General features: G+C 36.8%; 3 protein-coding genes across 3 annotated transcripts in view; 2 read left to right on the top strand and 1 right to left on the bottom strand.

Annotated features, from left to right (window-relative positions):
* Positions 1-99, top strand: part of LOC129238268 (uncharacterized) — a 613-nt gene extending 514 nt beyond the window's left edge. The window contains exon 2 of the mRNA XM_054873307.1: positions 1-99. This exon is cut by the window's left edge and continues 383 nt beyond it. Within this exon, the coding sequence (XP_054729282.1) occupies positions 1-99 (99 nt within the window).
* Positions 100-8551: 8452 nt separating this feature from the next.
* On the top strand, positions 8552-10727 carry LOC129237532 (estradiol 17-beta-dehydrogenase 8). Its single transcript, XM_054872338.1, has 3 exons — positions 8552-8934; positions 9621-9740; positions 9822-10727. The coding sequence occupies exons 1-3, from the start codon at positions 8901-8903 to the stop codon at positions 10406-10408; spliced, it is 741 nt and encodes a 246-aa protein (XP_054728313.1). The 5' UTR covers positions 8552-8900; the 3' UTR covers positions 10409-10727.
* Positions 10728-31422: 20695 nt separating this feature from the next.
* On the bottom strand, positions 31423-120925 carry LOC129239506 (irregular chiasm C-roughest protein). Its single transcript, XM_054875026.1, has 9 exons — positions 120855-120925; positions 103455-103508; positions 48850-49719; positions 46438-46638; positions 42929-43105; positions 38008-38110; positions 37525-37652; positions 34017-34437; positions 31423-32340 (listed from the first exon to the last, which is right to left on the bottom strand). Exons 3-9 carry the CDS (start codon positions 49648-49650, stop codon positions 31640-31642), a joined length of 2532 nt encoding a protein of 843 aa, XP_054731001.1. The 5' UTR covers positions 49651-49719; positions 103455-103508; positions 120855-120925; the 3' UTR covers positions 31423-31639.
* Between the last annotated feature and the right edge of the window lie 23254 nt (positions 120926-144179).

The raw sequence follows: 144179 nt of genomic DNA, 5'->3' as shown, positions 1-144179 counted from the left end.
AAAAAGCGCCCTTGGCGCAAAATCAAACGCATACTCCGACGACAACTGGTTAAGAAGCCAAAACGTTATTTTAAGAAAATTGCGCATAGCATCGGTTAGAAGTGCACCTACATACATACATACGTACATACATACAATACATATACATGTATGAGAAGCTTTGCAATGCCATTGAGTGACGATATTAAATTAAAGTACGATGTGTCCAAATTATTATTCTTTTGCTCTTGTTAGTTATTTTCTAGCATAATAATACTGATAAAGTAACACCGCGGCACATACCTTCTGTATGCTTTTGCTGTCTATGAACAAAGAACGTATCTAAAACTTACGAGTACATGCAATGGGTGTGTTCGTGGACATTGAGGGGGCTTTTGATAATGCCACTTTCGGCTCGATATGTTCTTCCGCCGAACGACATGGAGTTAATCAAGCCATTATAAAATTAATATATTCCATGCTCTCTGGGAGGCTGTTAACCGTTGGTGGGAGCAGTGACGAACAAATCACAGTCAGGGTGTTCTTTCTCCGCTGCTGTGGTGCTTCGTCGTAGACTCTCTATTAGTGGAGATGCGGGAACTCGGTTTTCACGTCCAAGCATATACGGATGACTTCTGTGCGCTAACATCGGATAAATCCTTAAGGAGGCTTTGCACGAAAGTGCAGAGGATTCTTGACAAAATCGATGACTGGTGCATGAGACAAGGTCTTTCCGTTAATCCGAACAAAACAACCATAGTCTTGTTTACGAGAAAACGGAAATTGGATGGACTCAGTCTTCCAACACTGAAAGGTATCACTGAAGGTGAATCGTGCATTGAAGATTTTTCAGCAATACCGTAGAGCCTTTGGCAAAACCTGGGGTCTGAAACCTGCTGTGGTCCTATGGATATACACCGCACTTATCAGACCAATCATCACTTACTCTTCTGTGGTCTGGTGGCGACGGAACATGGTTAAGTCCACAATCCGGGAACTATACAGGCTGCAAAGAAGTGTATGTTTATGCATCACGCGTGCCATGAGTACAACCTCTGGTGATGCCCCAAATGCTATGCTTGATTTGCTCCCCTTGGATCTTAAGATACAACAGGAAGCAATAAAAGCAATGTGTAGACTCCATAAATATGGTTTCTGGCACGAAGATGGAACTTCGGGACACAGAGAAATCTTTAAGTTGCTATCTGAACAGTATCCACTGTTTTAGGCACCTAAAGACGACCTGATACCCACAGTTTCATTTGGAAGGAAATTTGATGTCAGATTTCCATTGCGTGAGCAATGGAGCAATACAGAATGCATGCAGGGAGGTTTGACGGAATAGGGTCCAAGAATGAAATAGGGTCTGGAGCCGGATGGTACTTAAGCGATAGTAATAAGTACCACTATGCTATGGGAGGAATGGCAACTGCTTTCCAAACAGAAGTTTTTGCCATCCTAAAAGTAGCCGAATGGATAATCGAGAGGAGATGGAGCGGGAAACAGATTGGAGTCTTCAGTGACAGTCAGGCTGCATTGAGGGCCCTGGAGAACGCGAAGCAAACCTCAAAAATTGTTCAAGAATGTAAGAAGAAGCTTAATTCTGTCGCAAGACAAAACAGGCTTGTACTTATATGGGTTCCGGGACACTCCGGTGTTCAAGGAAATGAAATTGCCGACGAATTGACCAACCGTGGATCAGCGGTGCCCCCACAGGGGCCAGAGCCAATAATCGGAATCAGTCCCGCAAGAATCAAGAATTGGATCAGCGATTATGTAGGCAATCTACATAAAGAGCGATGGTCCGGTCTGGAACGCTACAGAACTGCACAGTGTTTTGTGACAAGTCCGAATAGAAAACTGTCAAACTTTATACTAAAACTTAGAAGGAAAGACGTTCGGTTGATGGTCGGTATCATTACTGGATACAACCGATGGAGTCAGCACATGACCACCAAGAGGAATCATCGAGAACCCGGTATGCCTGTCATGCTTGGAGGAGGCGGATAGCACTGAGCACTTCCTCTGTGAGTGTCCTGCCTTTGCTAGAGCACGGCTACGAATTTTGCGTTCCGATGTCATGAGAATGAGTAATATTGGTTCTCTAAAACTGGAGGATATTTACAGATTTGCCCAAGAATCTGGAAAATTCTCACAGGACTAACTATCTCTATCTCTGTCTCTATTCTTTCCTATCTCTTTCTCTGATACTTTTCTCCTCCTCCTTGACTATCTACCCCCTTTCCAGAGCTTTAAATACAATGGGCTCTTTAGCCTGAGTGTTTTAGGAGCCACCAAATCTCCTGGTGCTCCTTGGCTCGACCTTTTCAAATTCAAATTAATTCACATGCAAGGTGTGGCTACTAACTAACAAGATTAACGCTTCACGTACCCAACGCCACCTTCTCATTCGAATGCAGTAACTCTAAATTTTTTAAACCAATCTGTATGGCCCTAGCCTAAGTTTGTATCAGCATGTTTTTGTTTTTTGTTTCTTCGGATGAAAGAGAACACTACTAGAATGTGCCCGCTCATGCCGAATTGTATATTCCTAAATATATACACACAACCCTCTTTTTACACGGTCTTTTTTACACGATTTTGAAAAACAGGGTTCACCAATAAAATTTTTTGCACGATGTTTTCGTTCTGGCACGAATCTCGGAACAAACAAGTAAAAGAATACTTATTAAGTAAAAATGTTTCGTGAAAGATTCAGTAAAGGTACATACATACCTTTATATGTTCCTTCAAAAACGATGCAATAAGTACATAGTTGAAGTAACCAAGGCCAGCTGTGCATTGAAATTTCATCGAAATCTTCAAATCGCGTGTAACAAGTATTGTACAAGGTGGCGCAAAATTAATCATCCAGTTTTCTTTTTGAATCATTTTTGGACTGGATCAAAAAATAATTATTTTCAGTGATGGAAATCTTTATTTGGCCTTTACCCGCTCCTTTGCTTGTCTTTTGTATTCTGCAGCTGTCTCGTTCACAAATTATAAATCTTCCAATAGGGTGATTAATTTTGCGCCACCTTGTATAAAAACGCTCGAGAAAGCCAAAACCAGTAGCTAATAGTTAACAGACTTTTTTACAACGAAAAACCAACAGAACTCGGTAATATTTTGAAATGGCATCTACTGATGATAGCATTTTTGGTTCAGTCCGAATAGTTGCAAAATTGATTTTTTTTTAATTTCGCTATACACTAATTTTTTCTTTTTGTAATAAAAATGAATTGCTTTGTTTTAAAAATACTGTATTATGGATGTCATTATTACTTCTTTTACACGCCTTTTTGGAAAAATATTTAGAGTTTTTCAATCTTACTATATATGATTTTTAAGTCTGTGAAACATCCCCAAATTTACCATATTTCCATGTATGTTTCACACGAGCCTAGGGAGCTTATCTACCGTGTAAAAAAATAGTTGCACATATACAAGTTGGTTCAAAATTATAGTGCGTATTACATGCGATTTTAATATTTTATTTTCGTTTGAACACACAAGCAATAGTATAGCGATGTCAATTCATTATTTGTTTATGAGCCATTCGAAATTAACGTACCAGTGTTTTTTTTTTAAATAGGTACCACGAATATCATGCAGTGTCAAAATGCTTTTCTCTGGAAAATTTATCAGCAATAAAAATTTATAAAGAAACAGTAAAAGTGTTAATGGAATCTTCGCTTTCATTTGCAACTGTACATCGATGGGTTTAAGAGTTCATATAAACGTTGAAGATGAACCACGGAGTGGATGTCCAAAAAGTGTAACAACACCAGAAATTATTGAACAAGTGTCAATAAGACATCCAAATCGGCATGGAATGTTCCAAACACAACTTGAATTAAATTTTTCTGCTGACCATTTTTCGTATAGTATTACTCTTTCTAAAGCGTAATAATGATGGTAAAGTAATTATGTTAAGACTAGTTCCCAGGTTTGTTTATATTCGAAACGAGTAATGGTGAATGTTAGGGATAGTGGTGTTTATTTTCCTTTCCATCCTAGACTGCTGAACGAAATGGCTTAGGTGACTTGAACAGAGATTTTGGAATTTTTGAATGGTTTCAGAACTTTTAGCTTCTAACGGTTGAAAGCAGGAAATGCATCACCGCTATTCCGGTTTATCATTCAGACGGCTAAGGCCTTGAGTAGCCAGTACTGCGTTTTATAAATACATGAATTATTACGCAAAGGAACAAATTTCATTTCGTTCCTTCTTAAAAGGCAACAGTTTACGTTTTTCAGCGATAGTTCGGCTTAATGAATAGAATAGTATAAAAAATTTTGATTAAAATTTGCGCTATATACATACATACGTATGTATGCATAGACTCGTTAATGTACAATTTAACAAGAATTTTCTATGGTAGGTAGGTAGGTGAAATGGTCGAAGTACCACTCTGAGACTCACCAAGTAGCACTAAGCCTCGTTTTGATACCATTATTAGACCTTCAACAGGCATGTACAGCCAGCCAGAGCTCTTGATGTAATGGAGGAGATAGATGGGATTTAGGTTGTCGCACTGCCCAACAGAATTAGCACTGAATTTGCTATGATAGACTATAAGTATGAAAAATAGCTGAGTTGAAAAGATCTGAGAATGATAAAAGAGCTCTTGAATTAACAATATACTTATAGTTACATAAGCAGATCCAAATCAAAATACATACATATATGTCCTCAACTAAAACACACAGGTATATGAGTATATCTGAAAAGGTTAAATCTGATGAGTGACCCCTAGTGTGAAGAGACCACCTTCTTTATTTTACTAAACTATTTAAATATAATTGACGTGATAGTCTTGGTAGTGCGAGGATGTTAAAATCGACGCCTTTGACTCCTGCCTAACATTTTTAATGAAGTTAGTGACGTTTCACAATGAGATTGATAGAGATGTCGTTTTACAAATTCAATTAATTTGAAATATTGTGCTGCTTTTGAATTTTAACGAATTTTCTATTACACAGGCCGACAAAATTTAACCAAAATTCAGACCCAGAAACCAGACTATATATTTCCGAAGGCTTATGATGCGCTGAATCTAAATTTGGCCTCAGAATTGCTCTATCAGCTCTGGTTTTCGAGATATCCTAACCTAAAAGTGCAAAACACACCGTTTTTGCCCATATTTACATAACCTCAATCAGCACACTTACGGTGTGAGACAAAATTTTAAGAAAAATAAGACTCAATTCAAGAAAATTAGTAATCGACTATATCATGTCTGTTTTCTCAATCGATTTTCAGGTGTAGGGAAATTTAGAAACATGAAAATTTCAAAATGCGATATCTCAGCGAAAAAAAATGATATTTGAGCAAGCTCAACGCCATTTGAAAAAAGAAGGCTTGTATTTAAAGATGCCATCCATTAATTTTGGTGAAAGAAAACATCTGCAAGACTACATAACCTCAAATATGGGCAAAAACGATGTTTTTGCACATTTAGGTTAGGATATCTCGAAAACCAGAGCTCATAGAGCAATTCTGAGGCCAGATTTGGATTCAGCGCATCATACATCTTCGGAAATATATACTCTGGTTTCTGGGTCTGAGATGCTGTCGGCCTGTGTTATTCAATTCACATACGTTATAGTAATAGACGGGCTTTCTGTAACTTTGTTTAAAAATTGTCGCTCTTTGGTTCAACCTCTTAAACTAATTTTTAACAAATCCTTGGCCGAAGGAATATTTATCGATGATTGGAAGCTGACTTCAGTCACTCCTATTTTCAAAAGCGGTAATAAAAGCGATATTGTAAATTACATACCAATTTCCAAATTATCTGCTGTATGTAAACTCTTTGAATGCGTTGTTAAAGACAAGTTATATTTTAGTGTTAAACGTCTAATTAGTCCACGTCAGCATGGTTTTGTAGCTGCAAGATCTAATTATCCGTTTTTTCTGATGATTGCCACGCGGGCTTCCAGAATGGTTTCCAAACTGACGCGATATACACGGATTTCTCTAAAGCCTTTGATAAAATCTCCCATATGATTTTAGTATTGGCTTGTTGCGGTTTTCATTCTCCTTTCCTTGATTGGATTCGGTACTATTTAATAAAGAGATGCTGCACTGTAGTTATCGATGGTGTTTCTTCGAAACACTACACTGCCACCTCTGTACCTGAAATAAGAAATTCTAGTGAATCAGCCGCCCTACAGTCCGAGTTGAATAATTTATTTTCCTGGTGCCTTATAAATCGTCTATTTCTTAATATTGAAAAATGTCATAAAATCACATTTTCTAAGCTTTAAAATCCCCTCAACACCTCTTATCATATCAATTATACATATCTTGCTTCGTCTGATGTGATAAAAGATTTAGGGGTATTCTTTGATTCAAAGCTTAATTTTATCACGCACCTAAATTAGGCCGTTTCCAATTCACTTGCTATGCTCGCTTTTGTTAGACGTCACTCATCGCACTTCACTGATCCATATACTCTTAAGATTTTATTAGATTCTTAGATTAGATTATGCCTCTTTTATTTGGAGACCTTATCATGCAGTTCATATAAATCGAGTGGAGAGGGTTCAAAAAATGTTTGTGCGTTTCGCGCTACATTCACTCAATTTATCAGACCTCAAACCATCATTCGACTCACGCAGTCGTTTGATTAGTCTCTATCCATTTAGTGACAGAGGTACCTTTCAGGCAGTTTCTTTTATTTTCGATGTCGTTAATGGACTAATTGACTGCCCGTTTCTTCTAGAAAGAATACATTTTAATGTTCCTTGCAGGAACTTTCAAAATTTTTCATGTTGGCGTTAGGAGGACATTATATAGTGCCAAAGCGCCTCTTGTTAGAACGCTGTCTGACATTAGCTATCTCGCCTCACTTTTGGATCTAGACTTTTCCAGGGCGAAACATGTATTTAATACCCAATTAAAAAATTTCTTCCTTTGTAAGAATTCTAAATAAATACCTAGTATATTTTGTTAATTTAGTTTCCTAAGCTTTAATTTTGTTAATTACTTCTATATAAATAGTATTAGTTCTATGTAGTCTGTAAGAAACTTTGAATTTCTTGACTTACTAAAATGAATAATCCTCCAATGTAAGTTAAAAGAAATTTTATCTTTTTCTTTTACTCATTACAATTGAAACTAGTTAATTATAAGTTTAATTTTACTTTGATTAATTAATTTAGCATTAATCTGTTTTCATAGTCTGTAAGAAATACTGTATTTTTTAGACTATTAATTGAATTAAATAAATAAATAAAAAAATATATATATCTACTTATGAGAAGAAATGCGAGCTACGACTTTTAATATATTAAGCTCACTACGAGCGCACTAGCAAAGATTTGTCGTACGTTTTTTTAGTATATATTTAAAGTCAGAGAAAAAAGTTGAAACATATACCAATGTATAGTATATGAGGAGCCTGTTTGCACAATGTATTAAATATATACATAAGTGAATAGGTGCAGGTAAAATTAATCGCACTATTTTACGTGTATTATGATATATCATGTTATAATATGTATCATGATATTATATATTTGTATCATGATATAAAAATTGATGAAACAACTGGAAACTTATATATTGCGAACCAATACTATTATAAAATTGATTCAGAAATTATGATGGTCATGGAGTAATTAAAGATTGTTTTTTATTACGCTTTTTCAAGCAAAATTAATTTTTTTTTCCGTAATACATGAAATTAAATGTTTCCAATTCATGAATAAAAAAAAAGTATGATATTTGAAATACACAAATATAGGGTCGCTTAATACAGGTAAAATGGGATATTTTTCACATTTAATTTTACTACATCTATTCACATATATCATGTAGAAAGTTTCAACATAAACTATTCATTTATATATGTTTCAACTTTTTTCTCTGACTATAAATACTAAAAAAAGTTATGACAAAATTTTGCTCTCCGTATTTATATAAATGTCGAATACTGTCGAAATTTCGATGTACGGGCGATCTTAGTATATAGTATATAATTGGCGCGTACACCTTCTTTGGGTGTTTGGCCGAACTCCTTCCTCCTATTTGTGGTGTGCGTCTTAATGTTGTTGCACAAATGGAGGGACCTACAGTTTCAAGCCGACTCCGAACGGCAGATATTTTTATGAGGAGCTTTTTCATAGCAGAAATACAATCGGAGGTTTGCCATTGCCTGCCGAAGGGCGACCGCTATTAGACATTTTTTTTCTTAAATTTGATCTTTCACCGACGTTCTCTTTCTGAATTCCGAATGTTAGTCACGCACCAACCCATTGGGCCACGGCGGCGGCTCTACTTAATATTGGAAAATATCTCTGCAGGGTATGGAACAATTTTATTTACAAATCATTACACTAACAATGCGCGTTGAAATCATTGCATACTTATAGGCATATCGCTTACTGTTGAGGCCACCGCTGCTTCATAAAACCAGAGAACTTATATAAAAATTCTTAGAAGTTCTCTGGTAAGAGTTTGTGTAAAAAGCTTCTTAACTTTTTAATCTCTGGATATTGTGAAAGCGGTCGGTCAGAATATTTTGGTTTGCATTTGGTCCCGCAGTACCAAACATAGCTTCAATTGATATACATAGAAGCGTCGGTGTATTTTCGCTTTTTTTCGCGCAAATGTGTTTGAGCTTTGAACTCACAATCGTACATACAAACACGTATTGGTGTTTCTGCTTTTGTGATTATTGTTATAAGTGCCTGTAAATATTGTTGTTGGGTGTTATTAGAATTTGCTGCTTGATTTTTTGGCAAAGTATTTATAGAAAAGGTATTCAGCCATTCCGTTGAGCGTTTTCACTAACACATTCCATAAACATATATACATACGTACATGAGAGAGAACGCAAGTTGAAATTATCTTGCTGCATTTGTTTACTTTTTGACTCTGCTTTTAATTGTTAAGTAATCGCAAAGCAGTTATGGTATTGCTTGGAAAATTAGCAATTGTCACAGGTAATTTATTTAATTATTATTTATTTATTTTATTTCATTATCAGTAAATGACGTGTAAAAATTTGTAGTACAGTAGGTTCTGTTTTTATGCGGCTTTTTTTTATGCGGTTTTGAAATAGTGCGGTTTTTTTTTAAATTACAAAATGCATGTCGACCTATGGGGAATTGTACATATAAACAAGATTCTAAACCAGCTAAGCAAAAACTCATCACAGATTGCATCAGAAATGCTAACCCTACAAGTATGGAAGATATATAAAGATATAATTTTCAAAGATACAATATTTTGTTTATGCGATTTTATTTAATTATTTCAGATTCATGCGGTCTATGGAACGTATCTATAGTAATAATATGGGACTAGTGCCCTTTTTTATGCGATTATTTCAGATTTATGCGGTTTTAGCATTTGAAACGTATCTATAGTTTTACTATAGAACTAGTAGCTTTTTTTATGCTGTTTTTTCTTTATGCTGTTTCTTGCGGAACGTATCTACCGCATAAAAACAGAACCTACTGTACTAACTTTTCTTTTGTTGTTGGTCTTGACTAACAAAAAGTTTTTAAAATACAAATGTATTTATTTTCTTTGTTGATGTTCTTTTCGGATTTTCCTTCCACACCTTCGCTTAATTCATTTTACGCCGGCACATGTGTTATTCGCCGTATCACACAATTTGACACAGGCGCTGGTTCGGGCATCGGGCGCGCCACCTGCCGTGTACTCGCAAATGGCGGTGCTAAAGTTATCGTAGCTGATTGCAATTTGCACGCAGCTGAGCAAACAGTCAAAGCGATTGGACGTGGTGAGTACCACAGCCTAAATGTAGGCAATACTAACTTATCTACACATATATTTTCATTCATATCTTTTCCAATTGGTACAGATCATGCCATTGCATTGGAAGTGGATGTGGCTTCGCTGGAGAGCGTTAGTAAGGCTGTTACTTCATCGATAGAGCATTTCGCGCAGCCGCCTTCAATTGTAATCAATTCGGCGGGTATCACACGCGATGGCTACCTACTCAAAATGACCGAAAAAGACTTCGATGATGTGTATAAAGTGAACTTAAAGGGAACTTTCTTGATGACTCAACAATTTGCGCGCGCTATGATCGACCATCATGTACGCAATGGAAGCATCATCAATATATCGAGCATTGTGGCACGCATAAGTAATCCGGGGCAGGCCAATTATGCGGCCACAAAAGCTGGTGTGATATCGCTGACTGAAATTGCGGCCAAGGAATTTGGCAAGTTCGGCATACGTGTGAATGCGATCTTACCTGGCTTCATCAATACGCCTATGGTGGATGTAGTGCCGGAGAAGATTAAGGAAGATATGTTGCAAAGATGTCCAGTAGGGCGTTTGGGACGTCCAGAAGAAATTGCCCATGTAATTGAATTTCTTGCGTCTGAAAAGTCATCGTATGTGAATGGTGCGGCCATTGAGGTGACTGGTGGATTGAAGTAGATAGGCAAAATATTCATACCAAGCTGACTTTAAAGTTGTTCACGGATTTAAAAATTATCAACAGTTAAGACAAGAACTATTATTTTAGTTAAATTTCAAGAAGCAAATTTCTTCCTTTTGTGATTTTTAGTGAGATTTTAGTTGCTAAATAGAAAACTTCTCGTCTTTTCCGGCAGCCATTTATCATTTGCTAAAATATTTCGATACGTGTTTTGAGTACTCTCTGGAGCAATAAAACAAACAAAAATTCAATCAAAGAAAAAAAATGTCACTTTGCATTTAGTAGATTTGTATAAAAAAATATATATGCATTGATTTCCGCAGCAAAAATTATATGGCATTAATTTTATTTAACTATTCAGGTACCTATAAACTTTCGGAGGTATGAATGAAGTCGAATTCTAGTTGTTTTTGCGTGACATTTCGAGATTAATATTTACATACATACGAATTTGATGTATAGCAGGCGTGATTTCTTTGTAGGTAGCACATCCTAGTGGATCACTTTTGGATGACATGAATGAGCTTCATTTCATTTCAATAAGAAATAAAGGAAGGGTCTGATTGATAAGGAATAAGAATAAGGTATTGCCAAATCTGCCAATTTTGCTTGTTTTCGAAGAAACTTAATCACAAATGAGGCGCATGATTGAAGATGATTTTTTGCTCGAAGTCAACGCACGGAAGTTTTGGCGACCAGAGCACTGATTTTGGTGACAAATTTTAACAATTTTAGTTCATTTAGATCATGGCTATGTATCGAAACGAAATAAGTATTCCTGTCAAATTTCATAGCTGTCACTTTACCAAGGGGGCCAGCGTACATAGTTTGCTTAACCGCAGTTTTTGGGCCATGTAAAATTTGCTTTTTGAATCGGCTTTAAAAAAAAAAAAAACTAATCAATATTTTTTCAAACTTTTTCTTTTATTTTGAAGATTGAACATTGTCATTTATGAATGAAAAATAATATCGTTCAAATGACTGCCGCGACTGGCTTTACAGTAGGCCATTCGTCAACCCAATTTTAAGCACATTTTTGATTGTTTGGGCTCCAATTTCCAATGGCAACTTGGATTTCATGTGTTAAAGCATCAATCGTCTCTGGATGGTTCGCATAGCATTTGTCCTTAACGGCTCCCCACAAAAAATAGTCCAACGGGCTTAAATCACAGCTCCGAGGCGGCCAATTGATATCAGAGTTTCGACTGATTATTCGGTTTTCAAAAACGGTAGCCAAAAGTTCGAGTGTAACTTTGGCAGTGTGACAAGTTGCACCGTCCTGTTGAAACTAAATGTCGTCCATGTCATCCTCTTCAATTTTTGGAAACAACTCGCTGAGCATGTCACGGTAACGCTCGCCATTTACTGTAACCGCGGAAGAAGCAGAAGACTCACCACTTTGGAAATAGGTTTTCAATATTTCCCAATTTTGTTCAAGCGTATAGCGTCTCATTTCGTAAATGTCAAACCTTTAACAAAAAAATAGGTGGTATTGTTCTCACTTTGTATGTACCGAGGAATTTTAGAATTTTTAGAAAAATGTTTGGTATGAAGTCTCATCATAAATCCAAGCCATTCCTTTAGTCCAAAAACCAATCTACCACAGATTTGTATGCATATGGAGAAAATGCTCAACATCGTCGAGGAATTAATTATAAAAAATTAACGAATTTTTTTAGAAATTTTATACTCGCACTTTATCATACTAAATTAAATAATAAGCTCTAAAACTTTATACCAAAAATTTGTCTAGAAATTCAAATTAAAAATCGTGCAATTGGTATGAGGTGTATGAGGATTTTTGCGCCCAAATCGTGTAAGCGAAGAAGAAAAAGAAGTATGAGGATTTTTTTTAATTAATAAAATTTGAAAATATGATTTATATGGTTTTTGTTAGGCAATGAACTATAATTTTATAAAAAAAAAAATTATAGGGGAAAGTGGGGAGTTGTGAGACACAGGGAGTTGTGAGACATTTTTACCTTTCGGCATTATTCATTTGTTTACTTTCGATTTTAAGTGTCAACAAGTGTTCTCGATGCGATCTCACTTTTCAGCTGGCATTGGTCATATTTACACGCATTCGACGCGTCTCTCCAGTTACTGTGTTTTGGAATGTCTCGGTAAGTTTTTTCATCATTTGTTTTGCGATACATTCGATCAGTTGTTAAAGCAAATTGCAAATGTTAATATATACAAATTATTAATTGTCCTATTAGCTTTGAATTTACACATTCACTTGGGCATGAACGTTCGATGTGTTTATAACTACGCGGCCATTTATAAAAAAAACGAATTGGGGAGTTGTAAGACACCGTTTTTTTCGACGTTTTAACGCATCTTTCATAAGTACCTCGCAATATTCATGCATTGTTTGTATATATATCATGAAATTTTTGGTTAAATTTGAGTTTTTATTGAACAGAAACAACTCCATTCATTGCAATGTATGCGATCGAGCTGTGCATCTAAAGTTTGCCAATTTACGAACTGGTTATTATACATGTTCTCATTGCGAATCATCAGATTGATGGCATTGCATTTTTTATACACTTTTTTATAACAATTGTCTTTTCTTTTTTATTTTTCATCTTAATAAAGAACTAACAACAAAAATAAGTCATTTTCATTGATTTAAACCATGGTGTCTCACAACTCCCCACAATTTTGTATTTTGTATTATATTTTATATTATTATATACAATTTTAATTTTAAGGAAAATTGTAGTTTTGTTAAATAGGCCATACCAATAGCTTCCAGTATTCATTGACTAAAGATTCCATCGTTGACATATGCAGAATATTAAGATTTTGAGTAATACGGGTCCAAAAACAAAACCCGTCTCACAACTCCCCATTCTCCCTTATAAATTCAAAAAAAAAAAAAAAAAAAACAAGACAAATTTTCAAAGCCTAATTATTTGTTTATTTAATAAAAACCTTTTTTTTACTTTCTGCCCGATTTGGGAGGTCTTAGGCTTCATATTTCTATTATGAAATTGTATTTCAATCTAATTCTCAATTTTTATTTATTTTTTTTTACAAAGTTTTTCAACAAAAAAGAATGAATAACTCAAAAAGTACAATTCTGATTGACACAAAAATATATCAGCGCAAGGAGGCAGAATATTTCTTTTAAAGGATATCCACAAAGGTTAACTTCTGCGTTTTTTTGGCAATAGCTGTAGACAATCAACGGCACCAAATTAAAGCAAAAACGCATAATTTTCGTACAAAATATGTATTTCGATGTTGTTCCACAACTGGAGGGGTCTGCAGTTTTATACCAACGCCGAATAGCAGACGGTTTTTATGAAAGGTCTATTTATGGAAGAAAAAAATTCGAATATTTGCATTTTCTGGCCGGGAAGCGACAACAATTAGAAACAACTTTTTCTATAATTTATGTTACTTGTTCAAAATTGGGTTTCGAGCTTGGGGCAATTGAATGGTAGTCGGCGCACGGGACCTCTCGCCTACGGCGGCCGAGACTGCCTTAATCTGTATTTCATTTTATTTTCACGAGTTATCCTGTGCATGGACGCACTAATGAGCGAGCATACCTATCCTATTCGATTCCTTTCGTCATTTTGAACATTTTCAGTTACATACAGTTTATCGAGAAAATGTTTCGACATACTAAAATAATCAAGTTATCTACACTTCTTTAACTAAAACCATTGCTTCTTATTGAATTTGGAGAACATTTAAAAATTATTTCATGAATTAAGTTAGTTACCAATACTTCGTACACAGGGCCGTAGAGAGCATATCCGGGCCCCGGGGGAAAATTGCAATGCGGGCCCTTTCCAATTATGTCTAATTCATATAACTCGAATTACTCTCGAGTCCGGGCCCCTTTGAGAACTCCGGGCCCGGGCTAAAAAGTACCCGATCCCCTCCCTCTCGTCGGGTCTGTTCGTACATAAATTAAAAAAAAAACGCAAAAAAGCCTAGAAAACGTACATCGTTTGAGGTGACTAAGTCTATTATAATTATACAATAAGAAAAAGTCTGCAACAGTTGTCAGAAATGTTTATTTAACCCATCAATCTATTTATAACAAAATAAATGTTTTGTTGGGAAAAGTAGCCGCAAATCCCTAGAATCGACAAGATATCTCACCAGTGAGCTTAGAAACAAGTGTGGAGTCGATTTCTTTCATGAGACAGTCCGCCAAGTTTTGCTAAAGCCCAATTATATTTATTCCATAAGTTGCTCGAAAGAAGCCTTTGCTCTCTGCACTGCACATGGAAAGGCTCTTCTTTTTCGCTGGAACATACCTAGAACAGTCAGATAGCTTCTGGGATAATGTGATATTGTGCATTGAGACTAAAATCATACGGTATGGTGGACCTAATAGAGTGTGGAGACAGCCATTAAAAGCACTAGAAAGCCGGACTATTATGCCCGCAGTGAAATGTGGCAGTCACGGTGTGGCCATGCATACCTAGAAAGGGAATGGGTGATCTGATGTTTATAGAAGATAAGACGGATGCTTATTATTTGAATAATAATTTGAAAAATAGTGAAATAAATTTTGGCTTCATTGTTCAAACTTTGATTTAATTTATACCAGGGCAACGAACCTAAGCATGAAGCTCATACGGCCAGAATGTAGCTTCTTTTTATTGCAATAAAGTCTTAGATACACCAGCCCAAAGCCAATAAAAAATTTGTGGGCATACAGGGTTTGATTGAAAAGTAATGAGCCTTATTTTTTTTAAGCAGTTTTGTTAAACCTTTTGGCTTATACAACTAATATTCTTCAAAATAGGACCCTTGAGCGTCAATCCACCGCTGGTAGCGGTCCTTGCACTGTAGGAAACATTTTTTAAACTCATCCGCCGGAATCGCGTTCAATTCGGCTGTCACAGTTTTTTATCGATCGCCTCGATGGAGTCGAAACGCCTCCCCTCTAGCTTTCTTTTCAGGCGCGGGAACAAGAACAAGTCTGGAGAGGACAGGTCTGGGCTGTAGGGAGGGTGGGAAAGCACCGGAACCCCCATCTTGACCAATGCAGAGGTGCAGAGGAAGGCGGTGTGCGCCGGCGTATTGTCGTGATGAAGGGTCCAATTGTTGACGAGGTTGGGCCGAACCCGGGCGACGCGGTTTTTCAGCCGAAGGAGCACTTCTTTGTAAAATGCCGCGTTTACAGTGCTTCCTGGAGGTACAAACAGTTTAGCTTTACGTAAAATTTGATCGAGTAACGTTGCTCCAACCATCGCTGCATTTTCGCCACTGCAAAATCCTAACACACTTTTAAAACAGCTTTCACGCGCGAAGCGATGTTGACTGCACTGCTGTTGCCAGCGAACTGGGACCGGTTTCTAGTGGAAGGGGAAGGTCCAACGATCATTTTCCCCCACCAGCCGATTCGGTTGATCGCTTGGCAGACGCTCCGCGCGGCAAGGCTCATTACTTTTCAATCAAACCCTGCATCTAAAGAAAAAAGTTGTGAAAAAACACTCAAAAGGACGGGCAGAGTTCAAAAACTGTATATTAGAGGAATGGCACATCAAGTCTTGGAAGTCTTGGGGTCTTTGATGTTCATATTCATTCTATGAGAAGCAGACTTAAAGGAGTTATATCCTCTGCTGGGGGTAATCATACAATTTTTTAAAATACATAACTTAAAGTTATTAACTACAAATGTAGAAAGATTTTCCTCTTAGTTACATGTGAAGTTTATAACGTTGTTGCTTTTTATTTTTATTCTGTTTTTAAGCGGAATAACTGCACTTTCTACTATTGGCTTATGAATTATTTATTAGGCAAATAAAACCAAAGATTGCAAGATATTTTCTTGAGCAAAACGTCTGACTTTCACTAAATTAATAGATGTCCAAACACTTCCTTGGCAAAATGGATGCGGTTAGATTCATACATACAACCGTTATGTGAACAATGTTTTACCTAATACCCTCGTACATTGGTGTGCATGGGTATAAAACGTTCCGCGTCACGTTGATAGTGTAGCTGGCGGATTGTGATTTATTATTCACCTTTTGTTTACCACTCATTCACCTCAAATATGTATGTATGTATGTATTTATACGAATACACTTTTCGCTAACTGAGCTAACTAAAATCAAACAAAACAATCCACCTACAATGGGGTTAAAGAGAACTGCCTGAAACGGGCACATCTCATCGGCTGACAGCAACAGCTCGCATTTAACAACAAACAAAAGCGCGCGCACCACTTTCCTGTAATACAGTTTTTGCTACTGAATGTGGCAGCAAGCGGGTGATTTGGTGTCCTGAGTGCCACTAAGAAGTTGTATGCAACTAAAAAGTTGTAATAGCAGCTAACATGCGAACTTGAAATTTGCCGCCAGCTAATAGCTAGCAGCTGGCAGCCAACTGCACGTACATTTGTATTTGACTGGGTCTGGTGACGCACAACCGGAAGTTTATAGTTTTGTTTACTTGCCCGCTAAATGTTCAAGTGCGTGAGTGTTAGTTAGAGAATGCGAGGGTGACTGCGGGTGACTCAGAAAATTTCTGTTTATTTGTAGGTTTAGCGGGTGGTTTTAGTTCCAAACTTTTTGTTAGTTTGTTACCCAGCTGTTAGCTGTTTATTTATTAACTAAATCGCTTTCCTAAGCGCGGTGGGTGAAGGAGTACCATAATATTTGAGTTACTTTTGCTATCACCGTTAAATATTTGTCAGTGTCACCAGATGACATGGCTAATGTATGTATGAGCTTAATACCGAATGGGAGTAGAAAAAGGCGTAGAATTGGGGTTAAAGTGCATACTTAGTTGAACGCTTATCAGTGAACTTTATGCTGTGTCACAACACGAAAAATGTGATTGACGGGTAAGCTAGTGATGGTGGCGTGTGACAGCTGATGCATGTCGACCGAGCGGTGAGTAGAAGTGATTGCAGGCGGGGTAGCTAATTTAGACGGTTAATGCAAATCAGCTGGTGAATTGTAAATGGGTAAGCTGCTGTGCGAATGTAATTAGTCTTTGTGTGAGTCAACGTCAGATTACATATTTCGAGGTGCTTGACCTCTTTGTACAAACTGGTACTTTTCTAACATTGCGGTGGCTGGGAACATATTTTAAACAAAAAGGTGCCGAAAAGTGCGCGAAAAAAGATTCGGCAGCTTCAATTAAAAATTTTTTCTTGCTCTACCTAATATGAATTCAATCAGATAACTGAGGGGTGTTAATGTGGTAGTGATGCGAATACATAGCATCTTCTATCCAAATGTCAATCTCATCTACATGTCGGTACCCGCTGTCGTAAGGCCGACAATATACTCAGCGAAATAATCATGCCATGAAAACTAAACAAAAGTCTCGGAACGAACGCAAAAATTTTGACGACTTTGCGCATAGAAAACGGAAAAGAGATTGGAAACTTGGATCTTGAAATATTAGAACAATGTTACAACTTCGTAAAATGAAGGAAAATGCTATGGCGCTCCTGCAATGTGAAATGGATGTGGTGGCTCTACAAGAAATACGGTGGAAAGATTTTGGTGAAATAAGAAAGAGAGAATATTTGCTATTCTACAGCGGCAAAGAAAATAGAGCTTGGAAGGAGCGGCATTGGTTTTTGGATGAATATACGAATGAAAGACAAATTTATGGAATTTGAACCAATTAGCAACGTAACGCTTGTATCAGCGTATGCACCGACAGAGGACGTAAACTTCTGCTTTGGAAGACATTATTACTAAATCAAGCGAGTACGACACTATTGTCGTATTGGGGGACTTTAACGCTAAAATAAGTATCGAAAGTTTTACGTCAAGCGTAGCTGGACCTCAGGGGACCAAACTGCGCCAACGACCCCTGCTTGATAAGAGCTAACTTTCGTCAAAAACTCTCAAACGTGGCTAAAGCCAGAGGTTCGAAAAAGAAGAAATGCAATACTGATAATCTAAACAAAATAAAAAACAATAATAAGATATCCGATAATATAGAGGAAGTGTGGAGGGTTTTGAAATACTCAATCACATCTGCTGCATCAATAACAATTGGGAAAACAGTGAAAAAAAACTCAGATTAATTTGATGAAGAATGCGAAAAATTCATAGAAATGAAGAATGAAGCTAGAAAGAGCTGGATGAATAAGAAAATCCGTAGAGCAGAAGAAATAAAGGGTGGTTAAGTTTCAAGGGCCGGTGTTGATTTTGAATAAAATAACATTTTTTTAGGAAATTATTGTCATTTCTCTTTATCATGATAATATTGGTATCGCTTAATTAGGTATAGAACAAAATATTGGCCAAACGGCAGCCGCGGCCTCGGCGGCACACCTCCATCCGATGGTTAAAATTTTCATAATTGAGGTTCTATGCCGTTAATGTGCCGAATTATCGCATCCTTTAGCTCTTGAATTGTTGCTGGCTTATCGACGTATACGAGTACCTTTTCTTTCAAATAACCCCAAAGAAAGAAGTCCAACCGACACCGTTGGTGTCCATACGTTCAGGTATGGTTCACATTCAACATCGGCCCTTGAAATTTAGCCACCCTTTATTTAGTGAAAAAAGAAAAATTGTACAATAACAAAAATCTGTTAGAAGAAGAAAAGAGAAGTCTTAAAAAAAAACTATAGACCATTTGTGAAAATTTTGGAACAAAAGAAACTCGCAAATTCTAATAGCAAAGTAGAAAAGAGAGGTTTTCAACAACGCGTCAAACAAGAAGAATAAAATACTTGCTGATTCACAAGAAGTAATACAAAGATGGGTGGAGCGCTTTAAGGAGCTGCTCAATGCCAGAGCAGTTACACCGGCGAATGGTGTCGTTTCACATGTAGGCAGTCGCTGTCTGGGCATGATAGAAGAAGATTAGAACTCCCCGACATTAACTTAGATAGTAGAAATGGTTAACCAAATGAAAAATTTTAAATCTCCTACAGAAGACGAGATTACATGCGAGTTCTTGAAAAATGGAAGCGTGGTATTTATGGAAAAATTACATCATCTGATGACGCTGATATGGAAAGATGAAATGGTGCCTAGTGAATGGAAGACGCCCCTTATAATACCAATCCTTAAAAAAGGCGACAAAACAAAGTGTAAAAACTATCGCGGAATATCGCTTTTCAATACAACATATAAATGACTAGCATAAATCGACAACGAAAGGATTCTTAGTTATGCCGAAAAAGTTTTACCAGAATACCAATGTGGCTTCAGACCCGGAAGAGACAGATCAAATATTCTGCCTAAAACAGTCTATGGAAAAACGCCGTTTATTGATTTTAAGCAAGCATTTTACAGCATTAACATAATGAATATACCTGTAATATTTGAGTAAGGCGGAGTTCCCAAAAAATTGACGCACATGGTACTGATGGCTCTGCGTAATACCGAATCGAGGGTTTCGGTACAAGACAGATTATCTGAGGCTTTTAAAATACAGACTGAAGTTAGGCAAGGCGACACGCTTTTCTCAACCGTTTTTAATCTTTTACTGTGCTTCGCAATAGGCGAAGTAACTGGTGCACACAGAAATAGGCATATATGACGTAACAGAACTACACAAATATACGCGGAAGCGAATGATATTGCGATAACCAGCAAAAACCTTGATGCATTAGCAAATACTTTCTGTGACATTGAAACCGGTTAAATTGGATTGAGAACTAACGAGAGGAGGAAAAATATATTTTGATGCCCAGAAAAAACGTTCCGGTGCCTGGTACAATCAAAATCGGGGCATATAAGTTTGAAGCGTTGAAAACTTTCACGTATTTGGGGTTTAAACTAAGCCACGGCAAAGCAATGAGCATTACAATCGACGAGAGAATACAAGCAGGAAATACAGGGTGGACCAAATAATACCTACTAATGTTAAGCACAAATAACTTTTTTATTTTTTGATATATTTATTTTTCTCTTTTTGTAGGTTATAATTGAATTGTTGGAAATTTATTATGGAACCCTACAGTGCAACACAACGCGTTAAAATTGTCGAGTTCTTCGTTTTACACAATAAGCCACACAAATTGATTTTTGTAAGTAATGTTTTGATGTCGGATGAAGCGCATTTCCATTTAAATGGTTATGTCAACAAACAAAACTCTAGATTGTGGGGCTCTCAAAATCCAAGGGCAACACACCAACATCAGTTGCACCCATCTAAATGTACTGTTTGGTGCGGTGTTATGGCCACTAGAGTAATTGGTCCATATTTCTTGGAAAATGAGGATCAAACGCCGGAATCGATTTCAGGAGTTTCTTACAGAACATTGATTGAAAACTTTTTGCGGTCAATGGCGAAGCAGTATCCTAATTTGTGGTTTCAACAAGATGGAGCAACTGCGCATACTGCTAGGCAAACTATGGAGCTGCTGCGTGAAATTTTTGTTAAACGTCTGATTTCCAAAAATTCAGATTTCCCTTGGCCACCTCTTTCGCCAGATTTGACTGCGCCCGACTTTTTTTATGGGGATATTTAAAAGACAAAGCGTATCTTAATAAACCAGAGACTATTAGACAGCTGAAGCGAAATATTCGAGATGAAATACTGAGCCTTCAACCAGAAACATTATGTGGTGTACTGAAAAATGCACTTCCTATAAGCGGATAAAAAGTGGGCGGCAATCAGTATTCGCTTATGAGGGTTTTTTGACTGTATAGTACATATTATATTTAAATGTGAAAAGACATCATCTCTATTGATTTCATTATTGATTTATGCCACCCAAGTAATTTACTTACCGTCTTATTTTGTAATAAAATAAAATTCACCAGAGTTGATTTTTAATTTCTCAATTTTATTAAATTTTCTTTTCTTATAATTCTCGCTTAGCAAGCTAGCAGTAAACTCATCCATCATTTCATATATGTTTGTGTGTGTTCTGCATATATGTAGTACGTATGTATGTGTGAGTATGTGGAAGTGAGTATGTATTATTAATAATAAATATAATTCAATACAAATATACATTAATCAGAGTTTGCATGTGGTGCGTGTATGTGTGTATGTAAATGTTGGTATGTATGAATGTGTATGTTTTTGTATTGCTTGCGTGTTTACAAAAGCTTTTTAAAGCGACATTTTCTTCCTGCGCCTTTGTTGGACCAATTGATTAGAGGCTTTATTGAAATTGCTATTGAAACGGATGCTATACAAATACATACATATATACTACATAAATATTATATTATATATGCATCTACAAATGGTATGTATGTATAGGCTAAATATGTAAAGCACTTAAAATAATTTTAATGAATTATTTAGATATTTTTTGTTTCGTTTTGATTTGTTTTGTTTTTCGATAAGCTCATACAAAAACTAAAGCTAAGTAATACTATAATCATCGATCAATGCAAATTAGGAATATACAGGCTTAACTGATAAGTGGTGAGCTTGGATACATATACACATATACATATGCAAATCTAATGAATTTACAAATTACTTGCATGAATGAATGAATGCACAATAATATTGTATTTAATGAATCATTTACAATGTGAATTACTTAATGCTTGAATAGCTTTACAATCTGATATTATTTAGAATAAATTCGAGAAACTAAAGCGCTTTGAACGGAAGTTTATCAAACACGCTGAGGACATACGACGCATTCTTCCATACGAACAAACGCAAATTTACAGGTATGCACTACAAATATATTTAATTGCGGATCACTTACTTAGAAGATACATTTACTTAAGAGACAATACATATATACATATAAATAAACTAAACTATTGTATTTCTTAAACTCTTTAACATTTTTTCCTTTTATGAGCTCTCACACATACACAAGTATGTATGTAGTATGTGCATAAAAAACTAATTTTTCCCAACAGAATTTACAATTCAAATATCGCACTCAAACGCAATCACACTCCTTGTATGTTGAACATACCTACATACATATACTGTGGGCAAAAAGTAAGGTGAATTTGGTTGTAAAATGAAAAATCTTTATTTATTCTCGTAAATCAATTTCATCCCCTTCAAAATAATCCCCTCTCGATAAAATACACTTATACCAACGATTTTTCCAATCCCCGAAACATGCCAAATAGTCCATTTCCGGTATATCTATCAGCACCTTCTTCGATTCAGCTTTTATCTCCTCAATCGACTCGAAACGCGTTCCCCGGAGTTTGAGTATTGAGTTTTGGGAATAGCCAGAAGTCACACGGAGCCAAATCAGGCGGAACGATATGCGTGGAATTTTTGGCGAAATGCACGGTGCATTGTCGTGATGCAAAAACCAAGAGTTGTTGGCCCATAATTCTGGTATTTTTAGACGAATTGCTTCACGTAAACGACGCATAACGCTCAAATAATATTCCTTATTAACAGTTTGGCCAGGTGGAAGGAATTCATAGTGCACCACACCACGAAAATCTAAAAAAACTGTCATCATGACTTTTATTTTTGAACGACTTTGACGTGCTCTTTTCGGTCTGGCCTCGCCTTTAGCACGATATTCGCTTGATTGGTCGGTTGTTTCAGGGTCGTAAGTATAAATCCAAGTCTCATCTCCCGTAATGATGCATTTGAGCTTGTCCTGATAGCAGAAGCATTGTTTCACTCACATCAACGCGACGACTTTTTTCCAAGAAATTGAGAGTTTTCGGTACCAACCGAGATTTGACTTTTCGTAGGCCCAAATGGTCTTTCAAAATGGTTTTCACAGATCCTTCTGATATTCCGATCATATCAGTAAGGTCTTTAACAGTAAACCGACGATTTTTGAGCACTAACTGCCTCACTTTATTGAAGTGTTGGTCATCTGTAGACGTCGATGGTCGTCCGGAGCGCTCCAAGTCATCAAAACGTTCTCGACCCTCTTTGAAGTCTTTGGACTACTTATAAACATTTTTCTGCGACATGGTCGAATCACCAAATGCCTTCTGCATGCTAAACGTTTCCGCAGCCGAAATTTCATTCCGCAAACAAAATTTGATGGCACTTCTCTGCTCAATCAAATCAGACATTGTAAAAATCGAAAAATGCACTCTTGGTCGTTTGGTAAACACAAGCGTAAATATATTACTGATAATGACATTCACATGAAAGTTGGCCCAGATGTTATTAACAGTACTGCCAACTCATGAAAAAAATAACTAGAGCAAAATTTTAATCCCGCGAAGTTTGACAAATAAATTCACCTTACTTTTTGCCCACAGAGTATATGTACGTACATTTTAAGATAAGGTAGTCTAGGTTAGTAATAGGACTATGAATAAGTTCGTGCGGTTTTACAACAGATGGCGTAACTTGATTATTATTCCATCGATCCACATTTCCAAACATTCATTGGAGAGCTACTGTCGTAAGGCACAAACGTCAGTATAAGTTTTTTATTTGAAGCGTAAACAACAATATTTTTACCACACTTGAAAATGTCGAATTTCGTGCCAAATAATGTGTTTTTGCGGGGAATTCTTCTTCATTATTTTAATATGAAGAAAAAAGCAGCCGAAAGTCATCGTATCTTGGTGGAAGTTTATGGTGAGCATGCTCTAGCTGAGCGAACGTGCCAGAAGTGGTTTGCACGCTTTAAAAGTGGTGATTTTGGCTTGGAAGACGAAGAACGCGAGGGTGCGCCGCCAAAGTTCATGGATACCGAATTGGAGGAATTGCTCGATCAAGATCCGGCTCAAACGCAAGAAGAGGTTGCAAAAACTTTGGGAGTTGATCAATCAACCATTTCCAAACGTTTAAAAGCCATGGGAATGATCCGAAAGGTAGGCCATTGGGTGCCGTATGAATTGAAGCCAAGAGACGTTGAACGCCGTTTTATGGCATGCGAACAACTGCTTCAACGGCACAAAAGAAAGGGTTTTTTGCATCGAATTGTGACTGGCGATGAAAAGTGGGTCCATTACGACAATCCAAAACGTCGGGCAACGTATGGATACCCTGGCCATGCTTCAACATCGACGTCGGCGCAGAATATTCATGGCCTGAAGGTTATGCTGTGTATCTGGTGGGACCAGCTGGGTGTTGTGTATTATGAGCTACTGAAACCGAATGAAACGATTACGGGGGATGTCTACCGACGACAATTGATGCGTTTGAGCCGAGCACTGCGAGAAAAACGGCCGCAATACGCCGATAGACACGACAAAGTTATTTTGCAACATGACAATGCTCGGCCACATGTTGCACAAGTGATCAAAACATACTTAGAAACGCTCAAATGGGATGTCCTACCCCACCCGCCTTATAGTCCAGACCTTGCGCCATCCGATTACTATCTCTTCCGATCGATGCAACATGGCCTGGCTGACCAGCACTTCCGTAATTACGATGAAGTCAAAAAATGGATCGATTCGTGGATTGCGGCAAAACCGACCGAATTTTTCACAAAGGGAATCCGTGAATTGCCAGAAAGATGGGAAAAAGTAGTAGTAAGCGATGGACAATACTTTGAATATTAAATTTGTAACCATTTTACGTCAATAAAGTTTCAAATTTCGAAAAAAAACCGCACGAACTTATTCATAGTCCATTACGGGTATGTCGTTGTAATCGAAGATTTATAATGAGCAAGTTAAAAATGCGTACAAAAACTATTTAAAAATTAAATTAAAAATAATTCATAATGATAATAAAGCAACGACTAAAGCATTCACTGTTTTGTTTTTTTTTTGTTTTTCGTTTTTGTTTTCAGTGGCTATAAGAGATAATTAAGCACTCACTGTATAGCCAATTCTTCCTAACAATGTTCATTAAATAGTATTTAATAGGTTTACATAGAAGTGATTTTATTTTTGTATTTTATTTGTTGCATACAATTTATTTGTTTTCTTTTTCTCTTTGCTGTAAGACACTAAGATACGAAGCGACATTCGTTAAGGTAGTATTTGGAGTGAACTGCTCTGGGATTAAATGAAAAGCAGCATTTATGGAAGGATGCCAGCGTTAAATTTAGAAATTCAATTGAAAAATCCTTCATAACTATAAATTTTATCAATCGGAATGAACAGAGTATTTGCTATCTCTAACTTGATGAAAATGAAACACCCTATCGGAAAATTTAAAATTTTTGCTAATGGCGTCGTACGCCGTTCATATTTTACACTTGCAAACTAGACAGCTGCAATCCATAAACAGACGAGAAATGGAGTGCGTAAAGGGCGAACTAAAGAATTCCATCACTCAAAATCACTTTTTTATCTAGCAAAAATGTTATCCGAAAACAAATTGCATAATTAAGTTTGTATATGAAAGATTGAAATGTGTTTCTTAAAGACTAATATGGAGGTCTCAAGCATATTCGTGCTATTATTATTGCGTAGTTACATTTGAATGATTAAATTTTCATGCAAAACTCATAAGCTCCGTCAACTTTGATGGCCTAACAGAAAATGCTATGTTAACAGAGAAAGCCGAATTACTAATGTAAACTTTTCTATAACCCTTTTTTCCATTTACGATAAGCTATCGCATGCTACTTTCATATAAAAAAAATTCAATAAAAAACACTTTTTGCATGTTCGAGCAAAAAACACAATTCACTAAACGGCAAACTGAAAAATATGCCCGCAGATCAATCTATTCGTTGCCTTTAAGCGTTAAAAATGTTAAATAGGCTAATGGAGTTAGGAGAAACTATTTTCAAATTTAAAGAGACAGGAGGTTAGAGACTTATAGGTGCAAAGAAAGGCGCAACTATACAAAACAAGGTTTGTTCTGTACGGTAGAATTTGCTTACAGAGAAGTACGACTCCTTTATTTTAGTATAAATATATTAACAAATTGTAACGTAAAGAAAGAAAAACATTAAATTTCTAGTCGGCTGTGGTTAACAAACTTAAATTGTAAATAAAAATCATTTGGTTGAGTTAATAGCCGGCAAACAAGAATTCATCTTTTCCCGAGTATATAAAGGGTGCAGACGTTAGTTGAGGTCATGCACATATGTATACTATATGTCTTTTTTTTCTAGATAAAACATGGAGGACTGCAACTTAAATCAAGAAATGAAGCGGCATGCAGCCATCGGCGCTATATGTACAAATCCACCTTGAGTGTGCCCGTTCATTCATTCATAAGGCTTCGCGCTGGCGAATTTCCGAGTCCCAGTTTACATTCGGAAAATGGTTGCAAGCTACTTCACTAACAGAGTGCTGCAATACAAAACCGACGAAGGAATGAAAAGGTACAGAGTAACCGGAGGAGTTCCACAGGGGTCAGTGTTGGGCCCACTCCTCTGGAATATAATGTACGATGGAGTCTTGCGTCTTCAACTACCTCCAGGATCCAAAATAATAGGGTTTGCTGATGACATTGCAATCGTAGTCGTTGCTAAATTCCTTAACCAGGCTGAAGCGATTTGCAACCAAGTGGTCGAAATCACAAAATATTGGCTGCGCAATAGTGGTTTAAGCCTTGCAAACCATAAAACCGAGGCAGCTCTCATAAGTAGCAGGAAAATAGTTTAAACAGCAAATCTCAGAGTAGGAGACCATGCACTGGAGTCTAAGCTGTACATCAAATATCTTGTGGTAATGATTGACCACAGGTTGAGTTTTAAACAGCACCTAACATACACCAGCGATAAAGCAGCGAAGGCTGTAACTGCATTGACACGTATTATGATGAATACGAGAGGACCTAAGCAGGCTCTAGGAAGTTGCTTAGCAGTGTGGTATCGTCTATCCTGCTATATGCGGTACCAGCCTGGGTCGAAGCAACAAACTGCAGCACATACATGAAAGGCATTAAATCGGTATACCGGTTATGTGCCCTCAGGGTGTGCTGTGCATTTCGCACAGTATCGGAGGATGCTGTATTGGTCCTCGCGGGTATGCTACCAGTTAAGCTGACTGCACTCGAATTCGAAGAAATAAAAAAACATCGTGCGGATCCAGCACAGCTGACTAACCGACGGATTGAACGGGAGCGAAGCATCCGTACTTGGCAGGAGGAATGGAGGAACTCCATGAAGGGTCGATGGACATATCGATTGATTCCGAATATCAGTACATAGTGGGCATGGATGCATTAAGGCTTACCTGCATAGATTTAAGCACGAAGATGACCCGTACTGCACCTTTTGCGACAGTCTAGTTGAAGATGCAGAACATGTTTTCTTTGTCTGCCCTCGTTTTGAGCTGAAAAGAGTAGATTTGAGTGATAGGGTTGGGAAGCCAATAATGGTTAGTAACCTAGTAGACATCATACTTGACTCAGAAGAACACTGGTCCGCTGTCAGTAACATGGAAAGTATGGTAATTAACAAGCTGCGTCGCACTGAACAACAGCGCAGATTTTTACGTAGGGGCAATAGGCCACACCCCCTCCCAAGAAATAGTACCTAATAACACTTAACGGTATTAGGAATCCCCAAACTACGTCACGCTGAACAGCAGCGCAGATTTTCAGGTAGAGGCAATAGGCCGCTCTCCCTTCTAGAATTAATACTAAATGGTAAGTAATTACCAAGCTACGACGTGCTGAACAACAGCACACAATTTCAAGAAGAGGCAATAGGCCGCTCCCTCTCCCGCGAAGTATTACCTAACGGCGTCCCGTGGGAGGGAAATGGAGCTGCTGGGGTGGGTTTTTAGTGGGGAGTCGAAAGACAAGTCCCACACTTTTCGGCTTTCAATGCTTTTTGCCATCTCCATACAAAAAAAAAAAAATGCTCCTTGAATTGGAAGCATCAGGCGGTGATGCAGAATCTGTTGCAAAGCGCAAAAAACACGAGATGTGCACGATGGCACTGGCAGAATTTATTCAAGAAGCGACAACACTATAAACATAAAAAACATTATTTTTTAAGGTCATTTAAAATATTTTTTATGTATGTGTATACACATCTGTTGTATGATCTAAAAATGGAAAAATGTCTTATGCCCAAAAATGAGAACACGTTTTTCCGGAATTCCATTAGCTGATTGCTCTTACAACTCACGCGAAAGGGAATATTGCCAAAATTTCTGGCAAAGAATATGTGCCGATGCCAAAAGGTGTCGATGTTTAGACACTCTAACTTCTTGCCACGCTCAATGATTCGGTGCAGGACGACCAGATGAAGAAAAACGAAACTCACGACGCACTAAAGGAACAGAAGGAAATTTTTGCCAAATTTATTCAAATTAATTTTTCGTTTGTCTGTACCAAAGAAGCTTTCGATGCCATTGCAGGGATTGTAAAATTATTTCTAGCTCACCCTGTATTAAATGAGCTGACATAGGAAAAAAGCGCAGTTTGCATTTTACTTTCATTGAAATTTCTTTGTTAGCATTTGAATTGTAGTTTGCACTTTCATTTAAACTTCACTGACATCCTAAGAATTGAAGAAATATGCACCCAGAACAGTTATTGAGCTTCTACAAACTTTGTTTCACCAATGCGTAAGTAATAATATCTGAGTTACTTATAATATAACGGTAATATTACTCGATAGTTTCTCTTAAATATTTGTTTCTTTCTAAGCTTAAAACTATCAGGTACTGTGGCATTGAAATGCTGATGCTTAACATAAACTTTAACTGCTAATAATATCTTAAGCAAATACATACATACATCTACATATGCTTAGAATGTTTTTTTTTAATATATATTTTTTTGTTTTATTTTTTTGAACTTTATAAATACGATTATATTAAAAGTATTACATCTGTAGTTGAGTATTAGCAAAATTTGGACTATTTGAAGTAGGACATAATTTTTGGATTCATGTAATTTTTTACTTCCACTAACTTTCAGTTCAAGCATATGTATGTAGTTATTTTTGTTGTTGTTGTAATTTCCTATTAACACTAATAAATGCTAAGTAAGTAGACAAGTTTGCTTTGTAGGTTTGTATACTCAGTGTTTGTATGCGCGTATGTATGTAAATAGTAGCTTTTAAGGATCCGGGCTATATTTTATTCCTCTAGCATCCTGCTGTAATACCATAAATAGTAACATTTTTGCTTTTATTTTTGAGTTTAGTTATTTTGCATATCGAAATTTGCTAAGTCTTTACTGGCGCATGCTTGTTGAATTCTCTTCTAAATACCAAATATCCTCTTTATTTGAAAGAAAAAAAGAACAAAAAATTTTTCAAAAATATTAAAATGCATTTCGAACGTACATAAATATTTTTGGAGTTCAGCAAAAGAGTTTTCATTGTTCAATTTTTTCTCGAAATCTAAGTAATACTGGTAATTGCCCTGCCCTTTTGAATTATAACCGGGCAGCTTGGCTCGGTTGAAGCTTTTAGCATTTTCCATTAATTCCCATCCATTACTGTTTGTGATTTTAAGCCTTTTTCGTTCCGCTTGTTCGGCTTAATTAAAAAAAAAATATTTGCAGTATTTGTAGTCAAAAGCGAATGGAATTTATATTATATTATTTCTACTTCATATCGAATTTAGTTGGGTTTTACCGAAAAGTTAATGGAAAATTGCGAATATTTCCATCCGAATGGTTTTTTGAGAGATATTCAAATGCTCAACTCTCTACGGTGTGGTGGTATGAGTGCGAATGCGTGGCTTTTTCACAAGAAAAATATTTGAGCTCGCAGTGCGTTTTGTTTAAATAAACTAAAAATCGCTTAGACAATAATAAAACCAAATTAAGTTAAATATTTAATAGGTGAAAATGTATGTACATACATATAACTGGCGCGTATACCGTTTTTGGGTGTTTGGCCGAGCTCCTCCTTCTATTTGTGGCGTGCGTCTTGATGTTGTTCGACAAATAGAGGGACCTACAGTTTCAAGCCGACTCCGAACGACAGATATTTTTATGAGGAGCTTTTTCATGGCAGAAATACACTCGGAGGTTTGCCATTGCCTGCCGAGGGGCGACCGCTATTAGGAAAAACTCTTTTTCTTAATTTTGTTGTTTGATGCACGGAAACTCGAACCGACGTACTCCCGAATGGTAGTCACGCACCAACCCATTCGGCTATGACGGCCGCCCATACATATATATGTACCTATGCATGAAGTTCGAGAGTTTATTGCGAAATGTATTACGTATGAGTCTTAAATAATATTCAAATTTATTATTCTCTTTAATGGCTTCCTATATACTGAAAACCTCATTTCTACAACAAATATTTTAACAACGTCTTTGGAAATAACCCCAAGCTTCTGTGCAGTGCAGTGCAGTCAACATAAGAGATTTGTTTCTGGGTATGAATGTGCTGACTTTTTTTCTGCTTTGGTAATCAAAAAAGTTTTTACTTTGTACAAATAAATGCCTACTTTACGTTATGTGAGCGCAATTCAGCTAACCATTCGCTGTTGAGCTGCATACCACCTTTGCCTTGAACTTTATGCACACATTTTCTCACACTTTTTCTCACATTCACTTTCGTTTCCCCAAAATAATAAAACTGTGTACAGATGCTGACATCGCCATACTCTTGTGCTTGAGCGGCTTCAAACGATTTGTTACCTCTGCTGCCAAGGGATTAAACCGACATGCCTACCTTAGCAACCAATGACGGTGTCAACGTGGAAAATCCAGCGATGAAAGTTGAGATATTGTGTATGAAAATCTGTCGAAATTTTAAAACAGATAGCGGGCACACGGCTTTAAGGATTTAGAGGGGAAACATTGCTGTACTTTGAAGTTTTTGAAATTAATTTCAATGTTAGTAAAGATTTGTAAAGGTTGAGGAGCAAGAATATACCAGTACATTGGATGCATTGTTAAAGGAGAAATCACGCAAAAAAATGTTAAATAAGATATAAGTTTTGTAACTTTTCCTATTTAAAACTGATGTACTTTTATAAACGTTTTCTTTAACTCCCTTGCGCAGTATAAAATGAAAAGCTTTTAATAGCAGCCGAGTTGATTTGAGTCATGTTTTAAGCAGAGTACTAATGCAATATTTATGTATTTTCGAAATTTTTTTTAAATAATTCTGAGGAGATTTGTATAATCTTAAAACTTGATAAATCTGAACGATAAAGTACCAACAAAGGTCAACGATTGCAAAAAGTGTTACAATTGTTTGCTTGAACCAAACTACTTTTTGCCGTTAAAAGCCTATTTTTAAAATTTTTTATTAACACCTTTTTTTAACTAGTTGCTCAACACGAATTGCAAGGCTGTTCACAATCCAAATACATATATTCTTGAACTAAAAATCCTAATCCTTACCTGGCGTCTAAAGGGTAATGCGATCGACTTGCGCGCCGTTCACAAAATTATTAATGCTTTTGAGATCAGTCTTTGAATTCTACGCGACTATTTATGTTGTTTGTATGAGTCTTTCCTTACACTTACACCATCAACAGCATTTTCCAACCACTTACGCTGTTCACTCCCTAAACCGCTGTTGGTGGCGGCAGTAACGACGAGTTGGATGATCTCAAATATGGATTGCCGTAAATGGCGCTGTACCGTGGATCTACACTCATCGCCACTGAGCTGGAGATGACATGTGTCGCTGTGCTCTGATTACTGCAACTACCATTTGGCGACGAACTCACCACTGACGCTGTTGTCGATTGTAAGCTCGGCAAACCATTGTCCTGACGTATTTCGCGTGAACCGACGATACTACTCGTGAGGCTGCCACTCGCACTGCCGTTCGATAGGAAACTCATTGGCACTGTTTGTGGTGGTGGAGTTTGTTGATGGTGTTGTAGTGTTTGCTGCATATGTTGTTGTTGTAAATGATTGTGGTGATTATTTTGTAGTATAGTGGAGCTGCCATTCGACTTGGTGGAGCAGGTGGTGAGATATTGCGGCGGCGGACTATAGTGTGTGGTGTAGTCGCCGTAGGGTACATAACCACCGGAAATGTCCACTTTGAGGTCGCTATAGTTGGAAGTACGATCGCCGGCTTCCATTTTACAAGCTACACCGCCATTTTTACTGATCTGATGCTCGCTGATTACATCGGCCGGTGGAAGTTTGGTGCGCTTCTTGCATTTAAAATAGACGATGATGATAATTATGAGAATCATGGCACAGCCGACGACTGAGGTACCCCCGATGATGATCATCATGGGCGATATGGTTTCTGTTGGATGAAAAGAGGGGTGGGAAAAAATAAATTAAGTTGTTATTTAAAGAAAATTTATGTTAAATCAGCCGCTTTAAAAAATCCTAAAATTATTTGTTTTTTATTCAGTTCACTACATTCAGGAGCGTTTAACTTTGCATAACAAACATTTTACATTTGAGTAACATTTCGTATGTACAATTTTCCTTTGAATTTCAGTATGAAATCAGATATAAAAAAGATAAAGCTAAACACAAAAATCTTTGATTAATTTTTATCACACATAAAAACTTAAATATACTTTTACTAAGCAACGATGGAGGGATGTGTATTCTCAGTATTGCGCGAGTCTGTGAAGACTGTCGATTCTTGGCGCAAAAAAAAATCCTTGGCCTGGTATGAGGTGCAATAATTGTATGATTTTCTCAACAAAATTAATAAACTAAAGGAATTTAAGGGGTAATATTGCGTCTAAAAACTACGACAAGCGTTTTTCGAGAGCTCAAAAGTTTTTCCGTAAGTTTATTTTGATGGCCGAATGGTGACTGAATAAAGTTTGCGTTAACCGCTTCAAGCTACTGATGAAATTCCTCAGGTGTGTGATATCCAAACCTCCTATATCTGTAGGTCTAAGAAAAAGGTGAGATCAGAGATACTTGAATCACAGCTCTGCGATAGCAGGGCAGCTAATGACGAAGTGCTGAGATTATTCTACCTCGTCCTCTAGAGAGCTTATGCAGGAAGGGTTCGAAACATTAACAAGTCTCACCGCGTGGATACCTAACAGTGTCCGTTAAGGACACTCACAAAATTCGATAGCAGGGGCTTTGTTAAATTTACAAGTTGCTCCGAACGCCTTCTATACGAGGGCAGAAGGACATCGCGACTTTACCAATTTGCGCTCCCTGAGTGGACGCGAAGCCTACCTTTACAGGAACCCCAATCCTAATTTCCCGGGAGGAGAAACGTCTCGAGGGCAACCTATCTAGTTAGCTCATCTACCCAGCAATTTCTCGTAATGTAGCTGTGACCACAAAGTGTAATAAGCCCAACATCTTAGTGTTCGGTTGCAGTTGCGAGAGAAGTCAGGCATGCGCCGACTGATTTTGAGCGCACCAACAATGTGGGCGCTAATTGCCGCTGGCTGTTAAATGTTTACCTTCTTAACAGTATTTACACCAGTACCAACTATAAATAAAAGTAAAAGTTATGCTAGGCAGTACAACATTGTTTTCCATAACTAAAATTTAAACTGATAAGTTCTCTAACAAATACAAACCACAAACTTTAATTTTAATACTCGTATCTTCTGGTATCTGTTTTTATATACGTAGCCGTAGGGTAAATTTTTTCCCCAAGGCTTTAGTTCCATAACCAATTATTAGGATGCCAATCGTTAAATAAATCCTATAAAAATAAATTCTAGCCTATTTTCCATACACTCAAAATAAATCGTAAAATTTATAAAGTTTGTTTGCCACTAAAGTGGTTTTGCACCTCAAATTTAAATTAGTTACATATTTCAAACTCAGTTTTATATTTCTTTGCTTAAAATTAAATACCAACGCGCAAAAAAATTTATTTAAATTCTACTTCAACCTTGAACTATTTACAATGCCAACCAAATCCAACTTCCACGTGTCTTTTTCCCCCACACAATTACAAATAACTGCATACACACATTGAATACTCACTTTGCGCCTGTAGACTGATTTCCAGCACATCGTTCCCATAATCATTCACCACAGTGCAATTGTATTTGCCATAATGATAGGCTTGACTGTCACGAATGATCAGAGTCGATTTGACACCACCCGGTACCGGATCCACCAATATTGAATAGTCGTGCCCGTATTCAGCGCTGATTTCATGTCCATTAAAAGTCCAAGAGACGTGACGTGCACGAGGTACCGAAGTAGCCGAACATTCGATACGCGCCGTATCACCCACCCAGCCAAATTGGTAGGCCGGAGAGTAAATGGTGGGCGAGCCCTTTAAGTAAATATACGCATCGCTGGTGATCTCTTTATAGCCAGGCACATTTGCTTTGCAATAGTAACGACCGGCAGTCTCGTTGCTAACGGTGAAGGTGAGATTAGAATTGACGCCAACAACCTGGAAAAAGAGAGAGTTTACGACATTAATATAAAATATATTCAAGGTTATGTATGTAAAAAATTACATTATTGAAAATGTATCATTCAAAAATCTTCGCAAGTGTTGGCTTAGCTAAATAAAATACAGTAGAAGTACCGGAGCCCATACTGTCGGCACTATTATGGACTGTAGTAGCCAATGCAGGGTATGGCATTCATTTTATCCATCATAATAAGAATGTATTCAAGTAATTTGAAAATAATGTACCAACAACTTCTGCGAAGGCCGCTAAGTTCAAAAAGCTTAGCTGGTAGATAAATACATACGAAAAAACCAAAAAAAGTTCTCTCAGCCCTTTACTCCAGACAGTGACGAATAGAGAAGTTGTGGCTATAGACCGCTTATGAGGGGTGCCTTGTATATTTCGGGATTAGAGAACAAAAACTAATTTTAATCATCGAAAATCACTTTATTGTTTTTCAAAATATTCTCCATGAAGATCTATGTATACACTTTTGCATGCGTTTGAACCAATTGTCGAAGCACTTTTGCCACTCTGAATGAGGTACCTCCAAAACATGCATTCTGAATGCTGCAATCGCTTCTTCAGGTGTCGAAAAATTTTGACCTCTCAGTTTGTTTTTTACGTACGGGAATAAAAAGAAGTCATTCGGTGCCAAGTCAGGACTATACGGCGGATGACCCATTAATTCGATGTTTTGGGTGCTCAAAAATGCAGTTGTTTGAGCCGATGTATGAGAGCTCGCATTGTCCTGGTGAAGAGTGATCCGTCTTTGGCGATTGGTTTTCCTAATTTCTTGGAAGACAACTGACAAACAAATAGTTGTGTACCACTCAGAATTTACTATTCTGCGTTGTTCTAGTGGTATGGTTGCGACATGTCCAGTTTTTCCGAAAAAACAGGCGACCATTTGCTTGGAAGTGCTTCGTGCGCGAACAACTTTTGTTGGATTTGGCTCATCTTGAAACACCCATACAGTCGACTGCTGTTTACTTTCGGGCTCATACGCGTAAATTCATGATTCATCACCTGTCACCGTCTATGAGACGTGTTTCGAAGCCCCGCGATCGTATTTTTTGAGCATTTCCTTCGACCAATCGACACGAGCCTTTTTTTGAGCGATTGACAAATTGTGTGGGATCCAACGCGAACAAATTTTTTGGACAGTCAAATGTTTATTTAATATTGAATGTATGCTGGTCCCACTAATGCCTAAGATTGTCTCAATCTCACGATAGGTCACATGACGATCTTGCAATATCAGTTCGCGCGCAGCATCAATGGTTTTCGGAACAACAACTGATTTTGGACGACCTTCACACGATCGCACGAAAATGTTCACGATTTAATTCCATTTTTGGACCGAGATGAATCTTTTAAGTTACTGTAAACAACACACATAGCGCTGGTATTTCAAAACGTTCTGAGTACGTAAAGGCCAAAAAATGTCAAACTTTGCGATACAGATGTCAGTTGCCAGATTGCAACACCAGCGTTGCCGAATCCCGAAATATAAAAGGCACCCCTCGTATCATTGTATGCATTGAGCCCATCTGGTGGTTTTTCTCAATAAATAGTGCTTACTGTAGAATACTGTAACTACGTAGCACAGCACTTTGTACCACTGATACCATCAGAACTGTTTTAACAAAATGTGTTGACACTATTATGAAACTTACTGCACACATTTATACATTGTGTAAAATAAGTACCCGGAATTTATAATTTAAACTCTCCCGGGAATACCTGACACTTCAAATTTGGTTTTTTCATGTTGGTACACATGTCCTTGAATGCACAAGCCTTATTAGAACGGGATCTATTACTTAGTGTGTTTTATTCTGCAGTCAAAGTGAGTTGATCTTTTGTTTACTTGGCGAATTTTACTCAATTTTTTGCAAAAAGAGCATCGGAAGGAGGTCTCTGAAGACATGGTTTCCCGAGCTAATACGGACCCTACGTTCATGAAACGCATAATAACTGGTGATGAGACATGGGTCTACGAGTACGATATGCAAACCAGTCAGCAATCGTCTGAATGTCGCTTCGAGAACGAGCCGTATCCAAAAAAACCACGCCAAAGCCGGTCAAAAGGGAAGGTTATGCTCACGGTTTTCTTTGATTACCAAGGCGTGGTGCACTCTGAGTTCCTTCCAGAGGGCCAAACGGTTAATAAGGAATATTATTTATCCGTTTTAAGGCGTTTACGTGAAGCCATTCGCCGTAAACGGCCCGAATTGTGGAAGGACAATTCGTGGATTCTGCACGACGACAACGCGCCATCGCACCGAGCCTTGATTGTACGCGAATACAAGCCCAAAAACTTAATAAATACTATCGAACAGCCACCGTATTCGCCAGATCTCGCACCCTGTGACTTTTTTCTCTTCCCAAAACTAAAATTGCCACTTCGGGGAAGGCGTTTTGAGTCGATTGAAGACATTAAAAAAAATTCGCTAAAGGAGCTGAAGGCCATCCCGGCGCCGGCCTACCAGCGGGCCATGGATGACTGGGTTGTTCGTTGGAATATTTGTATCGGCTCAAAAGGAGCCTATTTTGAAGGCGATCCAACAAATAATGATGAATAATATGAAAAAATGTGTTTTTTTTTTAATTCCGGGTACTTATTTTACACAATGTAAAATTAGGCAACTCCGTACACAGAATAAAATAACGAGCAGTTTTAGTGACAGCTTCTCGTTACTTTAAGTTTGGAGCTGGTTCTAAGCGAAAAAGCTAACTCTAGCTCGACTATGACTAAGGTGAAGTACAAACGAATTAACTACTGATGTTGTTGTTGTTTGGTAGTAGTATAAACGTTCCCCATACAGGTACGGGGAGTGCTGCTGACAAGGATGACAAGGCAGAGTACTTTTTCTCTTTTTGTTTGGAATTCGCTAGACTAAAAAGTTGCATTTATGAGTTAGATGTGTTGAAAAAGGATCAGCTACATTCCTATTTCTCGAAAAACTCTCAGATGAGTTTGTAAAGAAGTTAACCCCATTTGCAATCTTTCTTTTTGCGTCTTAAGTATCTTCCAGACAACTTAAACCCATTAAACTACCAATTTAGATTTAACTTACCCTGTCACTTGGATGTTGGATCCATACAATATCTGGCGTTGGATTACCATCCACTTCGCAACTTAGTGATACTAATGTACCTGAGTCTGCTTCGATCGACTGTGGGCGCTGACGAAAATTGGGAGCATCTGTTGAAAACAAAGTATAATTTGAGAGAAGCGTCAGAAAAATTTGTGATTAGTGGTGAATATAGCTTAGTAAATATTAATTATACTACTTATGAGTGTAAAGATTAAATGTAATTGAGAAGCTGGCGAAGAGAATCACAGCCATTCGTGCCATTTATTACGCCTGCTATTCTCAGTAAAAACCGACTGGATTTCCTCGGAGGTAGTTAAAAGTAGTAGCACTTTTTGAAAAAATAAAAAATGAAGATAAAGTTTTCTTTTTTTTGCTAACCACTACGGATTTCTTCGACAACTCTTCAAACTAATGTAGGAATGTGCATTTTTTTTGAACTCAAGATTTGTATTAACTACTCACAGCTTATATCCAGCGTTTCACTATCTTCACTCTTTCCCACGGTATTTTGTACCTCACATTTGACGATGGCGTCATGGAATTTACGGGTGACATTGCGAATGACCTGCAAGATTAAGAAGAGAAAGAAGTTGCAAATTAAAGTGCTAAATAAAATATGCAAAAAATTTAACAAATTGAATTTCTAAAATATAAACTAATATCTTTATCAAGCATTAATAGCAATAACAATTTCACAACATACAGAGTCAAAGCTTTTGTACATAGGTAAAATAATATTAAATAGAATTTGCGGTCAGCGGGACGTATAAGTAACTTTTTAAGTGTTTGTTGTTTTACACCCGCCTGTTGTATGTAATAGCATGAAGGAATCGGGATATATATAGTAGGGCGGGTCGATTTAAAAATCGCTCATTGCTCTGTGAAGCTTTGCCGAAGGAACCAAACCTCTAAAACCAATTCTGATGTCCCCCAATTTGGGTCGAACGAAAACTCCCACTTTGACCCATTTAGAGTGCTCCAATCGAGTCCAAATGTATGACCGACCGCCACTAACTTTGGACGGCCGATCCACCCATGCCAGTGGCACACCCCCTGGAACTCCCCTGGGGGGTTCCCCATACAATCATTTCAAAATATCACCAGTTTTTGGCCTTTACATGAGAAAAGAAACTAAAAAAAAGAATTCGTTTTAGAGGTACGGTTCCTTCGGCAAAGTTTCTTATTTTGATCCCTAGAATATGATTTTCACAGAGCAATGGGCGATTTTTTTGCCTCCCCACAAAAGACACTAAAAGTTCGACCCAAATTGGGGGACATCAGAATTCGTTTTAGAGGTATGGTTCCTTCGGCAAAGTTTCTTATTTTGATCCCTAGAATATGATTTTCACAGAGCAATGGGCGATTTTTTTGCCTCCCCACAAATCGACCCGGCCTAATATATAGACATAACTATATGTTTACCAAAAGGCTTACAATGTTTACCAAAATGCCTAGAGGGTATGTTCGTCCGTCCGTGCGCACGATAACTCGATCAAAAATTAATATAATCCCATGCAACTTGACATAAATATTATACTTTGTTCGACTAAACTCAAAAAACTCAGAAAACGGCTGCTATAAATGAAGTAAAATTATTGTAGTAAAATTTAATATAAATGAGGCATCCCACGCTCGCTCGCGGGTAAATGCTTGCATCCCTATAACAACGCAATAAAACTCCCCTACATTTGGTACAATTATTGCTGCCCACCTCATTTAAATTCGATTTAAATATTACTGAGATCTGATAAAAACCACGCCTACTTTTATATGTTGATACTAAATTTTCGTAGGTCCGTCTGATGTTACTAGCAAGAACTCGCCTATGAGTTTGTTTAACTCTAAAAATAAACAGTGAGCCCAAATAAAACTTTACTAAAATGTACGCAGGTATACATATAAACTTCGGTCCGCACCGAATTCAGCACTCCTTACCTGTTTTTCGTAAATGTGAATACAACAAAAGCTGCCATATGAATTGTAGTAGCCGTACAAAATGGCAAACGGATGCTAATAGTAGTGTTTAACATGGCCCATACTCCCCTTTACTCTACTTGCAGTTAGCCTCATAGCCGCCATTAAATGCACTACTACTCGTGTCTATGGATGTATATATATAAATATAGTTTAGCGCAGTGGGGCAGGACGATGGCACTGGCGATAATTAAAAATACGCAAATGCTATATGCCGCGAATGTGAAATGCAGTGCTCCAAACGAAAGCCACAACATATTTAACAGTCACTTATAGACGAACACGTTCGACGGTCGCAAAGTCCAACAGGGTACAATTTGGCATAATTCAGCTAGTTTAGTACTGGGTGTTCCCTTAACATCGGCTATTTCTAAATCCAAAGTAATTTCCGAGCTGAGCGAAAGCCGGTAAAAAGCCGGTCAAAAAGCCTAAATATCAGCGAAAATTCTATACCTCCAACCTTTATATATTAAATAAAAACTATTTTTCGCATATCTGACGGTGGCTGTTCTTAATGTGGCACCCTATATTAGCTTTAAGGCATTTTCCAACGCTACGGCCATAACTCAGCTCCGATTCAGCTGCAGTTAGTCGCTTTCAACTGCCACCGATTACTTTTTCCAGCGCCTTCTAAACGTCAGGCCATAACAAATTATGAGAACCAACAGCTTGTTTTGGCCACACACATACACACACATCCATATACACGTACCTGCTTATATAATCAGGAAGTTTACTATGCCTATGATTGTAGAGGCGATTGCAGCTGCTGACGGTTGCTGATCAACTGGTTGCAAGTAGCAAGCAACAAAAGCAGCATTTGACAACTGGTTAGTAATTCTTGCAAGTAATTTGTTCTTTACATCGAGTGCAATTTAAGGTGAGGTGGAGTGATAAAGAACATCTGCGGCAGGTTTTGGGTGGTTTTAGTTGTAGCAATAATACGGTTGTGGTTTTTTGCAGCGCCAGTAACTGGTTTAGTTCTATACGTTTTTATATGTGAAATTATATTTTTCCTAAATAATCACACAAATACGTAAATTGAACGACTGCTGCAACATTTATAATTTGTGCCGCTACTGCAGTGATGAAGCTAACATTCTTTCGCATCATCTTTTGCCTTTCGATTGATGCTTAGTGTTTGTTTTGTTGTAGGAAAAATATTCGCGTCAGAAGAGGCGTTGTATGAAACCAATTTTCATTTGGGTGCTAGTTGTTTGAGGTGCGATATTCAAATTTAGTGCGCACTCACCAAAACCAAAAAGTAATAACAAAAATTACAGCAAACCAAAAACAAAAAAACAAAGCCACAGCCAACATCAATAGCTTGTAATATTGGGTTGTCGAAAAAGTCTTTTCGCATTTTGTCAATAGATGTCGTTGGAGTCATCTATCTCCAGTGCTATCAATCACATTGTGTCATATCATATGGTGTTGGAAAGATGACATTTTAAGCTTCATTTAACCAAAAAAAAAAAAAATTAAATTCGGAGAAGTTGAAAAAAAGTTATAGCTGTTCAAAAATGAGTGAAAATAATGAAGAAATTTGCTATATATTGAAATTTTTGTATAAAAATAGGAAGAATGCCACGCAAGCCACCAATGAAATTTGTGAAGTTTACGGAGACGCTGCTGTATCAGTTCGTGTAGCACAACAATGGTTCGCTCGCTTCCGTTCTGGAAATTTCGATGTGAAAGATGCACCTCGCTCCGGTCGACCTATCGTTGAAAAAGTCGATGAAATTATAGGAAAGATGGACCAGGACCGTCACATAAGCTGCCCTGACATCGCCAAGGCACTAAATATTCATCATCAAATGGTTTTGAACCATTTAAAAAAGGCTGGTTACAAAAAGAAGCTCGATGTTTGGGTACCACATGAATTGTCTGTGAAAAATTTAATGGATCGAATTAACATCTGCGATTCTTTGCTGAAACGAAATGAAATCGAACCATTTCTGAAACGAATGGTAACAGGAGACGACAAGTGGATCAAATACGACAATAATGTGCGAAAAAGATCATAGTGCAAGGGTGGTGAAGCTCAACAAATGGTCGCAAAGCCAGGATTGACGCCTCGAAAGGTTATGCTGTGTGTTTGGTGGGATTGGAAAGGAATCATCCACTATGAGCTGCTCCAACCTGCTCAAACGATTGATTCTACACTTTACTGTCAACAATTGATGAGATTGAAACAAGCAATCGAAAAAAAACGGCCAGAACTGATCAGCAGAAAGGGCGTCGTCTTCCATCAGGACAACGCTAGGTCACACACATCTTTGATGACTCGGCAAAAACTGGGAGAGCTTGGCTGCGAAGTTTTGATGCAACCACCATATAGCCCTGACCTTGCACCATCGGACTACCATTTGTTTCGGTCAATGCAGAACTCCCTTAATGGAGTAAAGTTGGCTTTAAGAAAAGCCTGTGCAAATTACTTGTCACAGTTTTTCGCCGAGAAACCACAAAAGTTTTACACTGATGGAATAATGTCTCTAGAAGAAAAATGGCAAAAGGTGGTCGACCAAAATGGTACATATTTGGTTTAATAAAGTTCATTATAAATATAAAAAAAAATGAGTTGAAGTTTGATTAGAAACAAGAAACGACTTTTTCGACTACCCAATATTAATCGTAGATTAAAACGGCGTGATATGGCAGTGCCTGAATTTGTGATCGCTTCAATTGATTAGGATCCTAGCAGCAACCATTTCTCTTCAGTCCGCCCACTCCGAGTTGCTGTTATAAGACAGCTCTAACAGCTGAACTGGTTTCAACTTTTTAAATGCTTGTCTGCGAAGAAATTCTAAACGACTAACGCTTTTACCAACTCTCCATTTATGTTGCAATTTCTTTCGTGGTTGCACGTAACATTCATAGCTCGCGTAATCGCTTTGGCAGCAAAAAGGAAAATAGTCCAGAACAATAAGAGCCGCATTTGCTCTAGAAATATGTGTAGTATGCGCGACATACGTAATCAGCAGTAAGCAGCTTTTTAATGCAGCAAATCTAGTTGTGGCGGCGACGTAATTGATTGGCCTGTGATATGCGAATTATATGTAGCGGCAACAGTAGTGGCGCAACAACATCAAATACCATATTTACCGCCACACACACACACATAGTCTCTGCTAGCGGCACTCACCTCGGCTGCAGCTTCAACTGCCACTCCACATTAACCTCAACCCAATTCAGTGCGCTCCCATTCACTGCATGCCGCGTTGCACCATACCACAAACAGCTCTTTAACTACAGTTCACTAAACTAGCAATTTATGTATGTAGATGTGTACACCTTGCCCCGCTCTTAAGCTGCACGCTTAAATTAATTCACTTCACTGCATTTGCTCTGCACTAATTTCTTAAAACCAAAGTCTTTGCATGCATTTATTGCTTTTGTTGTAACTTACCATTTCGGTTTTTTGCCCACCAACAATTGGTTCATCGTTGATGAACCAACGATAACGCAAATCACTGGGATTGGCATCCGCTTTACACTCCAATCGCACCTGTGCAAACTCCGGTATACGACCATCCTCCAACGCACCGCCGATTATGCTCACTTTAACTTTTGGTGCGTATTTTACCTGGAAAAATTGAAAGAAATAAAAAAAATGAACATTTAGAAAATTGCTATGAATTATAATCAGCTGCGGTGACAGCAATTCAAAGTTTTAATTTAAACTGGTTTTACTCGAACACATAACTGTACTTTGATAAAGTTTTCAGATATCGGCGAGAAGACCACACAGAAATATGTTTGTATGTACGTATGTATGTAGGTGGATACGCTGCCATAGGCGTTGACAAACATTTATGGCCGTTATACGTAATAACACTATTTATGTGTATGTATGTATGTGGCAACTAATAGAAATATGGCAATGCATTATATTAAACCCACAATGATAAGGATTTCGCTGACGCTACGTTACACTATAGCTTATTGAAAAACCTGCTAACGAACTCATGGCTTCTTGTGCATTAACATCTGTGATCATTCGGTGAAATGTCTCAAGTTTAAAGTTACAGTTTGTAAATATTGCTATAGTGGCCTAAAGGGGAATGATGAGACATATAGTTTGTAAAGGAGAGTTGTAGTACAAAAACAGCAGTGTGACCCGCACGATCAAAACAGAGCTCAGGCAGGAAGATGAACTAATGAGAGAACAATTCGTGGAGCCAATTTTACGCCAACGTTTTTTCCGGTGAAACCAGAACATAACTATGTTATTTATTTACAAATATGAAAAGAACTGCAATTGAAGCAGAAGGATTTATGCTAAATAGCTGCATGGAGCAAAGTTAGTCTGGTAATTTAATGGTCATGCCTCGTATTGTGCCCTTTTTCTTTTTTTTTTTTGTCGGGAGAACTAGTTAGTGCAGCACTCAGACACTAATTAAGTCCATTGTACTACACTTGGATTCCCTTTTAATTTTCTTTAAATCTACCCCGAAGAAATCTGAGTAGATCTTGTGGTGCCAAGGAGCCAAGATGGTCGCTTCTTAACACATCAGTGCCACAGACCTCAAACCTGATTCGAGCGAAAGCGGGGCAGACACACAGGAAGTGGTCCGTCGTCTCATCCTCCTCTTCACAAGCTGGGCAAGAGTACACTGTATGAGATGCCCAACCTTTACATGTGCTTTGCCCACAGAAAGTGGCCCGTCATCAGTCCAACTAGCCGTCTGCACTCAGAAGGGTTGGCGACAGTCGATCGGACATGACAGGTAACATCAGTTTAGTCCATCTGCAGCCTCTCTCAGCCTGCCAAGCTCACTTGTGGGTGGTAGTTCCCCATTTGCTAACCGTGGCTGTGATGGCTGCAGAAGGGAGTGGCAAAACGGGCTCTGGGCCAAAGAAGTTGGCCTCAGAGCCCATCTTAGCTAAGGAGTCAGAGGTCTCGTTACCCGCGATACCCACGTGTCCCGGGACCCATGTTAGCATCAGGCTATTATGTCTTCCGACATAGTTCAGTCTGGATTTACAGGACTTAACTACCCCTGATGTGGTTGCAGGGCTGTCTATATATATACGATTCAATACCGCTGCAGAATTCCCTATATGAGGCTCTTTTCGATTCCCGAATAATCTTGTAGTTCTTCTGAACATCACGGTATCGCTCCCAGTCCTCCGCAAGGTTAGTCTTGATGGCCCGGTTTAGAAGTTTTCTCGACTCACGCCTCAACATCTAGAGCTCTCGATTCCACCAAGGAACGGGAGTCCGGTTAGGGAGAGGTCGAATTGGACAGGCTGATTCAAAACATTCGGTTAGGGCAGCGTTGAGTTTCTCAACAGCCGCCTCAATGGCCTGTTCTTTTCGAAGTCTTGGTGGCGTAACGTCAAGGTCCCGCAACGCCACCCTAAACTTCTGCCAGTCTGTTTTTCTGGGGTTTCTAGAGGGCAATGGCATTTGTGCCTCCTCGCCACACTGAAATGAATGTACCTGTGGTCCGAGCACGCATCTTCGGCAAGGACTCTCCAGTTCTTGATTGACCACCCAAGTTTTGAGTTTGAAAGGGTTAGATGTGCCCTTTACTCATCACAGTGCTTAACTTAAACCTGTACCTGAATTTAACCTACACTTTAGAATATTTGGGTCTGTTCCAGGTAGTGAACCTGAGAAACTGTATTATATTGAGTATGGCCATACTACTTTAATATACTGGTTCTCCAGACGGCAGTGTAATAGATGGGATTCGAATCCTCGGATATGAAACACCAAATGGTACAAACAGTTTTTTCTAATAGCGATCCACCGTTGCAGAGAAATTGCAAACCTTCTTGTATATTTTTGCCATGTAAAAGCTTCCCATTAAAAACCATCGGCCATTTGGTGGCAGCATTACCTGTCCTTCCATTTGTGGGAAACCCTTAAGATGCTCACAAATAGGTAGATGAACAAGCATTAAGATATCAAAAAAAAAAAAAGTTAATTATTTCAGACCAGATATGAACCATATAGAAAGAGTGGAAAATATGTAGAAGGAGAGGTGGACATAAATTAAATGTCACGTCTATAGGTAAAATACGCCAAGCAGGCGATTCATAAATGCCTAATTGTTGAGAATGTTGGGATATCGATGTTGAAGATTGAAGCTTATTCAGCAATACTTTGCGGTATAGAAGCAATATTCTCAGAAGATTATTCAGCAATACTTTGCGGTATAGAAGCAATATTCTCAACAGAACGTGAAGTTTTTTGTCTGGCAGTCCTTCTTCTATCCTCGACAGAACCAGTTTCTTAAAATTATTTCACCAGCCTTTGAATGGTCGACTCATTTGAATGATTACTTCCACGATAAAAATGACGAATTTTGCAAGTTGTTCTTATCGAGCATTTTCATAATAAGAGACAATAATTTTAACGCGTGGTTACTGACCGATTTCACTCATTTCCGATACCAACGTCCCTTGTACAAAGCGTAAAATGTGTACCAAGCTTTAGCTGAATATGAGTATAATACGAGTAATTGTATATTCAGTTATCGTACGCACGGACAGACAGCCGCTTAAACATGGTTAAAGATATGAGCGAGGAGCAATTGGGAGTGGCCAGACATTGCCACAGAGATACTCTCTGTTAAGGAAATTGAATGCAAAGGAATGGTACCTAGCTAGTCATGACCATCAGTTCGGTACTAGTACATTTTCCTTCAGCACCAATATGAAACACGTTAAATGTAGGTACCACTATTTGAACCAGCTTCAAACTAGTTTTACGCAACTAGTAGTGTTTCAAGAAATTGTAGTCCTGCATGAGTCGTCAGGCAGTCCGATTTATTGCTCACATACACAAGTATAATAAACACATAACTCATTGTTCAAATAAAGCTGCCATGTGAGCTTTTATTTATGTGTGTGTATGCATGTGTGAGTGTATTGTATATTTCCCGAAACAACTTCTGTCATACTCACCTCCACACGTATCCTCGCCGACCGATATGTGCGATCCGCCGTATTTTGCGCCTGACATGTGAATGTCGTATTGTGATGTTCCTTTTTCGGTGTCAACCGCAATGTCGATTGAGCGGTGAAGCGTCGCTCATCCGGCATCTGCAGCGTAGTGTAGTCAATGTCACTCATTATAACGTTTCCAAGTCCATCAATCCACGTTATCTGCAAATAAAAGTAAGAATGAAAGCAAATGTGTGAATGAATATATGAATGAGAATGCAAAACAACAATATAACGAGCGCGAAGGACTAAAGGACATGTACGTGTAAGGATCAAATTGTAAAAGCGCGATGATGTGTGGTTGGTTAGCTCTATGCTGATGACAGCTGGATGGATTGTGGGAAGGGATTTACAAACAAACACTGAGTCGGAGTGACGCAAAAAAGACGAGTAATAAATTAAAATACAAATTTCGTAAATATATCGTGGTAGCAAATAGCTGGATACCGTTAACAAATGTACAGGTGTGAGCCGCTGACGTATTTACTATTGTATACGTACATATATATTTCCAAAACCAATGGAGCAATGATCTCGTTTTTAGGCTGTTGAGGGTTGGGACTGAGCTTAGGTTGGCTGCAAAGGTTGCTGCTTGAACACTTTGCGAGTTGCGATTTGTAGAAAAAGTGTAATAATTCGGCAGCAGCTCTTATTGAAAATGAAAGCAAATTATTTTTTTTCTTATTTACTTTCTGTTGTAAAGCGCTACAGCCGAGTTGGTTATGCATGACTAGGATTCGATAGTCAAGTGGGCTTGACGGCTATTGAGGACATGAAACATAAAATGACAGAAAAGTCACGCTAAAAAATGAAGATTCTCTCTGGGCCAAAGACCCTAAGATTGAACCGCATCTACACAACTACATATGTATATATATTCAGTTGTGAGTGAATATTGTGTTTATAACTTGCTCTGGGGACAGGCATATTGCGTTTAGTCTTATTTGCATTGAAAAGTAGCATGAATCACCATCTGACTATAGAAAATGGGAGTGATATCAAAGGATTTCGTGCATTTATGCGTCTGAATAGAACATCACAAAATTTTGGTTCACTAATTTTTTCAATAGCTGCCTTACATTTATGAATTGCGTTGAACCTACGTTGCCATGTGCAAATGTAGTAAAAAGCGTTGTAGATATTTGCAACAAATATGGCAGTTACTAGGAAAGTCATGCAGCGCATATTTCTCAAAAAAAATTTAAAGACCTCGATTTATTATACCTGAAAGGCTCTTTAAATGAATATTAGGCCAGAGAAGATGGCCATCTAAGAAAAAGTTATTATTCTTAATAAGTATGGAAGAGGAGCAAAAAATACTAAATTTATCTTCTTTCGAAGCGTTTTTTGCAAGGCACATCTCTTCAAGAAGTGAGGACAAGTTTGCAATTCATATTAATCCAACTCTTATTGATATTAAGTACTAATTTTAATAATATATATATATATATATATATATAATTGGCGCGTACACCCTTTTTGGGTGTTTGGCCGAGCTCCTCCTCCTATTTGTGGTGTGCGTCTTGATGTTTCAAGCCGACTCCGAACGGCAGATATTTTTATGAGGAGCTTTTTTTCATGGCAGAAATACACTCGGAGGTTTGCCATTGCCTGCCGAGGGGCGACCGCTATTAGAAAAATGTTTTTCTTAATTTTGGTGTTTCACCGAAATTCGAACCGACGTTCTCTCTGTGAATTCCGAATGGTAGTCACGCACCAACCCATTCGGCTACGGCGGTCGCCTTCAACAAACATAGACTTTTTTTAATTTTGGAGCAATGCATAGCAGAAATATGCTACTCGTCCTGCTTTACAGAGTCTGATTTTTCTACGGTTAATTGAGAAAGGCAAAGATTGCGCCCTGCTCGTACAGCTAATCAGGTCTCATTCATCGCTCTCAGAATCGTTATGTGTGTGACGTCACACTTGTGGAACAGATAATTGGGAACATAGTAATTTGCCCGTGTGTTATTTGTGTAATTTCTTCTTTACGGCAAACAAGTCAATTTAGGGCACGAAATGAGAGTAGTTATTTCAAAAATTTTCCGCCCAGATTTGAGAATTTATGCTCAAAAAAGGAAGAAGTCATCTTTAGGTCCGCCATAGGAACACGCAAGTATTTTATTGAAGACTGTCGTAAAAAAATTAACTCTTTGAAACGAGGTGAAGAACAAAAACTGTTGATGACTAATTTTGTTATCGAACGAAACTACAATATTATAAGCTTTTTGATCTCACATAAAATATTTTTGAAAAAATTCACATACACGCTAAATATTCGACAAGCATTCCTGAAATAAATTGAGTTGCAATTTTTGCATTTGTATTACGATTCCAGATCACATACTCTATGTAAATCTAATTGCGTCTTACCTCCGATGCTGGTTTGCCGCCCACCGACACACATTCAATGTCCACTTTTCGATCCTCCGTCGTGTAGATCACTTCACCTTGGGTAATTTTTGGCGCCTCTGGTGGCACCAACACCGTTAACGTCGCAAATGTAGAACGAATCGCCGGCTGAGCTTCAGGACCTGGACTCACTTGACATTGATAGCGCGCATCATCGTCCAACATCACCGGATAAATATCCAACGAGTAGTCGCCCTCCTCATCACTGCCAATCATGGAGTAGCGCTCAAAACCACTTAAATCCCGCGAGGTGCCCAAACCAAAATCATCTTTGGTCCACTGCAGTACTCCCTGTTTATTGATGACGCGACACGGCAACGTTACACGAGCACCCACCACAGCCGATTGGTCTTGTGGCTCCATAGCGAAGCGTTGATTCTGATAAGCGCCGTAATAGGATGAGGAGGAGGAGACTGATGGCATAGAGGCGGAATATGCGACATCGTCGAGCGTCACGACGTCGCTGCTAACCATGTCATTGCCTGACAGGTGCTTAGCCTGCGTCATGCTGATCGTCGACGATGCGAAGGTGATGATGACGATGATATTGAGTGGCAGCAGCAATTGCCGTAAACTGCGCAGGCTTTTGAGTAACGCCATTGACGTCGCTGTAGCCACAGGTGAGCGATGCAAGGGTATGACAGGTGAAGTTGAAGCGAATGTGTTGTACTGCATGACTGAGGCGTCCGTTACACTGTTGTTATGCGTGTTTGATACAAATTTGGTTTGTTGTTTTTGTTGTCGATGACGCTTCGAAAGCATTTACTTGACGCGACGCAAAATGTTTGATGGATGCGCACGAAAGTCGTATCGATTTATTACTTTTCAATGCTGCAATAGAAAGAGGGAAAAGAAAATGAAATGAAAGGAAATTAGTAGACAATCGGAAATTAAGTTTGCAGCCGACACAACAATTGGATAGCAAATTCACTATTATATGTATGCATGGATGTTCATCTGTTTGTGTAATGTGCCGCTATTAAATGTTTCACAGAGCTTTATTTTTTTAGATATACAAGCAAAACTTGTGGATACTTAAATTTCAAAATTGTGCATAGAAAATTTCACTTTTTAAGGTGCGTTAAACAGTAACTGATTCGCCACATGAAATGTGAAAGGTATCTAGGAACCCCCTCGTTCTTCTAAAGACGTTTTTATTAAATTTGAAATTACTGTACTGGTTAAAAATTTTTGTTTCGTTTTACATTGTCAAAGTTCAATGTTTCCTGAGCGAATTGAGATTTTTAACAGTACCACAACATAATATTTTTGCTGAAAAAGAATATTACATTTTTTTTACCAAAAAACTAAACTTTATTTATTAAGGAGGAAAGTAATTATCTGATTGTGTCGATTACTTTAATGATTTCAATTACTTGCTGAGATTGATAACAAAGCTACCTAGTGATTTTATTTTTGCAGACGGAGTTAGTTCTGGTCCACCGAAAGAGTTTAAAAATGAGGAAATTTACTCACAAAACGTTTAGAGAATCGATGGGAGTTAAATTTAGAACAACTTTAGAATAAAAGAAAATATCTTACCGCTTCATGTAGCATAAAAGTCCTAACCGTAGCTATTAATAAAAAACAACATTATCCAAGAGGCCAATAGATCATGGAGAGATGAAGATACATGTGGAACAGCTAGGCTACTATGGCCGCAAATAAACAAGAAAAAGACAAGGGAATTGCTTAGTATCTCAAGAGATATATCTGGAGGGTCGTGGCTCGTTTAAGCGGTCATTGGCTATTTGGCAGGCATTCCTTGAGACTAGGTGTTTTCTCCCATAATATTGCAGTAGTTGCAAAGATGAGGAAGAGGAAGAACAGTCGAGCACTTCCTTTCCAATTGTCCAGCCTTAGCTAAAATCAGAGCAGGTTGTCTAGGTAAAAACTTTTTTAATTCTCTTACTCTTCTTTGTCTGGCGTGGGGTTGGGATCAATTTTACGTTTCATAAGAGCCACAAAATGGTTCCACGAAGGAAGGTATCACAACGGACCCGTAAGTTCTAAATTTTATGACTACTTTCGTTATAAATAGCCCCATTTTATTGTGCACCTTTACAAAATTTAATATTAGCTAAATTTAATTTATTTTAAGAAGAGCCCGGGATAATAACCATTTACGAGCACTCTTCCATCTTAGAGTAAAGATTCAGTTTAAGAAGATGTTGTTACATATATTTTATGCAATATTTATTAATAAAAGCTTGTTTTTAAATACCCCACTTTTTCTTTTTGGTAAATAAATGGTGAATCTGAACTGCCAATTGTAACAGGTGGCGCTAAAGTAATCCTCCTATCAGAAAATGCTATAAATTTTGCGATTGGCCCCTAATGTCAGTTCTGTTTTGACATTTGTGTAGTAAACACATGCGAAATACACGTTAATAAACAATGTTATGCTACACTGCTCCAGAACGCGGAATATTGCTGACTGTTTATTTGAGCAATAATCGGTCGGTGACTTAGGCACAACGTGAATTTCGTCGCAGATTTCCTCGCCGTCCAACGCCTACTGGTGAAACACTGCGACGTTTAGCCGCTCGCCTCGAAGAGACTGGCAGAACACGAGATGCTGCCAGGCGTGGTAGACCCCGAAGTAGCCGTTCTGCAGAGAATATTGCTGCTGTAGCCGAGGATGTCATGGAAGCGCCGTCGACATCGACCAGACGACGTGCCACGCAAATGGGTATCAGTCGACGGTCTTTACAGCGAATTTTGGTACAAGATTTGAAGATGTTTCCGTACAAAGTCCAGACGGTGCATCAGCTGTTAGCTGCGGACCGCCAATCGTGTCTAACATATGTACGCTCAAGCCATCCTTAATCACCACCAAGGGGAAGATGATTTTTCATCAAAAATAATCATGAGTGATGAGACCCATTTAAGTAAATAAGCAAGATTTACGCTTCTAGGGCACTGAAAATCCGCGTGTAACCCACGAAGAGCCATTACATCCGCTCAAAGTCACTGTATGGTGTGCTGTTTTCGCTGGAGGAGTCATCGGACCTTTTTTCTTCGAAGACGTCGCGGGCCAAACGGTTACTGTGAATGGTGAGCGCTACAGAGCAATGATCAACGAGTTCTTTTTACCGCAACTTGATGAATTGGGATTGGAAAACATGTGGTTCCAACAGGACGGTGCAACGGCACACACTGCACGTGCCACAACCGATATGCTGAAGGATGCATTTCCCGGGCGCCTAATCTCCCGTTTTGGCGATTTGCACTGGCCAGCAAGATCGCCTGATTTGATCGCTCCAGACTTCTTATTGTGGAGCTTTTTGAAGTCGCGGATTTATGTCAACAAGCCTCAGACTCTTGCAGCTCTTAAAGACAATATCCGTCAAGAATGTGAGGACCTATCGCCGGAAGTTTTGGCCAAAGTGATGGAAAATGCCATAAAAAGGGCTCAAATGGCAATCAACTGTGGCGGCGGCCATTTACATGACATCATATTTTCGACTTAATGTAAAAAAAATTAAAAGACCAAATAAAAATAATCCACAAGAAGAATCAGAGTTTTTTATTTTTTTTTTTTAAATTACAGCCGAAAAACATCGCAGGGTTACTTTTGCGCCACCTTGTGAAAAGAAAGCAAGCTAAACTTTCGCCAACTAAATGGGAGACACTGGTAAGTAGTTCCTCGTATTAGTATTAGTTTAAAAACGTTTAAGAAAATTTTGGGCGTAAGAAGTTTTGGGATTAATTGAAGTTGAGTGCTTGACTGAATACAAGAAATATATCTAATTATGTTGTAAGCCTTGTCAGCCCTAAATATTGATGGCTCTAACTGACAGTCGATTATGCCACCTCCATATTATATAATTAACAAGACATTTTATAAAAACAAAATGTGTTATACTCGTACAAAGAGAGGTCTTTGCACGCCCTCAACTTAATTTCTCTGTACCTACACCCGGCATTCTAAAAAAAATTGAAGTTCTTACCGAATGTTTCTTTATTAATCAATAAGGGTTCAGTCCTTATTATTAATTTTGTCCAGCTTTAGCTTTACCACATTTTACCAGGTGGAAAAAATTATTTATTTCAAAAAATTAAAAAGCTTACTAAATGTTTTTTGTTTTTCTTTGTTTTCTTTGTTTTTTGTTTTTCTTTGTTTTTTGTATAGTGCAGAAAGCACTAAAATACAATTGAATTCAATAGCTTGGGAAACACATTTTTGGTCAAAGAAAAATCAATCAAAACAAAGTTGAAAATCACGTTGAGTTCTCGAGGTGAATGGGTCATTTCTGGCATAATTCGCGTGAGGGTAAGAGCGAAGATTAAAACTAAGTTTATTTTTGTCTAGCATACAAATCAGAGATGCCACTAATGGCTAATATAGTCCCGTTATGACTTATGTCATAATAGCATCACTTACTCGAATCTTGGTCCATCACGCTCTTCAAATTTTTATAGCAATACATTTAATAAATTTAGTTGCTGTGGTGCGGAATTTTTTCGTTTTAATTTCCAACAAATTGTAAAATGTGACAATGGTTAGCTTATAACTAAAAACAAATGAATAAATATGCCAATTTTCAAAGGTACGACATCGAAACTTTAGAAGGACACATTGGGAGTGTCCACTTGTTAGCATTGTATTTGATTAAATTAGTTCGACGTCATTTTAGATCCTTTACAAATATCTGAATACACTATCTGCGATTACTAAGCAAGAGAATCATTAGAATAAATCTGTGTTATGCAATTCCTAACTTACGGGAAGAACAAAGCGACCATTGCAGCCAAACAAGAGAGCAAGAGATTACATGCGTAGATATATTGCTTTTGCCTCAACACTTTGCCCATTAATATGCACTCGTATACACACATACAAACAGCCATTAAGCCAGATTACCGTGGCTCACACTTTCATCTGAAATTATTTCTTGTGTGGCTTTCGGCTGCACGCAATGTGACCGAGTCGATTTCAATATCGTACCTACAAAGCGTAGATCAGAGCAACCAATTCAAAAGGATTTGAAAATATTTAGCAACAGCAAAGTAAAACAACAATCTATTTTCCAGCAAACTTCAATGTGCAGACAAATTTTAAAAGGCGTCTAAATGGCGATCAAAACATGAAAATGAAAGGAAATTGGGGGAAAGTCTGAAACAAAATTTCCAAAAATATGCACGGGTGTATACAAATACGAGCTCTTTGGCATATATGTATGTACTTACATATGTATTTATCGACTTAGGTGTAATCAAAACTTTGCCCGAATTACATTTAATTACACAAATATATACCATTACATATATATCTATACAGAGTTCTGACATTAGGCAATGTGTGTGATACAAGAATCAATATGCCAATTGATAGCTGAGTTCATTGCATAAATGCCTAAAAGCATACCATAGAAAACAGCCGTTAGCGTATTGGAAATTTACAAGTTGGCGTACAAATTTTCCAAAAGTGAGGCAGACAGAAAGAATCATTTGAAAAAACCAAATGTTCAAATTTGCTGTTCATACTCATGAATTTGCTAGAGCCAAAGGCTGTTTGCAGCCAAAAGCAAAGGCAAACAAGCCCAATAGCCATAAAAAGCCCACCAGTTTAGCGTTGCATTGCAATTTTATAACCAACCATTATATGTACATTTGTAAGTGTGTGCATGCTTTTGGCTGTGTGCATTTGTGTGGTGCCTCATTGTGGTCTCGTGATGAAAGCACCGGAACGCTATCGACCAGCACCTCGTCCTGCCGCGACAAATATGAATATTTAAATATGCAGTTGTACATGCGACTGCATATATTTACAAATACGAGTGCATACACTCATGCCCACAGAAATACATATAAGTTTATATACGTACATATTTATAGCACTTTTGGCTACAATCCAGCCGCTCTTGTGAACGCCCCGAGTGATGTCGTTGCATATTAAAAAATCGCATTAAATTCGAATTACGCAAAGCTCAGGCTAGTGCAGGCAACAACAATAACTTTGGCTACTGTGGGCCATAATGCAAATATAAATCTCTTCATAAAAAAGAAACAACCAGAGAGTATACAAAATGTTGCCCTTTACGGCATTCCTGTTGGGATTCCTGTTGATTTCTGCTTTTGTTAGCGCTCCAATTTCAAAATTGTCGCGTTTGCACTCTGGTCTACGCGCACACATCCAAACTTGAAACTTATTCATGTACAACATCAAGACGCACACCACAAATAGGAGGAGGAGCTCGGCCAAACACCTAACAGAAGTGTACGCGCCAATTATTTATTTTTTTTTTTTTAAAGAAACTATGACATTCTGAAAAAATGGATGGCTGCAGCAATTGTTCAAAACTACCAAGGAATTTCGAATTTCATGCATTTATAAAAACAAAAATACATTTATTTTTGCAGTACTGGATAAGCGTTAAGTAATGTATAGTGTGCAATAAGCAGGGTAGACAAAAAGTTGAGTTAAACAATTTTTTTAAGCGCTTAAAATATGCCATTGAATTTTAAATGCTCAAAAATGCTTTTAAAACCATTATATGCTTTAAGATATACTTTTAAATTTCATATACAGTGCGTTAAAGAACTATAGCACAGGGACCTGTGATGAATTCTGACAATTTATTTGTCTATTATTTAGTTTTTCTAATTTTTACTATGAAAATATTAGTGCGTTCTCCTACAAAAACCATATAAATCCAAGATTGTGCAAATTTAAAGAAATTCAAGAAATTTTTTCAAAATATCTAACTATTGGGTAGTCCAAAAAGTATTTTCGTATTTCTAATCAAACTTCAACTCATTTTTTTTATATTTATAATGAACTTTATTAAACCAAATGTGTACCATTTTGGTCGACCACCTTTTGCCATTTTTCTTCTAGAGACATTATTTCATCAGTGTAAAACTTTTGTGGTTTCTCGGCGAAAAACTGCGACAAGTAATTTTCACAGGCTTCTCTTGAAGCCAACTTTACTCCATTAAGGGAGTTCTGCATTGACCGAAACAAATGGTAGTCCGATGGTGCAAGGTCAGGGCTATATGGTGGATGCAAAAACAAAACTTCCCAGCCCAGCTCTCCCAGTTTTTGCCGAGTCATCAAAGATGTGTGTGGCCTAGCGTTGTCCTGATGGAAGACGACGCCCTTTCTGCTGATCAGTTCTGGCCGTTTGTTTTCGATTGCTTGCTTCAATCTCATCAGTTGTTGACAGTAAAGTGTAGAATCAGAAGTGGATGATTCCTTTCCAATCCCACCAAACACACAGGATAACCTTTCGAGGCGTCAATCCTGGCTTTGCGACCATTTGTTGGGCTTCACCACCCTTGCACCATGATCTTTTTCGCACATTATTGTCGTATTTGATCCACTTTTCGTCTCCTGTTAGCATTCGCTTCAGAAATGATTCGATTTCATTTCGTTTCAGCAAAGAATCGCAAATGTTAATTCGGTCCATTAAATTTTTCACAGACAATTCATGTGGTACCCAAACATCGAGCTTCTTTTTGTAACCAGCCTTTTTTAAATGGTTCAAAACCGTTTGATGGTCAATCTTTTCCATAATTTCATCGACTTTTTCAACGATAGGTCGACCGGAGCGAGGTGCATCTTTCACATCGAAATTTCCAGAACGGAAGCGAGCGAACCATTGTTGTGCTACACGAACTGATACAGCATCGTCTCCGTAAACTTCACAAATTTCATTGGTGGCTGGCATGGCATTCTTCCGTTTTTTATACAAAAATTTCAAAACATAGCGAATTTCTTCATTATTTTCACTCATTTTTGCACAGCTATAACTATTTTTCAACTTCTCCGAATTTAATTTTTTTTGGTTAAATGAGGCCTTAAATGTCACCTTTCTAACACCATATGATATGACACAATGTGATTGGTAGCACTGGAGATAGATGACTCCAACGACATCTATTGACAAAATACAAAAAGACTTTTTCGACTACCCAATATAAATTAAAATTTCTAAAAAAATTTCGAGTCTGTATGTTTATAGTCCATTAATTTTGCTTTAATAAAGTTCAACTTTGAAGTGGCTCAACATTCATGTTTTTTTTTTATAGACTTCATAATGGGTAAATAACTTTCGGGTTCGAGTAGTTTTTATAGATTTTAGACTGAGTTTTAAAACACCAATGCAAATAGCTCTGACGCGATATTTAATCGATTAGGCCACCATGGAAATTTCAAGCAATATATTGTATTAATATAATATATTTGAATGTCCCAATACCTTAAGAACGGCATACTCAAAGGATTAAGGGAGAGAAATGTGTGAGTATCTTTATCTGGAATTTTATCCAAATCCTCTCAGTCCGATGTGTACGGTACCGAAAATTTCTGGATAAATTTCTTATATTACATAGATTTATTATTAACAATTTGTTTTTAAAAATGCACCGTTTTTGTAAAAATCGAACGAACCGCTTTATTACTGAAGAAAATTTATGAGTAAAGCGGCATTTTCTATGATTTTGTGTTTCATTTGCACTACTCGACCATCAAAATAATTTAGCCTGAATTAAGGTGTTTTTTTGATACCATTTTTCCAATATCTCCCATATCTGGGCTTAGGTAGGTTAATAGAGGAATTCATGCCACGATATACCGACTTGGCATCGAGCTGCAACTGCCCGTTTTCTGTTTCGTTACTGTCAGTATTCTCATAGCTTTGTACTTAGTACTGTTAGGCATCCCTTTGCTGGCAGGGCGTTAAGTACAACAGGGAGACTTCAACGAAGAATAAGAATCCAGCTATTTTGAATTATCTGCCATGAAAAAGCTCACACCACTAATTACAAATCTCAACAATTTTGGAAGTAAAAGAAGATCGAAATCCCAAAATCCCCGGATTGGCATCCCTATTATCAACATCGACGCCTCCTGAAGAGAAAACCCGTTAAATATTGACTTTTTTGTTTTGGTTTTAGGTTCTTCTCTATAACCCCTTCTTCGTCCCTGAAGTTTTTTTTACTGCTAATTTCCTCTTTAATATTGCTAGCTACTTCATCCATCCTAGATATGAGTAAGTGAATTCGGAGTCAACTTGTCGACCGGCTTGTCCCACTCACCACAAAAAGCGCTTCGCTCCATGCAACATCATAAATCATCAAGCATTTTTTTTACTAAGAGTGACAATGAGTGTAACAGGCGGTATTTAAACTCTCATAAAACAATTTATTTGTAGTTCGTGCAAGGAGTGTGCAGCTGTGCAAACTAAAAATATTTTCTTTAGATTTGACCTAATTCCTTGTGGATAAGGGGGTTACTACATTTAATTGTCTTCTCTGTTTGTATTCAGATGAGTACGTTTTTGGTTGTGTGGGAAATTGGTATGATAAGTTCGTGTGTGGTAAGCCACAATATCGTAGTTAATAGTTTTTGATGGCCAACATGACCCAGTTATTCGACAAATACTCAAATAAAAACTTAATAAAGTGGGAGAATAAAGAGGGTCTTTAAGTGAAATATTTTTTATATTCATTTTTCGATTTACTTAGCAAAATACAAAGAAATTTCCTACACACATACACAAAAGTATTAATACACTTTTACAAAGATATGCCAAATATTCATTTTATATCACATCTAAAGCCAATTCTCGTATTGAACCGGGTTTTATCGCAACAAAATTTCATTCGCTAAATTCGATAGTCGTTTGGCTAAGGCACGCTTCAATCATATTATCTGGCTATAATCATAACCATTATGCTAATGGGCATTGGCAGTTCTCAGTTGGTGGTAGCTGTGTGTAGAATCTGGCAATTTGGACGCTGCAGCACACATTTAGCGAATCAGATGAGAGCGCGTATCGCCTGAAATGCGTAGAATTATTTTCTTCGGTTTTTAGTGATTTTTTTCATATTGCTTTCCTTTTATTATGATTATTTCGTTTTTATAGGCATCGCTTGCTGATTATTGGTGAGTATTTATTTCGAATGTACCTTTTTGAGCCTTCTTTACAGAACAGCTTTATTCGATTTTTAATAATCCACGTGTTTGGTATTTACTTATTGTAGTTATGACTGAGCTAAAAAATTTCTAAGGAAACGTAATATGTTTGAATATTCTATCTTCTGACGCAGTCACATTCGCATTCTATTATGGCATATCCTATAAAATCTAAACAAATTAAATCGTCCTCGCCAATTTACTGGTATGGTGGGTATCTGGATTTTTTCATACAAAAGTCAGATAGCTTCTGCAAAAATCTTCTTTCATGAAGGAAGTGAAATAGAAGATTTGGCAAAGCCAACCTTTGCATTTAAAGAAATTAAAAGGAGAAAAATGTGTATTCCAGCGTAAAGTTTTTAACTGTTGTCAATGACTTTTATGCGGCCAAGGACTTTCACGGCAAGATTTGAAACTTTTAAAAATAAATAAATAATTGGCGCGTACACTTCTGTTAGGTGTTTGGCCGAGCTCCTCCTCCTATTTGTGGTGTGCGTCTTGGTGTTGTTCCACAAATGGAGGGACCTACAGTTTCAAGCCGACTCCGAACGGCAGATATTTTTATGAAGAGCTTTTTCATGGCAGAAATACACTCGGAGGGTTGCCATTGCCTGCCGAGGGGCGACCGCTATTAGAAAAATGTTTTTATTAATTTTGCTTTCACCGAGATTCGAACCAACGACCTCTCAGTGAATTCCGAATGGTGATCACGCACCAACCCATTCGGCTACGGCGGCCGAAACTCTTACAATACAAAAAAAAAAAAAAACAAGTGGGGAATGACTATACATACATACCGATGTATGCTGATTGCTAAAAAAATAACTGCTGATAAAAAAGGATCATTTCGAGGTTGAAGTATCAATAGTAAGAAGAAATCCCAGTATAAGAAGCAACAGAAAAATGTAAAAATTACTATAACTAATACTAGATGAAACAGCCAATGAAAAATATTCAGCGAAAAGCGGAAAGCTGTGGCATATTTGATAGTGAGCGACAAATTGTGTGGAGCGCAATTATGAGAAATTTAACGAAAATTGGCGTATAGCCAAAAATGAGTTGCTGCTGCTGGATAATTGTTGAGATAATAATTATTATTATAATTACTTATGTATATTAATCATAATTAAAATTAGAATTAATCCGCTGCTGCGGCTATCGGGTTATAGATAGATAATAGATAAATATTTGTAAGCTTACATTACTGCCAGATTTAGCCGGGCAAAATCGATTTGTTCAAAAATGCAATTTCAAATACAAATATTTTTTAGAAATCAAAACATTTATTTATAGTTCAAACTTTTATGCATGATTTTAATTTTCTATATACGAGTTGTGGCTATTACTTATGGAGACTGCTGCTGTTACAGATGGAGTACGCCTCTACCGAACACCAGCTGTTTAGCGTTAAGCCGTCTCTTTCCAGCAAACGGAAAAGAAAAAGGTATGCGTGAATTCAGCACAAATCGTAAGTAAAAATTGTATTTCTGGAGCCAAAGTTTTCACACACGACAATTCAATATTTTCAAGAAAACAGGTTCAAAGCTTTCATATTTTCTATATGCTGCCTGTGTGCGAAAGAAATATTTCTGAAGAGTACAAAAATACTCTCAAATACTTTCAACCAAAAACAATCAAGAATTCCTGAGGATGGTCTTGAGCTCACAAAATTAAAATACGAACGCGTCCAAATACTCAATTTAATGAGTTGATATTATAAAAATTTAATTTTGTTTTACTAAATTGGAATACAAAAAATTAAAATTTATTTTTTATGTTATTTAACAAGTTATTTAATAAACCATTTTTATTTTCAAATTATAAATTGTTTGTTACTGAAATTATTTAAAAAATAGTTGAGTTAAGTGACCCTAACCATCTTTCAAGGTATATTTTTATCCAATCACCAAACACTAGTTAGCTTTACCTAAAATGTTTCTGCGGTTAATAAAAAAAAATTATTTTACTGAATCAAAAAACATCCATTCATATTAATTTTGTCAAAAAGATTTTGTGTTACCTACTTTTCTCACTTTTTTAGTGCTTTATCTTTGCAACATACCTCTTCAGATAATTTTCAGGTAATATTTTTCTTAATTTAATTATCTTTAAATTGGTAGTGTCACAGCTTAGGGAGATAAAATTACACAGTACGACCGACATACGCATATGAATATCACTTCAATCTTTAGAAAAGTGAATCTATGTTGCAAGCTCACATGGCACTCAGATTGCGGTTTACTAGCCTTCAAACCAAGCATACCACAAACCGCATGCCATAAAAAAGCTCAGCTGAGAGTATGTATATATGCATAATATATACGCGTGTATGTAGGTATATGCGCAAATTGAATAGGTAATCCCCTAACCTAAGCAATTTGGCTGGCAGGTGTATTTCCTTGGCATTTTTCTCACGCTGAGTTGCCCGACATGCACGCATATATTTATAAGTACACACACTCGGTCACACATATTTATGTGTAGATATAAATATCATCTGTGCGCATTTTCTATGTGAATCAGACAGTAACCGCTAATAATAGAAAACTACTTTTAATGACCTTCCCGCCACAGATTTATTACACATTTTTTCCTTTAACTGGAAATCTATTTCAACACAATTCTTCGGAAAGTAGTATGCAAGTAAGGTCTTACTTTATGGAATGCGTGCTACTTGCGACCAACTGCATCCGGTGCAACAAGTTGTTGTAAGTGTTGCTTTGTTATACACTTATTCAAGCTTTTTTGAAAAGTGGGGAAAACAGACGTGAAGAACCTTAAGGTGTAATCAGACAACGCAATCGATAAGTTTTTCTTATCAATAATTAAATTTTCTCATGTGAACACCCAAAAAGTAGTTTGGGAACGTTTTCGTTTTCAACTTTTCGGCAATCGATTACGAAAATAAATCTTGCATAGTTTGACTGCCGTTATCAGAAAGCGCAAGTTACTTTCAACTATACTTTGCCTTCTTCTGGTAAGTGCTATCAAACTATACTAGCGTTGCAGCGTGGCATTTTTGGAAAATTGATGTGGAATATAATATAAAAATTAGATTTAATAAACTAATGTTTCTAAACTAAATATTTGATTCATGTAATTATATGTGTTATTATGAGGGGTTTTAGCATTGTGACTTGAAATATCTATTGTACCTACTCCATGGATTCAGAGTATTTCTCTGAGGCCAACTTCCTCAATACATTTTAATATTTATCTTATTTTATATTATTAATTTTTATTTCTCCATCTCGTAAAATATGTTTACCCAGGTGTTTTTGCCACTTAAGCAGCAGTGCTGGACACGATCTCGACGGCTTCCTCTTCCTCTCTACAGAAACTGCAAGCTCCATTGGAGTATTTTCTCAGGTTAGTAAGGTGATAATTCAACCAACAATAGTCTGTTGGAATACCTGTGCCATTTTATATGTATATGTATGGTTATATGTACAATATATTATAATATAGGGTGTTTTTTAGCTATATGAGAACTATCGGTTTCGATAGCTATGGTTTGATAGCTGAGAATTTAGCGAAGAGCTGAAGAAGACGCCGAAATGTCGATTCGTCGTTTACCTTTGTCCTTCGACTGCGTGGAAAGTTTTACCTAAGGATCTTTGCTTATATGCCCATAAAATACAGCTCGTGGAAGAATTAAAGCCAAATGAACATCACTTGAGTAGCATTTTTGCTGATTGTGCTAATTAAATTTATTATTCAGATTTATTGGAAAAAGTAGTCAAACATTGGTGTGATCAAATGGACCATGTAACTCATAGCAGCAGCGGTCATATATCGGATTTCATATTCTAAAAACAAATGCCATGGAATTATCTACCAGATTATAATAAAAAAATTCATTGCAATAACATTTCTCTTTTTTATTATCATTTTAATGTCTCAAGCGCTCAAAAAAGCACTAAGCATGTAGATTTTCAACAAATTTTAGCAAGAATTAAAAAATTGGCGCATATTTTTTAGCGTCAGAGCACGTAAGAATATAAGAATGAAAGATTACGCAGATTGAAGTGAACAAATCGAGCATAACTTCGCCGTGATGCAATTGTAGATGAAGGAGTGCCAGAGCACTGAGAATAGAGTGCCAAAATACTGAACTTTTGCACACCAAAATTTAAACTAAAATTTAATCGAAAAACATTAGAAAGGTATTTTTGAATTTTTCTTTTTTTACGGTCAAATATTTTTTTTATTTTTTGTCAAATAGCCAGAACTATTTTTTTTAACCGGTAAGTCGTGTAAAGCTTGCTTTCAGAAAGTACTTTACATGCATAGTGTGATTACTATTTTAATTACTTTCTGAAACTTTTCAGTTTGACTGACCTGCTGAAACCGCTTTTCTTGTCACGACCAACAACTTCTTTAGTTGCAAAGTTGTTAAAAGTATCTCTAATCGGAATAAAGTATTTTTTCGGCAATCAAGTAGCAGAAGGAGAAAATAAGTAAATTAGCTGGAGTCACCCAAAAGTAAGAGGAAAATCAAAAACCGGGCATAATAGCTCGAAGGCTACTGATGAAAAAGGAAGGGGCAAGGAGGAAGAAGGAAAACAGACCTATACCATGGCATTGGCCTTCAGTGTAACTATTATTTAGTTTGTTGATTTTTTCTATTTATTAATTCTTTTATTATTTTACTTCGCGGCTAAACGTGTTGTTTTCATTCCATTTGCTTATTTTTATTTTTTATTTTCTTTTTACATTTTCTTAAACTTCTTTTATTTACTAGCAAATTATCAAATTAGTTTGCTTTTGTGCGCCGACTCTTCGTTACTTGTTTTTTCTTTTTGTGTTTTCTTCTTTAATTCTTTTTATTTTATTGCTCGTATACTTAAATTTAATTGCATTTGTTTTATAGGCTCTGTTGCTTTGTTTTTGGACGTATTGTTGCAGTAAATTGTTGTGTTTTAAATGTGTGTTGGTTGTTCTTTTTTTACTTTTTATTTCATTATAATTTCATTTGTTTTTTGTTCTTAATTTGGAAATTGTGTAACTCATGTAATTTACCAGCCTACTGATGACGGCTATCGTCCACTTTAGTTTCCTTATTTACCCGACGTCGCTGCTACAACTTTTTTAAATTCTCTTATAGCTTTTACATTACATACATATGTACGTACATAGTTATTTAAGTGCACGTGTATGGCTGTTTTGGATTTTCGTGCTGTTGGCAATAAAAAGCAATTATAACTTTATGTTAATCTTAATTCCGCCGAATTTGCAGTTATAAACCAAATTGAACGGAAATGCCTAATCTCTTCATATTTCGCTCATTCGCACTCTCCCCTTCTTCATTGTCACTCTATTTCATGTTTTCTTACAATTTCTCGTACTTTTGGATAGTTGGCGTTAATGTGACTTAAGTTGATATTTCTTATTTCGGATTTGCCAATTTTTCTAGGATTAATTTATTTCTTTTTAGATTATTTGCTCACGATTATTTCACTATTTACTTCACTATGTTATTGAATTCAGAGTGTGTCAGCAGAGTGCGTTGACCTAACGAAATCCAGATAATGTGCACAGAATAACACTTATATTATAAATATCAATCCCGACGTAATGTTTTTTATAATTTGAGAATTTATCTCTTATATGAAACTTCTTTTTATCCACAAATTTAAATTTCTAATTTATAAGTTCAAATAAATTGAAGAGGAAGTGACTTAAAAAGTAAGCGGAACGCAAACATTTTGACTAGTTTAAAAAGGGGTCATCTTTATTTGGTGCGCTTGAGTCTCAAATTTTTGGGAAAGAAAAATTGCTCAAAGGCTACAAATGCATTTGACCCCTGCTCAAGAAGCAACCAGATATTTTCAATAACATCCAGTGGCGAATCTTTCCAATAACAAGTGCTACTTTGGTGTAAGTGCTAAGTAGGCAATTGAGTATTAGAGTCCTCTCTCGACGAACAAAGCAAACATTCTAAGGTTTTCATCATGCCCGTCCTAGCGTATTACGCAGAAGCTTGGACGATGAAAATATCCATTGATTCCCTTAGAGTATTTGCGAGTACGATTCAGAGGAAAATTTTTGGACTTTGTATATTGGCGACGGCGAGCATTGTAGGTAATGAAACAGTGAGCTGTATAAGCTTTACAACGACATGGCCATAGTGCAGCGAATAAAGATCCAGTGTATCTGTTGGCGGGGTCATGTCGTGCTAAAGGATGCAAACACTCCGGATGCGAAAATATTTGGTGCAGTATCAGCTGGTGGTAGCAGAGAAAGAAGATGGCCTCCTCTACGCTAAAAAGATAATATTGGAGAAAGACGACTTTCGCTTGTTTCTTCGCCAATCAACAAGAAGTGGTACGTAAACGGTTCAATTATTCATGGAAATTTTTTTATGCAATCCTGATGGGGCATGAAATTGTCTTGAGCTCCTCCTCTAATATCTGTTTGTCACCCCTATTGTCTCAAAAAGTATTCTACGATCTAATAACTGGAGTTGTGGGAACTTGAAAACGTCACACGGTACCATTTGAGGTGAATACTGAAATGGCATTAATGTGATTCGGTCAAATAGCAGCAGATGAAAATGAAAAAAGATCTTGTCATGGTGAAGGAGTCACGACTTTTTTCTAGGCATATCCGTGCTACTATTGGGCTTGCCAGAAGGATTTCAAAGTGCACTAAACCTCGCAAATTCTCACGGCTGCTCAAAAAGAATTACGAGAGGAGAGTTCTCGGCGCTCTATGGAGAAAATTCCGCGAGTATATTCGACCACATTGTTACCTGAGATGGAACATGGGGTGCTAACACTACGACGCTAAAAGCAAGTTAGCGTCTATGTAGTGGCATAAGAAGGCTGCAGACCCTCCTAGAAATGTAAAGCCACTCGTACCATTGGCAAGATGACGGGCACAGTGTTTGTGGTTTCAAATGGACTTTTATTGGTTGAGCTAACGAAAACGGGCGTTCTACGCATCCACTTTGCATGATTTAAGGGGTTACATGGGTTTCGTGGATTCAAAAAATCCGTTTTTTTTTGGCTTATCAATTCTTATAATATCTTAAGAATATTATCGTAAATTTTCAAGTCGATCCGAATAATAGTTTCGGAGATACAGCCTTTGGAGGGTGTGCGCTCCAAGCCACTTTTATTGTTACTTAAACGCGTTTTTCTCGGAACCATGTTTTCAAAGTCGGTTGTCAAATGTTCTCGGAAACTACTTAACCGATCTTGATAAAATTTTACGCAGGTGTTCGAAATACAATTTACTCGTGCTTGGACGAAGGATTTTTTTTTCAATTACAACCTTTTAAAAAAAAAACAAAATGTCAAGCAAATTTGACCAAAATTTTCTTTTTTATGGAAAAATGTCTGCCGAAATTCCAATTTTTACTTTTTTTCTTTCCTTCATTCAAGCACGAGATTATGGTCTTAACCAAAACACTTATTTTTATATTTTAATTTTACATGCTCCTATCAGGAGTTATGCTGACAACGCGGACGCACCTTTTTTTTCGAGGGGTCGCCGGAAATGTCGTCACAATGGAGAAGTTTTTATTTTTTTTTTTTTTTGAAAATATTAAAATTATTAATATTTAAATATGTACTTCAAATACAGACAAAAGTTTGAATTAAATAAATAATAGAAAAAAAATATTGAAAATAGGCCTTTTTTACCCGGCGAAACCCATGTAACCCCTTAAGATAAGCAGTTACTGAGAAAAGCAGAGGGAAAACTGATTGCCGGTGCTGCGCTATTTCTTTTTTTTTTTTGTGCCGGTTCCCACAGCGCAAATTTCAAAGGCCGCTGTTGAAGATTGTAATCTCGTTTACTCCTAAATTTGAAAAAAAAAAATTTTCATGGGAAAAAATACTGTCGATGAAAGGCTCAGGGCGGCAATAAACCCGCATTTTTGAGATAAAGAGAAAATATATTTTTTAAAGGGCACAGAAAATTTAATTTAATATTGTACAAATAATACTATTATTGAGAAACAAAAATATACTGCATTTAACTCGAGGTGTTTTCAAAATGATACCGAGAACACATTGAACGCCCCTCGTATATACATATATGTATGCATTGTATTTCTCTACGGTCCTATTACGGTTTCTCGCCACAGCAGCTGCCGTCACACATAATTTGCTGCTGCAAATACCACCAGAATCCTAGCATCGATTATAAATCAATTTTTCGCGCTCACAACTTTCGAAGCTGACTGCTCCACGCACGCACATGCACACTCATATACAAATACTCAAACCAAAAAACATTTTCTTACTCACACACTATACCAATTTCACTTCCCCACCAATGCCTAAAACTTGTTCGATGACTTCGGCAGAAATTTGTTGTTAAATGACATAAACTCCATTGGCGTAAAGTTGCCACAACTTCTTGCTGCCACAAGCAGGATTTACTGCAACATACGATAGTTTATTGCACGTCACCCAAGGCGCTTGCTTGGCAAACTAACAGCTTTCAACTTTACTCCGCACGCCTCCCTTAGCAATCTGCACGCCGACTTTAAGCTGTCGAAACGATGTTCAATAATAAGTCGCAGATTCGCTTTACAGCCAGCAACTAACAAAAGCAAACAAAAAAACTAGTGGAATTATGTTTTTGCAGCAAGCAGTGTTAGCATGACGATGAAAAAAAAATTACAAAATTATTCGCACCAGGTGGGTTTTATTGATTTATAGCGTTGGCCATTGCACGCGCAAGAAAAAGTGAAAAAGAGAGATCAAAATTCTCGAAGAGCAAATGAAAACTGTTGTTTCTTCTTTAATGTAAAGATGAACTTGTCTGCGGTAAACAGCAAACAACAATTTGCCAAAGCAAAAGGGCTAAGACAAAGCAAAGCCTTTGTTAATTGCCTCCTCTAAAATAAGCAGCAACAAGACGACAGCCACGCACATACTCGTATATTTGCAAAAATATTGAAACGAAGCAGTCGCTCGACTGGCAACAGGCTATGTCTAAGACTGCAGCCGACGCGCAGGCTCCAAAGGAAAACCACATCCGTTGCGGCATCCGCTCGGCCCGTCAGCAGGTCTGTCATCATCAGCAACTTGTGGCAGCTTGATTGGCAGTGCTGTAGTTTTCTTGCAGTTGGTAGTTCTTTTACAGTTTCTTCCTACTTTTGCTATTGGTGTTATTGTTGCCAATTTAAATTTGTTTGCAGAGGCGATCAACAAATGAACTCAAACTTTCAATGTGTGTGACTTCTTGTGAAATAAAATATATACAAACATACTGCACACTTGTACGCATGCATATTCTTATATAAAATTTCTTTAAGTAATGAGAATTGTTTCCAGCTGATAAGAAAAAGTTTGCTTCAACTGCACGCTGCTGAGCATTTCATGGTCACAAAAGGTGTACCACTATAATTGGGGGCTACGAATAACATTCTTGCAGAATCAGTATTCACACCACTGAGTGCAATCAAGAATGCAATCTCCTCAAAATATCTACGAATCTCGGATTGTAGATGGAAGGATGAGCCGCCTACAACCACAAACAAACGTCAATATTGACAAATATGAAACGAAGAGATGCCTGCAGACTCACGGTAGTGATAACTGTCTTCGGGTCCACAGCAGAGCAGGCAGCCATAATAGGCATCCCTTACAATAAATCGTGCCATAGTTGTAATCAACCGGAGAAAAAAGAAACTATATTCCTTCCTTTGTGAATGACCTACCCTATTGGGGGCAAGGATGTTAACTCCTGGCAAACCGTTTTTTGAAAAACTCAAAGAGCTGGCAAGGGTAAACAACCTTATACGAGTAAGGTTTCTCACTCGCACAGACTGGAAATAGTCGTGAAGAAATAGTCTTATAACTTTTTGGTAGTGCGGATGTGGCAAAAAAATGGTGCGGTAGCATTAATTGGAACCATTTCATCTAACCATCTATGGTCGCAATAAATGAATTTATAAGCCCCGCAACATTTACGCATCAAGCACTTATGCGACCAGCAAAAGAGCTTTTGCTCTTCTACTCTGCAGTTGAGAGAGCAAAAGTTCGTACTCTGCAGGCACCTTTCTTTTGGAGTTGCCGAGAGGTACTTTTGTGATCTCACAGACGAGAATCCCTATGAACCATCTAAATGACATGAGATACCTTTATACCGCCAACTGGTTTACTTATTTAATATTTATTGCTCGAAATAACTAACATCTGATTCTGATGACATTTTACTAGGTTTTAATAGATTCCAGTTCCAGCAGGTTGGGCTAAATTACGCAGAGAAATGATGCGAAAAAATTTAATACAGGGGTATAACAATATTTTTCTGATAACGAACATAAGAAGACAAATATTTTACCAAGTATTTTTGTCAGCATTTTTTCAAATTTTAAACCGCTTCAAAGTTTACAGTTCTGATTTTACATGAAATTCTAAGATATCCATAAAAACCATAACTGAAAATATCTACAACTATTATAAGTATTTACAAATTATATCTTATTTTAAATAAATTAATATAGCCTGTGTTTTTGCCTTTAATTAGATAATTTTCGAAAATGAATTTTGAACTTGATAATTAATATAATAATGTAAACCTGTAAAAATGTTGATATTTCCATCTGACGTTTCCATTGGAGAGTTTAACATATTTTGTCATTATTGACAAGTTCATTTAATTAAAATTGCTTTATTTTTTTTTTGTTTTTTTGGGAGCATACAGACTCTTATACTACTGTGGGCAAAAAGTAAGGTGAATTTACTTGTCAAACTTCGCGGGATTAAAATTTCGCTCTAGTTATTTTTTTCATGAGTTGGCAGCACATAACATCTGGGCCAACTTTCATGTGAATGTCATTATCAGTAATATATTTACGCTTGTGTTTACCAAACGACCAAGAGTGCATTTTTCGATTTTTACAATGTCTGATTTGATTGAGCAGATAAGGGCCATCAAATTTTGTTTGCGGAATGAAATTTCGGTTGCGGAAACGTTTAGCATGTTGCAGAAGGCGTTTGGTGATTCGACCATGTCGCAGAAAAATGTTTATAAGTGGTACAAGGACTTCAAAGAGGGTCGAGAACGTGTTGATGACTTGGAGCGCTCCGGACGACCATCGACGTCAACAGATGACCAACAAGTCAATAAAGTGAAGGAGTTAGTGCTCAAAAATCGTCGGTTGACTGTTAAAGACTGTGAAAACCATTTTGAAATACCATTTGGGCCTACGAAAAGTCAAATATCGTTTGGTACCGAAAACTCTCAATTGCTTGGAAAAAGGTCGGCGCGTTGATGTGTGTGAAACAATGCTTTCAGACTATCAGGACAAGCTCAAATGCATCATTACGGGAGATGAGACTTGGATTTATGCTTATGACCCTGAAACAACCGACCAATCAAGCGAATATCGTGCTAAAGGCGAGGCCAGACCGGAAAGAGCACGTCAAAGTCGTTCAAAAATAAAGGTCATGATGACAGTTTTTTTCGATTTTCGTGGTGTGGTGCACTATGAATTCCTTCCACCTGGCCAAACTGTTAATAAGGAATATTATTTGAGCGTTATGCGTCGTTTACGTGAAGCAATTCGTCTAAAAAGACCAGAATTATGGGCCAACAACTCTTGGTGCACCGTCTCACACTGCACTCGTTCTTCGTGACCATTTCGCCAAAAATTCCACGCACATCGTTCCGCAACCACCATATTCGCCTGATTTGGCTCCGTGTGACTTCTGACTATTCCCAAAACTCAAGAGACCACTCCGGAGAACGCGTTTCGAGTCGATTGAGGAGATAAAAGCTGAATCGAAGAAGGTGCTGATGGCTATACCGGAAATGGACTATTTGGCATGTTTCGGGGATTGGAAAAATCGTTGGCATAAGTGTATTTCATCGAGAGGGGATTATTTTGAAGGGGATGAAATTGATTTACAAGAATAAATAAAATTTTTCATTTTACAACCAAATTCACCTTACTTTTTGCCCACAGTAAAAAAAGTCAAATACATTTTTTTATCAGAATATTAGAAGAATTTTTAGTATACAACGCACATTGAATTTTTCTTAAAAGACGTGCTAATTTTTGACAATTTTTGTGAAATAAATCTGAATCACCGTAATCAGGGGCTTGATGATCTCAACACAGATCGGTTCAGTTCAAAAATACTCTTAATTTATCTTGGCACTGCTTCTTATTTTCTAAGTGTGTTTCTTAAGGGGGTATTCTAGTCTAGAAATTTGAAAAAACCGAAATTTTTTTTTTTCAAAATTCGATAGCTAAGCATTCAAAAATATCTCTCTAAAAGGATTATTCAAAATTTGAATTATTTTCGAAGTTACAACTATTTTAATGACTCGACAGCTAGGTTTGAGCGGACGGCGAAGTTTAAACGTGTTTCTCTCGAAACTACTTCTTTCGATACGGTCCGCACGATATCTCAAGTTTTAATCAACCGATTTGCTTGAAAGTTATCGTGAATATTCCTTAAATATATCTCTATCGGATGACGCACGAAAAACTGGAAATTTCACTTTTTTAATATGTGTAAACAGTTCGAGAAAGCTTAAGAATTAGGGAAAAATCGACCTCAATTTTTGAGTAGCCGCCACTTTATGAAAAAAAGTTTCCCTTTTTTCTGCGTCATACGATAGTGACATTCAGAATAATTAGGAATTTGTCATCTTTTCTTTCTCAAATGACCACAAGGGTAGAAATCGTGACGACGAGCACACTGCCTTTTGTTTTCCCCTTCCACTTCAAGGACGCATAATTCCATGAAATTTTTTTTTTTTTTAATTTATTTTGTGTGCTCTTAATATAATATAAATAAATAAATGATGAATGGATAGTAAAAATATCAAAAGCCATTTATTTTCGACGTCAAAAAATGGTGGAAGTTCGGGCCTCTAGACTAGAATACCCCCTTAATCGAAGTTTGTCTATGCGGTCTATTACATTAAGCACAGCTGATTTCTTTTTGTAATTTGTAACCTTGAAACTTCCACTTTAGTGTTCTTTTATGTCTCAAGAATATTGTATATACAAACAATTGAAGTCATAAAAGAGAATTCGAAGAAGGAACTGAAATCCATACCGAAATCGGCCTTCCAGAAATGCTATGATGATTGGAAAAAACGTTGGCATATGTGTATCGCCTCCAATGGTGATTACTTTGAAGGAGATAAAATAAAAATTGAACAATAATTAACCGTTTGTGTTTTATTAAATCAGTCTCGTTCATATTTGAGCAGAAGGTATATGCGCATTTGTATGTACTTGGTGTACAAATTTGGTTTCCACTGCAACTTAAGTGAGAGTATGCGTGTGATTATTTCTTTACTATTGCAAAGATTGCCCTTTACAAGGTTTTTCTATGGAACTTTTTTATTTTTAATTACAATTACATTAGTTTTCTTTCTTTCTAATGCCTCGCCGCTAACCGTTAGCAGTAATATGTAAAAGTTCTGAGTGAGTACGGAAGAAATAAATCAACGAATTCCAATTCTACGTCCAACCATTTCCCTTCTCACATTCCCTAGTAGTTAGTCAAGTATTTCTCAAAGCATCTAAGTGAGTATTCAAACTTCATACACACGTAAATGAAGAAACAAGTATGTAGGTATGTGTGCTTTGAATGTGTTATTTCTGCGTTTTCTTTTTTAACCCGATCGATCGCTTATCGATTTGATTAGCATTTTTTCACAATCATGTCACTATTGGCTTCTGTCGGTGTTGCACAGCATATGCAGGTATATAGATACTCGTACAAATGTATATAGAAACACCAACAACTTATAGTTTCATGGTTACGACCAATGGAAATAACAAAAAGCGTGCATTGTTCGAATCTCTCTGGGGTTATAGTATTTGGCTGATATTGAGTAGCTGGGTACCACCGGCAATTCGGATCCCTTGTTTTCCTTTTTTCTATCAGACAAAGAACCGATGAAATGCGTGTATTCAAAGTGTAAGTAGAGATAATTATTTTTCTTTGCCTTATCGCTGAAATCTCGCGTACCACAGAGTCTATGTAGTGGTAAGTGAGGAAGGAGCAGAAATTATTGTAGCAGTAGCAACTGGTATTTGCATTGCAGAATGGGTTCTGGATGAATACGAAAACAGGTTGGGTTGCTTAGATGCTTGTGAGTTTTGTAGAAGACCAGTTAAAAGCAATGAAGACATCAAACAGTTTTTACTACAAAGTACATATTCCAACTATTACTACGAGTATGATTATTCTACTATTATTGGAAAAAACCATGCGGTACGCGAAAAATGTTTTGACATAATAGAGATGCACAGCTATTCAGAATTCAAACAAATAAATGCATCGTTTTTTTTTTTTTCAGAACAAAATCGAAAAAGCAAAGAAGAAGAATGTGATAGTGGGAAGATGTTTTGGATAGAAAACACTTTCACAAGAATGTCATAATGCAAAAAAGCTAAATGGAGAGAAAAACGACTACAAAGTTTTCAAAGTAAAAGTAATCATATCGTCTAATGAGATACCGTTATATTTTGATATAAGCTACTGTTAATCAATTATTAATATCAATATGGATTTTTTAGACAGCATAAAATAACAGCTTGTGATAATTTCCGCATACCTATTTCATTTTTTTGTGTTCTTTTGATTATGACATTCTTGCAACAAACGAGCCAAAAGTCATTTGAAAAGTCCGTACAAAGTTAGGGAGATGGCACTACTGACGCATATCTAGGTTATGTTTAGTTAGGGGCATTTCTGGGAAGAGCATGCACAGAGTCTCTTCTGGGCAGATTCGCTAAGGGTGCAATGCCGGCGGAAAACTTTGCAATCTGTGCAACGCACCTGCGATCTCAGAGTGGCTTCGTCATACAGAACAGTATCTGAAGCAGCGGTGTTAGTTATCAGCGGAACCATCCTTATAGATATTCTAGCACAAGAGCGCAAATGGAGATGGGAGGCAAAAAACACAGGAATCCCAGTACCACGCTTCTCCGATATTAGAGTTCAAACGCTCACACTTCGGCGGTCAAGATGGAGCTCTGTACGGTATGGTAGATGGACAGCGAGACTAATACCCGATCTAAAAAAGTAGGTAGAAAGAAAGCATGCTGAGGTTAACTATTATCTCACACAGTTTTTGTCCGGACATGGGTCCTTTCGCAAGTATTTGTGGGTACGAATGGGTAAAGTGAGCTAACCAAACTGCATATATGGAGATACTGAGTATGATGATGCGGAGCACACCTTCTTTAAATGCGAGAGGTGGAACGTAGAGAGAACAGGTCTGCAACAAGCTATTGGTGTATTTACACCTGAACAAATTATCGAGAAAATGATGATAGACGAAGAAAAATGGAATGCCGTCACAAATTTTGGGGAAGATGTTATCCGAAAAAAGAAGCGCGAAATGGAAAGTTATGCTGAAGAGCATTGAGCATATGTTTCTCAAAACAGGCGACCCTGGACGCAGGGTGAGTAAGTAAGTGCCCTTCTTAGGACGCCGTCTTGGCCCTCTACCTCGAAGCAATGCGGAAGCAGTCCCGGGGTGGAAGGAAAACTCCAAGAGAAGAGGAGGAATATTTTTAGTGGAATCACCACACACGTAGTAGCGACGGTTACTATACGGTGCGAAGGCATTTTTAACCCAACCTCACCACCAAAAAAACAAAAAACAAAAAAAAAATGCACAGAGTCTCAGCTCGATCGATACTTTTCTTTGTGTTTGGCATTCCTGCACCAGCTCTCACCTCAGCAGTTGTGGTCGCAAAATGAATAGAAATAGGATTCCAACTCATTTCAAGCCTCCCGTATTCTACAAGCTTGGCTCTTTTGGATCCTTCGGACTACTATTTGTTCCTCAATTTGAAGAAATGACCGGCGGGAAAAAATATTTTATTCAAACGAGGAGGTTATTCCAGAAACGAGTGGCTATTTTTCAGACTTGGACTAATCTTACAGTTTTCCGACATACAGTTTTCCTCTAAGACCAAGCTTACATTAATATTTATAGAAGAAAAAAAGGAAACGACTAAAAAAACCAAAAATAGGCCAGTAGCTCTTATTAGTTTGATATCAAACGAGGTTGTGAAAATGTCATTAAGGTAAAAATAATTTAATTTCACTTTGCAATTAATTTATTAGTTTCTTTGAGTACAATTACATAAAAATTTGTTTTAGCACAATAAGTATGAGAAAACGCATATTACTAACACAAAAAATAAATAAAAATAAGCAAGGAGACAATGAAACAAAAGCTACAACTCTCATAGCTTAGAATATCAGAGAAACGGAGGTAAATTTAGTCTTGCCGTATAAAAATTGGAGGTCGTTTTTATCCGATCTCAATAATATTTATGACGGATCTAAATGAGAAGGAGATCAATGCGCGAACGAAGTTCTATTAAGGGGGGGGTAGGGTCACAAAATCGAAATTTTTTTTCTTCACTCATCTTATAGTAAATCATTTCAAGAATGTTGTGTCAAAATTTTAAGTGGATCGGAGCAGAACTCTCAAAGTTATAGCCTTTGTAGGCACTCTACCTCGAATGCGGAGCATAGATAATTTTTCAGAGTCATTTTTTCAAACGCGTTTTTCCCGAAACGACTTCTTAAAAGTCGGTGCCAATCACAACTCCGAAACTATTCAACCGATTCTTTTCAAATTTGGCACACGTTTTCTAAATCAAAAATACCTCCGCCCCACACTGTTTTTTTTTTATTTTTTTTTTTTTAAGGTTGTTTTTCACTTACAAATATGGCGAAATTTTGCGCCAAAAATGCTCGTTTTACGTTTTTTTTGCCACCAAAACTACAAAAATGAAAAAAAAAAAAATTTTATTCATGGGGGGGGGGGGGGGGGGGAGCATTACGTCATACTTTAACTGAAAAATTCGACTTTTTTAGTTTCAGATGATTCTACGACGAATGCCGATTGGCACCGCAGAGCACCTCTCGAAAAACATATCTCCAAAAAAACTCTGTCATGGGCTTATTTGTCAATATTTTATTATTAATTTTTTTTTTAAAACTTATTGAAAAGATGTAAAATAACATGCAACTGATTTTATTAAAGTATCTTAAGCCATATTTCTGTAAAAGATTCAAAAAAAAAGTGTTTTTTTTTTTTTAGCGCTAAACCCTACCACCCCCCTTAAATTGTTATAGAAATACACACAATTACCCAATAGTGAGCGTGGAACCGTCTATTTTGTAAATTTTACTTATTTCATTTCGTATCATTTCTTTCCTTGGGTTTGTCATTTGTACCAAATTTGAGTAATTTTTGTTTCGCTTATAATAGATAAGGTTTTGAATAATCAAAAAACTACAGCAACAGGAACACTTTCACATGGGACAAATCTATTTAAATAGATCAAAATTCTATGCAGCCTTTCTACTTACAATTCAACCTTATTTTATAAGAGTTTTTAAAGAATTTTTTCGTGTTAGGAATACACCTAAAGGCTTGCTTCGCCTACTCTACATTTACTATCGATAGACCTGCGATCAGTAAAGAGGTAGAATTCATTAACTGTTATCTCATGATATTATTCAGTATGCCCCTCATTGGCCAGGAAACGAAAGTCTATTGTCGAAGATAAAAGGCTACTGTAAACTATTTTAGGACTGAATCTGACCTAATTCGCATCTCAAATAAGCGGAAAATAGAAAAATTTAAACAAATGCGACCAGAGCTTCAGTTTTTGCTTCTAAAATAATTATTCTGTTCGATTTCCTACTTCTGTTATCCAAAAGTATCAATAATATTTGGTATTACCTCTTAATAAATTGATCGCTTAAAACTAAAATATTATATTTTTGTGGCTCTAATTTCTGAAATAATCTCGCTTTACCACAGTCGATCGCAATATCTTTCATCACACAAGTTAAATGAATCAATACGATTTCCAATACCTACGAGAGTTAGTTCCAATACTAACGAGAGTTAACATGCACACATACATATACGTATGCGTCCCTACAAAGATCCACTTGCCCTTGTCACCGTAAATTGATCACTGCCTTCAACAAGCCTTTGCCGGTTAGTCCTACCGCCGTGGGTAGAAATATTCCTTGCGGTGTTTGTTATTGAAATGCCACAACAACGATAAAGAATAAAAGGGAGTATCCGTGCACTCCTAAATATAAAACAGAGGGATCTTCTACTATGCAGTCGATGTTGACTTTTTATGCGCGCACTATATGCACTTCAATCCCTTCTGATTTCTCCACAATTCTCCACAAACTACTTGTGATTGCTAGCGACGCAGTGGCTTCTCTTCTCTTTAAGTGCATTGCTTTATTGCACTTGTTTCTTGGTAGACACTTATTGAAAAGACGCATCGAACAAGATAAATAGTCAAGTGGCTGGCATGCATGTGCTTGTGCATATATTTGAGTGTGTGTGTGTATGTGTACATTTGCGGCAAGATTCCTTTATATAATATTAACATGGTTGCTGCCTTGCATTTGGGAACGAATTATTCAACGTTTTGTAAATATGTATAAAAATATCGAAGACTGAACAAGTCTAGCAACAAGAGAAATGTAGATACACATAAATAAAACAAGAATGAAAAATCTTCAACATAACACACGCATTGATCAGTTAAGAAGCTACGAGTTGCAACAAGCCTTGAGGGCAAATAGTCGGCGGCTCATGAAGGAGAGCATGAGGATGCCGCTAACATAGGTGATGATGAAGAAGATAGTACTGCTACAACAGTTACATATACACACACAGATACATATGAGTGGCGAACTCAAGGCACTGGCAACAAGGAAAAACCAGTTAGTCAGGAATGGTATCTCGAATAATTTAAAGGTGTACGCAAGAAAGATTTAGTTGCTTGTATTCTTCTCTTTACGAGTTTGCTTCAATGTGCGAGTGTCCTGAGCATGCAGAGAGGGTCGTGTTAGCAGCTTGCAAGTCGCCGATTGGCAAACGCATGAACAGGTGCAACTCGAAGACGCTCAGATTGTTAATACTTCAAAGTTTTTGAGTACATTCTTAAATCCGTAAATGCGTATACACAAGTGTATATATATACTTATAGAAAAAAAGCAATTTCCAACTTGCGGCGCTGATGCAATAAAATCGCTGCGAAGGAATACATAGAATCGTTGGAATAAAATTTACAAAATTGCATTTTGAGCATGCGACTGTTGCTTTCTTTATGCCAATAGCTGTAAAGTGCATTAAAATTTTATGAAAGGTAATTAGAAAGAAAATTTTTATAAGTCTAGCTTTGCTAAGGTTGAAAGCTAAAAACTGTACAATTTATGATAGCTGCATGAGGTACTAGAAGTACTAAAAATTTTTCAAAACATTTTTTTTATTGCAGCTATACATAGTAGTGGTCCGTCGGTCTTTTCGTCTTTTATTTATAGAATTTAAGTTGTCTACAACATAATCTATAGAAAAAAGTGTAAAAGGACTCTAACCACTGTTGCCAACGCCAATAAATCTGAGTCGCTAGGGCCAATATCAAAAGTCGTTAAATTTCATTCTAACGCTTTGTTAATTTGTGTCTGAAAAACATTTGTGTCTTTAAAATATCATTGGAAAGCACGAGTGATTCAAGAAATGTTGAAAAAGTTATTTACGAAGTTGATCCAGTACTGGATTCAAATGGAAATTTGAAAATTTATAAAATTAATAATATTAACTATTACGCTTTTATAATAAAACCAGGCAAATCATACAACAATTTACTATATTATTATTAATTAAAGTCTTGAAATGGATTTATAAAATATATTTAAGCATAGTAAAGAAAAAGTGGCATATAAAAGCTACGCTGTCACCACTGTGACAGCCAAAGAAATAAGTGATTTTTTTAGGGGGAAAATGAAGGAATTTGTAGATCGGATTTTTTTTATTTTATTAAGTGTCCATTAAAGACTGTCATCCTGAATTTTTATGGAAAAATATTAATTAAAAAAAAATTATAAACAATCTCGTGGAGCATTTCCTCCTCCATGATTACTCTAAAACGGATAATCTGGAATTAAAAATTGAAATTGCTTGTTAATTTGTATAAATGTAGTTATCGTTGTACGTACGGAATTTCGAAAATTTTCATTTGAAAAAAATGGCGACGGATTGAAAATCAAAATTCTTAACCAATAGGTTGTGCGTTATTTTATCTATAGTCAGTAAATTGTTACTCTAGAGTATGGAAGGTAAAGGGCATTCACGGGTAATCAACTTGACAGAAAATTATCTATTGCCTAAAACGGTTTTGATTTGCTTTCCAAAAGTCGCCAGATAAGTCGCTAAATCATTTTTGTCGTCAAAACTTTTTTTTGTCGCCAAGACTCAAGCAAAAGTCGCCAATTCTAGCGACAAAGTCGCTAAATTGGCAACACTGACTGTAACATTTATCATGAGAAGCATCAAGCAGCGATGTGTCATACGAATTCAGTTGCGCGTTACACGTCAATTTGCCATGCCTACTTAGGCAGCCTACACTGAAAAATCATGCGAAATTCTGTGTGAATACTAATGACATTTTAATCGTTGCTTTAGACGTAGAAGCTCTCGAGCTCTCTATAAATTGAGAGGAATCCAAAAAATGAAGAAAAGGAAGAGACAGCACAGATTATGGTTTCTACAACTACAAATGTTTATTGAGAAATCGGAATTGCTGGCAAATTACACTGTGTGCCTGCGACCAAAAAAAAAACTTGCTAGAGTCAAATATGATAGAAAAACACTGTGTACTCCGAACTAGCAAATTGAACCTCAAAATCTGTATTTAGGGTAGAAAAAAAAGTTTTGTAGGTTAGGGCACATATAATATTTTTAAAGGTAACTTTATATTTATTTATTCGGTGAATAATTTTAAACGTCACCTAGTTGCTCATAAAGGTAAATAAAATGTTAATATAATTTAAGGAATGTCGAAGCAGGAAGGTAAAACATAACACAAATTTAAAGTTTGTGTAAATTTTTTAATTTTGAAAACGTTTTAGATGATTTTTTTTTTTATAAAGATTACGTATATAAGAAAGATCATCCCTTATACACACATTCATTTATGCATCCTCTGTATTTCAATAAAACGCCCTTGTCTACAATTGTGCACCTCTTTTCTATATTTATTCTAAAGGGTTTTCCAATAACAAGTGCTACAGGTGAATGGATTGCTCTATCGAGAGATGATTAACGATTTTTTATGGCCGGAATTGGATGGTATTGATCTGGACCACGTTTATTTTCAACAAGACGGCGCTACGTGCCACACAAGCAACGAAACTATTGATCTTTTACGGGAAAAGTTTGCGGACCGTGTTATCTCTCGAAGAGGTGATTACAATTGACCACCGAGATCTTGTGATTTAACACCTTGTGACTTTTTTCTTTGAGGCCATGTGAAAGCGAAAGTCTACGCCAACAGCCCAGGGTCGATTCAAGACCTCAAAGATGGAATTCGTGGGACTATCGAGGACATAGGGCAACCACTTTGCAATTCGGTTATGGAAAATTTGATGAAAAGGATATTGTCCTGTAAGCGTGGGCGTGGTGGTCATTTGCCTGATGTTATTTTCCACTATTAACGGCATACCTTCCTCTTTATAATGAAATAAACATCCGATCATTTATATTAAAAAATAACATTTTTCTTTGAATATCAAAATTACACCTCTTATTAAAAAACCCTTTAGTAAGTAAAACAAATTTTAAAAGTGTTTCACTTTTTTAATAAAAAGAAAAGTAGAAGTTCACAAAACAAAAAACAATTTCTATCTTCAATGAGGCAGTGACCCGATTCCGCCCGGACATTGTTTGCAATAGCGAAATGCCAGCACAGCGTTGCTGGAATTACATATTTGCGAAACAAATAAAAAATTATACCTAGGTCACATACGCAATCGAAACTTGCACACGGTTGAACTCTTATATAATCAATTATATTGGTACAAGAAAACATTGTTTTCTTATAACCACTTTTTTATACTTGTCTTTTATGTAGCTATTATACTACCTTCATCAAAAAGTTCCCGGAATATATTCAGAAAACGTAAAATATAAGTTTATTCCTCAAAAGTGTTTCAAAGTATTCCCCATCAACTACAACGCACTTTTGCCAGCGTTTGATACAGCTCTCGGCTCTCGAAATATTTCTGGATCTCTTTTTTCGCTATTTTCGGAATTACTGCACGTAAACGTCTCATAAAGCTCAAATAATAGTCCATATTAACTGTCTCACTTTCTGGCAAAAATTCGTGGTGTACAATACCGTTGTAATCCATAAAAACCATGAGCAGAACTTCTTCTTTTGACTGAAAACGACGAGGTTTTTTGTTTTTTTATTCGGAGCTCCCAACTCACTCGTTTGGTGATTGGATTTCATGTCGTACTCATAAATCTACGTCTCGTCTCCAGCTATGAAGCTTTTGATGCATAGGCGGTTTTTCCTTTTGGTGGTATTGCATGGTGTTTGGTGCAGGAAAGATCTTTCTTATATACCATAAATAAAGTACAATAAAACTATGATAACAAAATACGGTGACGCCCAAGTCCTAATCGTAAAAGAATATGTTTTTTATATACACTTAAGACTTTTATTTTATGATTTTTTTTTTTATGCTAGACATTCCTCCTTAATTACATATATAAATTATTATATATATATAAATAATATGAACATTTTTTGAAGAGAATACTTAGATTCAATATTTTCATTTCATTTTATTTGAGAGGATTTTTATTAAGAATATATATATTAATAAATAAAATTCATTATCTTATATCTTTATTTTTTTGCTATTAATTTTATGAATTATTTAAAATCCAATAATATACACATTTGCTTGAATTCAATTATTTTTATAAAAGAATAAGCAACTTATTTCGCATAGCCTTTTTTTCCAGCCGAAAGCTTTCGATGCTAGCGCTGCACTACTTTCAGTTTGTATAATAATTTTATTGTTATGTAGACCTTTATAAAATAAAATAAAAATAAATAAATTTTATGATTTTCCAGTATCCACATAAGCAATGTGCACAAAAGTTTAGGTTTGGTCTCAGATAGGTGAGTATTTATTAAATATTTATTAATCTTCATTATAATTTTTATTACATATGTTTTTAGTTTCTTCTTAGGAACGCGCCGTTATTTCCTTTTATATGCATCTAAAGTATGCTCGTACATCTATGAATATGCACAAACACTCATACATATTAAGTAAAAACTTTGTCATCTCCATGATCGTGATTTTTTAATTAAAAGTAGATAAATAATTTACGCCGCAAACACGAAAATAAAGCGAATTATGTAAAATAGATGCTAATTACCACCCACGCACATCAAAATTAAATTTTTCTCTAAATTTAATGATTTTAATGATTTTTGCTTTGTTTGGCATTTTCCAGTAGGGCGACTTATGACCAAAAAGCTGAGATGGAATGCTATTTTACTATTGCTGTTTTTTCATAAAAGCAACTGACTGGTTCGCTGATTTATCGCCAAACGGCGTATAATGAAGTTGTTAACAAGGCGACAGCTTCTTGGCCGGCTGCCTAAAGCTACTCAAATGAAATCCACTGCCAAATATAAAAACTGCGGCTGCTGTCTATTTGACTGACTAGATTTTCGAATGTTTTTATGCTTTTATGTTTTTGTTTCATTGATTTTTAGGCGTCACCGAGTCCATAATATTTTATACTTATGTTTTATGACCAAATTTGGCAAAACTTAATCTAAATTTATTTCAGAAAATTTTCAAAACCTATGCAGCTTGTCGTTTTATGTGTTTAGTTGGTTTTGCCTCTTTTTTCGTGGTATAATAAAGTAAAATTTGGTATTGTTGTATTTTTTATATTTTACTTTGTAGCGCCTCCCAAACAAGGAGGTTTGGATGTCTTAGACTTGTAGCTTTAGACAAGATTTTATGATTTGTTGGTATTCGAGTGCTTTTTGTAGAAACGATTAGTTGATTGTTTTCCCAACTACTCATATACGTAAATGAAAATCTAAATGACACGTAAAATTTAAGTCATTTTTTTACTATGCTTTATTTTTTTATTATAGTTATTTTATCTTTATTTTTGTGTGAATACAGCCGCTAATGTTGCTGCCATTGTTGTTATTGTAGGTCATAATTTTTTATTATTACCTATTTCGTTGGCAATGCATGTCGCTTGTAAAGCAAGCGTACGCAACTCGCCACATATGGGACTTGTAAATTGAAGCTGCGACAACGAAGCTTACAGCTAGGCCTAATGCTATTTTTGTTTTTGTTTTCTTTCATTTTTTATTATTTGTACTGTATTGTATTGTGAAATAGCAAAATTTTGTCTTAAGGCGTGTGTGGGCGCCAAATTGTTAATGTTATTGCCAAGAATGTGGATGGTGATGTACCAGCGAACCAGTTAGTTGTCGGATCCACCTTAATTTATTAGTAAATTTTTCGGTCGATACATGTATTGTATGCATAATTATGTTTTATTTATTTATTTGCTTTTCTTGCCGTTTGGTTGGCGCGTTATACGAGTATATGATAATACATGCGAACAAAACATGTGAAGAAAGAAATCGAGACCATCGATGATGAACAAAAAATATAACATAAAAAATTTTAAATTCAAAAAGATGGCTTTACAAAAGCTATCACCTGCGCTTCTTATTCATATGAAAAATAAAAATGAAAAAAGTATGTATGTAGCTTTAACTGGCTTGTTTGTATGTATGAATATACGCAGGCATATGATTCCCCAGCTTCCTCCGCTTTAAATTTTTTTAGTTAAATCAGTAAAAGTTTGTGTAGCTTCTTGATGGATTATTAACCAAATTTTGGAATTGGAAGGTGTTGACCACGTCATAATACGTTAGGCGCTACATTTGAATAGAAAACACTTATTTGGATTTCTTAGCACCAAATATGAAGAAATCTAATAAAGCTAGAGAAGTAGAGAATATTCACAAAGTTTGTAAAGAATATTAAGTGCTATTTCGGCTTATTTATAATTTCATTGAATTTAGGTTTTGGTCGGTCAATGAGCTCCGTTATATGTCTCTTAAATTGAAATAATTAAATTTACAAAAAAAAAAAGAACACCGAAACAAAAACAAAAAACGTTTATCTGGCACATTGCTTATAAATTCGCGTTTCAGCAACGTATTATAGATATTCGCTGAAGCATGAGTAATGAAAGTAATAGGATTTGAAGAAAAAAACATGTTTCGCGGTCTCACATTTAATCGGTCTCATAACCAACTCGGTTTAGCTAAGACCATTTTCATAAAATTCTAATTTTTTTGAATAAGCCAATTTGGTTGAAAACTAAATTTCTAAAAATTTCCGTATAATAAGTTAATAACTGGTAAGGCAGTAACGTTTTGGTAAAACTTGTTTTTGCTGTCATTTAACGTGATTGTTGATCGATAACGCATTGTGAATTCTTCAACACCTATTTTTGAATAAATAAATTTATTTTTCTTTATTATTTTTTCACATTGATAAAAAGAATAAAAAGAATCGGCTTATGATGTGATATAATGTACGAAGCATGAGATTTAGGCTCACTGGAATTCGAGATATTTTCGTCATTGATTAATCAAAGTTATAATCATTTGCCTTGAGGTTGGCTGAAGGAGAGGGTGAAATAGTATAAATAGTATAAATGGGTTTAACGAAGGATTTCAAAAAGTACAACAAAAAAATAAAATACGCAAGAATTGCTGTTGAAATATTTAAAAATTATTGCTGCAATCACACTGGGCAAAGGTCAAAATCCAAGTACCCCAAATGCCGTTTTTGCAATTTTGCACTTCCGCACTTTTGCACGGCTATGGTGACCAGGTAAGGTTAGGTTAGGTTATGGTGGTAGTCGGTCCGTATGACCAACTCACTTAGACCTCACATGTCCATTGTGATACCACTGTGCGACACGGGAACCTTGTTTATTTACTTTTGTGAAACCATTTTGAGGCTCTTATGAAGCGTAGTATTGGTCTAATCCCCGCGCCAGATAGTTCCGTAAGAGAATTGAAAAAGTATTTAGATAGACAACCTGCTCTTATTTTAGCTAAGGCTGGACAATTGCAAAGGAAGCGCTCTACTATTTCTTCCTCCTCATCTTCTCTACAGCTTCTACAATATTCATGGGAGAATACTCCTAGTCTCAAGGAATGCCTTCCAAATAGCTAGTGGCCGGTGACACAAGCCACGACCTTCGATATATCTTCTCTTGAGAGGCTAAGCAATTCCTTTGTTCTTTTCTTGTTTATTTGCACCCATAGTAGCCTGGCTGTTACGCATGTATCTTCTTCTTTCTATGACCTATTGGCCATCGTGGCCAAAGGTATTCCAATGGTACTTTTATCACGGAATAGTTGAAGAGCAGTACCTTTTCTGGCTAGCTCATCAGCTTTACAGTTTCCCTCAATATCTCTGTGTCCCGGAACCCAAATAAGGCTGACCTTGAATACGACGCTAATATCATTTAGGGCTGCTCGACATTCCTATGCAACCTTTGATCTTAGTTTAGCCGCATTCATTGATTTAATGGCCGCTTGGCTATCCGAAAATATATATATAGTCGTTTTTGTTACGGCATGCATATTTAGGTATGTAGCCACTTCTTTTATGGCTAGAACCTCTGCCTGATAGACGCTGGTGGTCGAACAGATAGTTCCAGTCCTAATTCTTTCGAAAATACTCCATAGCCAACTTTATCGTCTAGCTTGGAGCCATCTGTATAAAAATTTAACTCCCCCCCTTCTCCATGGCCTTGGTGTTTGCCACTCCCTTCTTGACGGTATACTTGTCTTGAAGAGTTTGTCGAAGGTAAGTCTAGGAGTAGAATAGTCTATTTCTTGTTTGCGACTGTTCAGAGTGTGCAAAATACAGGCGTGGCCAAACCGCCGTTCTTTCCATAGCGCCATACTTTTGAGTCTAAGTGCCGAGGCGGCGGCCACGTTTTTCCCTACGAGATTTAGTGCAGCCCCAGAGATGCATAAAAGAGCTGTTCTTTGGACCTTACTCATGATTTTAGCGTAACTCGCCTTTAGATTAGACGGTCACCATACAAGTATTCCATATATTAAGATTGGTCTAACTACCGAAGTATATAGCCAATGAGTAACGGGGGGTGTTAAGCCCCATTTAATACCGACCGCTCTTTTGCAAGTATATAATGCAACGTTGGCCTTTTTTACTCTTTCCTCAATATTAGCTTTCCATGTGAGTTTCCTATCTAATATGAGTCCTAAGTACTTGACATTCTCTCTCAAAGGAATCTCCACACCCTTGAAGACCAGCGGGGAGATTATAGGAAGCCCATGTTTCCTTGTGAAGAGAATTATTTCAGTTTTTGCGGGATTTATAGCGAGTCTCCTACTCTCAGTCCAGCTCCTAAGCGTGGCCATGTTAGAGCGCAGAATGTCCATGAGGGTGTTAGGATATCTGCCTTTAACAGCAATTGGTAGGTCATCTGCGTATGCAGTGACGTGGCAACCTCCTCTCTCCAGGGTCAGCAATAGTGAGTTTACCGCCAAAATCCAGAGGAGAGGGGAGAGGACACCACCTTGAGGTGTGCCTCTGCAGACCTGTCTGCTTACGGTAGTGCTGCCTAAGTTTGCCGTTATCTTCCTTCTGACGAGTATTGCTTCTATCAGGGCAACAACGTGTGGTTCAACTCCAACTCTATTTAATCTTTGCGTTTGTGACTAATAGACTTCCTAAGTTGGATTGTCTTTCATGATTAGCAGAATCATTTTGTTCCACCGGCTTGTATCTAGTGACGTAGTCCACGTATTCCCTTGGCCTTGTAGATAGCTTAGGTTACATAGCGTCATTGAAAGAATTTATCTTAATCTGGCCGCTTCTGAAGTTTCCTCAATTCCTTTGCAATAATTTTGCCAAGATTCACGTGGCGCAGTTCTGACTGCTTTTTTTATACTTTTTCAGTTCAGCCTTATAGGCTTGCCAGTCCTCTGACCTAACGTTCTATGGTGTTTTTGTAGCGAGGTTAATTGCTTGGTCCACCAAGGTGGTTTGGACTTTGGTGACCAGAGGAAACTGCATTATTTTGTTTTTATAATTAAATCGGTACTGTTAACCTCTTATAAATGGTGACCGAATAAAATAGGAAAATAAGTTAAAACTGCATAAAGCTGCTAGTTGTCAGAGCAATGATTCTGAGTAGTCTTGATTTCTTTGTCGATTTTCATGTCCGATGCTGTTTGAGCTAAATTTTCTATTTCCATACGATATATATAAAGTTTCCAATGAAGATTTTTCACCAAAAGAACTTTTGTAATGGTATGATTCATAACATAGTCTTACAAGCCTTCGGATATCTATTTTTATGAGCTTAGCTAAATTTTGGTTTAATAAATTGGAATTTGCGTTCGCTGTAACCGAATGTGTTTGCAAGTAACTACCATTCGGTAAAGCACAAGTTCGAAACCTGGGCTATGCGACACCTAATTATAGAAAAAGTTTTTTTCTGAAAGCAGTCGCCTCTTGGCAGGCAATGACAAACCATCGAGTGCATTTCTGCTAAGAAAAATGTCCGCATAAAAATCCAAATGCAGCGAAAAATTGTAGGTTACGCTCTTTTTTGTGGAATATATTAACACACACATCATAAATAGGAGGAGAAGTTTCTTCCAAACACCCCCCAAATTCGATCAGAATTAATGGACTTTGAAGGGGTTTCCCCATTTTATTCAATACTTGTTTTTTTTGGGACTTGCATATCTGGTCATTATAGTGTAAAATTCAAGTTTTAATTTGAGTATAAGTTGAGTCCTTAGCTTGTCAGGTTTTTGAGAAAAATTGCAAATGACAAAAAGTCGAAATAAACTATGTTGTTTTGCTTCTGCGAAACCCTTGGCATTCATAGTACGTTGCCCTATGTCATACCACGCGTGAATGCATTGATTTATTGAAAAAAGTGCTCGACAATAGGGTCAGCGCGGTTAATAGAATTCACGCCGCTGGACTGTGTTTTATGTTTATACTTGAAGTTTGTGGAACAACCGCACAATGCAAGCCACAAATAGGAAGCAGCTCGGAGACAGGCACCCAAAAAGGGTGTAGGCGACATTTATGTACGAGTATAGATACATGAAGCCATTGCAGTCTTCTAAATATAGAGTTGTGACATAAAATTTCATTGCTAGTTTTTCGCCCTTGACTATGTCACTTCTCAGATATCACGTTTTTGATCACATATAATTGACATTTTTTTCCACAACCAACAACATGAAATTATTTGCAGATTGAATACTCGTAGTTTATTTTGATTCAAATTTCTAGTTACATATCGACATCAACTAAATAAGCCCACTTTATATTAGATCTCCTTTCACTGTTCAGTGCCGCATAAACCCCCAGGTTACGGCATCCATCTTTTAATATTCTGCTAGTCAAGAAGGTTAACGAAATCGAAAAATACGGAAATTTTGTTTTGACTTATTTGAACGGGTAAAGACGAATTTTGCTCTATAAATTTTAATTTTTTAATTCAAAAACCTCAACCTATTTACCTCAATAAAGTACGCTTTTGTAATTACTGCCTTTGGGTGCCGGCTAACATAAGGATACGCGGTGAAGCCCATTAAGCACTACGCACACTACTACATTATCCAAATTACTAGTTATATGTATGTATGAACCACAAACAGTAGATGTACACAACCGGCACTTAATCACTACGAGTACCACGGCCAAAAAGAGGCACCGCTTAGCGCCAAATAACCAGAGAAATCTCAATAAATGAAGCACAGCTGCAAGGACTATTATTAAAAACGTGAACCCCCGAACAAAAGTTTACATTACATACATTGGGTTAATAAAAAGGTCAAAGAAAGCGGGGGATTATAAAGAACTCAAGCATATGAATGCATGTGTGTATGTGTGTGTGATTGAGACTCATAGAAATAGTTGTACGAGTGTGTGTGCCTTTTTGTATGCGTAAATTGACTTGCGTGACTACGAAACAAAGGCCACTGAAGGATAAACCAACTAAGCCAGAGTATTAACAAAAGCAGCCGCAGACGCAGCAGCGGCAGTTAAGCACAGACGTTCGATTGCCACTCGATGGCGTAAAGGCAATAAAAACATTGCTTTAACAGGACTCTTTAATTAAGATTTTCAGCGTGGCTAAGAATACCGGCAATGACAAAAGCGAGCAACCGAGAAACATCGTCGTTTCAAAACTTCGGCATATAATTTGTAAGCAATCAAGTGAAGCAGCCAGTTCCCGCCTGCTTTGGCGTTAAGGCTGTCATCAAAGGGTTGGGGTTCGGCTTGTTCGCCGCTTTATGACTACGCATCAGCACACAATTGCTGACTAAAAGAGGCGGCTTCAGTCTGACGATCGCGCTGATCACGTGCTTAAATCTGTTTTAGATGTTGCGCTTTATCGTGATTTTCTCCCCTAACACAGATGGAAATATTTAACGCCTGTGTAAGGGAAATCGTTAAAACGTATGTAAGTAAAAAAAATTAAAAAATAATACAAGTACTATAAAATCTGCATTTCTGCAACACTCAAGTGTTCGATCTGCTGATTGAAAGGCAAAAAGTACAAGCAGCTTTCGTTTTGCATGAATTAGCAATGGATGAAGCGAGGTGGTTTAAAGGTATTTTTTTTTTTTCATTAACTTAACTTCTTGATTTTTTCTTTTACTTATCCTGGTGCTCTTATGTTGAGACAAGTGCAGTGGAGAAAATCAGCTAAAGAGGAAATTAAACAAATTAAAATAAAAAAATTAAAAAAAAAAACATTCAACTTTGTAAAGGAAACGGCCTACTTGATACCAGTAACGAGTTAACAAGACACAAACCCACATTTGTGATATGCACTTATACATACATACATACGTGTACTTCTAAATATATACTGACTATACTGACTCTAGACAGCCAACGACATTCCGGCTCCAAGACGCGAACACGGTGACAATCACTTCAGAAGGAAGTGATCGGTTGGTGTGCCTAGAAAAAGGCAATCGGGAAGGCAACAACAACAAACCGTCATATTATGATAATAGGTAACGTTTTAATTTAGTGACACACAGCGCCACGAAAGCATATAAGTATACGCTTAAACCCACACACTCTCAGTTACCTCAGCACATATTACAATGGGCTGCCCTCCTTGGGTTTCTTTTTGAATTTTTTTCTACTTCCTCTAGGCCGTTCAGCCATAAGTACATCCATAGGTACTTCTCTGTAAGCTATGTAGCATTGGCGTTGTTCTTTCGTAGTCTCCGCTAGTTTATTCCACACAAATACCAATAACAAATTAAGAAAAAAAATAAGGCCACCGTAGACTTTGATAAATTTCAATCTTTTAATTATTGCTTCGTGTCATTACTTGCCAGATTTGAATGTATGTAAGAAAGTTTGTGTTGTAGGAAATATGTACTAATGAAGATGAAAAATAAAGTTGTCTGCCTAGGTGGCTAGTTTGAGACACACACACGCACATACCTAAGCTTATACTGACAGTGGTTACCCTGCAGTAAATCGAAGTGGGTTAGAACTATAGTAGCACTAGCTAATTATGAGTAAGTACTATTCTCACCGCGTAACTATTCTCACCATCTGCTAAAGTTTAGAATGGGTCTTGAACTGGTTCTATTTTGAACAAACTCTGTGGAAACATATAATTAAATTTAAAATTAGCATGCGCCGATGTTGCAAACCGCTTGAGTTGAAAACTGGCATGGAAACCTGAAGGCTTCTTTACAATTTTGTTTACTACTTTCATTATAATAATTCTATAATAAATGTGCATAAATTTATTCTACTTTTATTCTGTATAAATAGTATTTTTTCGAAAAATTTCCGAAAGAACGCAACGCACGTGAACAGGGAAAGAGTTCTTGCTTTGGCGCTAACTCATAACTTTTTAGCTAAAAAAATTAATAAAAAAATAAGCAATATATTGATTATTGAATTAGCTTAATCAATTGACCTAATTTTAATTTAATAATTTATTATTCAAACTCGCACGTTTTGTACTAGTTGGCAAGCAGTCGTGGACAGTATTGTATGTAACCAACTCTACGAGATTTCCTCCATTCTCAAAAGCAGCTACGCAATAGAATGCAAACCTTTTGTGTCCACTTTCAACTTAAGCATACGTGGGTGTTTTCTAAAATGCTTTGACTTTTCATGAGCTTTGAAACTTTCAATATTTATTATGAGCCTACATAATCTTTTGGCGTTGAATAGGCTTAATACGAGTGTGTAATACTTCTTGAAAAAGAAAAAACGGAAGTGTTTAATTTAGAAGGTAAATCCTCTAAATCGTGCATTAACCTCTTGGAGGTGACCCATGATTTCACTGGAAGTGTTACATTTACATAAAAATGAGAAAAGCAACTAGTGACGGAATTATAAGTGGTGCCATTGTTATAAAAATAGCCATGCAGTGAGTTAGTCTTTATCATTTTTTGGTTAAGTTTAATTCTAAAGTAGATGTGAAAATGTATATGAAGAGTACCAGCGCCTACTAGTTGGTAGGCTTTTTTATGGTAGGACATGGGCGGACATCAATAGGTGAAAATTAAAAAATCGATTCAAATGGGTTTTTACTCAACACTCTTACAAGCAGAAATAAGGTTCCGGCACTCGAAGTGTAACCAATTAAAAAGGCCATAAATTTAGTTTGAAAAATTACTTTTATTAAATTCAAAGTATAAAATGTGTGAAAATAATATCAAATTAAGAATCAATTTACTTTTGCTTGATATGACCACCGTTTCCTTGACTATGACCTTGAGACGCTCCAGAAATGAATCGCAAGAAGCCCGAATGTGACTTGCAGGTATTTTGGCCCACTCGCGGACAATGGCATTTTTCAGCGCCTCGAAACTGGTGAATCTTTTAGTTCGGACCTCGCTCTTCAAAATGGCCCAAAGTGAATGAATGATGATTAAAGTGAACAATGGTGAATTTGAGAGCCATTGTGTGGAAGTTATGAAGTTCAGAAAGTTGTTTTTTAGCCATTCTGTCTGAGCTTTGTGAGACGATGCCGAGTCCTGTTGAAACGTCCATGGTGTGCCACCAAAATAATTGTCTGCCTCGGCTTCAAAGCAACCTCCAGAATACTTCCCGATAATATTTCGCATTTATCTTGCCGCCAGGAGATTGGAGAGCGCCCATCTGCGGTTATAGCGGCCCAAACCATTACCTGTGGCGGGTACTGCCTCCTGGTGTCCAATCGATGACTCGAATTCTCGTATGAACGGTCGGTCAAATAAACCCTATCGTTTTGGGAGTTTACGAATTGCTCAGTTTGAAAAATTTTCCTGTTAGAAAGCACAATGTTCGGAAATTGACCGCTTTCGGCCAATCCAAGCAAATCCTTTGCTGTCTCAAGTCTGATTTGTTGCTGCTTATCTTATAAGGCTTGTCTTTGAGATAATTTTTCAGCATGCGGCGGATGCTACGGCCAGATATTTTCAGTTCTTTCGCCATTTGATTGGCACTTCATCGGGAATTTCGCCCAAGTCGCTTCTTCACTTTTTGTACCATTTCACCTGACATTGCAGTCCTTTGATGACCACTACCATGACATTTCGCGATGCCACCAGTATTATTGTAACGAATAATGGTGCGATAAACAGAAACTTTATTTACTTTAAGGTGCTCAAGCTCACGAGCAATTGCTGGTTGTGATTTTCCAGCCAAATATAATGCAATCGCACTATTACATTTGAAATCCGTGCATCAGCTGCGCGAGCTGTCCGAAGCGTATATGCCAGCGAGATATGTGAGAGCGAATATCTCCGAATCGGCATTTACATACTTTCAGATAGTCAGGCGGCTTTGAACTGTAATTCCTCCAAAAAGGTAAATGACTGACTAAATATTCGTAACACATTAGGGACTTGAAGGATATGAGGGAAGGGAAATGGCTGATCATCTAGCTAAAAACATACCTCTTAGTTGCACTGTGCCTTTCTGCGTATTCACAAGAGGCGATATTAACGATTTTTTAGAAAGTGGGAGGAAAATAAATCTGTTGAATAATGACGAAATTCTATCGGTTAGAGACAATCGAAACAATTCCTAGCGTCGAACAGATGACTTGTGATTAGCTACTTTGGGTCAGCAGAGTAGACTTCAGACTTTCACCTGGTTACTTTGGGGGCACTGTAGCCTGGCATGTCACATTTTTATGTTTAATATTGAAAATCTATGAGGAGCTTTATGATGAAATAAGAGGCGGAGCTCGGTCAAACACCCAATAAAGGGTATAATTATAGAAGTTTATGAATTAGAGAAGGAGTTTATGAAGTTTTGAGGTGGTACCTAAACACAGATATTTAGTAGTTCTTTGCACTTATAATTAAAGATTTTGACCGTCATTAAATTTATTTATTTGCGAAATCAATGATTTTTGCAAAACAACCAAAGTCGGTAAGTCTTCAAGCAAAAGAAGAAGAAAAAAAACGGAGCATAACTTGCTAACTAAGCATATAAGAGGAAAAACGGACTGACGTAAGTACATAAATAGATTGTTAAGATTTTCTCAATTTTATTACTTATACATATATTCCTTTAAACTTTTGTAAAATTACACTAAAAATGTGTAATAAAGTGGAAGGGAAGCGCAATAAGAGTAAAGGAAGCACAAATTGAAAGCCCAGAAGAGGGCGAAAAGAATAAAAGCTAATAGGACGAGAACATGACACCAATGACATGGCACGAAAGGATGTTGAGGCCACACGCTATGTGTGGTACGAGATTGCGACAATTGAAGCTGTAAAATCTGCGCCGAGCTGCTGCTTATCGCATTTTGACATTTAATCAGCAATAAGCTGCTGATGCTAAGGGCGGACGATAGGCAGTTAAGAGTAAGTGGCATTTATAGGGCCTCGGATACTGCTGACTGCTGACATGCTGCTGAGAACGGGGGTCGGCCTAACTGGCTACAAGCTATATATTTTATATGTATGCACTTATATACATCCATATATCTACTCATTCGCCTATTCTAAGGGCAGCAAAGCAAGCAGGCAAGAAACTAGGCAGACTGCTTGGCGGCTAATCTGACGTCAGTTTATTAGTTGAGTTTTTATTTATGTCCTTGTTTGTAAAGTAGTTCAATTGAATTCGTTCTAGCATGTGGCGCCAATGGTTTGCAGTTGGTTTTCGTATGTACTTGTGTTAGTGTCATCAGAAAAAGGAGGCAAGCGTATATTTGTTATGAAATTGGAATTGAAATGCTTCTCGTTATATAATATATACGTATATGTATGTACTTGCTGACAATATTTGTAAAATTATTGCCGAAAATAAAGTCAAATTGTAAATATGTTGCAAGAAGTTACACTTAGTGGGTCAATGGATTTTATAAATCGGAGCAGAACATATTTACCAATCATTAAATTTTATTAGCAAACTGCAGAGAATATTATATCTATTCACTGCAGAAATGTATTTTTAACACTTATTTTCTTTGAATAACAGAAGAGCAATTACCTTTAAAGCCAATTAAGAACGTCTAAAGGTTTCACGTCGTTTTCAAGGTCTCCAGTATACTTTTACGCTGAAAATTAATTTACTTAATGCGCAAAGGAAATCTAGTGCAATTAAAAACGATTTTTGCAAAAATGTTTATGTAATTGATTTGTAAATATAATCAACTCCTAACAGCCGATGAGCTTTTTTATTCTATACCGAAGTTATAATATATATCAAAAGCAATTAGTAAGAGTTTTCTTAATATTTTTTTTTATTAAATTTGAAGTTTTTTCAACCCTAGACGATTTTAGATTATTTTATACTCATCTATATGTATACTACATAGTATATGTAGGGTTGTTCAATAGGTGCGCTTCAACTTTTTTCCGATAGGGAGGGCGAACGACGCAATATTTTTTATTTTTCGCTTGTCATTTGTAAACTTCATTAGTATACATTTCATCATGGAACGCTACACACTTGAGCAACGATTGCAAAATCGTGCAAATTTTTTATGAAAATAATCGTTCTGTTGCTGCTACTTTAAGAGCATTACGGCCATTTTACGGTCCATTTAACAAGCCGTCGCGTTTTGGGGTTATGTGAAGTCATTGGTCTACAGTAACAAGCCGGCGATGATTTGTGAGCTCAGAGCCAATATTGAACGCGAAATTGCTGGAATTTCGGCCGATTTATGCAAAAGAGTGATCGAAAAATGGGTTCAACGATTGGACTTCGTAAAACGTTCACGCAGTGATCAAGCAAAAGAAATCGAATTTCATACTTTAATGTATATGTTCAAACTCGATAATAAAAAAAAAATTAGTTAGAAAAGTCAAACCGTTTGTGTTTTATTCAAAAAAGTTCAAAAGTTGAAGCGCTCTTACTGAAAAACCCTATATATAAAAGAAAGTCATGTTAGTTACACTATTTATAACTCGAGAACGGCTGAACCGCTTTGGCTGAAAATTGCTGGAGAGGTAGCTTAGAACCAGGAGACGGCCATAGGATACTTTTTATCCCATTCGAACGCACTTTCGTCAAGTCACTATAAAATGTGGTATAACAAAAACGCATATGATATGGAATAACAAAACGCAAATGCCAGCTAAACGTAATTTTGTCTATGGTTAAGTAGAAAATTTGATAATATAAATTTTGTCATAATATAATATAAATTTTGTCAGAAATATATAATCACAGTAATTTGTATTCTCTTTGAATCATCATTATCAATCCCGCGACCAAGACAATCGAATCTTTCCCGACAAAGCCGTAATGCAAGAAGGATACGAAACATTGCGAATGAATGAAACGATTGAAGAAGCACAAGGAATTGCCCGTGAAGAGCGCCGCGTTAGTATGGCTCGACTTCGTGCTTCTCAATCACAAGAGCAAAGCGAGGCAGCCCGTGAAACGGCTCGGTTGGCAATGCGAAATCGTCGAGCGAATAACAGAGATCAACAAGTAGATCATTTTTGACACACAAGAAGAGAATTATCAAGTGCTGATTTGAATCGAGCAGCGTTTCGATATGATTGCAACACTGATTACTGCTTGCATCCTAGCGTTTGCATTGGGTCAATGAACGTTGTTTGCGAGTATTTTGGCGCATTGCAGTTTTCCGGAAAAACGCCCGGATTGTGCTGCCTTAGTGGAAGAGTGAAACATAAGCCCACCAAAACTTTGCAACGGTACACGTTTGGTGGTAAAAAAATTGATGAACAATGTGCTTTACGCGACGATACTCAAAGGAAACTTCGAAGGTGAAGAAGTTCTCATTCCGAGGATCCCGATGATCCCAACCGATCTTCCGTTTGAATTTAAAAGACTTGAATTTCCGAACCGTCTTGCATTCGCCATGACCATTAACAAATCACGAAGCCAATCCTTGAAAGTTTGTGGTCTGAATCTAGAAAATCAATGGTCAACTATATGTGGCATGTTCACGGGTCGGAAAACCATCTGCGTTATTTGTTCTTGCACCTGATAATTAAACAAAAAATGTCGTCTATCACAAGGTGCTTAACTGAAGAGTGCAATCTATTAAAGCTTTATTGAAATACTTGATTAATAAAAAAATTAACTTAATAAAATCAAAAATCTGCTTTTTTATTGCCTCTAGGGAACAAAGTTCGCCGGGTCAGCTAGTATATAGTATATGAATGTAACTCTGAGAGAATTAATTCACTGTTTCTCATGTTATTTTTCTTAGAATCCTTCTGCTAGAAAGCCTTCTTTTTGCTTGTAGCCAGCAAAGGGATAATATTCAGTTTTAAAGAAATCAGGATCAAGAAGATCTATTTTCGTCACTTCCGCACATTCGCCAAAGCTACAACCCAAATGTTCACATAACTTCTGAAGACATCTTCGGTGGTGCTTAATTTATAAACTTGAAGTGAAAAGAAAGGTAAAATTTACGACACAAATTAATTTCGATGCAATTGTCAAAGACTAAGCCGCAGTCTAAAGCTTAATGCAGGGAAATATGTTGCGAGGGTGTTAGTTATGGTGCTATGAATCCAAGAATGATAGAAAGAAGATTGCGCCCATCAGAGAGTACGTGACGTCACGTTTGCTGAGTTGTGTAGTATTGCCAACCATTTGCTCTTCGTAATAAATTTAGTGCTTTTTTATACCGAAAATGCGAAAATTTTGAAGTTTCCTGTTACTTTCTTTTTCTTTTAATTTAAAGCTACCGAAACTTTAGGTTAAAAAAAACTGTATTATTATACAAAAGATGGTTAAAAAAGGCCACTCTGAGAAGATTTTAGTGCTAATGAAAATTAGTTGGTTCTTATAAAATTTGATATTTTGAAAGTGTGAATTTAATTTTTTGCTCCTTTTAAGGTTATGGAAGAATATTAAATGTCCCTCTTTCAACTCTTCTTAAGAATGAAAACTTTTTACACGTTTTAAAAGGCGTTTGAATTTACTGAATGCGGATTAAAACCATAGAGGTGTAATCGTTTCTTCCGGCCATCAATCCTTAGTGGGACATAGGGCATCAAGAGGTGTATTCATTATAAAAATAAGCAACAAAATACCAGAAAATACTAAAGAAACCATACTGACATTTTTACAAAAAGAGTACCTTATCTAGTTACATAACCTCAAATATAGCAAATAGGTCGTTCCCTTAACAAAAGAGTCTCGCTTGACAAAAATAACTCATAAAATAAATTGTACATAAGCACAACACATTTATTAAAAAAAACGCACATTCTAAAGACAATTTGTCACGCATACAAAGTTCTTTAAATGATTCAATAAAAATTTGTTGTGTTATTTTCTTTGAATGGACATTTTAGTGCGTTTTTATATCCAAAGGTAGGCAATACTGCAGTAGCGAGAGAGAGATTTGACTGCCGAAAGTAGAAGAACACCAACAACACCTGCAATCACGGGTAATGCCACCAGATGTTAAAAAAAGTAAAGCTAAATAAAACTAAGTGAATTATTGAACTAATTAAAAAAAAATGTATATTTTACAAAATTATAAACATTACTTTTAAATAGAACAGGCTAGAAAAATGTCATGAAGAAAGAACTAAAACTCTCAGACTAAATAACACAAAAAAAATGTTAAATCAAGTTACGAAAATGGTAATCTGGCCATACTGGGGCTAAAATCACGTAACTCGTTGTCAAATTCGCTGAGAGCAAAGTAACGGGACCACGATAGGCGCCATCTCATTATTTTTTCCATCATGCTATGAATCCATAATTCACATATCTTCATACTATTCCAGATTCCTGTTTGTCATATTGAAATCTCTGCAGTCTCTACGATCTATTTTGCCTTTATCTTTCGTGTTTGATGTTATTCGAGGTGTAGTGGATTGCCCTTCCCTTCTGCGAATCTATCTTAATACCTCATTTAATTTAGTTTAAATTCTTTTCCATATTGGCTTGATAAGAACTCAGTATGCAAGGAATGCACTTGCCATGAACGCTTTGACCGAACTCAATACTATTTACAAATCTATTGCTTTGCTTCTTCTAAGCAATCTGTCATTGAACTTCTTAATATTGCTTTTGGTATCTTTTGTTATATTTTTTTCTTCTTTCGGATTAATACTATTATTATGTAATTTGTCAAAACATTCGTATTAGTGTAAGACAATTTGTTTTTGTTGACTAATTTTTACCTCAATAAAATATATTAAGAAAAAAAAAAACAATAAGTTAATAGTATAACTATAGCTCCAGCTCTTATAAATTTAAAAGCACTTATATATTCAGCGATTCTTAACAATAATAGGTATTCAATTTACACAGAATTCCAAAATAAGTCACCAACAGAGCCCAGCAGGCATTGGTGCATATTTTATAAAAGTTATTTCTACAACTTTGCTAATTTATTTACAAGCATTTCCCCTACGCACGCGTATTCAAATCCAAAATTACATATAAATATTTCAACTTTTGTTAAATTGCTTTTCTAACTGTCGTTGTAAGACAACATAAGCCACTTTTTTATGTGTGTTTTTTTTCAGTTTCTATTACGTTCCTTTATCAACCTCAATGTGGGTTGTTCAACCCTGTGTGAGAGCACAAAATACTGGCAGTACTCTCACAGTACAATAAGACCCACTGCAACAATGTGATCCGATTAGAGGCATGTACAGTAAGACACAAGTCACATAAGGCGGCTAGGGAGTGGGAACCACTCAAATAGACTGTATTCGAGTTGACACAAAACCAATATTGTTACCATTGCCTTATAACTGTCAACATCGGCTGTAGCAACAGCAGCAGCACTAGTAGCAACAACAGCTGCATCAGCAACAGCAAATAGCAACGAGCGTGGTTGCAAAAACAACCAAAGAACATTTGACAATTTTGTACTTTTCTGTGGCGGGCGAAATGACAGCCAAATACACAAATATTCGGTTAGAGAATTCCCCAACTGACAGAGTGGTAGGTGGAGGAATACGAGTAATACGGGGTAGATGGCTAGACAGGCGAGCGGACAGTTCGACGTGCCATTAACTACACACGTATGACAATTGTATGAAGCCCTGTGTGGCATGTATGGAAATATGCGATATGTAACTACAATATGAAAAGTATATATTTATATGGTACGAAGTTATATTTCGAAATAATGCCTACATACCTACATACGTCTATGGGAGAGAGTACTCATGTCGGTAAGCCTTCAACTGTGCAAGTCTCTCACACTCGCTAATAATCCTACAAATACTCACATAGTAGGCTTATTGACGTTAATGGAACACAGTACGTTGCTGTTGACACCAACATGCAGCTCATGCAAAATCTTCCTAGTGCTTTCTTACACCCGTTAAAATGTATGCATAAATACAATATACAAATGTATATATGTAGAGCCATACAGCCATACGCAAACTCGCTCAAAACTGCTTTAAAGTGCACTTATGTGCAACATAATGCATTCAAACCTGCCGCTGCAACAGTTGAAGTTAAATAGTCATAGCTTAGAATACTGTTTCACATTTGCTTTCTTTGGTATACTTAAGCACAGGATCTTTCAAGTTTGAGATACGTTTTTAGTAGTGTCTTATTTAACACTCGTTGACAAGTCGTTTGACATATGCTCAGTAGAAAAGCTACAATTTACTAAAATAAGTTCGATTTGGTTCGAGCACCGCATAAAAATAATTAAAACCCACTACGAAAATTTGCGAAATCTGTAAAAATTACAGTTTACAATGATCCATGTCCTTTCGGTAGCTATAATTGTCTGATGCAACCCGAAATAAAAAAGTCAATCGACAGACGACCTCGGACGGACTCACCTACAACCTCAAACAAACGTCAATATTGATAAACATGAAACGACGGTGCACCTGGAGACTCATGGCAGTCATAACTGGCTTTTGGTGTGTCCGAGAACAAGTAACCAAAATGGAGATCCCTCACCACATAAACTCTCACAGTTGTAAACAACCGAAGAAAAAGGAAACGATTTTTCGAATTATTCGAAATAAAAAATAATTAATAAAAAAAAAATATTAAAAATAATTATTTCGAATTTATCGAATTAGAGAATGTCAACTGTCAGGTATAGATGTCAACAACCTAAGAAGGTTCTTTAACCACACAGAATGGATCTAGTCATGCAGTAAATAAACAATAAACAGGTTGGTATCGAGGATGTAGAAACAAAATGATGCGGTAGCGCTTGTTGGATTCTAGATGAATCACCACTTTAACCAACCAATCAACCTATAGTAAGTGGAATTGAATACATCGCTTGTGGTTGGATATTTTTCCTCGAAAATGAATTTATAAATGTACATAGGTTATGCGAAATGTCATTAAATTTAGATTTACCAAAGAAAACGCTATCAGGACTCTCTACCTGGAAAATATCATTTGTCATTCATAAATTGTATGTGTGATAGATTTTCAACTGTACGTTCCCATGTCAATAAAAATGTAACGAATTCCCGTTTAAAATATAAGTTTAATTTGAATTTAAAGTAGAAACACAATCTTGAAATAGCCTGTTTTGATATATATAGATATATAAATGCCATTTGCAATTCTTTAATGCAATAGTTTGTTAAGTTATTCATATGGCTCTATGGGAATTGAAGTACCCGAAAGCCGATTATAACTAATTATTAGGGTTTCGAAGAGAGAGATGGGACAAGGCAGCAGGAGTATTGCAGAGAATGTTTGAATAAAGAAATACGTCAGTAAATACCAATAAGTAAATATCATAGCATAGGCCATGAAATGGAACGTGCCAGCCGACAGAGGAAGGTCTCACGGGAAAATATGTTAAATAGGCGCGAAGAATATTAAGAGAAGTTAACTGATAAAAACCGCACAAGCTGAGAAAACTGGCGCATTAATTTCATTCTGAATAGACATTTTTGTGTAGTGGAGTGAAATATTATTAAATTGACTTATTTAAAACCAATAGAATATTAACTTATAATTTTTGTGCTTGGAGTATTTTGAAAAATGGAAAGCAAATAATTAAACCCTACACAAATAAGAGAAGTTCTATGAAAAAAAAAGAATCGAAAGCCAATGCATCACTAAAATGAATACCTTATAATATTGAATGAAATCCTATTGCTTGTTTTTATGTATATTTGTTACTAAAAAAAATGCAATACAAATCTTTCTCAACATCTACAACAGTTGGCTTTCTTAAGTTGTTTGAAACATTAAAAATAATTCCGAATAACAAAAAATCGAACCCAAAGCACAATTTTTTTATGAACATTTTTATTAATCTAAAACAAAATTTATCCAGGAAAAGTTTCATCTGCACGTGAAGCTATAGATTTTATGTAGTAATGCTACATACTCAGTTTTTCATTTTCAGAAAAAATATAGATTATTTATAGTATCCACTGTGCATACTTTGTTTCATCGAAGGAAAGTTCAACCTTTTTTCAACAATTTCTTTTTATAGTTGGATATATCATCCTTCGTTTCAGGTCCATATAAATCTCATTGAGAGAATAAAAGTATTTAAAATGATTTTTTTTTTAATTCAGTCCTTTGAAATTTTAAAGTCCTTTGAAAAATTAAATTGAAGAGAAAATGAAAAACTGAGTGTGCAGCATTGTTACCTGGATAACGAAAAAATTGATTTTTGTCGAACTTTGCTAAAATACATAGGTGTAGCAGAACTAATGGCTGAGAGAACCTCCTGAGAAAACCCCTTTCCAATTGTATAAGAATACACTTCAGCTAATCGAATTGTTTTCTAACCTGCCAAAATAAAACAGCGATATTATTTCTCTCTGGTTTGCTGTTACGCAACTTGATGTAACGGGTGATTTTTTGGCTATTATTTTTTTAAACAGTTGGTTTAAACAACTGACTCTCGTTTCATGTTTTGTTTCACTGTCAAACATCTTTAGTTTGGTCTATAATTTAACCATGAATCGTCTTACAAACGAACAACTCCTGCAAATCATTGAATTTTCTTATAAAAATGCGTGTTCTTTAACGAAAGTTTATCGCGCGCTTCTTCCATTTTATGGTCAGTTTAATCGACCCACTGAAGCGGCTATTCGAGCTATTGTGACTACATTTAGAACCAAATTTACATTATTGGACATCAAACCACAAACACGCTTACGTAGAGTGCGAACTGAAGAAAATATAGCAGCTGTATCGGCCAGTGTTAATGATTACCATCAATTCATCAATTTTCGATTCGTCGCCGTTCGCAGCAATTGGACCTCAGTTACTCAACAACGTGGAAAATTTTCAGAATTTTTGGTGAATGGGCTCTTGGAAAATTGGCCGAAGATCCACTTTTTTATCGAAAAATTGCGTTCAGCGACGAAGCTCATTTTTAGATCAATGTACGTAAATAAGCAGAATTGTCGAATGGATGTTGGAGTAAAGTTCAGCCAGAAGAATTGCAAGAGCTACCAGTGTATCCAGAAAAGGTCACAGTTTGGTGCGGTTTATGGGCTGGAGGTATCAAAGATGCTGCGAATCGTAACGTAACTGTGAATGGTGAGCGCTACCGTGAAATGATATCCAACTTTTTTTTGCCCAAAATGCAAGAGCTTGACTTATATGACATGTGGTTTCAGCAAGACGGTGCCACATGCCACACAGCACACGTAACAATGGACTTGTTCAGAGGTGAGTTCGGTGAACATTTTATTTCACGTTCGGGACCTGTCAATTGGCCACCCAGATCGTGCGATATAACGCCTTTAGATTATTTTTTGTGGGGTATGTTAAAGCTCATGTCTATTCAGACAAGCCTGCATCAATTAACGCATTGGAAGACAACATTAAAGCATTTATATGTGAGATACCGGCCGAAACATTGGAAAGAGTATGCCAAAATTGGACTAAGCGGATGGACCATTTGAAGCGCAGTCGCTTCAAACATTAAATTATATGGACTGTACTATCGATTTAAATCAACATGTCGTGCATTTTTCTGAATTTTACGTGTGTTTTTTTGAAAAACTTTCCTAAAGCCCTTAGAAAATAACCCTTTATAACTTTTCAGAAAAATTCATAGATTCGGGGAAAAAAATAATTTCTGTACCAAAAAATTTAGTTTCCTTCGCATAAAAAAAGTACATATTTTTTGTTTTTTTGATGTTTCGCTTAAAAAGTTTTCGTCCATTAAGTACTTAACCTGAATTCCAAAAGAAGAGGAATGAACATACCAAAGACTATGAGCAGATGTATTCAAATGCAAGTCGCTACTAAAATCTGGCTTGTGTGAAATTTACGTTTTGGTTCGTGCGCTTCAAATGCAAAAAAGGTGTATAACTTACCTTAGTTTAATGATTTAAATTAGGCGCCACATAGCCATATGCCGATTGGAAGAGCTGCAAAAAGAAGAGGAAGAAATTAGAATAATGAGAAATTTAATTACAAACAACTTCCATCAAAATGTTAGATATTATAATAAATTTAACTATGTAAAGCATTTTAGAAATCTGTAGAAGAAAGTGAAATATTATATTATATAACGAGTTTGCCGAGTTATTTAGAGAAACAACCCTTAAGCACAAGGTCGGTGTTTCAGGAGATATTGGGGGGTGTTTGGCCGAGCTCTTCCTCTTATTTGAGGACTGCGCCTTGATGTTGTTACACAAATGGAGGGACCTACAGCTTTAAGCCAATTACTAATGGACTACCAGAGGCCACCGATTGGTGAGATTGATGAGGTCATATCTTACCTGCGGAAATTGCTAATCACAAACTGGAAAGAGTATTTGATCGGTCAGAGTGGAGAACCGTAGTTGCAGAGGCACTGTAAGGCCGACGATGTTGATGATGAATTTACCATATGAAACAAATGCGCTAAGAGTGTTAAGTTTTGGTTAATACTCTAAATTCGATATTGCCTTAAGAACAAGAATTCGCTTTAGTATTAGGTGGGAAAAATAGCGGAGAGTTTCAAAATAGTAAGCTTTTTAGTAAAATTAAAAGCTAGGACAAGTTAGCGTAATGAAAATTAATGGCCCTTTTGTAAATAACGAAGCACTACAATTACGTCAGCACAGCAGCCAACAACTGATTTTGTTAAATTCACTGACAGAAAAGTACCAGAACGCAAAATGTCCAACTTTCTGTATTCCGTAATTTCTGCTTATTTGTATTTTGTTCAAAAATGTGATGGGTATATGATTTTCATCCGATATAAAACTGTATCAGTTTCAATAGTTGCAGTTTTAGTCAAGACCCACTGACTTAAAGATCTATATGAGTAAAATGTTAGTAAATACATTATTAAACTTGCCAGTTTTTCATAACTAAATATATTTAATATTCGAAAATTCAATTTAATATTTAATAGTTTCAACACAATTTTTATGCACTATTTTGTGTGATCCTACTACTTGAGCCCTATTACATGAATTCCCTACACTTCATGCTGAGGTTAACACGAAATTCGTTTATTCACTTGTAATTTCTACGCAATGCAGTTTACGTTGGCTAACGATTTATGTTTTTCCTTACCACCTCACATAAATAAATAAATAAATAAATACATACATACATACATAAATACGTATTTACAAACCAAAATAAACAAACCGACTAGCTTTAGTTTATTGATTTCGATTTTTATTGAATAAAGGAATGGTAAGCAAACGCAAAAGAAAGTACACAGTAGAAATGTAAAAAAAATATTCACTGACTATTTTACCACAAAATGGGTACCATAAATTCATAAATAAGGCAGAACGGTGAAACATTCATCCACAAACGTGTTGGGGTAGTGGTGGCATAGAAAAGGTAAGCTTCGGATGACACGAGGTAGCAAAACAAATATAAAAAGAGAATAAGCAAAACTGTCGACAACAAAAATTCCGACAACAACAATGCTAGCCAGCCGGTCAAAGAAAGCATCAGGGTATGAGGGAGTTCCACTTGCTTTTAAGGCCTAACATCGGCAACATTGTTTCGACGCGTTGCATGACTCATTTTATGCCGTCTACATATATACATACATATGTATATGAGTATGTATGCAGTGTGTATGAGGGGGTGGTAAAACAAAGGCCGCACAGCACAAGGATGGATATAGACGCACAAAATGTAGTTGCACAAAAAAGGGATGCATAAGTTAGCAAGGACATTGAAGTAGACGCAAAGGATATGGATAAACGAACGAACTGAAATAAACATAACAACAAGTAAATGGAAAAAGTGTAAGTTTGGCTGGAAAAAGTGCTCAAATTGTTACAAAGTTTACGAAGAAATGTGATGAGGGTTGCTTATCCCAATACAGGCGAGCTACCATTCTGACTTGTGGAGTGGGTGTTGGCTATAAGTACGCAATAGCATAGCCCGGTGGTGAAGATGGGATTGTTACTAAAGTGTGCGAGCGCCGGAAGAGGTGCATTCGCCTGCCAGCTGCGTTCAATTTGTAATATTAAAACGATTTTAGGTAAATTAAAAAAACAAAAGAGAGAAAGCAAAGCCTTGAAAACAGTACTACAAAAACTCAATAAGCGCATTGAAGTGTTGTAGGAAAATAAGAAAAGGAGTGAAACGTTGCTTTGTAAATAGTAGCACATGCCCACTCAGTCACTTTAAATAATGTCTAAAATTGATTGATTGTATTTAAGTGATGAATTAAACTGTACCTTATAATTGTGGAGGTAGAATAATTGATTATATACTTGGAAAAGGGATTAGAAAAATAAAAACAATGCAAATTCTTAATCTTATATACTTACCTCGTGGGCCGCCGTAGCCGAATGGGTTGATGCGTGACTACCATTCGGAATTCACAGAGAGAGCGTTGGTTCGAATCTCGGTGAAACACCAAAATTAAGAAAAAAATAATAATTTTTCTAATAGCGGTCGCTCCCGGCAGGCAATGGCAAACCTCCGAGTGTATTTCTGCCATGAAAAAGCTCCTCATAAAAATATCTGCCGTTCGGAGTCGGCTTGAAACTGTGGGAAACAACATCAAGGCGCACGCCACAAATAGGAGGAGGAGCTCGGCCAAACACCCAAAAAGGGTGTACGCGCCAATTATATATATATATTTAGTATACTTAACTTACATAATGCAAATAATAATAAAAGGTATTAATAAAAATAATATAAAATTGTAATGACAAATAAACACGCTTTGTTGTTGTGCCAGCATTATAATTTACAAATATCTGATGCCAGAGTATTTGCGCTTAATTCCGAGCTGCCCTAATGTCTACAAATTGTACAAGCCTTTAGTGGGTATATTTCAGTACTGAAAGAGATGTGGAAAAGTCGTCTAGTTGAATAGCATATCTTGAATTCTGGCTTAAGTACGTGGAGAGGGCTGATTATAAAGGAAATCAGTGAGGATATTTGCTACCGAACGATGAAAGAATAACTGGTAACAACGGTAGGTAAAACAATACGCTGTTTAATGCAGGCGTATTAGGTATTATTTTCAGAAAAAAAGAACCTATACAAATTTAATTTTTTGATAGGATTTGATTTTTAATGGTTTTGATTTTTAATGAAACAAATTTTTTGGATAAATTTTAATTTTTAAAGAAAGAAAAATTTTGTTGATTTAAAAATAAATGTGTTTTTGATTTTTAAAGAAAAAAATTTTGTTGATTTCAAAATAAATGTGTTTTTGAATGTAAATTTGTGTTTTTCTTTTGTTCACTTGTATAACCATTTATTTTAGTGCTAGTAGATTTTTTCTAACTACTTTTGAATACCTTGGCTTTCACGGTCAAATCTCCTCTTCTTTCGGCGCTTTCTATCCTGTGGATAAATCTTTTGGGCTGATATGGCGACGTCTTTAGCCCACATTTTGCCATTCAAATAAACTACTAGTAAAAGCCTAGTGAAGTTAACCTTTAACTGCAGAGAAAAGGTAACACCGCCCACAGTGGTCTCATGCCGAGGAAAACTATAATTCTGTGTGTGTGTGTATTTTGATAATTTAGTTTGCTACCTTACTATAAAAATGAATTATTTCAGCATTAAATCTTTTTATTAAGACTATAGCCCTTTTTGTTAATATTTGTTTACGAACCCAGAGTAATAGCTGCTAGGGCTTGCGATTTTTTCATAGCCCTTGTATTTTTTATACTATTTTATATTTACTAGGAAATGCTGTCTATGTGTTCCCGCAAATGTAAGACTCTGTGCGACCCCATGTCTAGGCAAGTGGTACGAAAAAAATTCCCGTACTAAAAGGTTAATAAATTGATTGCACGCCTAGCTATGTGACATCGGTGTTGCACATTGTGGCCATAAATAGTAAACATGAAAGTAATGTTTCGGAGAAGTTTTTTCTGCAAATTGATTTTGACTATTTTTAACGTAAGAGTCTAGTAATTTTTTGGTAATCAGCACAAAGTTTATATTTAACAACACCCCACAAAAAGATTTAACAGTGTCAAATCGCATACACGCGACGGCCATTTGATATCGCCCTTGGACGATTAACACAGTTTCTGAGGCCAATTACCGAATTTAATAAAAAAATTATTTATTATTTGATGCGTTGTATAAAATGAAGTGCTATCCTGCTGAAATCAAATGTAAAGAAACAATGTAAGCTCACTCAAAAAGTTGATAATCGTGGAACTGTATCGCTCAACACTGTGCGCAATGGTCCAATTACGTCCTTCATTAAAATCCATCCCATGTGGTCATTCCCTGCGTATGGATTGGCTTCTCGACAATCAGTTGTGGGAGACTTGTTTGTTATTTTAATCGCCGAGAAGAGGATGCCCTTCATAAGAAATAATGCGCATATAAGTATTTCGTAATCGACATAATATATAATGGTAGTTTCTGTATAACCTAGACTGAGAAGTGATGCCAAAGCTGCCGACTATTTACCTCAATTTCTAAGACAGGTAGATTTTAAAAATGAATAATGCATGGCTTGTGCGCTAAATTTTTATTCATATCGATGATGAGTAGTATTTCGGAACTCGCAAACACAGCAACCGCGTTATGGCGACAGAGGCCGTGGCTGTAGCCACTGAACATTTTTTCTAATATGATACTTTGTTGTTATTGTAGCAGCTTACTAAACCCTGCAGTGCAATGTAGCTAGTGGTAGTCTTCGTCTAGCTCATCTAACGGTAGGCAGAGGAAACTTGCTGTTTCGACAGGTTGCGTCCAGATGGAGAGGGGTTAGGGGAAAATGTGGTTAGTATCATGCGGGGTGCTTTCTTATGCTGGACATATGTTGGGCATGTCGGGGTTATTTCTTAATAGGTACGAGTTTGCCTGCTACTGTATTCAGAACGGAATTGTGCCAAGGTTACGCGGGTCTCTCGGGGAGCTGAGCTCTTCATCTGCTGTGGGTGGCTGCCGATTACGGCATTCGGGGGTAGGATTTGTAAGAAGGTGGTAAGTGTCTCCTGATGAATATCGTTAAGTGTATTATTATTAGAAGGCCATTACGCACTGCGACCAGAGCTGATCTATTGTGAAAGTCCTATTTTGTAACCCTAGAGTTTTAGGCTTTTTAGAAATTTTAGCACAGTTTTGGGTTTGTTGTTCCAAAGATTGCATGGAGATACTACGATATCACCAAGGTGGTGAAGTCTTTGTCTGCCCAACGCAGGACATTCACAAAGCACATGTTCTGAGCTTTCTATGTCCATTTCGCAAAAGCGGCAGACATTGGTCTTGGATAGACCAATATTATTTAGATGGTACCTCAGGCTGCAGTGACCTGTAAGATATCCTGGTAAAAGACGCAGATCTACTCTGTTTAGTAAGAGAAGTTTGTCAGATATTCCTTTGTTGGGACTTAGGAATAGTTTGGCTTGACGCTGACCGGCACAGTTTAGCCAGTGTGCGGCAAATTCTCTTTCTTCCCATTTCCTAAGGAATTCATTAATGTGGCCTTTTGTGAGTCTACAGAAAGGCTCAGGATCAGTAAGTTGCATATTTGCTCCTTGTTTTGCAAGGTCATCAGCCATTTCATTTCCCTCATGTCCTTCATGTCCCGGAATCCAGCCTAGTGTTACTATGTTGAGGTTTCCTAACGTGTTGAGAAGGGTTAGGCAATCATTTACAAATTTAGAGGTGATAATTGTTGATAGAAGGGCTTTTAGAGCCGGTTGGCTATCTTAAAGTATGTAGATGTGAGTACCTCTCATTTTCCTTCTAAGGCATTCTTTCACACATATTTCAATGGCATGTATTTCTGCCTGGAATATTGCAGGGTAGAGTCCCATAGGAATCGATTTTTTGAATTTAGGCCCATTGATTCCTGCCCCTGTTTTACCATTTTCCAATTTGGACCCATCAGTAAACCATAGGTGGGAGCTAGGTTTGAAAGTGATAGAGTTAGTTCTCCAGTCTGTTCGTTCATTGATTATAATTTGGAAGTTCCTGAAGAGTATTGGTTTGGGTGATAGTATATCATCCCTATGAAGAATGGGACTATGTGGGAAGTCTTTTAAGATCTTTAAATGCCCTTTCATATCCCCACTTTTAAGTTCAGAGATACCTTTTAATCTTAAGGCACTCGAGCGAGCTTCCCTTTCAAGCGGTGGTATGTTTAGGAGCACATCCAATGCATCCGTGGGACATGTTTTCATAGCCCCTGTAATACCAACACATACCAGGCGATGCAGTTTGCTTAATTCGTTTGCTGCCTTTCTTTGCTTGACCTTGGGTCACCATGCTAAGGATGCATAAGTGACTATGGGTTTCACAACTGTGGTGAATGTCCAGAAGGTCATTCTAGGGTTTAGTCCCCATGTCTTACCAAAAAGCCTTGTACAGGCAAAGAATGCCCTTGTGGCTTTTGAAGTAACTCTCTCAATATGGGAATTCCACGTAAGCGCTTTGTCAAGACTGACGCCAAGATAGTTCGCTTCTGTCGAGAGTTCAAGTGTTGTTCCATTAAGGGTCTGACATTTGAGATTTATGTTCCTTCTCCTAGTAAACGGTACAAGTGTTGTTTTGGATGGGTTAATGGAGAGACCTTTTTTCGTGCACCATTTGTTTATTATTGCAAAGGCTTGTTGCATGCGATCCGAAATGGTTTCCTCATGCCAGCCTAATACATAAACTACTAGGTCATCAGCGTAGCCCTGAGTGTGAAATCCTAGGTTATTCAGTTTGTGGAGAAGTTCATCTATGACTGGAGTCCACAAAAGAGGAGAAAGTACGCCACCTTGAGGGCAACCTCTTGTGGCTTTAATAGATTTGATTGTTCCTCCTAGTTCGATGCTGATCGTCCTAGATTTCAGCATGAATATTATCCATCTAGTGATGGGTTCAGGTACCTCCTTTAGATATAGGGCATTATAGATTGCCTCATAGGAAGTGTTATCAAAAGCTCCTGATATGTCAATAAATGCACATTGAGCTATCTGTTTGGACTCAATAGCCTTTTCAATAACTGTTACCAGGCTGTGTATTGCAGTCTCAGTGGATTTTCCCTGTTGATAGGCAAATTGAAGTCGATGCAGTGGGAATTTAGCTAGTAAGCGTAAGACTAAACACTGTCCGGTCGAGTAGTTGTCGGTTAGTTTTGTCCTGGATCTCATCGCACGCTTGGTGGATGCTCATTTTATTTAAACTCTGTCTATGTGAAAATCTCCCTCGCGGGTAGCTTCATAATCAGGAAATAATAGGTGGTCTATGGATAAGTTCGTGCGGTTTTACAACAGATGGCGTAACTTGATTATTATTCCATCGATCCACATTTCCAAACATTCATTGGAGAGCTACTGTCGTAAGGCACAAACGTCAGTATAAGTTTTTTATTTGAAGCGTAAACAACAATATTTTTACCACACTTGAAAATGTCGAATTTCGTGCCAAATAATGTGTTTTTGCGGGGAATTCTTTAATATGAAGAAAAAAGCAGCCGAAAGTCATCGTATCTTGGTGGAAGTTTATGGTGAGCATGCTCTAGCTGAGCGAACGTGCCAGAAGTGGTTTGCACGCTTTAAAAGTGGTGATTTTGGCCGCGCCGCCAAAGTTCATGGATACCGAATTGGAGGAATTGCTCGATCAAGATCCGGCTCAAACGCAAGAAGAGGTTGCAAAAACTTTGGGAGTTGATCAATCAACCATTTCCAAACGTTTAAAAGCCATGGGAATGATCCGAAATTCAAATTTCGAAAAAAAACCGCACGAACTTATTCATAGACCTATTAAGTTTGCAAAAATATCCACCGATTCTTTTTTATGCTAAATAAACAACTCATGCCAAACAGATAACATACAGTATTTTATTCGAAGATAATGAGTCTTTATGTTAAAATAAAATTTTAGCCTGACGCTGTTACAGCAAATGTAAATGGTTCAATTAGCACTTTTTGCATTTCAGCAGCATTTTTTTTACAAAAATTTCAACTGACCATTATTTGGCACCATAATCGAGTATCTTCAAGAAAAGAAGAGAAATATTTTAAAATAGTTCGCTCCACCCGCACAGGATAATACAAAAATTTGGTATTTTACCAACACATCGACACGTATACGTGTGAATGCATACATAGCCACGCATATATGTATGTATGTACGTTCTGATATTCATGTACTACATAAATAATATACGAGTAAGTATGCATGCATTTTCCGGGCGAAGTGTCTGCCAGCAACTTCACACCCTTCGCGACGAAAACATGACAACCAACCACTTGCTTATGAAAATGTTCTACAATATCCTTTTTATGTTATTACTATAGTATGTAGATGCATGAGTGTGGTGGTGGCGACGACATGGAGGACGACTTTCTTGTCTTACTTGTCGCCAGTTTTGTCAAAAGATGTCTGGGCGGCAAGGCGACACCGAGCTTATGATGCAAACGTTGCAGAATGGACCAAACAGACGTTTGTGGTGGTGTTGCTGGCTACATGACAGAATTGCACACGCCGATGACGAAGGCAAACTCAAAGCCACCCCTCGTACTGCACTTAAGCAACCCTTCAAGTCTGCTGTATACTAACTGCTTTTACCGAAGGAGTTGGGAACGCCACTGCGGAAGATGCTTTTTGGCTAAACGTCTTTAGGCACTCGGTGGGCAATACAAATGTACAAGACGGAGTGAAGTGTCAACAGCAAGCTACCACCTCCACTTCAGCTACTGCAGCAAAATCAACAATAAAACCAAGACCAATACCAACGCCAGTCAGAATATTATATCAGGTCTGAAAAGGAGTAGAGAACATACATACACACAATTCCACTAGCAAATTTTGCGCTTATGCGCGAGTGGGTATCTAAATAATTTTCGCAAAAAGACGAAAACTATAAAGATGTGGCGCTTCCCTTATGAAAATACAGTCATGGCTTATGCAAGTAAACGAGGACAAACAAAATTGCTCAATGCAATGAATAGGAAATTTTGGCGGAAATAAAATTTCGATAAAACATTTTGAAGCTGCAAAAGCTTGGAATTTTTAGGGTGGAGCGCCACCGGACGTGTTATGTTCCGTTCAACTACATAAAACGGAGTTTCGCATGACAGATATGTGTATAGGTCTTAGGAGCTCAACAAACAGGAGAAAAGGTGAAATTGGGAAGTACGACAAACGTTGTTATTGCTGTTGCTTATTCTAATTTACTTTTGCAAATTCGTGAACCATTTTGATGAAACTGCTTATATAAAGCTCTTAGCAGCTAAGTTTAAGATTTTACCGCGACTTTACTAGCCATACACATTTTAGCATTTCGATGGCAAGTTGACTAATGGAATTGATGCTGAAAAATATAAAAAAAGGTATGAAGGCAGGAACTGCGTGCTCCACTTACTGATGCATCCGATGTTAAAAATGCTTGTATCATAATGCTGAAGAATAGATACTATACGATAATGCGCCTGGAGCGTGAAAAATGAGAGCAGGAGCTTGAACCGAGCCGTGCATTAACATCGACGACAAGATCGACTATGCATCACTACAAGCACTTGACGTATACTTGGTGATATAAGTAGGGGATAGGCAGTATATATTTTATTCCAAGTTCGCCATGGGAGACCGTCATTCGTTTGAGCTGCGCCTTGCAAGAAAAACATTTCACTGCGAGGACAGGCTCGGTAAAATAATTCTGAAAAGGAGCCATGCTGGATCATAATTAAATTTATCTCAACTGGAGCTCTTAACCCACCCATTTTACTCTTCAGACTCTTCCTACGGATTACTAATTCAATTTCTATGTAAATCCAAATAATTTGTAGGTCAATTCTTGGATAGCGACTTCCCATATGTAGTCCTTTCCGCTCACCACCCAACAATTTTTAAATATTAACTTTGAGTAGATATTCACTAAAACTGCATATTCGCACAACAAAAACATTAAAAGGAACACGGAGTGCTGGTGGGTTAAGCCTTTTAAGGATGCGGCCAGTGTAAAGTTATGATGATGCGCGCAGTAAAAATGGTGAATAATATGTCAGCATAAGCTTTGAACTTAATAATAATAAGAACAGTGTTGTTATTGTTGTTATTGAAGAGAATTTCCAAGTTGCTGCCATCAGATGACATTTCACAAAACCAGCGCTAACGCAACTGCTGATATGAGGTCAACCGCAGTGACGACTACAGTATTACATATCGATCCAACACATGCGTACATACACACATACGCGCAAGCCGAATAGCTTTGCAAGTGTTTGCGCAATAAAGTCGTACTCGTATTCTGGTGGATTATAAAATGTGACAAGTGTAGCGCCGCAGCGTATGACAGGCAATGCGAGGAGGCTGATTGTTTGTTTGAGTATGTATTTGTTTGTGTGTGTGTGTGTGTAGTGGGGCTTGTGTATACGCAGTCATAAACATTTTCCGCATTAACTTTAGTGAGCGTAAACAAAGCAATCAAAAGTGGAAATGAGAAGATCGCAACTGATTATCGCAGTTGATTGCAGGCGAAGGACGAAATAACCTAAAAGAACAGTGGGCAGGGATGTGTACTTTTAAGTGCTTATTGCTCGATCATAAAAATATCAATGTTGCGGAAGAATATTTCAATTTTAATATGAAAAGCTGCAAGAAAATCTCTAGTACAGACATTTTTAATGCTGATGGTGCTGGGGCGCATTTTTGTTTTCATTTACAGTTCAATGATGAGTTTTTTTATTGATGCGTGTGGCTTTTATTTATGAGTGTGTGCGTGTCTCATCCGTTATTGATGATATCCAATTTGCTTCAACAACTGGCGCTGCTTTGCTTGCCAGTCAATTCGTACAACATTACAACAAACAAAACTTGAAGTCATCGAATTTGACTTTTTAATGAATCGCTTAAATTCGTTGAAAGTCAAATTCATTAAAATGCACAAACAATTGAACAGTAAATAAAACTACAATAACAACAAAAACGCTGTTGTATTGACAGCCAAGGAAATGCCATTCAAAAATCGTGTTAAATACATTCTTACATACTTATGTATGTATTCGTGTACACAAAAAATATTATTCCCTTCGCCATTGAGTGGCCCAATCTATTCAATTAGAAAGATACGCACAAACTGGCTGCCCCAAAAACAAAAATAGTAATAAGCAAATGAAAGCTGAAAAATGCTGGCACTCGCCACAAGCCAAACGGGCCAAACGAAGAAAAAATCTATAAATAAAAATATTAAGTGGAAAAACACTTTCAAAACTACTATCATCAATTCGTATGTATGTATGTATTATCGTACGATTTGATATTTGCTTAGCATCATTTAAGTTCATTTAAATTTGTTGTGCCAGTTGGCCCATTTCACTGTATCCATTGCTTCGCGAAACAATTAATTGGCGTTGGCAGTTGGCCGATTTCGCTTGACTTATTTTCGGGTCTTATTGTCTTGAATTGACTGACTGTTCTTTTATTTGCCAGCTAAATTAGTATTAATTATGTCAGTGGCTTAGTAGCTTGAGCCAATTTGGTGCAGATTAACAATCGGGTGGTTTAAATGTTGTTGCTGTTTTGTTCAATAACTGACAAATGGCGATCAATTCTTGAGACACGAGTATCAAAGTATAAAACTACAAGTGCGTGTATGGGTGCATGGGTGTATGTATGCATGTTCGTGCGCAAAATTCGATGCTGGCCATCATCAGTAGCTAATATACCATTAACTAATAACTTTTTAATAGATTTCATGAGCGCACAGGCGTAAAATTTTACTATCGCACATAAAAATCAAGCAGTGGTTATAAATGCTTTAGAAGGCCCTTGACATTAAAATGAAGCATTTTGAAGTAAAACACAAAAAAGTAAAGCACAATTATCGAATTTTCAGCAATTTTCGAACTGGTATAATCAAAATGGAAATTGAAAATGTATGCAGGTAAATGATGCTTCAAATACAATGGGTTTTCCACGAAGTTTTGGCGGCTTTTCTTACTCTGTTAGGTGGCGTTTTTTGGCAACCGTGATCACAGATGGATGTATAGCTGCACAGGTCAAGACATTTTATAAAGCATTCAAAGTTGCCGAAAATTTATTTCATTGGATTCACCATTTACGATAAAACGTAGTCATAGATAGTCCCATTAATGTCATAAAAAAGTCATCTACCAGTAATAATTTCATGGCCTAAACTTTCAAGATAAATGAAAAGCGCTGAAGTGGGGTGCGTGCGGAAGAAATCATATAGCAGCATTATGACATGGATCGAATAATTCAATTTAACAAAAGAACTGCTAATACTCCGTATTACGTTTTTTGATTTTAGTTTAAGGTTCTAAATAAAACACCTTTATTGAAATGCTCTATAAAAAGAAGAATATTCATTCAACATTTGTCAATTAAAAATTCCGTTTGTCTAAATTTGACAGTAAAAGATATCCAACTATAAACATTTTTTTAAATTCAACTTCGTTTTCTTGCGATTTTATATAAACGTAAAAAAAACTGGTGAATTTTCCTCCATTGAAATAGAGCCTACGCAATGGATATTATTAAAATCTAGATTTTTCCTGGCGAAAAGTAAAAAAATTTAATAGATGGCTACATTTTCTTTCAATTGATACCCATTTAATATAATGGCGTGAGCAAAAGTACTTAAAACATTTTTTTTTCATTTTTCTTTGAAATTTTAAAAATTAAATTGGAGGTAAATCTACCAACTTAGTATGCAGCATTGCTATAAAATATATGATTTAACATGCATATGAAATATTTCCTAGATAACAAAAAAAATTTAATTTTTGTCACACGGTGTTATCATTTTTCGTAGGCTTTTAAAGCTATGGCTTCGCAGACTTCTCCTATCATCTGCATTGAACTCGAAACCTAGCCATCATGCCGAATGGCCATCATGCACAAACAACTGAAAGATTTTTCTATTCCACCTTCGGACTACCAATTAATGGCCAACACCCCCGATATTTACATAAGACGAGAGACGTTGAGTTGAAAAGAATTCAATAAAATGTAGTCGGCTTTCGAACTGAGTGCAGATGCGAACATACAAGGTATCTACTGACAGAACTAGGTTTTAAATTTAAAGTTTCTCCCTAACCGCTGAACGGTGTCTCTTACCGGCGCCTTCTGAACGTTGATTTTCTGCCCATAATGTGTTTGTACTGAAGGAAGGCTGGTTTGGCTAGATTGTTTCAGAAAAATGGTGCCACGCCGCACACGACCAGAGAGACCATGGCGACACTGAGTGATTTCTTCCTCAAGAAACTGATAAGCTGTTTCGGTGATATATCTCGTCCTCCCAGGTCGCCTGATCTTACCCCAATTGACTTTTTTCCGTGCGGATACATCAAAAGTGAAGTCTATGAACCAAACCCAGTGACCATATCAGCGCAAAAAGAAAATATAATTCGTGAGGTTTATAGTATTCCGACATCACTTATCTAGCGAGTGGCATGGAGTACGGGTAATGGAATTTCAAGAATGTATCCGACGTAACGGTCAATAATAAAAAAATCCTCCTCAAATGATAAAAGTGTATTTCAATAACTATTATAAGTTATTAAAATACACTTTATTTAACTATTATAAGTTATTAAAATACACTTTTATCATTTTTTTTAGCTCTTAATTTCTAATTCGGCTACCGGACGCCATGTGGTAACACAACTGGGTTACCAACCTCCTACGAACGGATTAAAATCCTCTTCTATTTTAGTCGGCTCGGTGCGCTTTCTCTTTTTAATCTGAAAGAGAGTTCATATAGAATTTTCAATGCGAAGATCCGCATTTAAGTTAATGTTTGAATCGTTTTAATCGTGGGCTAAGCTTCAAGTACGTTTTACTTTAAAGTAATTATGTAATCTATTCTGTAAGAATTTATAGACATAGACTGAAATAAAATTGTAATGGAAAGGCTGCAATTATTGTGTTGCAAAATCCATCAACCGATTTAGAATAATACCTTCGCCCTCATTAAGCCTACATACCTTGTGTTTTTTTTTGTTTCACTGTAGGAAATTTAAATTACCAGATTATAAAGATTATCAGGAGAGTTTGTCACAACATTAGGTTGCGAATTCATCTCTAAGTCCCATTTTGAAGAATTATGCCTCGTCAGTAGTTAAGATGACTTTCAAGCAGATCTGCCAATTACTCAAAATGTTCTATATTTCCTATTGTTGATATTTACTTTGAGCTTCTCTACTATTTTGTACTGTAGTATGTATCTGGATGTTGTGAGTTTTTAGCACAAGCTGAATAGCAAATCAATTTCATGAGAACTTTTTCCTGCCAGAACTGCACCAGGCATTGCCATTGCCTACGAGTGACGACTACTAATACTACTACTACGAGGGGTGCCTTTTATTTGGCAGGATTTGGCAACCCTGGTGTTGCAATCTGGCAACTGACAGCTGTATCGCAAACTTTGACATTTTTTGGCTTTTACGTACTCAGAACGTTTTGAAATACCAGCGCTATTTGTGTTGTTTACAGTAACTTAAAAGAGTCATCTCGGTCCAAAAATGGAGTTAAATCGTGAACATTTTCGTGCAATTATTTTTTACAACTTTCGACGTGGATTAACTCAGCAACATTGCATGGATAAACTTAATTCAAGTTTTGGCGATGAAGCTACATCAAGGACCAGTGTTTATCGATGGTATGGTGAATTCAATCGTGGTCGTAGTTCACTCCAAGACAAATTTCGTGAAGGTCGTCCAAAATCAGTTGTTGTTCCGAAAACCATTAATGCTGTGCGCGAACTGATATTGCAAGATCGTCATGTGACCTATCGTGAGATTGAGACAATCTTAGGTATTAGTGGGACCAGCATACATTCAATATTGCATAAACATTTGACTGTCAAAAAAATTTGTTCGCATTGGATCCCACACAATTTGTCAATCGCTCAAAAAAAGGCTCGTGTCGATTGGTCGAAGGAAATGCTCAAAAAATACGATCGCGGGGCTTCGAAACACGTCTATGACATCGTCACAGGTGATGAATCATGGATTTACGCGTATGAGCCCGAAAGTAAACAGCAGTCGACTGTATGGGTGTTTCAAGATGAGCCAAATCCAACAAAAGTTGTTTGCGCACGAAGCACTTCCAAGCAAATGGTAGCCTGTTTTTTCGGAAAAACTGGACAACGCAGAACAGTAAATTCTGAGTGGTACACAACCATTTGTTTGCCAGTTGTCTTCCAAGAAATTAGGAAAACCAATCGCCAAAGACGGATCACTCTTCACTAGGACAATGCGAGCTCTCACACATCGGCTCAAACAACTGCATTTTTGAGCACCCAAAACATCGAATTAATGGGTCATCCGCCGTATAGTCCTGACTTGGCACCGAATGACTTCTTTTTATTCCCGTACGTAAAAAACAAACTGAGAGGTCAACGATTTTCGATAGCTGAAGAAGCGGTTGCGCCATTCAGAATGCATGTTTTGGAGGTACCTCATTCAGAGTGGCAAAAGTGCTTCGACAATTGGTTCAAACGCATGCAAAAGTGTATAGATCTTCATGGAGAATATTTTGAAAAAAAAAATAAAGTGATTTTCGATGATTAAAATTTGTTTTTGTTCTCTAATCCGGACACATAAAAGGCGCCCCTCGTAACTAGGATGAACTTTTTTTATCATTTAGTGTTTAATGTCTGTTGTGGGTATCGAATATAGGTCTCACTGCTTGTCTGTCACATTTAGAAATGATTTTTGTTTTTTTTACTTTAAAGCAATTTTTTAAATTTTTATTTTAAAGGAATTAATGGTTTACAAAAATGACATGCATACCTACGTATTAAATACCGTTACATTCTCAAATTATTATTTGGGAATATGAAATTCCATAATTTAAAAAATAAAAACCAAAAAATACACGATAAGCCTTGTCAGTATACAAACATGGCAAGTTTATGACAGAAATTAAAGCAGCTCGAAACAGCCAGCATTTTAAAAGTAAAGAGAAAACAGTCAAAGGAATCATGCAATGTGTCAAATGTTGGAAGCTGCAGATTGCTGTCAATAACTACAAGTAGATGTTACCAAACAAAATGAAACAGAAAAAGTGGTAAGAAGTGAACGGCAATGTAGACGTGCAAAAATGCAAGAAACGAAGCAAATCGATGAAAATATTCAATTGAGCGGACTCCAACGAAAAAAGCCAATGCAGAATGTAATGGGCGACAAAGGCTTAAGACAGGCATTGACAGAAGTGGCGACAACAACAAACCCCCACATATAATTGCCTACGTAGTTTTTACGCTCACTCATTCGTATAAGTACTTGAACACATACATACATACATACACTAGGTTTTAAGCACAAAAAGTGGCAAAAGATAGCAGAAAACAGAGCAAATCGTTAAGTGTGTTTTGTAAATTGGTAACAGTAATTGCCAATTTGTGGCATGCAAGTTTTTGCACACAACAACTACTCGAGTGGATGGTTATGAAACATAGGAGCATGTAGCTAAAGGCGATTTGTCGGCTGTTTAATTTTGCCGATTTTTTTTACATTTTTGTTTTGGACAGCAGATGAGTAAAGTGTTGCAGACATTTAAATGGCAGTATCTGCAGCAACTTTTTGTCTCCTTTCAGATTATTTTTTCTTTTATTACGTTTCAGAATTTTCATTTGCAACTTAAATTTACAATTTTTCAAAGCGACCAGTTACTATAGCGTGCTTTTGTTTCTTTTTTTTTTTTGTGCTGAAACTCAACCTGGGTCAAGTTATTATTTGTTTGTTTTCGAATTTTCGATTCTGTGATAAATTTTGGCAGCGAGCAATCTGTAAGTATGTAATCTGTAAGTCTGTATGTTTTATGTTACTTATGCTAGCCTTTTGCTCGCACTGTTATTAATGCAGGTCAGCTATTCGAGCTGACCCGGCGCGTTTATCAGCAACATTACGAGGTAATGCCTTGCTTGCCTTTTCGAGTGTGTTAGCACGCTGCACTTGGCTCTCCTAACATCTCCTATTGCATGCCTACATACAACGGTACATACTGTGTGTAGTTTCTAAAGTGCTCATGTTGCAAGTCTTTAAGTACTTGCACTAAGCACTTTGTTGCAAGTATAAAAGGCTGTGCTAGGTACACGAAGCACACACATATAAGGGTATTTGATGAGGGCGCCGCCACTTGAAACTTTTTTAGTGTTTCAAATTTTGTTACTCACATAGTTTTTCCCTTTGAAAGTTGAAATATTTTTATGTAGAAACAGTTTTTGAATTTTCATGATTTATACACACATGACAGCATACATACATACATACATATTTGTTTTAGATATTATATTTCTAAATTTTGGTTCTTAATTTTTTTCATTTAGTGTTTTTTTATTTTACATATATTTTCGTTTTACTTACTGCCACTTAACGCTGTGCTATCCGCAAAATGGCAGCATATGGCCTAAGAGTTCGCTTTAAATTCCATCGTGTAAAATATTTACATCCAAGTATCCTTTTAATAGGTGTGTGTGACTTCGTGTGGTAGAGTTGTGCCACTTAGGCCAATAGATATTTTTTAGGTAAAAAATGTTAAGCACTCCTGTTACTTTTTTAAACACACTTCATTTTCAAGATTTAAGTGGGAATATATATAATATATTTTGTTCACTTTTAATAAAATGATTTTATGAAGTATTCAAGTACGGTGATTCACTCGCTTTTTTTAAAGGCCGTTCTTTGTTTTAGCTTTTATAAAGAGCGCACTAACATTGATCATCATCAGCAATAACTAGTTCCTTTTAATCAATTCATCGTTAATTACATACATACATATGTACATATTTATTGTTGTTGTTAAAATTTGTATTTTAACTCTCGTTTCTCATATTTTCTTCTCTCTATCTTACTTATGCACAATTCGCATTTAATATTTTATCATATTTCCAATTATTTATTAACCAATATTTTTGTTAAAACTTCATTTTTGCTTATTTCTGTTGAGGAGAGCGTTGTAAATTGGACTGTTATTTACTTTTCATTCACTCTTTCGCTAACACAATACTTTTTTGTTGTTTTTGTTTGTTTACTTCCAGCTATTAAGATATTCATCACTTTTTAGTATCTCGCCACGAACCGTTCAGCTTGATTTTAGTAGTCGGGCTTATAAATGTAGTGTTGAATTTGAAGTTAATTCTTCCAAGTAGTTTGGACTATGCCTTTTGTTGCACGACTTTTTCTCTATAATTGTACTGAAATCCTGTGAGATTGTTTTTATGTTTTTCTTAACTCTTGAATAATAATTCGTAGCAAATTCACATGCATTGCATAGTAAGAAATTTCTTACTGTAAAAATTCTCAAAAAATTAAATGCCTTTGATTTCTAGTACTTCATGAAAGTAATCCAACTTGCAAGTTACTCCCTTGTATACATATACCCGCACTTGACTCCACATCAGCTGGAAAATTTTCACTCTTCATATGTTTTGTTTAAAACATAAATTTGATGAGCGTTTCATAAAGAAGTTCACTACAGTTACCATTCAACGCGAAAGCATAACTCTTTTATCCAATAGCCGTACCTACATTTAAAAACGCACTAGTTTATAAAATAAACGAGTCGAGTCCAACCGTTTACACGCGTAGATATAACACAACGAAACGTACGCCACAAAAGTCGGATACGTAATGAGCGCTCACTCCAGACGTGTGAGTACAACAACCCAAACGAATGAATAAGTGGAGTCGAAAGCATACACAGCAACAGCAACAGCAGTAGCGGAAGGCTATCCAAGTAGCCACAACAACAGCTAGCATACGAACAATAATCCACCAAACAAACGACAACAGCAAAGCAAACAACGAACAGGGCAAACAAGACGCCAACACATACCAGCATATGAATGTAGGTATTATGTAGGGAAGAAGGCAACCAGCCCACCGAAGAGCCGCTTGGCGCCTCAGTAGGCAAACAGTCAGTATGCAGCGCGATGGTAGTTGAGCAGAAATTCACCCAAATATGGAAATTGAAAAATACACCACACATGCGCTCACGTGAGCTCCAACTTCACTCTACAATTCAACGTCAATAGCGTGCCTACAGCAGTGCAAGAGTACATGCAAATGGCTGGAGCCAAAACCAATAACAACAAATGCGGTTGGATCCAGTGGCAGCAAAGTAATAGCATCAGCAATATGCTAGCGCTTAACATTGTTTAGGATGGCGGGCAGCTGATAAAAAATTAAAAAAACAAATCTTAAGTAAAAAATCAGGAAAAAGAGTAAAACATTATTACTAAAGAGTGCCGCGTTAGCTTTGTGAAGAGCAACTGTTAGTCAAAAGAGAGCGTTTGTTGTTATGTTGTGTTTTAGATCAAGTTTCAGTGGTGGAAATCGCATTTGAGCCGCTTATGTGTTCTGTTGTGTGCAAAGCTAAGCAATGAATTGGTATGGCACGCCGCACCAGGCGTTTTGCTTTAGGGCTTACTTGGTCCATACTTGTTTGCGGTGGTGTTGCATGTAACGCTGTGGCATATTGCGCGTTGGTGTTCTTTTGGTGACTCTTTATTTTGGTTCTTTAGAAATACTTCGATGGTGGATTAAATTTTAGTTTTGTTTTAATTTGTTTTGAAATTTCTATACCCTGCGTTTTGGCTGTTGTTGGTGGCTTCTTGATGAGCGAAACGAATGCTATTAATATGACTCGCCTGGCGACTTCTAATACACCGCGGAAACATAGTTGAGCACTTTGTATGAATAATGTACAGTGGTTTGCTTTGGTAAAAAATTCAATGCAAACATACTTTTGAAGATGAACCTACTTTCTCGGACGTGAAATTAGTGGTACTAAAAGGATAATTAACTAAGGTCGTTTCTTTCTACTTGTAGTACATTTTTGAATTTATTTGCATTTCTGACGATTTTTTAGCTAAGTTTGCAAGTTTCAACCTAATCTTGGAATATGTTCATATAATACTGAATAATAAGATGTGGAAGTAGAAATCACTATACGAGTCAATATAAATGCAATTGGTTTTAAAAACGTTTCCACCCCTTATTCGGAAGGAACCACTTTTCACATAATAAATAATTTCTCTGGCGAAACTGATTCTGAAATAAGCACGCCGAACTTGTCATAGTTACAACAAACAACACTATACTGAGATCAATTTGTTTTTTATATGATGATCGCATCAAAAGAAAAATAATATAATATTGTTATAAAAGTTTCATTTAAAAGAAATAATAAAAATAATAAGAGTATTTCCAAGTAATCTTCTTTTGCACTTATTTTGCAACATCTCTAATACAAAATGTCGCGTATTCCAAAGGAATTTTATTCTTATTACATATGACTTATGACATATTACATATGACTAATAGAATTTTTCAGAATTTTTATTGTTATTTTTTACGCAAATTATAGCTGCAAATATATGTTAAAACATTTTAAGTTGATAAAAAAAAATGTATTTCATCCTTTTTTCAGGTTATATTTCTTTTTTTAATTTTTAATTTTCAAATGCCTTCAAATTTGCGGCCAAATCGACCGGTCTATTCGAAAGAAATGAGTTAACTTCGATTTCTCAAAAACTAAGAGCCAGTTTTTCGGTGCTAGTTTAACTATGGTGAGTTTTTTAAATTAAATTTAATACCGCGAAATTTGGCGTACAATTTAGTTTAACTGGAAAGCACTAAACAACTGGCGCTAATTCTCACACACCAAAGATTCATTTTTAAGAGCTGAAACTTGGCCAATCTTAACATTAATGTTGATGGCAATCACCGAACAAAATCAACACACTTATTAAACTATTTTATAGGTTTGCATTTGTGGAACAACATCAAGACGCACACCACAAATAGGAGGAGGAGCTCGGCCAAACACCCATAAACGGTGTACGCGCCAATTATATAAATATATAATGCTTTTATTTTATTTATTTACTCTACCTTTGACATGTGGAAATCATTTAGTTTCCATATTTTTGCATTGTGAACTTCCATTCATTATTTTTTAATAGTTAAGATTGTCAATTTCTAACCATTTCGGAAATAAAGCGGCTTCGAAGGTGCATTAGGGATTTCAGACTGAGTTTGATTACTTTGAAATTCGATAATTGGCATTCAGTAAATTTGTACGTCTCTCTTTTTTGGCACCTCAAGAGCGAGGGAGCAAAAACCAATAAATATATAAAAATTAATTAAACTTTATTTTAATATTTTAAAGATCTCAGCAACAAATAATCAGATGAAATGAATTTGAACACTTAGCAGCTGTCGAACCCCTTCAGTAACACGGAACATTTTACAAAAACGAAACTCATTAATAGTATTTTACAATATCTAATTATAACTATCAGTTATTAATTGTATAAATTCACGTACATCAATCGATAACATGCTGTTAACAAATTATCGCATTACTATTTTAGTAAAATTTCTAATTTTTTATTACAATAAATGTATATATTTATATTAACTTGTCCCGCGAAGCAAAGAAATTAGTATTCTCATTTTTCAAATTTTCGTAGACAACTTTATGAAATAAGCCCACTGTGCCGCACCTAGCGTCTGCACTTGCTTCACTGGCTTGGTCTGTCACCGCTAATAAAGCTGTAATGTAGCTGAGATTCTACTAAGCGAATATGTATGTTTGAGTGTGTATGTGTGTGTGTTTGCTGTATGATTAAAATTTTTCTCCATTCTAAATTGAAATTATTAACGCATCTTCCCTTTCTCCTTTCCACTTCAATTGATGAAAACATTTTACAAAATTTACAGCTTCGTGTCGCCGAGCGTTGACCACCAACGAACAATAAAATATTATCATATACGAATTTTTCGTTAGGTTTTTTGAAATTTTTGCTCACTATCTGGCAGAGTATCATAATCATAAAAAACAAAAAAAGATTTGGGTAAACATGTGGAATTGACGCCAGCTTTTCTTTTACGCTGCATAAAGATAGCGGTAATTTTGTATTAACAGTACCTCAAAGAAAGCAATAGTAAATTCAAAATTTTGAAGCCGGTTTTCTCGATACTTTTTTTTGAACATATAATATGTGCACATGTATGCATGTATGTGTTTTTATTGCGAGTGCTATAAACATTTACGAGCACAATTTAGTTTTATTACAGTAATAATATCTTGTAATTGTACTCATTATTGATAGCTTCTTGCATGCTGCAACTGCAGCGAATATAATTCCAGCAACAGTTGCTTGCAGCAACCAACTGAAAGGGTGTATTCAATTCTTGAAGAAAAAAGAAAAGAACATTTTTGCTGAGGTCACTTTCGCATGCAAAACATGCGCCCGGAATAGCCGCATCGTCGACCAAGTCAGCAGCAAGACACATACGAGTACATAGTTGCAGCATCTTTGACGGGCCCAATTTGGTGCATGACACATTTTGCATGTGGCACAACAACAGCAGCTGTCGCATTTTTTTCTTCTACACCTTTTCAGCACAATTTCAAAGTTACTTCGTGCCACAACTCCTCCCGTATGCCGCACTTTGTTCAATGCGATGGCAAGCAGTAGGTACGAAATCAAAGTGTTTTGAAGTGAAAAGAGGCCAAAGTAATTTTTTGGAAGCATCTTCTCATCCAACACCGCCCGCGCTACCATCCGCCGTCTTGTTTTTGGCACTCGTCGGTTCGAAATGTGTTGCACATGGTGAAATGTTTCAGATTTTTTCTTAGTTTCTCATTTTTTCCATATGGCAGTCAGTGGCATTTGTGGCATGCGGTCGGCTGGCGGTCAGATCATCCGTCGGTCCTTACATGCATCATGTGGCAAGAATGTTTTATGCGCATTACTTGAATTACTTGATTGAGAAACCAATTGCTTAGTGGAGGAAGTATAATATTGCAAGGGGATAAAGAACAAAAAACAAAAAAAGAAGAAGTGACTAAAATAAAAGGCTAGTATATCTAAAATAAAAAGAAAATTTTTTGTACTAACGGTTAATATGAAAACTTTGAGATCATAGGTACTATAGCGACTTCAATTATAACTTTTTTATTTTTTTAAGTACAACTCGATGGTATTATCTTATCTTATTTTATCTTAATGAATTGTTAATCAATTTAAAAGTAATGGTAAAAATGTGGGTAAAGTAAAATGTGTGACTGCCTTCATGTCATTTAGAGCCTAGTATGAAAATTTCTACTATTTAGATTTCACTTTGAAGCCAGCAAACTCGCCAGCAATACCAATGTCTCTTTAAGGTTCAATGGGCCACCCTATCCTCAAGGTTCACTTTTCGGCCAGCAAACCCGTAAGCAATATCAGTATCTTCAAGCTTAACTGATTTAAAGGAGCGATGAAGACCACTCCAACGGCGGCGCTGGAAATGATACTTAGCATGCCACCTATTGACCTCATGGCGGAAAACCTGGCAGCGAAATCCGCGAGGAGGCTAATGGCTGCGGGGGTATTCACCTGCAGAACCTTCGGTCAAAGCTCAATAGGAAAGTGGAGCTCAGGTGGCACAGACTACATGACTCCGTACTTTAATTGGGAGAGAAGGTTTCGCAATACAATTGAAGAGAAGGGATGGCACAAAGGCATGAAGCCTGGCCATAGAACCTTTCACATCTGTACAGATGGCTTGAAAACTCCAGACGGAGTGGGAGCGGGTATTTACTGCTCAAAACTAGGAATAAGGCAGCCTATCAAGCTGCCAGACCACAGCAGTATTTTCCAAGCGGAAGTTTTTGCTGTGGGGAAAACCGCGGAGCTAGCCTACACTAGAACAAGAAAGAACTCAACAATTAATATATACGTGGATAGTCAAGCAGCAATAAGAGCAATAAGCTCATATTGTATTAAGTCCAAAAATGTTCGACGGAGCAGGGAGGCCATAGAAAGGCTAACCGGAAACAGTAGGCTGCATATCTACTGGGTACCTGGTCACAAAGGCATTATGGGGAACGAAATTATGCTAACAGGTCACAATCTATTGGCTGCATATGCGTACAAGATAGGGATTGCTAACACGGACAAATGCAGAAAATGCAGAGAGGATGTTGAGGAGACTTTAGAACACCTTCTGTGCGTTTGTCCGACATTATCAAAACGCGACTAAGATGCCTGGGAGCCCCACTGTTTGAGGGTCTGGAAGACGTCTCAAAAGCGGAGCTCCCAGCCCTACTTAGATTCGCCAAAAGCGTTGGCATTCTACATGATGTCTACTTTAGGTATTCATAGAGGTCGGTCTCCATCTGGTATCGCTAGGGACCAAAAGGTCTATGCGTGGCTTATTGCCAACCAGGCTAACCTAACCTAACCTAACTGATTTAAAAGCCAAGTGTGCGAAATTAGGCTACTTAAAATTTTACGTTTTTGCTGCACTAGTAAAACTGATTCCTTATCAGCGTATCCCTTACTTTCTCAAATATAAAAGCTGCTAAATCCTCATGCTCAATCTCCCAAAACTAATCAATTGTACCATGCGTCGACAACTTATTTTTAAGTTAAATTCCATTAACAAAATCATTTTATTTGTTACAAATCATATCTTTCTAATTTTTTAAACGCATATTAGTGCATTTTGCCAGAAGAGAAATTAAAAAAAGAGAATATTTTTTGTTTAGGAAAGTCCGACCTTTTGATGATCGATTTATGATTTTTGATGAACTTAATTATGTTGTCGAAGGCTTTAATTTATGTTTCTTTTATAATATGATTTTTAAAATATTATTTTATGATACTCAATCTAAATATCTTATTCCAAAAGTAGCTCTGTGTTTTCATTGACAGATGTGCCTTGGCTGAAACTTATAAAGTTATTCCTGCTTTAAGAATTGTTAGTTTTAAATAAATAATATTTCCTATTCGCGTTTAAATATACATAACGATTGTATAGAACACCATAAAGAAAATGCGATAGATTTAAACATATATTTATATACCAAATGATTTTGGTTTTCAATTTAATGCTGAGTGAAGTAATTTGTCATTTGAATTCCTAGAAGAACATCTTCAACATCAGTATACAAATATGTGCGTACGCAGATGGTATAGTCTTAATAACAAGAGATGTTACAGCACTAAAAGGAGCATTCAATGATCTAGAAAATAAGGCCCTGCAAGTTGGACTACAAATCAACCACGACAAATCCAAGTATATGATCCTGGCCAAACCAAAAAGCAACCCAGCTGATCGTGTTATTGGCGATGTTAAATAGCTGTTGAATATCTTGGAGTGGCCCTTAGCGTCAACGGCAGCCCAACTACGGCATCCAACTACGGCATCCAACTACGCGCATATACTTACAAAGCTATTCAAGTCAAAACTTCTGTCAAAAAACAAAAACTAACACATAGGCTGAGGTCCGGGACTTTACCTAACAAAGAGAATTCGTTTGTTCTTCAAAATGACCTTTATTCATCAACGTAATTTCCATGAAGAACAACGCAATCATGCCAGCGCCGCTCTATCATTTAAATACCGTTTTTCTAGAACGGTTTATCTTTGCTTTGATTCCGAAGTGAAGTGATGGATCCTGTTTTATCCATTGCCACATGTCGAGTAAGTGGTCAAATACGGACTACGGTCACGGTAAAATCCTGGCTACTCCTACTCTCGAGGGAAGAGTGGGAACGGGACGGCATAAAATAGGAAGAGTTCAAGCATTTATACACAGATGGGCTAAGAGCAGCGACTGAATGATGGCGCGATGAAATCACGTGCAGAATCGTCCGACTCTAAATGATAAACGCAAAGTATGTCTGTTAGCACGAGATAAGCACAGTCTTAGCACTCGGATTTCAGTTATAACGGGGCATTGCCTAATCGGCAGGCACGCCCAGAGGATGTTTATGCAAACACATTACTTCTGCAGAAGTTGTCTAGATGAGGACACCTTTTGTGCTATTTCCTGCTCTCTCCAGACGTAGATTTACCGTTTTAGGCAGAAAATTCTTCAATGAATTGGAAGATCTTAGTCCTGTTGAAATCAGAGATCTTCTAATTTTTTTTTTAAATACGACTGGTTTTAGGAGCCACCAGAATGTTATCGTTACATCAGAATGTGCTAAGAGCCTGAGTGTGTCCCACCGTGGACAACCGCTTCAAACTAAACTAACCATACATCCTTTATTAGGTATTTGTGTTGTGCGTCTTGATGTTCTTTCACAAGCTGAGGGACCTACAATTTTAAGCCGATGCTGAACGGCAGATGGTTTTTATGAGGACCTTTTTCATGGCAGAAGGAGGCTTGCCATTGACTGCCGAGGGGCGACTGCTATTAGAAAAAATTGTCTACCATTTTACTATTTCATGCACGCAGGTTCGATCCTACCATATTCGCAATGTAAACGATAAGCTTAAAAATTTAAAGATGCACATCGAATATTGACGATGCTTTACTAAATTTAAAAAAAGGAATATTACTTATTATGGCATAAGAATTTGCGAGAATAAAAGAAAGTGTATGAGAAAAGGAAACGATTTGAAGACAAAATTTCCTACATTCATGCGATTTCTCTAAATTACATTAATTCACTTTACTTTTTTGTACTAAAGAATTCGTTTAAGACATTGTTGCTGTTCTTATTGTTCTTGCTGTTGCTATTGCTGTTGCCTTAACAGCATCTATGGGAATGCCACTGCAGTAACAGTCCTTGGCAGGATATAAATGCAGATCGCTCCGGTAACGCACAATCGACTATCGTGGGAACGTGGGAAGCCATTGTAACGAAAGGCACATTATTAAATAAAATAAATAACAGTCTACAACTAAAACATCTCTTTATTTTAACATTTTCCTCTGCATCCGTAATCCAGTGCAAATAAAGAAAATATGTTGCTTTTAACTTTCAACTACCATCGAAAGAAGAGATTTTTTAGTAATCGTTTTTCTAAGAACATAATTATTATTTTTTTTATTATTGGCAAAGGCAATATTTTTGCGATAATCAAAAGAAATTTGAAACAAAAACGTGTGGGAGAGAATTCAAGAAATATTTTCATATCTATAGGGACTCAAACTCCCGCGGTGGTAAGATTTAGAAAATTTTGTTGAAATCCAGCGATGGTCGAAAACAAATTATAGTGTTTTTTTATGCGATTTAATGCCTGTATTTGTTCCATTGTGATTAATATTTAATTTATTTTCATAAAAAAATTTTTTTTCTGTGCATTTATAAATTGTTTTTGCAAATTGAGAGAATTTTCTTCAAAAGTTTTTTGTATCGTATAGAGACCGATCCTGTCTAATGTACATATATACTTTATATGTATCTACAAACATGCATACATACATACATACACATATTACACACATACCAAGAATTGTCTATAGGGTAAACCAAACAGCTGTATGGGATCTACAATTTCTATGTTGCGATAGTACAATTAGTTCATGCCCCCAGTGATTCCGAAGTGTGCACTTAAAATGCCAACGCCGTCATTGTGTTTATCAGAAATTTCAACATTTCGATGAGCCGCAATCACCCCAATAGACGAATAAATACATGCGTATTAAGATTTGCTCTATAAATGTTGCAGCATGCCCCATGCACTCACATTTTCATTCAAAATATTTATTTTGCATCGAAGAAAAGAAGTAAATTCCCTAAACATATCACACACATATGACATACTCTTATTTTCATCATATTTCTCACCTTCAATTTGTTGCTGTTACGGTGGTGAGGTATGTTGCGTGCAACATCAACTGCTATGTAAGTGCTAATGCAACACTTTAAAATGTTAATTTTCAAAATGATTGCGCGTGCACTTCAACACGTCAGCAGTTAAATCCATGGGAATAAACAAGACAAAGGATGATCTTGGTGGTGTTAATGGTAGGATTGGGGGATAAGAGGTTAAGAGCATATATAAGCTTGTTGTTTATACTACGAGGTATAAATCCGTTGCGGCTCATCGCCGCTTCTTCGATTTTTTCCCCTATTCCACTACAAATGCCAATTGGAAATTTACATAAAGTCCGTATATACATACATGCAAATAAATTTTTGTGTTAGGAGGACTCTTATGAGTAATGCTATACCGGCATAACAATATGTACGGCTTGTATCCTCACTGGTGCACCTACTCACTAAATACCCCTCCACTAAAAACCACTCTCTCCACAGAACTGCCAAAATGGTGATACCTCACGGGACTAGTTAGCTCATTGGCTCCTTAGAGTAATTGTTGACACCTGCGGCGCTCTGTGCAACGTGGGTCGGTGTAAATATATGTGCCATGTTCTCCTATTCTTTTCCGATTGTCAACCGACTGAAGCATGTACTCCATAATGCTTTCTCCTTGTAGAATTTTGTTCGTTTCGCGAGCATAGCGCGGACAGTGGAATATAACATGCTCACATCTTCTTCGGTGTCAGTGGAAGTTGGAGTGGGTAGTGGACTTTTGTCGTCGAATTTATTGAGCTATATATATATTTATATGCGTATGTATAGTAAGTACGCAGATGAGTAATCTGCTGTGAAAAGGCAAATTCCTTCTTCTTAATTGGCGCGATAACCGCTTACGCAATTTTGGCCGAGGCTAACAAAGTCGCCGGTTAGGCGATAGTTGGACATACCACGTGAAGCCAAGTCCTTCTCCACCTGATCTTTCCTCTTCCTCTGCTTCCACCAGCTGGTACCCCATCAAATACTTTCAGAGCTGGAGCGTTTGTATCCATTCGGACGACATGACCCAGCCAACGTAGCCGCTGGATCTTTATTCGCTGACATAGACATAGCTATGTCATCGTAAAGCTCATACAGCTGATCGTTCCAATGCCTGCGATATTCGCCGTTGCCAACGTGCAAAGGTCCAAAATATTGCGCAGAATCTTTCTTTCAAACACTTCAAGTGACGCATCATCGGATGTTGTCATCGTCCATCCTTCTGCGCCATACGTTAGGACGGACATGATGGGAACCTTGTAGAGTGTTAGTTTTGTTCGTCGAGAGAGGACTTTACTACTCATTTGCCTACTTAGTCCAAAGTAGCACTTGTATTTCATAAGTTGGTATTTAATTGAAGGTAGACATATTAGTTCTGAAGTGACTAGAATTGTACCAGTGGTAGTTTGAGATATATGGATATACCTACTGTGGGCAAAAAGTAAGGTGAACTTGGTTGTAAATTGTAAATCAATTTCATCACCTTCAAAATAATCCCCTCTCGATGAAATACACTTATGCCAACGATTTTTCCAATCCCCGAAACATACCAAATAGTCCATTTTCGGTATAGCCATCAGCACCTTCTTCGATTCAGCTTTTATCTCCTCAATCGACTCGAAACGCGTTCCCCGGAGTGGTCTCTTGAGTTTTGGGAATAGCCAGAAGTCACACGGAGCCAAATCAGGCGAATACGGTGGTTTCGGAACGATATGCGTGGAATTTTTGGCGAAATGGTCACGAAGAACGAGTGCAGTGTGAGACGGTGCATTATCGTGATGCAAAAACCAAGAGTTCTTGGCGCATAATTCTGGTCTTTTTAGACGAATTGCTTCACGTAAACGAAGCATAACACTCAAATAATATTCCTTATTTACAATTTGGCCAGGTGGAAGGAATTCATAGTGCACCACACCACGAAAATCGAAAAAAAACTGTCATCATGACCTTTATTTTTGAACGACTTTGACGTGCTCTTTTCGGTCTGGCCTCGCCTTTAGCACGATATTCGCTTGATTTGTCGGTTGTTTCAGGGTCGTAAGCATAAATCCAAGTCTCATCTCCCGTAATGATGCATTTGAGCTTCTGCTGATAGTCTGAAAGCATTGTTTCACACACATCAACGCGACGACTTTTTTCCAAGAAATTGAGAGTTTTCGGTACCAAACGGTACTTTTCGTAGGCCCAAATGGTCTTTCAAAATGGTTTTCACAGATCCTTCTGATATTCCGATCATATCAGTAAGGTCTTTAACAGTCAACCGACGATTTTTGAGCACTAACTCCTTCACTTTATTGACGTGTTGGTCATCTGTTGACGTCGATGGTCGTCCGGAGCGCTCCAAGTCATCAACACGTTCTCGACCCTCTTTGAAGTCTTTGTACCACTTATAAATATTTTTCTGCGACATGATCGAATCACCAAATGCCTTCTGCAACATGCTAAACGTTTCCGCAGTCGAAATTTCATTCCGCAAACAAAATTTGATGGCACTTCTCTGCTCAATCAAATCAGACATTGTAAAAATCGAAAAATACACTCTTGGTCGTTTGGTAAACACAAGCGTAAATATATTACTGATAATGACATTCACATGAAAGTTGGACCAGATGCTATTAACAGTGCTGCCAACTCATGCAAAAAATAACTAGAGCGAAATTTTAATCCCGTGAAGTTTGACAAATAAATTCCCCTTACTTTTTGCCCACAGTAGTATGCAATGCAGATTGGACGAATATCAATATGATGGACTGCATAATCTGCGAGCTGAATCCACAAAACCCAAACTTATCATTATTTCAAAAATTGCGTAACTTTAACCCTCCGTTGAATACTTTTCTTGAAACCTTCGGTTGGGCACCCGAGTCTGGCTTTTCTTCGTCCTGTTCAAGGATCCCTTTTACAAGGTTATGCCCATAAATCTGTAGAAAATTAAATTTTAAGAAGCTACCTGGAAGCGCAAGTCGTTCGCTATGAATTGAAATATGTTAAATTCACGTCTCAAGTCGAAAAAATTTGACCAGACCCGGGTGCCCAACAGAGGGTTAAAGCATGTCTCGGCATCATTCGGAAAACAAACTATAAGGTAAAAGCGTTTTCAAATAAAATACAAAATATGGTTTAATAAGAAATTTTAAATTTAATCTTGATGGATCTTGCAATTTGGAAAAATAAAATTATTCGAGCAACAAATTTAAATATAAGAACCAAGATTCGGTTCATTTTTTTATGCATAATAAAATATTTTTAAAATTTTTCTTCACCAATTTTTATTTACTCTTTCAATTCACCCATACCATGTGATTTTCGCCACAAATTGGACTGTTTTTTGTGTTTTCATCATGAACCAATTCATTAATTAAATGTTGCCGATGAAGAGGCTCAGTAGGTATGATGCTAATACAGAAGCTGACATTTACCATTTCGTGGAGCATCGCCAAATAAAAAATACTTTTTTTAGCATTGAAAAAAGATGGCATACGATATCTATTGGCTGCAGGATATCTACTGGTATCCATGCACAAGGAAACAAGGGAATGTACGAGGTGTATTCAAAAAGTATTGCGAATATGTTGGTACTCATGTTTTGCACTCATGCCGACGAGTTCGGCTATTTTGAACGGTCAGTTAATTGTTGACAGCTGCTTTGGTTGCACGTGTTTCGGCTCGTCTTCGATTTTTACCTATTCAAAAAGATGGATCAAAGAACCTGTATCAAATTTTGTGTGAAATTAAGTGCGCGGATGCATTCCGAATTTTGACTGTGTCATACGGAGAAGCTACTTTGGACCAAAGCAACGCTTATCGGTGGTACAAAATGTTCTCAGAAGGCCGAGAAGATGTGAGCGACGAAAAGTGTGAGGGACACCTGAGCACTTCAACAACAGACGAAAAAATTCATTAAGTGAAGAAAATGGTATTGGCCAATCGTCGAATCACTGTTAGAGAAGTTGCTGAGAACCCAGACATATCGATTGGCTCGTGACATTCGATTTTTTTCAATGATTTGGGCATGAGACGGGTCGCCGCAAAATTCGTACCAAAACTGCTCAATTTCGACCAAAAACAGCATCGCATGAACATTGCTAATGAGATGTTGGACTCTGTCCGCGACGACCGAAATTCGCTCCAGAGGGTCATAACTGGTGACGAATCGTGGGTTTATGGTTATGACGTAGAAACCAAAGCTCAATTATCTCAATGAAAGCTGCCGCACGAACCAAGACCGAAAAAAGCGCGCCTAGTTTGGTCGAATGTGAAAGTTTTGCTTACCGTTTTCTTCGATTGCAGGGGTGTTGTGCATCATGAGTTCTTGCCACAGGGTAAAACGCTCAATAAGGAATATTTGCTGCAAGTTATGAGCAATTTGCGCGAAACATTCCGACAGAAAGGCCCGGATTTATGGAAGGACAAAAATTGGCTCATGGATCACCATAACGCCTCTGCTCACACATCGTTGCTTGTGCGCGGGTTTTTGGCCGCAAACAACACACTAATGATGCCACAGCCACCGTATTCCCCAGATCTGGCCCCCTGTGACTTTTGCTTGTTCCCGAAACTGAAGAGGCCCATGAAAGGACGGCGATACGCTACGATTGACGAGATAAAGACGGCATCGAAGGAGGAGCTGAACAAGGGAACAAAATAGATATTAATGAATAAATAAATATTAAAAAAACGCAAAATTCGATATAAAGGGTGATCAATCATGAGGTGCTTTTTTCAATAGTTAAAAAAAAAAACAAAAATGTAAATTATGTTCAAAACCTTTATTTATCATTTGAAAGGACATTCTTTGACATTTACTTTTTGAATATGACTCCATTCAAATGTTGGCCGCAACTACGCTTAAGGTGGTCCATTCTGAAGGTCCAATTTTCAATCACTCGTTCGAGCATTTCGACTGGTATGTCGTGAATAACACGCGTAATGTTGGCTTCCAGAGCTTCAATCGTAGCTGGTTTATCAGCATAGACCTTGGACTTCACGAATCCCCAAAGAAAAAAGTCCAAAGGTGTGATATCACAAGATCTTGGTGGCCAACTCACAGGTCCTAAACGTGAAATCAGCTGCTCTCCGAAATGACTTCTCAATAAAGTCATTGTTTCACGAGCTGTATGGCAAGCGGCTCCGTCACAGAACGCTGATTTTCATAATACAGTTGAACAATTTGTAGACGTTGTTGCGGTGTGAGTCTTTCCATGATGAAATGCCAAACGCTGTTCAACAAATCCACGATGACAGTTTGCCACAACTCGCGCGCGATCTGTAAAAAAAACGCAAATGAAAAAAGCTCCTCTTAATTGATCACCCACTTTTTGAACACTCTTCGTATGTACTGACAGAAGAGCAAACCAAAACCGTTTAAGCAGGCTGGGGCCCAATGAAATGCATTTGGAAGGAACAAATTTCTAAATACTTTTAATATAGTAAAACAATAATATATTCCTAATATTAAGTTCTTCCAAAAGTCTCCGAAAAAAATATCTGCCTTTCGGAGTCGGCTTGAAAGTGTAAGTCCCTCCATTTGTGGAACAACACCCAGACGCACGCTACAAATTGGAGGAGAAGCACGCCCAAAGGGTGTACGCACGAATTACATATATATATATATATATAATATATATATAACGAAGTTTTTCTGCTTACCAAAAAAATTAATATCGAACTCGAAAATTCGCAATTATTTAAAGGCTTGGTTTTAGAGGGTGGTTTATGGAAATCGAATTAAAAAAAGTTTATAACTTTTTTTCTGTTAAGCATTACATTTTTTTACATTTAATAAATTTATCATATTCGTTACTTATCCAGATTGAGTATCTATTAGGTTTATAATATTTCAAGTCAAAAATAAAAATGCAATTTTCTTGCCTAATTGTCAAACTGCGAAACTATCTATGAAATGATATAGCGTACTATAGCTTTTAGTTTACATCTTGAAAAAATTCATTATTTTTTTTTGTTAAATTCTCCAGAGCACAAAATTGAGGTGTTAATAAAAAATCACTCACTGGAGTCAGCAACTTCCGCCCAAAGGATGGTTCTGCACACTTTTGTAGTTTTGCATCGGAGTAGGTGGTCCATAATGAGGCTACCATATTGAGTTAAGCTTTATTTTTCGAATGGTGAAGAGGTGTAAGGCACCCAACTCAATTTTGCCGAAATACTAACCCCAAAAATCTACATGAGATGGAATTCCGCCAGCTCGGAGTGAAGTTTCATGAAGCTGCAATGTCAGATCATTATTTTTTGAACAAAATTAAAAATTAAAAATCTACGCCGAAGGAGAACACCTTTCAGCTCTGTGTGGTTTGGTTGATTTCTAGGATCAAAATTATTGCAAATAACTGACTTTATCAATAATTGAGAATATTAACATTTCAGCACTGCAAACAGCGGCAAACAATTATGCGGTAAGATACCGCACACGCGTCCATCAGCGTTTACTCATCCGTGTTATAATCCATTAAAAACATTATATAAATAAAATATAATTATATTAAAAAAGTTACAAAAAATATTATTAGGCTTTCTTGATGAAGTCAACTCTATTATACCTTCTGTAAACAATTTAAGAAGTATAAATTTCTCAAAGGTTAAACAAATATATTTGTTTTTTTTTTTTAATATAAAGAAGCTCACAACCCTCTAGAAAAATGAAACAAGTATGTAAATATGTATATATTTACATGCCAAATTCAAAATTCGTTCATACATCCTTCACTCGTCATATAGAGTCATCGACGGTTGGGAGAGTACAGAAGGTTGTGTTGATCGCGTTATCTCTCCCGATGAATTTCACAAAACGAGTCGTTATTGTTGATGAAATCTAACTTTTCGTTTCATTTATATTTTAACATTTTTCTCTCATTCCTCCTCTAGAATTATAGTACGTCACAAGGTGGATTTAATAAGGTGACATCATTCACCCAGCTGAATTTTTCGCCGTAGGGATGGCTTACGTCAAAATGATATGCTTTGTTTGTATGTATTGGTATGTTTACATTCGTATGTTTACATTTGCTTGCTGATTTTGACATGATGCTTGCACCAAACGCAACAACAAATACATGTAGGGTTTTACTTATATGTGTTTGCTGTCACCTGTAATAAATTCGCCTTGGTACGTCACGACAAAATTACGTTCAAATTCTACTCAGTGTGTTTGAGCACAAAGATGATTTTCTCTTATCATTCTCGTTATCATCTGCCAGGCAGGCATTTCTTTTGCATGGTGTTAGTTAGATCTAGAGAGTCTGATCTCCCTTTGAGGAACAGTTGGCTTAGATTGGTTTTTTAAGTGCCGGCACCACGTTCAGCTCATTATTCCACACTTGTGTTCTCATGAGCACTACAAAGCAGACAACGTTGCATAGATGCAATATCCCTGGCATAAACCCTTTGTAGCACTACATTCCTAAGTAAATATATTGATCCGAGGGAGGACAATGAACTGAGCGCATCAACTCTCACGAATATCTTCCTTCCACGTGTTCAACTCTGATGTTTGTTTGCCTATTGTGGGTGTAGACAGAATAATTTCAACCAGACATACATATGTATGTATATAGTATTATATGCTCTTGCCTTACTGCAATTACTTCACACAGCTAATTTTTTGAATGGAATATTTTTGATTTACCAAATAGACCTGCGTCGCAGCTATAGAGAAAAAATCAGAGGGAGTTCAATATTTACAGAAATAGAGCAATACCTACCATTGGAAACATTTCCCTCTTTTTCCTGTTGCTGTTACCGCCCCTGCTGTTTCTACTGGTCGGTAATTTATTGCCACCGAATGTGGTACATTTGTTGCTGAACACAACTGCTGCAATTTCACGCTTCTCTTATTGCCTCCAGCCGTTTAGGAAATACCGAGACATTCAACGGGGCAAAAACTTAAAAACGCATCGCACTGAATTGTCAACGCCTTATCCCAATAACTTTCACTGTCTCCTTCGAAGATTACGTGCAGACATACACAAATTCGTTGCGGAAGAAAGAAAATACAATAATACATTGAGGGGGTGAAAGGAGAAGCGACAACTGCTACGATTCGTGTAGGTGTACTTTGCTGGTTATTGCGACGACCAGTGCGAGAGTTGGAGCAGCATTTTTCATCGGAGATTATTTAAAATGCTTACAAAAATATCGATGTGATACACATCCATACATATATAGATATATTTACCTTGTGTGGTGGAATTTTGTAGGTTTGTATAAATTCCGCATCGCGATTATATTGTTGTACACAGATTGAAAGTTGCAAATGTGCATTTTTTTAAGGAGAGTGTTTGAGTAATCAGTATGTGAAAAGCGAAAGAAAACAAATTACAGGCAGCTCTCGAATGACACGTATAACAGGTTGGGTGGATCAGTGTTGTTGAAACCATGTTGCTTGAAATTCGAAATTTATACAAATTCGGAGATAACTTACCGTGTTTTTCAAAAAACGGCATTTTGTAAACGGAGATCCATTTATCCAAATATTCATTTGAAAATATTGAAATAGTTAAGAGGCATCTGTTTTTAGTCGTAATATTTCAGTATAAAAAAATGACAGTAATTCACAATTAAATGAAAATGACGTGGTATTCGGTTGTAGTTGGTGAGTTGCGTTGGTAATTTCAAAATGTCGATTTGCCCTATAAAATTTATTCAATTTACCAGAGAAAAGTGAAAACGGAACACAAATTAATTGAATTTAGAAAATATAAGAAGTAAAATTTTATAAGAATAAACATTTTTTTACGATCCTTCAGTCAGAAGATGGATTTGTTTTTCCTTGAATATGTAAAGTTCCATCAAAAATTTTGTGGTTACAGTCGCCAATCAAAGCACGAGTTCTACTTCTTCCATGGCATTGACTCCGCATAACGAATTATTTTCATAGTCGGTGTTGGATGTAACCTTCCGCAGTTTTTAAAAATGTCCTGTTTAGACCCGAGGGGGATTTAATACAGCTAATTTCTTCGTCGTAAATATGAATGCGAATATGGCGTTCCTGGTGAGAAACCGAAACGGTAAGTGTGGAGCAGAGCATGACGAATGCAACTTGGGGCTGATATGTTCGGTTATTGCCTATACAGGTAAACCAGTAAGATCGTTGCTGATTTTTAAAACACGAATGCACATTACTACCCGTACGATGTTCAATGAAATCAAAGAGGGCTGTGCTTAAGAGTTTTGAAACAGTTTTTTGCGAATATACAATATTCCTGATTTACGTGCGAATGGCACCACCTTTAATCAATTCGCTTTGTTTAGACCCATAAAAATTTTGAAATTTCTTTGCAAGGCTTTTTTTGTAACAGTGATGGTTAAATCTCCAAAAAAAAATATGGTTCTTTAATATCTTTGATCCCAAACTTTGTTTGGAACTCGCTATGAATAATGCATATTGAATGCAGAACATTTTTACTGGTGCCTGGTGCCACATTTTGAGGTCTTTGTACAGGGTTCATTCAGCATTCCCTTGAGGTTCTTGAAAAAAATTCTTCCAGATGCTGATTATTTCGATTATTAAATACCATCCCACCTATCGTATCAATAATTTGATTGCTACTATTGATTGGTACTTTCCTCGGATGAAGTAAAGTTTTAATTTTAGAGAATCTGAAGGGTGCTGCCTGCCAAGAAGCGTTCGTCCCAAGAGAAAGAATACAATTCATGCCTGAGCAGGCTGAAGTTTTTATAGTCTCGGCAATTTTTTCATTTATATTTAATGATTTGCAATGGTTATTTAAACTCTTTTAACTTCTCTAAAATTTGTAATTTTGTTTATTTGTAATTAAGTCCATGAAAATATAAATTATTTTTACCAACTAATACACCAATTAAAAAAAAACGTATACGAGGTAGAAAGCAGCAAATTCAAAAAGGGTATTTCCAAAAAAAAATTTTGTTTCTTTCTTCAGTCCTATATTTAGGAATCTTACAAACCTCCAACTAAGCCTTTGCTTAAAATTTGAAAAGCTTAAAATTAAAATCATTTATCAGTTCTACATCCAAAATTTACATGATATTTCAATGATACGAGATCATTTAGACGTACATACTCGTATTTACATACTTCGGCAATTCTTGGCTCTTCGTACCATTCGAAAGTCGTGCTATTCGGGGAATGCCTGTAGATGTATATGTATGTATATGGAAACACATTCAATTCAGAACATGCGCTGCAAAATAAAGAAACCAAAAATATCACCTTCATTTCAAGTGCACGCATACATTTTAATTGCTTATTGTAAATAAGTGAAAAATTCAAAATGTGAGGCGTAAAAAAACTATTGGCACTGAAGACTAAACACAAAGAAAACTTGCACTACAACTGAGATTTAGTCCCGATGAAAGTACAAGCAAGTAGGTGAGGGGTTGCATACACTTAATACACATACTTAGATATTTTACGCACATACATCCAAATACACATATGCATGTATATATATAAGTACATGCACGCGCACATATGGACGCTTATCTGTCGGCTGCGTCGAAATGAAGGCATAAATTATTCACAGCAAGGGAGACATTCACATATATGCATTGAAAAAAGTCAAAAATAAAAAATTAAAAATTTTTGCTATCTAAAAGCAAAATTTCTCTGAGGCATTGCTCCCATTGAGCCTTGAACTTCAAAAACCCCCAACATGTTGTCTGAATTGTCTGCAGCGTTGCAGGCTTGGCTTCACTTACATTGCATGCATGCGGCCGCTGCAAATGTGTAGCGTATATATGTAAGTATAGTACAAATTTACCAATACATTTAAATGCCTTCAATTTTTTTTTGTGTTGGTATTTTTCTTTTTAAAGCAACGGAATTTCAGCGACTGTCTGCATCAATTTTTAACTCAGACGACAGTCGACTCCTACCTAACCCCAACAGCTCGACTTCACACCCTAAATACATAAATACATACAAGTTCACATACAATACGGTGTGTATACAAGTTTTTAAAAATTCATTGGTATGTGTATTGATGCGGTCCTTCCCCACCGGATGTTATGCTTCTGCACGCATACATTTTAATTGCTTATTGTAAATAAGTGAAAAATTCAAAATGTGAGGCGTAAAAAAACTATTGGCACTGAAGACTAAACACAAAGAAAACTTGCACTACAACTGAGATTTAGTCCCGATGAAAGTACAAGCAAGTAGGTGAGGGGTTGCATACACTTAATACACATACTTAGATATTTTACGCACATACATCCAAATACACATATGCATGTATATATATAAGTACATGCACGCGCACATATGGACGCTTATCTGTCGGCTGCGTCGAAATGAAGGCATAAATTATTCACAGCAAGGGAGACATTCACATATATGCATTGAAAAAAGTCAAAAATAAAAAATTAAAAATTTTTGCTATCTAAAAGCAAAATTTCTCTGAGGCATTGCTCCCATTGAGCCTTGAACTTCAAAAACCCCCAACATGTTGTCTGAATTGTCTGCAGCGTTGCAGGCTTGGCTTCACTTACATTGCATGCATGCGGCCGCTGCAAATGTGTAGCGTATATATGTAAGTATAGTACAAATTTACCAATACATTTAAATGCCTTCAATTTTTTTTTGTGTTGGTATTTTTCTTTTTAAAGCAACGGAATTTCAGCGACTGTCTGCATCAATTTTTAACTCAGACGACAGTCGACTCCTACCTAACCCCAACAGCTCGACTTCACACCCTAAATACATAAATACATACAAGTTCACATACAATACGGTGTGTATACAAGTTTTTAAAAATTCATTGGTATGTGTATTGATGCGGTCCTTCCCCACCGGATGTTATGCTTCTGCTTCTTTGATTTTTTGCGTTTCTTCACCTTAGTTGTCTAGCTGCTCCTTTTTCTTTGGCCGGCCACCTTCTTTGCTGCTGTTGTTTTCCTTATGTGTGCTTGCATTCCTTGTATGTATGTGTGTGCTGTTATTTTTGTTCAGACTTTTAATAATAATAGCACAGATCTTAGTGTCCATTCCGCAGTTCTGTTGGTGATTCAATCACGGTTTCATTGTACCTATCGATCATTTTTCTCTGCCTTTATTTCTTTTTACTCATCTCACAAATACATAAAATACTCATAAGTGTATGCATAGGTTAAGGAAGATGTAAATTCTAAGAACATTAAAAAATCTAGGAGGACACCAGTGCCTTTTAATCTGTGAAGCCTGCAAGAAACTTTCCAATATGGTTCGTGCCAAAGAAGTGTTATTGTTGTAAGAAACCTAGATGATCGGCCTCTTAAAAAGTATGCCTCGTCCGTCACAGTTAGTACTTTCTATAATACAAAAATTCTGTTTTTGACGAGGTGGACTAATATCTTTGCTGAATTGATTGCCTCACTTCCGCGTGTGAATTTCAATGGGGGCAGATCTCGCTAACAAACCTCAACAAAAAATGGTTTTCGATTTTCATAATATCTTTGAATTTTCACATGAGCAGCACACTTATGCCGATGATATATAATAAACATAAGTATGAACGTTGTCAATAAAAATGCCTGCTAAAAATTCGCCCCGAGAAATTAGATGATTCCACCTCATCATCCTCCAACCGCTACCGCGGTATAATTAGCCTTAGAAACTTTCTCGTCAGCCTTTGATACACATTTGGCTAGAAGAATATTACAACTGAGCTGGCGAAGGCAACTTGATCCACGAGGAGCTTGTATATGGCTGCAGTAACCCCTGTATTCCCTTTAATCAAAGATTTGGGAGTGCCTGCCCACCTACACAATCGGCGCTAAAATTCTCTGCATTAAAGCTAGCAGTAGTAAACTAGCAGGAGTAAACACCAGAGGAGTCAACTTAGAACTTTGAGTTTAACTTCTCCATTAAAATATACATACAGACATGATATTGCATCCCAAACAGGGGTCAAGTATCTTAGAGTACACATAGATGAGAAGCTAACATTCATCTAAAAATAACTAGTAACAAGGCAATGGCGTTAATAACGCACTCATGCGTATACTACCAATCGTTGGAGGACCCCAAAAAGATAGAAAAAAGTTTCTTTCAATGGTTACTGACTCTATTCTCCTATACGCTGTCCCAATATGGTCAGGAGGACGAACGAGTCGTTCAAAG

The sequence above is a fragment of the Anastrepha obliqua genome, chromosome 2, assembly GCF_027943255.1.
Source record: "Anastrepha obliqua isolate idAnaObli1 chromosome 2, idAnaObli1_1.0, whole genome shotgun sequence".
NCBI lineage: Eukaryota > Metazoa > Arthropoda > Insecta > Diptera > Tephritidae > Anastrepha > Anastrepha obliqua.
The sequence above is the reverse complement of the archived record's forward strand: the minus strand, read 5'-3'. Positions and strand labels throughout refer to the sequence as shown.

Bases quoted from the DNA above. Each gene is read 5' to 3' on its own strand.
- LOC129237532 (XM_054872338.1), top strand. From the start codon at position 8,901: ATGGTATTGCTTGGAAAATTAGCAATTGTCACAG. The intron at 8,935-9,620 runs GTAATTTATTTA...AATTTGACACAG, and splicing joins AAAATTAGCAATTGTCACAG to GCGCTGGTTCGGGCATCGGG. The intron at 9,741-9,821 runs GTGAGTACCACA...CAATTGGTACAG, and splicing joins AGTCAAAGCGATTGGACGTG to ATCATGCCATTGCATTGGAA.
- LOC129239506 (XM_054875026.1), bottom strand. From the start codon at position 49,650: ATGCTTTCGAAGCGTCATCGACAACAAAAACAACAAACCAAATTTGTA. The intron at 38,111-42,928 runs GTAAGTTACAAC...TTAATCTTGCAG, and splicing joins GTGGGCAAAAAACCGAAATG to GTCATTCGCAATGTCACCCG. The intron at 34,438-37,524 runs GTAAGTTAAATC...CTCTTTTTCCAG, and splicing joins TCCAACATCCAAGTGACAGG to GTTGTTGGCGTCAATTCTAA.